Genomic DNA, 144179 nt, shown 5'->3' with positions numbered 1-144179 from the left:
TCCTTTATTATATTTCAAAAGACTGTGTTATAAAAACCCTATAATCCTATAAACTTGAATAGTATGGCACTGATATATTCTTGGTCACTGTAATAAATGTCACATGATAAGACATACCAAGTCTAAGAAGATGATCCAGGTTGTTGCCATACTAGTTTGCTTGTTAAGGTAGCGAGACTATTATTTGTGTTGAAAATTACGATTTTCACATTTATTTATTAATTGATGAAATGCACCATAAACTTTCATATGATAAAGTCAATATAACATAGAATGTCATGTAAGTTGGTTAAAATGTAGATTTTCTGAAGGGAAGCAAGGCAGCCTCAGTAGTGTTTTCTAAAATCAACAACACAGGTTTAATTTGTGTGCCTATAAGTTTCAAAGATAAACTCAAGACAGAGCAATGTTAGGATGTGTTATCAGTAGCTATCTGACACACAATGAGTGTTTCCAAACATTTGAGTGGTTTGTCTCCGCCCCTGTTTGTTTCACAGATTAGTCATTTGCATATGAATGTGTCAGACACAAGGTCACACAGCCACTGAAAAAAATCATTGATTTTGGTGTTTTCATATGCCGACTTTATCCATTTATAGCTATCCCATTCTTTTATTTTTTTGGTTTCCAATAGCCTTACACATTTAGATGTCCCTACACATGGTAAAACAGACCTTGATGGGAAAACAAATTGATTGTGCCGATAAACAAGCTTGAAAATCTTTGCTGTTACTTCATGGACGTTTTCTAGGAGTTTATGTTTTTCAAAATACAAGATCTTTAACAAAAAATAACGTATACTTATTGTCGTCGGATTAACACCAAATTTTCACAGCTTTAAGGTGACAATGAGAGGAACTTGAATGTGTCCAGACAAACTATTTCATACATTATTTACCAACGAGTTGTGGTTTGAGTTGGGGGCAATGCGACTAAAACAGTAATTGAAATTCAGGACACTATTTTTTAAAACGCGTTGCTTGAATAAAACTAACCAGACACATTCAATTTACCAGACTATTGAACAACTAGGAAAAGTGAAAAAAATACTTCTTATCGCCAGCATAAATGCGTAATTTTTTTTTACTGAAAAAGTAATTTTTCACCTTTGATTGAGTAACGCGTCGTAGAATGCAGATACGGGCATGCAAAATACACTGTGAAAAGCTTGAAGTCTGGCGATTCTAAAATTATATACTTTCCCGGGTCTATTTGTAGTCATTTAGTTACAATTAGAAGATGAAAATAAGTATGCAAATAATAGTTCCGCTACCTTAAGTGCTTAATTTCTTTTCATTAATAAATGGTGCCCTCACTCAAAAATGAATAGTATGGAATAAATAGAATTTAATGACATCCAAAGGGTACTCGCATGGAATTCATGTAATTATTTATGTACTCTGTGTTGTATATAATTATTATATGTTATAGTCACCTATGCCTTTGGCCTGGAAAGACGTTTAAAGTTAAATAAAAGTTTAATATTAAATTAAAAATGTACATACATACTGCTCAGATTAAAATTCTACTGCACCCGCGTTTCGAACTTGATATTTTTACCAAATACGCGTTTTACGTTTTTTCCATTCATCGTATCCGTGTCGGCATGCTCTTGTTTTTAGTATAAACGCACCACTTGTACGTTATTTACGTTGTCAGTTCACCTGTCAGTAACATCGATTGTGTGTGACCCATACCACCTCATAAGTGCAAATTCTTGTACTGATTATATACAGATGGAAATATAACTGCAAGCAGCAATGAACGGTTTGGGCAATTAAGCTACTGAACCAACGTTTCTATGAATATGTCAGTGGTTGCTAGGGACACACTCTATTAATTAACGTTTAACCTAATGAATGTATAATCGTAGTGTGAACTGCATTGACCAGTACCTTATGGTTATATATTGTTTTAAACCGGTTTCTGTTTTACTAGATGTAAACAATTTCCTCTTTACTCTGTACACAAGCAATTTAGGTGTAGGTTCACTTCACTCTTTAATGAATGTTAATCCTTGTAGCTAACTAATGATGTCACATAGTCATCCTATCATTCCAACCCTATGTACAAGAGAATATAATACTCAGCCACCATATTGCACTTTGGCTATACTTTCCTTGACATCATTGTGAAAAAGGCACTTTTATAAGCATGACTGACAGAAATCCAACATAGCAGGCAACATCATGTCTAATCACAATTATTTTTACACAAAGCTTTGGGCATACATGCTACATGCTAAATAAGCGGATAAAATAAATAAAAAAATAAAAATTAGAAAAATTATAATAGGGCCTAATTCGAACAAAATCAATAGGCTTGTTGGCGTTACATGTAATGTGGTTACGATTTTATTACCGAAGCCTAACTATTGATAGACTTGTAATTGCAAATCAGCTGATGACGTGCCTCAATAATTAAATAGTAAAACAAATCAGAACAGGGGCAAATTAACTGGATTATTCTGGATATGGGACAAGCCAATAAATTTGTTCTGTCAACGTCAAACTATTATTTCAGTGTTGATAGCTTCAAAACACAAGTTCAGAAAAAATTAACCAGTGTTTAACCATATATAGGAAACAACCTAATCACTTTTGCTTTACTCCACTCACTTCAGACGACAGTTCCCATGAACAATGCTCCGATTTGTTCACCCCAGCGAACAAGTTCAACCGCGACCAGTGCCTCCGGCGAATCTTCACCTTTCATTTATAGAGCAAAGCACTATCAATGCGGTCAGTAATAAAGGTAAATATACCGATCTCTCTGACTTTCACCCCGACGTTGCCTTACCCAACATATCCGATGCAATGAAAACATCAAGTTTTGACCCTAGCAATTCATCAACTGCTAGCTTGATCACACATATTAAGAAGAAAGAAATTGATAGCTTTGCAACGTGGGTTCAATGTTTTGCTGGTTTTGTCGCATACCGCTCGTATTACCATCCAGAAGAAGCAATACCGCTATTCAATTACCTGCGCAACATTGGCAAGCATGCTTCAAATTACCAACCCGAGGCATGGCTTGCATATGACAAGGCTTTCAGATTAGATGCAGCCAGATACCATAATGACCGCAACTCATTTCTAGAAACCAACAGCTTTCACCACCAACAACACCTACAGATTCCAACATGTTTTGGTTGCAAACGTAAGGGTCACACAAAAGTAGAGTGTAATCGTGCTACATCATACAACTCCTATTACTACAGCAACAATCAACAACAGCAAATGCACACCCACAGTGGCAACAATACTCCCGCTAACAAACAAGTGTGCAGAGACTACAACCGTGGCAATTGTAACACACTATGTCATTTTGGACGCCAACACATATGCCAGATATGTAACGCAGCAGATCACAGCGCTCACAATCACTTTCAGCAACAGCAACCCTCAGGTCAGCGTCCTTTTTATGGGCAACAACACAGCACACCTAAACCCTTTCGCCAATATGATAACACTGGCAACAGAAATAATCCCATTGTTACAACCAACCACACCACTTAAACTTGATCAGTTCGCATCCGCCCTCCACAATCACCCCGATAAAGTATTTGTCGCCTCCTTTCTACTTGACATTTCACGTGGGCCGATCTTGGCTTTACTGGTCAATGCTACTCCCACGAAACTTGCAATGCCAGGTCTAGCCGGCTACAACCCAATGTTGTTTCAAAAGCCATCCACAAAGAAATTATTCTTGAACATACCATTGGCCCCTTTGACTCTCCACCATTTCCCAATCTTGTTATTAACTCATTGGGTGAACGTTCAAAGAAGACTGGAGGACATAGATTGATAATGGATCGTTCCCAACCTACTAACAATAGCGTGAACGATTCTATACCCAAGGAAGACTATTCACTGACTTATGCAAGAGTCGATGATGCAATTTCTATTATCAACAAGCATGGTCTGGTACTCTACTTGCTGAAGTAGATATTAAACATGCATTTTGATTGTGCCCCGTGAGGAAAGAAGATTGGCATCTTCTTGGATACAAGTGGTGCAATTCGTATTTCTTTGATCGTGTCCTACCATTTGGGTTCCGATCTGCACCATTCTTATTCAACCGTATTGCCTCTGCATTAGAGTGGATAGTTCGAAATCAAGCATCCTACACTACCTGGACGACTTTCTAACTGGGGGACCACCTAACAATCCATCATGCCAACACACCAAGAAACAATTCTTAACACCTGTACTGACTTGGGTATACCGATTTCTGATTAGAAAGTCAAAGGGTTCGTGGTTGTCATCACTTTCCTTGGTATCCAGTTAGACACTAACGCGATGGTCATTCGTTTGCCACCAGACAAATTCAACCATATCTTAGAAACAATTCCTACCTGGTCCAGGAAAGAGAAATGTTCAAAAAGAGAGCTGCTATCTATTATTGAAACTTTAAATTTTGCCTGTAAATGCGTTTCTGCAGGACGTATATTCCTTCGCCATATGATTGATCTTTCCACCACTGCATCCAAACTCGGTCATCACATATACCTAAGTCCTGAGTTTCATCTGGATCTGAAGTGGTGGCGTGAGTTCCTGCCCTCATGGAATGGCTCAGCAAACTTTCTGGCTTCAATGTGGTCAACCTCTCCGGACATGGAACTTTACACTGACGCCTCTAGCACACTGGGCTGTGGGGCCTTCCATAGTGGACAGTGGTTCACTTTACCATGGCCTGCTAACCTCGAGACTGATTCAATCGTGTCAATTGAATGGAAGGAACTCTTCCCTATTTTATTATCAGCTTTAATTTGGGGCCACCATTGGCATGGGAAGAAAATCCTCTTTCATTGTGACGATGAAGCCATGTGGAAAAAAGGCTCAAGCAAATCCCAGCAAATCATGGCACTTGTTCGCCAATTGTTCTTCGTTGCTGATTCTTTATCTCGTCAACAGATTTAACGTTTCAGACAATTAGTGCCAGATGCAGACCTACAACCAGTAACACTGCCAGATCTCGCAAAGTTCCTGCCAACCTAACTGAGCTTGAAGCACATGCCTATGAATATCTGCTACAACGAAATGCACAGTCAACACGATGCACCTATGCATCAGGTCAGTCGAAGTACTTCAAGTTCTGTCAACATCATGGCATAGATCCGCTACCTGTTTTGCCCCATAATCCAATCCTATTCGTCACCCACCTCGCTCTTGAGGGCCTGGTCTACAAATCCATCAAAGTTTACCTCGCGGCAATCACCAGCCTCCATATAGAATCAGGATACAGAGATGCTCGAAGCATGAATAAAACATTGTATCATACCCTACAAGGCATCAAGCATCACCATGGTGACCCAGTGCGTACAAGACTACCTATTACCATGGCTCTCATGCGCAAGCTGAAAAATGCACTTTGCGAACATCCTGCAGTCCATCCACACAACAAATTAATGTTATGATCCGCATTCACTCTTGTTTTTTATGGGTTTCTACGGGTCAGTGAATTTCACGGCTGCAACTACATCATCATTTGACCCCTCGACTACACTTCTTGACTTGGATATTCAGCTTACTGATGTCATCTCACTGAATTTAAAAGCATCTAAAACTGACCCATTTCGAAAAGGACATATGATCATTATTCCTCCATCCATGTCATCAGTCTGCGCGATTAATGCTCTAAGAAAATACAACTCTAGGTCGGAGTTACCTGCATTCAGGTTCATCAACTGTCGTTTTCTAACCCGACAAGTACTCACACACTGGATGAGGGACCTGCTTGTACGCACATGGATTGCCAATGCAGCAATTTATCCCAGTTACAGTTTTCGTAGTCGAGGAGCAACAACAGCCGCAACCAACAATGTTCCAGATTGGCTAATCAAAGTTTTAGAACGATGACGTAGCGACGCTTATCAGTTGTATATCACCACACCTACCGATATCATGCAACTCATTCCTGAACAATTCGCGTGTCATCATTAATTCATTAACTATACCACATATGCATGAAACCAACCACAGACTCGTGTTTGTGGTTGCTATGTTCATCCCTTTATCGTGGCTATCGTAATGCACCCTACTCATCTAATAATTGCTAATTTGAACACTTTGCTTGGACATTGTTTCTCAGTACTTTCATGATTTCATGAGTACATGTACGCATATGCTTATATTGCCTTCCAGTTTCGCCTATTATTTGTCCCTTTTGTTGTCACATAGAAAATGTTATCTCATTATCAGTTGATCAATATATTGCATGCTACATTATTTTCAAGACCTCATTTCATTTTGCTTACCATAATTACCGATAGTTATTTTGTATTGTTTGTTTTGTCTGCAGGCTTTAATTTGTCGTATGCTTATTTGCTTATTTTCTCGAACATAGTTAGCTAGTCTTTTTGATTATTTGGTGTAGTCGCTTTGAATCTATTGCATACTGTTTTTGTACTCTATATCTCGTTTCGTTTCAACTTTTATCAACATGCTTCATTATTCCTGAGACCTCAATTTTCAACTTTGCTTATCGTAGTTAGTTATTTTGTATTGTTTTGTTCTGTTTTTGCAGTCTTTCGATCTTTCGTATGCTCATTTGTATATCTTTCTCAAACCTAGTTAGCTAGTCTTTTTGATTCCTTTATGTAGTCGCTTCAAATTTGTATTTGTATTTTTACTCTATATCTTGTTTCGTTGCATTGATTATTGAATTACAGCTTCTCACACAACCATTCGTCATTTACTTCAAATTCACCTACCGGCCATCATTCACTTCTTTCGGTGCAATTCAATTTGGGGGGTTTGTCACCAGGGATTCATAGCTCGGTTCGGGTAACACGGCGCCCTTCTCCCGAGGCGAGTCGAATATGACTGAAACGCCAATAGAGATGAGACCTTAATGACGCCTACGCACACGAGTCCCCACAGGTGGCTGCCTCACTCGAGCACCACGCTGTCATTGTCATGATCTTGGTCACTGGCGACCTGGATCATGACATAGGCGGCTAAGACACTTTCGCACGTGAGGTCATACACCCCCCCGTCTTTGTTCCTCCAATACCTGTCTCTGTGTCATTTCTTGGGCGTTAATGTCACAATTAAATTCGCAGTCTTTAATTGGTTAACGCCTGGAAATGAGCATCCATCATTCTTTTCACTAGCCATTTCTCTTGTCATTGTTACCAATCTGACCCGATTCCTTATTTGTGGTATTTCTCTAACTTTTGTCTTATGTTTACCTCATTGCGCACCCACAGGTGGTTGCCTCACTCGAGTACCACGCTGTCATTGTGATGATCTTGGTCACTGGCGACCTAGATCACGACATAGACGCTTTCGCACGTGAGGTCATACCCCCCTGACTTTTTTCTCCAATACCTGTCTCTGTGTCATTTCTTGGGCGTTAACAATATATTATTCTATGTGAGATGTATTGGATATTCATTTTGTATTAAAAATAATCAAAATCGATGTGCAACAAGTGCGGGGACATTTGTGTGTAAGTTACACTATATCTGTGCGCTCTCCCCAACGAACTGCTCACTCGGTAATATTAATTAGCAGTGCCCAAACCACTACATTTTGTTAAAACAATGCCGGTCCTTCCTTTAGCGCACGGGACAAAAACATCCCTGTCGAAATGAGTACTGTGTTGGTGTGTTAAAACCCGTCTGTAAACCTCAAAATAACGCCGACCAGGTTGATCCGTAAGCCGGTTTATCTGATGTTATTAATGACGCACGTGTTACCGCCAGTGAGTGATATCTGAATTGACAGTTCGGTGACTGAGTGACAGTTGTTCTCGGTTATTAGCCGACACTTTACATGAATCACCAAGCCGCATTAAATATAATCACTTCAGACTACCATATGCTTAATCGAAGTCGGTAAAACAACACAATTCAGTCACCTAGTACTTGATACCATTGTCACAACACTGGGTAAAATCCATGCTTAAACTATTGTAATAACCATGCCTACCTAATTAATCATTAACGTTTTATGTATATTTCATGTATTATAATTGTTTCATGATACATTCTGTTGAATCTAATAACTAATAATTGTTAACAATTGCTTATCTGTCAAATATGCGTGGCCCCAAATATAGTCCGAGGTGTAAATCATAGAAAAATATGTAACACAACAGAACAACAGAATATTTGCATTTGCGTTGTGAGTTGTCATATGCGATTGATAGATGCATAAATATTTGTAAATTCATCACAACATTGTACTCGCACATATGGTCGCATTAACATTTAGTCTACGTATTTCCTCGCCATTATTGCATATTTTTATTATTTTGTTTAATAATCTTATGGTCAATAGTGTTTGTAGTGCCGCAACTCTCTTTGAAGTATCCGATGATATAAACATATAAATAATTCTTCTGCAGTACGTTAAGTTACTCACCTAAGACCCGGCAAACTGACTACACGTGCTCATTATTGTACAAATTTATCAAGATGCATTTCAGTTTAGTTTTCATGCTGATAGCACTGATGTTTGTAAGTAACCTCAATATATTGATTTACAAAATTATCACCATGACAGTTATTTGAGTGACTTCATTTAATGAAATGTTTGCTACATGTAGACAACGTGGATGAGTTATTTAATTTATAGAGTAAACACTTTCTATTTACGTTTCAGGTGATTGCTGATGGTGCTTGTAAGTAATATATTTCATACATCAATTTCACATTCACACCACACTATTATTTATTTTCCAATGTCTTCTGATTGAGCGATTTTCAATTGTGTTTTCATGAAAATTTAAAATAAGCTAAATAGTGATTATTCAGTCTGAATATAGCACTACTGACAGGATTTGATTGCTTTACAACAAATATGAGAAATCTCCTGAAAAATAATATTGTTTACTATTTTGATGGTAGTGGCTAGTTAATGGTGATGCCAGTATTACTAACAATATAAAGCCAGCACGTTGCTAAATAGTTCTTTCAAATTAATCATATGTATCAATAAGAGCAGCTAAGAAAAAGTTAAACATGTAAACTACACTTACTGTAAACTGGAGAACCTATCTCAGCGAGCAAACGTGGACCTTAGAAAGTGAATTTTGACAGGTCAGTAGGTAATGCGAGTAAAGTGTAGGCAGGTTTACGCATGTAGTCCAAGTATTGATTCTGATCTGACGATACAGTGAATATTGTATTTCTGCTTGAATTTTCAAATAAATGTTGGTATTATTTAGTGATAAATTATCATTGCTCATATATTTGTTTTCATGCCACCCCCCCCCTGCATCAGCACGTGACTGTGCGACTGTGTGTAATGGTGAATGCCGTGCTTCATGCCAGTCGAATCAGACTCAAAAACAATGGTGTAAAAGAAGCTGTTCAGGAGATGACGTGTGTTGTACACCGCCAGGTATGTTTTCACAGCAACGACGAGTTGCTTTCCAATAACAAATGCATTCAAATATCATTTTACTTAGATTGTGATTGATGTGAAAATCAACTTAGAAACAACATACAACGAAAATACATATTTCAACGGTTTTTTTTTCATTTCCTATATTGCCAGACACAGCTACAGCTGGTGACGACTGTGTAGCTGATGTGGGTGGTACATGCCGTGCCAAAAAATGCAATAGAGATGAAAATGAGGTTGCTGGTACAGGTTGCAGAAACGGCCGTGTTTGCTGTGTTCCGGAACGTAAGTGTTCACATTAAGAAAGAAAGGGGATTATTATTAGTGAATTCATGAAATACAATGTGACTAATATGTACAATGTTCCTCGATTATTCCTTAGCCCTTTTTGTGACTTGTTCTACTTCTCTATGCAAGCGTCCGACTGTACGTTTGTCTGAAGCTGTATCTTAGACCTGCCTTGACAAATTCTTTTCAAACCTCACACATACTAAATATCTCATACAATTAATTGCACATGAGGCGATTCCGCGAATCGGTAAATTCAAATTTCAATTCAATACTGTTTTTTCCTTATTTTGTCTGGCACAGCTGACTGTGTAGATGATTTGGGTGGTACATGCCGTGCCAAAAAATGCAATAGAGATGAAAATGAGGTTCCCGGTAGCGGTTGTAGAAACGGCCGTGTGTGTTGTATTCCTGAAGTATATATTGAATGTAAGTATTCACATTAAGAAAGAAAGGGGATTTTTATTAATGAATTTGTTAAATACAATGTGACTGATATGTACAATGTTCCTCGATTATTCCTTAGCCCTTTTGTATGAATTTTTCTTGTTCTCTCTTCATGTATCCCTTGATAAATCGTATATGCACGTTCGGTTGTTTTACGATTCGGGAACAGGTGACCGTCTCGCTGCCATCTTTGTGTAAAAATACAACAAAATCAGATATATCCGGGGCCAAATCTCGAGCATATGTTGCCGATATACTTCAAACTTGATTAAACATCATAGGTATTTAATGTATGCCAATTTTATTTGTAAATTCGACTGTCGTGAGTAAGGTTAGTTTTACCCTACACATTCTATTTTAGACATAGACGATGTATATCGTACATGCTTTGCACAATTCACTTCAATGTGTATACATAGACATTGCATAATGCAATACATACACGCATACAATTGTCATATGCATACCACGTGCATATCCATAGTGAAAAATACTGGTTTCCAAAACCAAAACAATTCATGCTTGTTATCATTGAAACTGAAGAGGTTTTGAAAGCAAATGTTGGGCCCCACTAACAATACAACTGTTTTGCAAATGCATTTTATAATGTTTGTCAATCAAACGAAACATACACTCAAATAAAGTGTAAAGATACAATATAATTCAGAAGTTGAGAATGCATCTTAATTAATATATTTTGTTCGATTGCGTCAAGTACTGTAAAACGCTTTCTTTTAGCTGGAATTAATTTTCACTGAAAAAGCATTTTGCGTGCTTTGTATTAAGTTTGTTTATTTTCACTGATTTTGAGCAGAAAGTAAACTGTAAGAAAACTTATATTTTTATATAAATGGTATAAATGATTTTATTGTCATTGATTCATCTGACCAGGAAAAATAGCGAAAATAAATTCCCAGTGAAAATTAATTACTTTACAGAAACATACTGTCTTAAAATAATTTCTAAATAGCTGCAACCAATCTTTCTAAAATATCTAGTTAAGTATACTAACACGTGCAAAACACTGTTTGATTGATTAATTTTGTGTTATAGTTGACATGTTATGACTGTGGTTATATAATATTTAGACAATATTTCAATGAAACTTATTGTTTTTATTTTACATCAACAGAAATCACGACATCGCCATTGGACAAGCTTCGACAGGAATCTTCTACAGATGAATATTAGTTGTGAATAGTTCAGTTAGAGAAATAAAGCTGATAAAATGACTCATTTGTGTAGATATGCGCCTGTGTTTTCGTATGTGTTTGTGTGTTCCCTAAACAGAATGCATTGTAGGGTAGTATTGTTCTTAATTTCCTCATTTCTGATATCAATACAAGAAATTATCAGAAAAAATCTAAAACGAACAAATGAAATATTTTTGTGAATTTAACCATTACAGTAGCACATTTTAAGCGAATCCAATTATCCCGAAATAGTTCCAATTGTGTTAATATAAAACTGATGGGGACATCAACCCTTCACAATAGTGTCTATACTGGTTACTGTTTTCGTTTAGTTCGTTTTTTATTTAAGCTGGTTAGATTGTTTACCATCAGTGTGAACATCCTTACATGAGTGACAATTCGAATCGCACAATGGCACTGGTAAAGCATGTCTATGTTAAGGTCAATACTAGTGTATTCAAGGTACACTTGTAAACATGGTCAACTATGATAATTTCCTAGTTTGGCAATAGATTTGTATCAATTGCATGTCATAAACCGTTTCTACCAGTACATCTTTGTTCCCACAATTTGAAAGTTGAAATATGTTGATAAATCAATGTGTTTTCTCACCATTGGATGTTTTGCATTTGATGACCGCTAAGGGCACAAAGGAATCGGGTGTGACCTAGGTGTGTTTACAGATTACCCAAATGATATTGAGGGCGGTGTTCAACATTAAAAAAGAAAACATATTACTTTGATAATTAGATCCAGGATTCAAATCCCCTAATAAGTCCCTAAATGAAAAATAATATAAGTCTTCAACTGGTGCATAACTTTCCAATACGTATTTCCATTGTTCTTATTTGCCAGTACTATCAGTACTTGCTGACGGTACTTGATTGATACAAAACAAGATTGCACAATATTAATACAATAAAATACTGGTCGAGTGAAAACGTTGCTCCAATCGCCAGTAAACAGAAAAAATAAAACAACGACCTCTAGAAAACAAAAATAAATCCTTAACCAAGGTTACTAAAAAGTGTCTGAACTAAGTTTTAAAAAGCATAAGGATGGGAATTAAATCAAAATTTTATAAGAAAATTATCCGATTGACGGGGAGAGTTTACGAACCCTCCCTCCCCTTCCAAGGCAATGCCATCGCCTGCCCCACATCCTTCACCCCAAAACCCCTTCCACACGTATTTGCGAATATAGCTGTGTGTCAATCCAAAGCCACAACCTGATTTCATTCCAGGCGCCAGGAAATCACTATTAAACTAACAACTGTGGTTCCTGCTACCCTGTAAAAGATCTTTCGTCACTCGCCTTCCCAAAAATTTTACTTTACCAACGTAAAATACTTGCGGCCTGTGTGTTTGTTATGTAGCAATTACAAACATATTTAAGCACTCAATGGTCATACCTTTCAGCAATAAACATCACTCTACACTTACTGCTTAAACTGACTGAAATGTTTCATAACTCGCAAGCAATAACTGAACTTGCATCAATCACCTAAAATCGGGTTGTGGATATTCAGTTGGCGCAACAGCAAATACTCAAAAAGCGTGGGATTGAAACTTTTGAGTGTTTATCTCGGCAATAATGTAACTTTTCATCCCCTTTCACACCATCGTATTGAACTGCACTTTTCTGAATTTAAAACTAAATAAGTTTGAAAAGAGCACAATCTACAAATCTAATCTGTGTTCTGTGACAGGACCCACAAATGGACATTATCTGACATGATATACTTAGTGTGCCTGAAATAGCTAAACACAATTTCCAAGATTGCAATGAAGTAACAATTATAAAAAATGGGGATCTGCAGGGGCGTATTTCTGTTCAAAACTCATCTGAACACTTATGATAACTGCACACAACACACCTACTTCACTATTATAATAACATTACGTCCCAAATGGTTCAACCGCATTTTCGCATTCCTATGAGGCTTTACTACTCCGTCGTTCAAAACACTTTCCAGCCAGGCACAAGGCAAATACTGGGAAACACCCTTCTGGGCTACGAAATTCATTAAAACAGAAATTTGCTTTGTTTTGGCCAGGATTGAACTATTTTGTTTTTTTGGTGGGTTATCGTTTTACACACTAGAATCAGTGAGTATTTACTTCATGTTACTTGTTTATGCTTTAAGTGTTTTAATTTTTTATTGAAAGGTGGCAGGGGGGTTGGTATCCTTTCAAGTGTGAAGCGGTGCCGAAGCCTGCCGACGGGGTTTCAAGTTTGTTTTACTGTTATGTGAGCGGCTTTTATTTTTTATTTTAGCAGTAAACCCAAAAGCACAATACAATACAATGCTGGTCGCTTGAGCACTTTGTTTTCAGCGCTCAATGTGTTTTTCCCCGGACTTGCTTTAAATGTAAGATTGAGGAGCACAAACTCACAAAAGAAGATGGATAATAGAAAATGGTTACAATGGTGACGACAATAGACCTACAAAAGTGATGCAGCAAGTAATAAAACTTACTAAGATATTGAATAACAAAAACGATGACATATTCAAAGTCGCATGGAACCACCAGAAGCTGTTATAAAAGACGATGAAACCAGCTATCTTAGAGATAACATTGAAACTGATAAGGTTGTTGGATCATCTAAAAACAGGAGTAAACTTTACAGTTAACAGAGACAAAACAAAATGAAACAAACTGAAAGTTGAAAATAGGACTGTAAAAGAGCCCAACGGTGGAAAAATAATTCTAAAATAGAAAAATTGTGCAATTGATAATCACCATCGCCTCCTGTTCTGCAGTGTTACAAGCTTGTTGATGTATGACATCATCACCATGGTAACACGCTGAGCTTGGGTCGTATTGGCACGCTTGTGCAATTAAATTTATATCAGCAAGTCCTTTCACAGGACAATTGGGAATACCAAAATATGTAATGGTGCTCTAGTTGTTTTTCTCCTGTTCACATCATCCATCATCATTGCTAATGACGGCGATAAAATTAAGAGTCCTGGCTGGTGTATGAACACATTTTATTAAGATAGTTTTTTATTACTTTCCAATTTCCGAAACACTTAACAAAAACATTAGCACATGAATATCAAGAAGTCCAGACATATAAAACCGCCAAAACGTACTTTCACCCTCTTGTGTAGGTTCTGGTTACCACGTGACCAAGCACATAACATAACTTAAGGTAGAGATGCAGGTTCGTGTGCACTTATATTATCCAAACAGTCTTGGCTATAGACTGTTAAAATTTTGTAGAATTGTGAATAGTGGAACATACTCAAAAAACGATTTTAAAATATGGATAACAGGAGCAAACATTCTCTCTTTTGAATGCTTAGCAAGATTTAGCAAAGCTGTACATAAATAATAAAAAGAAACATGGTGAAAAACAGGAATATTTAACTTTTTACAAAACGATAATGTATTTAAATTTCGAACTGTTACAGCCATTTTAATTACGAGCATTAGCAAACTTCTTACTGAGTGAATTGTTATGTAAATTAGCAATTATCTCAGCTTCTTGTTAGTGCACATCCCAGAATTTGCATTGGTTTTAGTTGAACAGTGTTACAACAATCGTACAGACAACTAGCCAAGGTGTTAATTTATGCATAAACTTGAAGTGATGAAATCTTAGCTGCTGCCCTGCAAAATTGACAACTGGTAGACAGTTTTCAAGACGGCACTCTCTTCATAGTAAACAGCTGTATTCATAAACCAATTTTGACAGGAAACAGAAGCATGGTTTAGGAGCTATTTTTTTAAAATCACTTTTTACTAAAAAAGCACATTTTTGTGCATATTTCAAACTACAGTTTCCATAATCAAAAAAAAATAGTAACGACATTTTAAATTTTATACAATAAGCTTTCCGAAAATATATAGTTTTGTGGACAAGGGAGGTCATCTTGGTTTCCTAATTAACTAATTAAAATTAAAATATAAGTACCTGGCAGGTAAACTGCATCTCTACCTTAAATATATTCGTGGTTACTCACAAATGTACAAATGAGTGTCACAAAAGATTATTATTGCGTATTTTTCTTGAAAACGGACTTTCCTAGCAGTGAGCATGCTGACTTTTGGAGAATTATGCAAACATATCTCTGTTAAAGTGCACACTATCTACAACTGGCTATTGTATTATCGTATAAAATATTGGTGATCGGTGACCAAACACACCACAACATATTTCACTTGCGCGAAAGATATCAGATTTGTTGAAGCGAAGATGATTTGATTATTTTCAAGGCTGTAATTAATTAGATAAAAATTAAAATTAAAAAAAAATTAAAATCCACTAATATATTATTGAATACAAGTGTTGAATACGGATGACCTAGTGATAGATTGTGATTAGACTAAAGCATGTTCGAATTACAGCGAGCGCAAGATATATACCTAACTCCCACACCAGGTAGGAAATTACTGAGGAACTTCGCAACACTCCCATACACTTTCCTAGACACTACAATGATCGTTGTAGACGCAATAATGTAACATACACGCCTAAGTGACAGTTAATCAAAACAACGGCCCAAGGTTTCAGATGGACTCAACTATTACAACGTGTAAGCGTCCAGTCAAACAATCATTAAACAATCATGTTTTTCTTATTTTTGATATCGGACACTTTATTATTTTATGCATACATATGCTCGTTCATTTAATAAATTCTATATTGAACGTTTCACGAAAATAATAAACCTAGTTGATACAAAAATGTATAAATGCTCCTAACATATAATGAAAATACCCTCGTGAGAACAGTTTTAAATGCAGTTTCAGATTTTGAACAATTATTGCTATTATGTCAAAGCGTTTAGACGAAGACACTAAGATGGAAATTATTTGCTTCTTGCAAATGATCGACGACGGAGGAAGCTGGACTAGCGAGGTCAACAGTTCAAGAGATTGTGTGGCATTTCTGTCGCATCGGTTGGATACGTTTCGAGAGGAGTAGCGGCAGTGGCGGATCCAGCAAAATGTATTGGGGGGGCAAGCTTCGCTTAAGATATACGGAGCGAAAATCGCAGAGAAGCTATGCGTAATCCAGATAATATGAATCGTCATGCGTTGGGGGGGGGGGGGGGCATGGCCCCCCCTGTCCCCCCTCTGGATCCGCCACTGAGTAGCGGCCGTCGTCGACTGAATGTTACACAAGAAATTGTAGAGTTTATCGAATTTTGTCTGAGATCGGAGAACTGGTATATGGTGACGGTGTAGAGGTAAAACTAAGTAGAAGATCCCAGGGAAAGATTGACTGGGCGATGAGTATTCTGGCAATCTGGCAACTGAACCAGCCATTTTGCGAAAAATTGAACGGGTCACTCACAACGCTAACATTATTAATATAAATCCATTGAAAACATCTCAACAAACTACCAATCAAAGGAATTTACATTTATCATTTCTTGCTTATATTCATTCCCAGATTTATGTTCGTATTATATTTCTACCAAGTGTTACTGTAACAGCAATGATTTTTGTACCTACAAAGCAATGGAATATTCCAACTAAACCCCGTTCCTCGTGGCCACACATCAGAGGCATACCGCGCCCGGTGTTTTGATTAACTAGTACGTGAGCGTGTATATAACTTTACTGCGTCTACAACGGTTATTGGAGTGTCTAGGAAAGTACCTGGGGATGTTGCAAAGTTTCTCGGTAATTGTCTACCGCGTGCGGGAGTTAGGTGTATGTTAATACCTTGCGCTCGCTGTAAAGGTTTATAGTATTTAAGAATACCATTAAAAATTAGTTAGAATATCGTGTCAAAAAATGCAGTAAAAAAGTACTGCAATCTGTGTAAGTTGATATCCTACAAACAGACATAGCATGGTCAGTGATTCGTCGATTAAGAATATGTTGAGCATTGTTTCTGTCGCTTTTATTTGATGTTTTCATATTTTTTTATTATTATTTTTAATTTAAAAACAAATAACACGAATGAAACTTTATGTCCAATATCTAAGCTAACACAACTTTGTATTTGAGTGCAGTGAACATAAACAATTAGGCTTTCATATGTTCCTGAATGGTCATTGTGTCAACACAGGTGGCGCTATTTAGCACATACCGGTGTCTTATGACGCATAACTAGCCTCTGAAGGCTAAATATATTTGTGTCTGGAACCCATTTACACAATGAAATACACCTGTATTTGGCTGAAAAAAGGACCACAACTGGGTTACCGTACTTTGGATACCCCAGTTGTGGCCGGTTTATTCAAAAACCCTAACTATTTGGGTAAAGTGAACAAAATGCTTGAAAAAGTTATTGAAAAATCTTGAATACAATGTAACATATCAAGTTAATTGAATAAACAAAGTTTTTCTAAAATCCCTAACTCTTGACTAAAAGTAGCAAGTCAAGTTTGTTGAACAAATTACAAAGTTAACGTCACTGAGTGTGGGGCCAAATCATGGGTGGGAGGGAGGGGAAAATGAATATTATTTCCACAATTTACCACACTAAGAAAGACCACTTACATTTCTGTTGTGACGCCTTGAAGATGGAGTGACGTCACACCTCGCGCAACAAGAAGTGACATCACATTACGCACATCAGCTCCGTTGATGGCGCACTATCGCTTGCGTTCCAGACACAAAGCCTATTGCTTCCGCAATACGTTATTTGTGTCTGGAACCCATTTACACAATGAAATACACCTGTATTTGGCTGAAAAAAGGACCACAACTGGGTTACCGTACTTTGGATACCCCAGTTGTGGCCGGTTTATTCAAAAACCCTAACTATTTGGGTAAAGTGAACAAAATGCTTGAATAAGTGAAAAAGTTATTGAAAAATCTTGAATACAATGTAACATATCAAGTTAATTGAATAAACAAAGTTTTTCTAAAATCCCTAACTCTTGACTAAAAGTAGCAAGTCAAGTTTGTTGAACAAATTACAAAGTTAACGTCACTGAGTGTGGGGCCAAATCATGCCACCAGACACACCTTGTGTCAGCCCCACACCAAAAAATAAAAATTAAATTATATGCAAAAATGAGAAGATACCTAACACTCAGGGATGACATAAGGGCTGCCCTTGCTAGCCCAATCAGAATATAGGAAAACAACTATTGCCCATGCTAGTTGCTTGACTAAAATTGTGCATGTTGACGGGTGTACAGTTTAAATGCATCCGATTTCCACCTTTCCAGACTTCTGATTTGTGCATCAGACAAGCCAGAACTTGCTGCCTCTGATGCAGCTCCTCTACGGAAACTATGACCCTTATAATATTGGGGGCTTAAGCCCCCAAAATGTAGACCTGCATTGAATTTAAGCATAAAGTAATCACGTTTTATAGGCTGTTGATCAGGCATACAGAACAGCGGCCCAGGTTTTTGCTCCCTAACCGCAACAAAAGTAGAGATTGCTGCAATTGGACAGTAGGGGACACGTTGACAACCAATAATAACGACCTGAGGGGCATAGCCATGCTTGTATTTGGTGAAAGTTACTTTCTAAGAGCTATCTGCAGAGCACCCCTGGCGCAAAATGGCAATGTCGTGTAATTGCAAGATATGTGAAACATTATTATTGGTGGTAAAAGTTACCTCCCCAATGCGTGTACATGCATAGAACATGAACAGGAAGAGAGCTTTAAATAATCGATGGTTATAGCCTGAATTGACAATGTATGGCAAATAGTCAACAAGGGCGTGCAAAATGGAGCGTGATTTAGGTAAACGCCTATCTATAGTCGGTGTTTGTTTTCGCATGGCTGATAAAAAAAATTTGACAACAAAAGAATCTGTCGGATTCTTATACCCCTGTAGCTTATGTAAGTAACTGATGCAGTTGTGGTGATTGTATTTGCCGCAAACCCGTTCATGTGCATGTCTGTTAAAAACATGGCTATCAAAGCCTCGCTGACTGGCAAAGTTAAAATTCCTGATTGACACGGCGATGATGATGAGGTTGAGTTAGACCCAAAGTCAAATCAATTAGGCGCCTTAAAAAGGCTCTCCTCGGGGTGACAACAGTACAAGCAAAATTAAGCGTTCCGACCAAGGACTGGATTTCTTTAAGAGTTGCCTTTTTGCGTCCCAGAAACTGCTGAACTAGAAATATGCAACGTTGTATTTTTTCAAGTGGGAGACGAGCTTGCATCAAAACAGTGTGTAATTCAATACCCGCAAAACACAAAACAGTAGCAGGGCCCTCCGTTTTCTCCTTAACTAATGGTACTCCCAAATCATTACATAGACCAAAAGTAGCAGCCCTCACCAAATTATATAATTGCCTGAACCGCGTCATCCACTCGTGCATAATTAACTGTAGTTAGCTCAGGTGGAATGCCATCAATAATGGAGTTACCTTGTGGCCAAGACAAATGATGAATTAGTCTAAATTCACCTGGTACCTTCTTAGGAACAACACCCAATGGTGAACAATGAAAATTATTAAAGGTTTTTTTCAGAAATGGTCCAGCAATCCTGCCTGCAGATAATTCTTTCTGCAATTTTTTGTCAACAACCCCTGGTTGCTCAACAGCTGATCTAAGATTAGGCGAATCAACGTTATGTTATTCCCAGAAAATCCAATAGAAAAACCACAACTAAAACCATCAATAAGGTATTGAGCCAGAATAGGGTCATAGCCAGATAACCTTAGTTGTAACTTCTCAATATTTATTGCGGTGGGTAATAGACATATAGGGAAAACTGGGGTTGATTGAGCTATATCCAACGCCAGGTCCATTTTGCAAATCCTGTTTGCGGGTTTTGCATTCCAAACCTGGGTGTGATCCAGAGCACCAGCAACATGTGTGAGGGTAGTTGCATCTGGAACATGGCTTTCCCCTCTGGTACTTGTAACATGCTCCTCTTGGAAAGAAGCGCTGGGAACGAAAGAACTGAAAACTGTTTGGGAAAGACTGGCGAGGAGATTGTTTTGCTCTCAAATACAACTCAATGTGCAACTGACACCAAGGTAAGGCTGCCTGTTGAATTAATTTGCGAAAATTCGTGTCATAGTACTTCCAATCTCCTCCTCCAGTTGCTATTTCCCTGACAGTATCCATGTATTTCATAAAACCAGGTGTATCAGAATTAAACTTAGCTGAATAAATTGCTATGAAAATTTGAAAAGCAGATGACCATTTTGCAATTAAGTCAATTTCAGTAGGAATCAGGCGGAAAGATGGACTGTCACTCTGAGAAGGGTTCATAACTGATAATGTATACTGATCCTTGTCAAATTTTGACAACAAACTACCCAAATCAACAAACTCATTACACCAAATTTTGTTTTTAACTTGGCACCCAAGCGCCTAATGGAACAGTTACACTTGTAAAATGACTAACTTTCCCTCCTTCCACCTGCTCCTGTACCAAATATTGTGGACAGGTACCTGTTATTACGTTAACTGTATTCAGAACAGCATTTTCAACCACTGTTGTAGTAGCTGGGATGCTCGTACGAGTTGTTGGTGTTGCAATAACCGATTACGCATGTGTGTTAGCTTGACTTGTTTGCATCGAGTTTGGTAGGTTGGTAAATGTCTCAATACCCTTGAGTAATGCTGAAGTAGACTGTTGAATAAGTGCTGCTGTTTCTGCTAATGCTTGTGATGTGCTTGGTTGACTCACTGGTACACTAGGAGAAGGCTGTTCTGGCACATCCTGTGTTGATACTGGTGTTGCACCAACATCATATATGGCTGTTGTTTCCATGGGAACAGGTTGCTTGGTTTTCCCTCTTCTGGTTGCCATGGTACGCTTCCGTGGTGGTGACACAACTTTTTTCAGTGTGTTACGCTTTCGCGCAGGTGCCATGATCTATGATAAAGATACTAAGCAGCATTACTGTTACAAAACATACTCTATGAATCTGTGCAGAGATGCACATAAACAGATGATACTATTTAGTGAACAATTATTTTGAAGAAGGCAGAAACTAGAGCAAGATGTTGAATCAACTGCCTACTTGTACTGAGCTAGGATCAAGCAAAACATTTTAATATTAAAGCACTCATGAAATAAAAAGTCTGCAACATTTACAATATCAGTCTGTAAAATATAAAATAAAAGCAGAAACTCCCACGTGTGATCAAGATAGGATCAAAATTCAGCAAAAATTTAAAATAAAAGCAGAAAACTCCACACTCGTGTAATAGAGATAGGATCAAAAGTCTGCAACCTTTACAATAAAAGCAGAAACTCCACACTCATGTAATAGAGATAGGATCAACAGTCTGCAAAATATAAAATAAAACAGAAACTCCACACTCATGTAATAAAGATAGGATCAAAAGTCTGCAACATTTACAATATCAGTCTGTAAAATATAAAATAAAAGCAGAAACTCCCACGTGTGATCAAGATAGGATCAAAATTCAGCAAAAATTTAAAATAAAAGCAGAAAACTCCACACTCATGTAATAGAGATAGGATCAAAAGTCTGCAACCTTTACAATAAAAGCAGAAACTCCACACTCATGTAATAGAGATAGGATCAAAAGTCTGCAAAATATAAATAAAGCAGAAACTCCACACTCATGTAATAGAAATAGGATCAAAAGTCTGCAAAATATAAATAAAGCAGAAACTCCACACTCATGTAATAGAGATAGGATCAACAGTCTGCAAAATATTAAATAAACAGAAACTCCACACTCATGTAATAGAGATAGGATCAACAGTCTGCGAAATTTTAAATAAAAACAAAAACAAAAATCACACTCAAGTAATAGAGATAGTATCCACAGTCCAATAAATAAAAATAAAAACAGAAATTCAACCCTTAATTGCAATAGAGATAAGATCAACAGTCTGCAAAATTACAAAATAAAAGCAGAAACTCATTCATGTAACAGTCTGCATTTAGCAACTACCTAACCACCACCAGTTAAACCTGTGCTGCCTTTAAAAATCTCTATGCCTGCAAGAGTGCCTCACGAACACTTCGATAATACCCATAATTACCCAATTTGTTCAAGTGAATGCCATCTGGTAACATTATAGTTAGAGAAGAATTCCATAAGCCAATATGCTTCCAAAACATGGCAAATGAAAGTTCCTCTAAGGCAGACTTTAACGCGTGATTTAAAATATCTACCCTAGCATTGTAAATATGAAACTTATGAAATGGTCTCATGCTGTGCATGACTTGACTGACAATTATTTGTTTTACCCTGAATTCCCTATGCATTTGATGAACGAGGTCTACCATTTTGCATGTGATTTGCAATGGCTCCACGCAAAAGTCACACAGATCATTGGACCCTAACTCTAAGACCATAATATCCGGCGAAACCCGGCTCACCACACCAAGGTCAAAGTTTACCAGCGACGATACCGTTCGTCCACCAACACCATGGAAATAAATAACCATTTGACTCAAATCGAAAGTTGGTGACACATTATATTGCTGTTGGTCCTCATGCACAAAAGTTTTGAGTCGCCTTACAAACGAGTGTCCTAAAATAAGAACCGTTGGTTTTTTTTTTTGGTTTTTTTGTTTGTTTTTTTTGGTTTTTTTTTTTGCCGCACACATCCTTCACCTTACACGTAATAAAATGGCGGTCGAATTAAGCAAAAGAAACCGCCGCAGACTACAAATTCAAAACGCTTCTAGGAATGAAATTCAAATGATATACCACACCAAACCACCTTCATTCAAATCTTGGATGTATTAAGGATGATAAATATACCAAGTGAAGCGGAGATCAATATAAAATGAATATTATTTCCACAATTTACCACACTAAGAAAGACCACTTACATTTCTGTTGTGACGCCTTGAAGATGGAGTGACGTCACACCTCGCGCAACAAGAAGTGACATCACATTACGCACATCAGCTCCGTTGATGGCGCACTATCGCTTGCGTTCCAGACACAAAGCCTATTGCTTCCGCAATACGTTATATCTGCCACCATTTTACTCAGCGTTTCTTCCGCGGAACTATATACAAGTATTTTTTTGTTTTGAACACATTCTCCCACGATTTTTAGCTAAATTTAATCGTTGATGAGTTGATCAATTTAAATAACGCTCCACACTCAACAGAAGGTCTTATTTTATTAAAATGCATGTAAATTGGGAGGTCAATAGTCTAATTTTCTTGTGTCAACATAGGTGGCGCTATTCAGCACCGGCTGTGGTTGGTTTGCGGCGATAGTTCCGACCACTTTTCCAATAGTTCCACGCACGGTATGTGTCAGATCGGTTGGTTTGCGGCGATCTGCGTCAATGCCTTAATGTTATTAATTACATTGTCTATTTAAGTATATAACTTGATAACGTATACACCATGACAAAATGACGATAGAATGGTCATATTTATGCGTCGTCATTTTCTTATAGGGATAAATTCGAATACTTAATTTAGAGCGTTTACCTCTAATAGTAGAAGTCATATCTTGTAACACTTAAAGCGGGAGGGTCGTCACTTGCGCATGCGTAAGCTGGCCGTAGCGTGTCATTGTTTACAAACAAGCGTCCACCATTGAGCCTTTGCGTTTTTAGTGTGTGTTGTTATCGTCGCTTAGGACTAAATTAGGGCGCGTGTGCAGGTGACGACCCTCTCACTTCAAGACACATTCGTGTATGTAAATTAAACGCACAATACATCGCTGAATTGTACTGTGTTTATGTAACATGGCAGTATAGAGTTGATCATAGGTCAAGCCATGATGAGTGAATGAAGTGGTGTTCTGTTTAACTTACGGAAGCACGCAAATAGCTTTTGGTAATGTTAGATAATGTTCGTTCAATTCCTTAAACCGAACGTATCTCTTGTTTTGTTATGCGCAGTACAACTGCTACAGTTGGTGGCTTATGTTGATAGTAAATTTTAAATTTACACTGTTTAATATATGTGATTTACGACTATAATGAACCTTTCAGTGTTTTTAGTTATTGTCAAACGTATTAATATGTTGCCTCAAATGTAAACCATGTCTATATAATCATGTTTTTACATTGATTTAAATGGCGATTCATTGGATCATCTTAGTTTGCCTAATTTCAGTAACTCTGATATAATCACCGAAACGAAACTGTGATATATGTTTATTTCAAAGACAATATTGACTGGTAGTACAGAAACATTAATATTGTCACAATGTTGCACTATCCGTGCGATGCACAAATTACTTTATCAAAAACATTAATTAAGTATGCACAAATATACAAAATAATTATAGTTTGAACATTGCTGTGTTGTCATTTTGCCTTGTGTCTCGATACACAATCCAGACAACATATGCTCATATCGACGTTATCTATTTGCATAATGAACCTTTAGAAAATATACATATGGTGTTGATGAATATGATTATATTAAATATATAAATACGTTGTTGCTGCGATTTAGTTACTCAACCGAGGACATCTGCGCATTTAAAGTATTCGTGAAGCTCATCAAAGTTTGTATTTAAGATGCAATTCAGTTATTTAGTGTGTCTGTTGGTCCCAGTTATTTGGCTGGCAACAACGGGTGTAAGTATCAACTATACATATTGTTTTTGAATAATAATGTAATTTTGCATTGAGTGGAATAGTTTGTTAATGGTATAACAATAACATTTAAACTTACACCAATTTAAAATCAACACGGCAAATACATGAATGTGCAGATAGTGTTATGTAACCAATTAATAAAAACTTATATTGTTTGTTTGTTTTGCAGCTGGTTACCTGCACTGACGAACTGGGTAAGTAAAATAAGAATATGTATCTCACATAATATAAATGACATTTGTACACCTAATGCCGTGCATGTTACTTACGAACGCGTGCATGTCAAACGCTTTGATTGTAGTGGTTATGCAAATTATGTCTGTGGGAATTTGAAGTATCCAAATATGAGTTTTGGTACAATAAATGCATACATTGCTTATAAAGTCAATCAATGAATCATTAACATACATGCACGAACGTCGTTCTTCTAACTCCGCTATAAATGCAGTGCATTTAGTAGATCAGTTTAAATCATTTTGTGAGTGAGTGAGTGATTTTGAACCAATATTACAAATAAAAAGTACACATTTCAGCAAAATTTAAAATCTGAATAAATGAAAAAAAGATCAAGGGCTGAGATAAATGCAAAAATCTTTCGTGAAAGTTGCGTCGTAGGAAAATCTATTCAAATTAAATCAGGTTTCAAGGCCTATTCAAGTCTCCAAAAAAAGAAACATGTCTTCCCACAAAAAGCAAATAGTCTAACCTGGTTTACAATTTAAAATCCTGAATGTTATCATTCAACATGTCAAAGTATAACATAAATATTCGTTTACACAAATCCTGAAATCCGCCTAGATAATTATTGCTGCTCTGCACCCCACATTGCTTTTTCCTGCCAGTGAATACAATTATTATTCTCTCTCAACTTCGTAAATATATAATATATAATGTTGGAATAGGATAAAGTCCTAATGTTTACGTTTGTTAATACATCATATAGCATATTTATCACCATTCTTCATTGCATATTGATGCAGTAAAACTTGAAATCGATTTAGCGACAGCAAATTTCATTTTAATCATTTGTAATTATGTCTCTGTCAAAATCCTTTCTAGTTACGACACTTTTAACTTTTGAGATTGGTTCATATTACTCACATAGCTCAAAATATTTTAAACTTTGTTGGTTGTTTTTCTGCAAAAAAAGGGTCTGATATTTGTAATCGTGTATTATGTTCACGTCATCAAGTGTTATATGCAATATGCAGAGACGCTCATAATGTTAGTCATTTTAACTATGAGCAAACATTCTTTCTGAGTAGATGGTTATGTAAATTAGACTTGCGGTTTTTTTTTACAGTTTGCCAGAGACGTTAAAATCTGAATAGCTCGCACAGTTGTTGCTTATTTCGAATGAAACTTTTACACTATGTTTGTCAGTTGTTTGTTAACACATTGGCGTCCAGGCGTTTAGAAAACATTTTTTGTTTTCAATTTGCCGTATGTTCAATCTCTGTCAGTATTTCACACTTCGGACAACATTGTGCGAAAATGCAAAGCTTTAAAAATACGCGCAGACGTCATTTCTTTCGTAAAGACGTCGTCGTGATAATGTTAAGTCAGAGTGACAAAAACTGATATCTAATTAAGTTTCACTCTCTCTGATAAACTAAAAAACACAAATGGAGATAATGACCGTTTTATGAAAGTGACGTTTATCGACCACGAAAATGGCTATTGCAACACGACTAAATGCCAAATCCACCACACACCGACGCTTGCTGATGTTCAATCGTCAAGTAAAAATAAAATTAAAATATTTACAATTTGAGGAAGATGACCTTGTGGTGAAAACTGTCATGATGTCGCATGTTGGATTACATAAAGCCGATGAGATATCCATACGTTTATATAAACATAGCTATCATCATTGGATTGTTTGAGTCTAAATTTATTTTTCTTCTGAAAAATACTATTTGTATGAAGCAGTTTTTCGCGATCCCCGGGGAAATGGAAAATAAACCGTTCGAAGTTCAAAAATATTAAGGACCGTAATATTTTGCTATTTGCTGTTTTTGCTACTCAAACGTTCAAACGCCGGTGGGGAAAACCTTGTGATTCGAGGCAGGTTTCATTAAATTACAGACGACACGGCAGATAAAAATGAGACGAGCCCTGACCTTTCGAAGTACCTCATTCATAGAGTGCCTTAAACTGATAGGGAACTTGGACATAATTGTACGAAGTACGACAATATTTAAATATGTCACGCTCTGACCTAGAATTACTTAGATCACTGAGTCCACGCTTGGAAAATATGTGGTGTTGTGAGGTGCTCGAATCTCGTGTTGTTGTAGATTATTCCAAAAAAATATCAGATAGAGAATGAACTGATGTACGAGTAGCTCCGTATTCGTATACTAATAAATGCCCCAAGCAAAAGTCCCTTTCAATTATTAAAAAGTGTACCTTTTGAATATACGCCGAAGGTATGTAATTATTTTATGAATTGATTGAGTTGGAAATGCTGAATTGTATTTTATGTATTGGACTAAAAGGAATATTGTAATCAAAATAAAACGACCGGATGGAAAGTTAAAACTTCTAGGACGTGATAAAAGTCATTTCCTGGACAATTTATCCATGATGAATATTTATTATCTCAATTGTCCGTATTCAACAAAGCCTTACATACAGCGTCTACGAAAGAGGAAACATTGTGAGAATCAGCAAATGGCTTCGTTGTCCCTTGGGGCATACATTTACGAATATCTCAACTATTTTTAGTTATTTTAATTTAAATCTTTTAATCAATTCAAATGTTACATTTTTCTAGTTATGAATAAAAATAGAAATGTAGAAATGTACAATTTGGTACATTTACCCAATGACACTGTTCAACTACATTAGCTTCCTCCATCTGTTTCCCTGGCTTCGCTACAGAAAATAGGCTCCAGACAATTTTCTATTCGATTTGTCTGCGCTCCAAAATTGAACATTGCCCGTTGATTAGTCACATTTTCAAATTGTTTATTCGCGCCATTCATACGTCGTCATTCGCATAAATTACTGGGAGTTAACAAAATCTCAATCACCGCCACCGCCACCGCTTGATTATACCACACAATAAGTCGAATGTTCATTTTTGTTTTGAATATCTGCATACAACATATATATACAAACTGCACACTACATGTATATGTACGCTCTGCATACCATATGTGTATATACAAACTGCACAACAAATGTATATATACACATTGCACGCCACATGTATATACACATACTGCACACTACATGTATATACACACACAGTACACTACATGTATATACACACACTGCACACTACATGTATATACACACACAGTACACTACATGTATATACACACACACTGCACACTACATGTATATACACACACAGTACACTACATGTATATACACACACTTCACACTACATGTATATATATACACAGTACACTACATGTATATACACACACAGTACACTACATGCATATACACACACAGTACACTACATGTATATATACACACAGTACACTACATAAAGTAATTTTTTCTAAATGCTATTTTCACTATATCTCCGTTTTTTCCCGTTTGGTTCAGTGAATGGATGTAGCGATTGTGGAGGTGTATGTCGTGCTCATAAATGCAATAAATGTGAGACAGAATCAGCAATTTGCAGTGCCGATTGTAGAAATGAACGAGTTTGCTGTTTGCCATGTAAGTTTGACGCATGAGTAACTATTTCAATATTCGGATGATATTTGATTGTCCAGATAAATATGAACATCAATGACGATTCTCAAGTTACATAACCCTTGGTGTTTTATTGTACTGAATGCTATAGCTGGTTTCATACGACACGCTTGTTTGTTTTATTGGGTCAGGTGTCGATTGTGCTGATGATTGTGGTGGCAGATGCCGTGCTCATAAATGCGATAGATATGAAAAAGAATACAACTGCTCTAGCTGTGGACGTAATCGGGTGTGCTGTGTGTAAAGTAGGTATTTACGAAATGAAATATATAACTTTGATTATTTGTTCGTAAAAAAATGTGATCAGTTATTATACCATTTGTATAATAAATCAGTTCAATCGCAAATTTTAACAATGCATTCAGCTTTGTAATACACCAAGTCAATCAATCAATCAATCAATCAATGAAAGAAAAACTAAAAACATAGAATTATCATCCTATTTGTAAAAGTGTGTGTAATATCGCTGTGTCCACTTATCTATCTTGCTAGATAGCAATATCTGTCCATTCGATTTCATTCTATGTATTTATTTAGTGGCAAGATGCTTTGCCGTGGTCATATATGTGAACGTTGGCATATGTTCGTAATTTGTGTAGACTTATATTCTTCAAAAGTAGATATTCAAATCGAACACAGTATTCTCCAATAAAGTCTCTTAATTCCATATGGGCGAAGGTAATTTATTTAGTGGCACAAACAAAAGCATTTCCGGTGGTCGAATATATTTAATGTAAAAAAAAGTAATTTTGAGTATATGAAAATGGGCAGAATGAATGTTTGTTGTATTTACAAATGGCCTTTTATTAGTTTATAATTGTCTTGTGTGCCTAGCTTAACACTGATATATGCAGGCGGAGTCACCAAATCAATGAATAATATAATGTTAGATTGATATTGGTGCAAAGGTGTCCACGTATGATACACATCGGAAAATATCGAAACAATTTATAACAGAATTATAATTTAGTCAAACACCCACTGAGAGAAAATAAAATGGGAAACGATGCAATGCTCTACATGCCCAAACAGAACATACTATTGGAAAGCTGAATCAAACTTGCTATCATTTGCTATGCTGTGATTTTGGCAAAATAATAAACCAATATAATAGTAGTCGATTTTTATATGTCCATGACTGACACATAATACAATCATTTAAATAACCATACTTTTTATCGTAAAGTTTGTTACTTCACGTTATGTAGGTAATGATTGCAATACAATTTTGTGTAAATATGAATTCATGACAGCTAAATAAAACTCATAACTAAACTAAGAAATGTAAAATTATTTATTATATTTTGCAGAATGTATTATAGTTATCATACTAAGTTTTAAACCGTATAAATGAAACTTATGAAATATGCCATGTCATTTAAAATGTATTCTTTTCAGATTAAATTTAAATTTGATAAAGGCATCGATGCACTATGCCTATTTAGTGCGTTTTTGATACAACGAGTGTTTGTATTTCAAATGTGAGTTCTTTTTGAGTGCACGCCCCGGAATTAAACATTAATCCATACAAACAGCATTTGTACATAGAAGGTATATTGTCAAATTGTTTTCGAGTGTTTCGAACATGCACTTACATAATTAAATAATATAACACGTTTCAATAGCACTGATTTGTTCGTTCTTATTTTCTATCTACAGATATAAATCGGGATACTGAACCAATGCAACTTCTAAATCTACTGCTTATTGTGTGTCTTATGTAGTTATTATAATTGCTCGCAAAATAAAGAAAAGAAACAATCATAGAACATGAGTCACATGTTTGTTTGTGTTAACTGAGATGTTTATCTTGAGTACAATAAAATTATATAATTTAAGTAACCATGGCGATGTGAGCGTAGCACTGGTAAGGACTAAACGTATATGTAATTATAAAACATCTAATTTGGTGAAACATGGTTCAATTCCTGTATACTGTCAATATTAAATTGAGTATATGTATGTCGAATTTTAGAAATATATAAATATTTCTTCTATGATTACTTGTGTACATATCCCACCAGTTACACAAAATACATTTGTTATAACAATTCTACTAAAGTATATGCAACTGATGATAGTGTGACGATTTCCTCTTCAGCTAATGTAGTAGTAAATCATTGAAATGGATAAACTCATAGTTGCTGTCGACATAGGAAGTAAAGTAAGCAAATAACACCGAATAAACGGCAAGGTAAAGACTATGTCTAATTATAGTAAATACGTACTGCGTGCGTGACTCGAACCGGCGCTCGCGTACGGCACCTAATCGCCTAGCTTCACGCCACTACACGTCTTCCCCTCGGCCACCGGGCATCCCCAAAAAAGGATGCTTAATAACCGAGCTTATTACGTGCAGAGAACGTGAAACCCGTCCACGCGATACGCGCCACACAGCATGGCCAGAATGCGGCAAAGGCCTTCAGATCTGGCTGTAGTAGGATGGTGAAAGTAATGGTACAGCATTTTAACAGTGAATAAGTACTGAGAAATAATTTTTAAACTCATAGTTGCTGTCGACATAGGAAGTAAAGTAAGCAAATAACACCGAATAAACGGCAAGGTAAAGACTATGTCTAATTATAGTAAATACGTACTGCGTGCGTGACTCGAACCGGCGCTCGCGTACGGCACCTAATCGCCTAGCTTCACGCCACTACACGTCTTCCCCTCGGCCACCGGGCATCCCCAAAAAAGGATGCTTAATAACCGAGCTTATTACGTGCAGAGAACGTGAAACCCGTCCACGCGATACGCGCCACACAGCATGGCCAGAATGCGGCAAAGGCCTTCAGATCTGGCTGTAGTAGGATGGTGAAAGTAATGGTACAGCATTTTAACAGTGAATAAGTACTGAGAAATAATTTTTAAACTCATAGTTGCTGTCGACATAGGAAGTAAAGTAAGCAAATAACACCGAATAAACGGCAAGGTAAAGACTATGTCTAATTATAGTAAATACGTACTGCGTGCGTGACTCGAACCGGCGCTCGCGTACGGCACCTAATCGCCTAGCTTCACGCCACTACACGTCTTCCCCTCGGCCACCGGGCATCCCCAAAAAAGGATGCTTAATAACCGAGCTTATTACGTGCAGAGAACGTGAAACCCGTCCACGCGATACGCGCCACACAGCATGGCCAGAATGCGGCAAAGGCCTTCAGATCTGGCTGTAGTAGGATGGTGAAAGTAATGGTACAGCATTTTAACAGTGAATAAGTACTGAGAAATAATTTTTAAACTCATAGTTGCTGTCGACATAGGAAGTAAAGTAAGCAAATAACACCGAATAAACGGCAAGGTAAAGACTATGTCTAATTATAGTAAATACGTACTGCGTGCGTGACTCGAACCGGCGCTCGCGTACGGCACCTAATCGCCTAGCTTCACGCCACTACACGTCTTCCCCTCGGCCACCGGGCATCCCCAAAAAAGGATGCTTAATAACCGAGCTTATTACGTGCAGAGAACGTGAAACCCGTCCACGCGATACGCGCCACACAGCATGGCCAGAATGCGGCAAAGGCCTTCAGATCTGCCCGGTGGCCGAGGGGAAGACGTGTAGTGGCGTGAAGCTAGGCGATTAGGTGCCGTACGCGAGCGCCGGTTCGAGTCACGCACGCAGTACGTATTTACTATAATTAGACATAGTCTTTACCTTGCCGTTTATTCGGTGTTATTTGCTTACTTTACTTCCTATGTCGACAGCAACTATGAGTTTAAAAATTATTTCTCAGTACTTATTCACTGTTAAAATGCTGTACCATTACTTTCACCATCCTACTACAGCCAGATCTGAAGGCCTTTGCCGCATTCTGGCCATGCTGTGTGGCGCGTATCGCGTGGACGGGTTTCACGTTCTCTGCACGTAATAAGCTCGGTTATTAAGCATCCTTTTTTGGGGATGCCCGGTGGCCGAGGGGAAGACGTGTAGTGGCGTGAAGCTAGGCGATTAGGTGCCGTACGCGAGCGCCGGTTCGAGTCACGCACGCAGTACGTATTTACTATAATTAGACATAGTCTTTACCTTGCCGTTTATTCGGTGTTATTTGCTTACTTTACTTCCTATGTCGACAGCAACTATGAGTTTAAAAATTATTTCTCAGTACTTATTCACTGTTAAAATGCTGTACCATTAATTTCACCATCCTACTACAGCCAGATCTGAAGGCCTTTGCCGCATTCTGGCCATGCTGTGTGGCGCGTATCGCGTGGACGGGTTTCACGTTCTCTGCACGTAATAAGCTCGGTTATTAAGCATCCTTTTTTGGGGATGCCCGGTGGCCGAGGGGAAGACGTGTAGTGGCGTGAAGCTAGGCGATTAGGTGCCGTACGCGAGCGCCGGTTCGAGTCACGCACGCAGTACGTATTTACTATAATTAGACATAGTCTTTACCTTGCCGTTTATTCGGTGTTATTTGCTTACTTTACTTCCTATGTCGACAGCAACTATGAGTTTAAAAATTATTTCTCAGTACTTATTCACTGTTAAAATGCTGTACCATTAATTTCACCATCCTACTACAGCCAGATCTGAAGGCCTTTGCCGCATTCTGGCCATGCTGTGTGGCGCGTATCGCGTGGACGGGTTTCACGTTCTCTGCACGTAATAAGCTCGGTTATTAAGCATCCTTTTTTGGGGATGCCCGGTGGCCGAGGGGAAGACGTGTAGTGGCGTGAAGCTAGGCGATTAGGTGCCGTACGCGAGCGCCGGTTCGAGTCACGCACGCAGTACGTATTTACTATAATTAGACATAGTCTTTACCTTGCCGTTTATTCGGTGTTATTTGCTTACTTTACTTCCTATGTCGACAGCAACTATGAGTTTAAAAATTATTTCTCAGTACTTATTCACTGTTAAAATGCTGTACCATTACTTTCACCATCCTACTACAGCCAGATCTGAAGGCCTTTGCCGCATTCTGGCCATGCTGTGTGGCGCGTATCGCGTGGACGGGTTTCACGTTCTCTGCACGTAATAAGCTCGGTTATTAAGCATCCTTTTTTGGGGATGCCCGGTGGCCGAGGGGAAGACGTGTAGTGGCGTGAAGCTAGGCGATTAGGTGCCGTACGCGAGCGCCGGTTCGAGTCACGCACGCAGTACGTATTTACTATAATTAGACATAGTCTTTACCTTGCCGTTTATTCGGTGTTATTTGCTTAATTGAAATGGATAGATCAACGCGTTAGTTTAATTCAAACTGGCTTCTTAAAATGGTCATAGATGTTGACCACTTTCATTTGGTTTAAATGTTTGAATACGATACACACTGACGTTGATTAACAAACCTATTTATTAAAGATAAGATGTTCTGTAGCAAATTATATTATAAAATACCGAAAAATAAGATAAACAGGTTGAATCAAACATACATAAATTCAGCTTAACGAATAGCTGACTATTTAACTTGATATATGGCAGACCATAGAGGGCAGTGTGAACTAAAATGATATTACTATTATTTTATAACTTTTCACTGTACATGTATAAAACTCATTGATAATATACACTATCCCTGGGCCTATTAACTAATTTTCGTTTTTCAAATTAAAAGATCGTTTGAATATTTTGAATATAGTAGGTAGCCTGCAGCAAACGGCACCAATGCATTACCATTCACGGCGGCCTTATTGTTAAGTCATTGGTATTTTAAGTAGTTATAATACACCTAGATTTAGGTTTTGGCAAAAAGGGTATTGTGGTTGAGCGGCACAAATGTCCATTCTCAAAGGGTCTCGTTATTCAAACACCAATGTATATGTGTTACTTATATTAAACTCAATTCGATATACGGAGATTTGGTAAGAAACATGTAATTCACACAAAATCAACGTATTCAAAAAAACGTGAAATTATGCCCAATAAATTATTATAAAATGCAGTATTATTTATAAAGCTTACATCTATACATACAACTGGATATTGCTCAAAGTATTTCACGGTATTTCTCGGCACCTTTCAGCATACTTTCTAACTAGTTTGGAAACGAAATGCAGTGATTGTGGCGTTAGAGACTACTTCTCTACTTCAACAAACCTGCAAAACATTCTTTATTGTCTTGCATATTACGTTTTTCGTATTTTTACCCCCTCTCCTTCTTGGAGATTTTTCCGGATGGTCAGTGAAGACCCGATTGTTTGACAGATCCCTCATCACCTGGGCATGCTATGTTATCTATCAAAGGTACATCAAATGCTTATATTGGATTTGTAAGTGAGTATAACTGAATACCTCAATACACACATTCATCTCAAGGATAATTTTGAATTGTACATATGGCATTCATACTTACCCTTACTTTACTTTGACATTTTCAATACATTTTGATCTAACAAACTGTTTACAATATGACAGTGCATAGTAATGTGATTAAGTTGAGTTGGTTTCATTACCTGGGCTAAAATATCAACGACCGCACTGAATCATATAAAGTTAATCTTGGTAGTGATACTCTATGATTACGTGACGGAGTCCCTAAGGCGTGAAGAATTATGATATTGAGTCACCAATAGAGATTGCGCCCTAACTGTTTGATTTACTCTAACTCAAATTTATCTCGAATTCTAAAAAAAAATATTTGTTTCATCTTCGTTTCCCCTATTACTAAACACTGTGTTAGTGAGGGATGTTTGTTTCATCTTCGTTTCCCCTATTACTAAACACTGTGTTAGTGAGGGATGTTTGTTTCATCTTCGTTTCCCCTATTACTAAACACTGTGTTAGTGAGGGATGTTTGTTTCATCTTCGTTTCCCCTATTACTAAACACTGTGTTAGTGAGGGATGTTTGTTTCATCCATGTTTCCCCTATTACAAAACACTGTGTTAGTGAGGGATGTTTGTTTCATCTTAGTTCCCCCTCTCACTAAACACTGTATTAGTGAGGGATGTTTATTTCATCCTTGTTTCCCCTATTACTAAACACTGTATTAGTGAGGGATGTTTGTTTCATCTTCTTTTCCCCTGTTACTAAACACTGTGTTAGTGATGGATGTTTGTTTCATCCTTGTTTCCCCTATTACAAATCACTGTTTTAGTGAGGGATGTTTGTTTAATCTTCGTTTCCCCTATTATTGAACATTTTGTTAGTGAAAGATACTTGTTTCATCTTCGTTTCCCCTATTACAAAACACAGTGTTAGTGAGGAATGTCTGTTTCATCTTCGTTTCCCTTATTACTTAACACTGTGTTAGTGAGGGGTATTTGTGTTATCTTTGTTTTCCCTATTACTAAGCACTATTTTAGTGAGGGATGTTTGTTTCATCTTCGTTTCCCCTATTACTAAACACTGTTTTAGTGAGGGATGTCTGTTTCATCCTCGTTTTCCCTATTACTAAACACTAATTTAGTGAGGGATGTTTGTTTCATCTTCGTTTACTCTATTACTAAACACTGTGTTAGTGAGGAATGTCTGTTTCATCCTCGTTTTCCCTATCACTAAACACTGTTTTAGTGAGGGATGTTTGTTTCATCTTCGTTTCCCCTATTACTAAACACTATTTTAGTGAGGGATGTTTGTTTCATCTTCGTTTCCCCTATTACTAAACACTGTTTTAGTGAGGGATATCTGTTTCATCCTCGTTTTCCCTATTACTAAACACTGTTTTAGTGAGGGGTGTTTGTTTCATCTTCGTTTCCCCTATTACTAAACACTGTCTTAGTGAGGAATGTCTGTTTCATCCTCGTTTTCCCTATCACTAAACACTGTTTTAGTGAGGGATATCTGTTTCATCCTCGTTTTCCCTATTACTAAACACTGTTTTAGTGAGGGATGTTTGTTTCATCTTCGTTTCCCCTATTACTAAACACTGTCTTAGTGAGGGATATTTGTTTCATCTTCTTTTCCCCTATTACTAAACACTGTCTTAGTGAGGAATATTTGTTTCATTTTCGTTTCCGCTGTTACTAAACACTGATGCTTTAGTAGGGCTTAATCTCTAACTATCTTGTGCTCGGTTTTGAGTTTTCGTTACCGTTATGGATAGGATAGCTTCTCGTACCTTTATCTGGTCTGCATGTCTAGTTGTGCTCCCACTGGCCTGTGCAATAGTGTTTGATATGGTGTTGTGTTTGTTGCTTGGTACAGTGTCTCTGCTTTGAAGATGTGCTATTTTTCAGTTTTCTTTTGTATTCCTGTCCGTTGCCTGTTCTCGTGTTAGAGAATGGTGGTAAAATCTTTCTTATTTTGTGAATTCTACATATATTCTAGAATTTTAAGGTAGTCCATCATCAACCATTAATGTGATTGGTTACGTGGATAAAAGTATGTCATCTTCACGTGCGATTCTTCTAGTCTCTCAATTTACTTTTCTCTGAGTAAGGTCACACAAATCTTCGACCCTCTGTAGGACTTTTTTAGGAATAATCTTTTTGGTTTCTGGGTCACGTGACAAATGATGGTATTTTTTCTTCAATCGTCCCGAGGACATTGTATTGCTCTACATGTATTTTGTTTGGTTCACTCAAACCAACATTGGTTCTGATTATATGAGTTCATAGTTTTTGAACATTCGGTCATTTGGTGTCTTGCGGAATCACCGTGTTAAGATCATTTGGTCATTTTTCATGCTAAGCTTGCATAACAGTATTTGCTATGCTTTATGTGAGGTCGCCTTTCATCATTGTGTTGTGTGCTTGTTTGAGAAAACCATCTTGGATAGGATTGCTCAAGCTTTTCTTGATTATAAGGCTATTGTGAGCTGATGCACTAGATTTTAGAAATAGTGATTGCACCACTGGTGTGAATGTCTAGGTGGACGGAATTTGTTTATACTACAACTCATGTGCAACAGATATAGATGTGACCTTACCATCATATTTCTTCCACAAAGCGGCAAAAATCGTTATCTTTAGAACAACTGAACAAAATGATCAGAAATGTGGGCTTTAGTACCTACATGTAAAGTATATCATCATTAAAAATCTTTGCATGGAAAAATGACTTTGATTAACTAAACATTAATGTTTACATATTCTGAAGTTAAAAATGAGTTTTTGTTACCAACTCGTCCATTTTTTGCAATATAAATATGTTCCTAGGTACTCTTTTATGCCTTCTTCTTTTCAACAGTTCTCTGACGGAAAGCTGGGCATGAAGCATACTCTGTATTGTCCTTAAATTTAATTTCAACTGAATATATCCCTGGAATATAATCACTTAAATTCAGTATTGTTGATGGAGAACAAATCGGAATATAATATGTTTGATTGCTATTTTAATTAATTTCTGTAGAAATTCAATTTCATACAAGGACAAAAATGAATCTGGCTGGCAACAAGTGAGCACAATTTGCATCCCTTGGAATTCCGAAACTTGTTGTGAAAAATATCATCCATTATGACTATGTATTGAGTTTTGAGCTGATTTTCATCTACAATCTAGATATTTGACATGCGCACTGTTGTCAGGTTCTCTGCTGCTATCACAATTGCTAATTCAAACAGCTACACTTTTATATCATTGTCAATTAGCTTGAGGTGAATGACTATTTGCTCGGAATATTTATCACCTAGTGTCATGTCTATGTTTTTGTCCTGAGCTGCTTTATTTAATATGCTTTCACTCGTTGTTGGTTTTACACGCTGAAGTATAGCTCTTCTTTTTTGCCATTTTGTGCACTATAACATAATTGATTGTTGTTTGTGCGGAGGAAAGAAATTGTTATTCCTCCACTGTATTTGTTGGTTCTTCGCCATAAAAGATCCTTTAACTAATCCTGTTTCCATGCCAATCATGCCAGATTTCTTTCAAAATACAATTCATTGGTAATTGTGTAGATGTCAATCTTTCCTAAAACATTCTTGAATGCCATGAAATATCATGTGTCAACAACTTACTATGAGTTATGTGATGATTCGGAGTCACTCTCTATAGAAACCAGATGCGGATTCTCTCTAAAATCGAATTGTTCTTTGTCTCCAGGGCAACACTTTATGAATATTAACATGAAAATAGCTTTACTGGCGGAGATATCAGAGCAACGCCAAAGAAAAAAATAATCTCTCCGATGGAGGTAAAAAACAAAGCGGGCAAAAATGTATTCCTCTTGGTGGGAATAACAAACAAACGCCGGCCACAACACAGACTCCCTTTCACCAACACCGACAAGACCATGTTTCTGATTTGAAATTTGTATATTGACTGAATGTGCATTTACATATTCTCCGACAATTTCAATCAAACTGAAAATCCCCCCTCCCAATTAGACAAATGACTCGCACCTCCAATGCTGAAGTGAAGCGGCGTTAGTGAGGTTACAAGCATGCCATCTATAAATTCCGTAAAATAAACTAATTTAATTCGTCTGTAGGATTACTGCCGTACATATGGTAGGCCATAAGCAACTACGTACGTGCTTTGTGAACCAATACAGACATATATCGGGATGTCGAAAACATCATACAACTGGGGCGAAATATGTCGTATTTAATCTAGAACACTAACTTTCAGTAAACTATTATCATGTTACCGACATAAATCTGTCCACCCAATCGTGCAGTGTTCGCTTTCAAAGTGCACCAGAAACATTAACTATGTGTGTCTTGAGCCGATTTTAAATGTCAGTCACACGTTTAAATAGGCTTTGGTATTTTCAGTTACACACAGAAATCCTTCTCCAAAACATCACAGACAAGTTCAAATGTAATAGTACAACATCACAGTTTACAGCTGTCAACCCGGTATCCAATTAGTTACTCTTTACAATGTGTATACGCGGAGCATGGTATTACATTTGATTTGGTCATTCCTAGTCAAATTTCGTCCTAAATTCTCAATTTAATTTATTTATTTCATTGTTTATATCAGTGATATTCGCAAAAGTGTTTCAACTGGCTTTGAATTTCGACTGCCAATAAGTATACCAGCATTTACAAATTAATGTTGTCTTCACATTTGAAGTGCGATAATTTTCAAAAAAACACAAATAGAATATTTTTATTATTTATGTAACTTCATATTATTTTTCAGTCCAACATAAACCCAGCACTGTGCCTATTTATACAAGGTGTGTAATTTTCAGGTAAAGAAACATCTGTGACAATAAAATAATAGTTTATAAATAAATAAATATACGCTGCTCGGACTGATAAGTATGATATATTGAAGATAATATTTGGTAATCGTAGTCCTAAATAACTATTAAAAATAGCTAGACGTTTCGAGCAATGGCTCTTTATCGATAGCATAGAAGCAAGTGTGATAACGTGCAGGTAGAACATAGGAACGTAAGAACGCGCATGAACTATAAGTTAGAATCACAAAAAAATCCACAATAGAACAAATAACGCGCCTTAGGTAGTGAGCTCAACAAATGAGTTGAACTGTTTGTTAATACCATGGGGTTCTTTAGTTCCAAGGCGGAATATAGTTTCCTCCTCGACACGCCTGAGCTGATTTTCGTTGCCATTGACAACACATACACCAGAAATAGACATATCTGTAATATTATGTTCACTAGAATTAAAATGAAGTGAAACCGGATAATAACGATTTTTCAAACTAGAAAAATCGTTATTATCCGGTTTCACTTCATTACCGATTACCAAATATTATCTGTGACAATAGCCCGGGTGGGGATAGTGGGAGTGTATTTCAAAAACACATTTTATTGAAAGTGTATTTTTGCTATTATATTTCTCAACTCTTTAAAAGTACATGTTTATTTCATTAGGTTATTTTCTCAAACAGCATATGCAACATGTCGTGTTTTTAAAATAATTTGTATACGTTTTATATCAGATTCGCGAGTGTAGCAACAAACAAGCAAAATCACGTGATATTATTTCCTCCAATTACGTGCGCTGCCATGGCTCACTAATACCATCGGTCTTCTTCTCATAGATAATTCCACTTTATTGATAAATTATTAAACTCTACACTTGTATCTTTCAAGCCAATTCATAAAGGAAAACACATATAGTAATTAATGTGTTGTTTATCGCAACGTTTCTTGCTGTTTATTCGAAATATATCAACATAATTACGCCTGATGACTCGCAATATATGAACTAACCGTTTCACAAAATTGAGTTTTGAATCGGATTCGTCTGCCGTCGTATTGCCGCATTACACCTCCAATGGTCTTAAATTTGATTATTTTTGATGAATAAGTTAACGCTGTACAAAGCAAATACAACACTTGGCTTGGTTAGGCTTGACCAAGGGTCGGGCCAATTTTATTGATAAGTTTAGCTCGCATTTACATAGCGGAAAAATAGCCTGATTTTCCTACAACAACTATGTATTAGAGTTTTGAGCTGATTTTCATCTACAATCTAGATATTTGACATGCGCACTGTTGTCAGGCTCTCTACTGCTATCACAATTGCTAATTCAAACAGCTACACTTTTATATCATTGTCAATTAACTTGAGGTGAATGACTATTTGCTCGGAATATTTATCACCTAGTGGCATGTCTATGTTTTTGTCCTGAGCTGCTTTTTTTAATATGCTTTCACTCGTTGTTGGTTTTACACGCTGAAGTATAGCTCTTCTTTTTTGCCATTTTGTGCACTATAACATAATTGATTGTTGTTTGTGCGGAGGAAAGAAATTGTTATTCCTCAACTGTATTTGTTGGTTCTTGGCCATAAAAGATCCTTTATCTAATCCTGTTTCCATGCCAATCATGCCAGATTTCTTTCAAAATACAATTCATTGGTAATTGTGTAGATGTCAATCTTTCCTAAAACATTCCTGAATGCCATGAAATATCATGTGTCAACAACTTACTATGAGTTATGTGATGATTCGGAGTCATTCTCCATAGAAACCAGATGCGGATTCTCTCTACAATCGAATTGTTCTTTGTCTCCAGGGCAACACTTTATGAATATTAACATGAAAATAGCTTTACTGGCGGAGATATCAGAGCAACGCCAAAGAAAAAAATAATCTCTCCGATGGAGGTAAAAAACAAAGCGGGCAAAAATGTATTCCTCTTGGTGGGAATAACAAACAAACGCCGGCCACAACACAGACTCCCTTTCACCAACACCGACAAGACCATGTTTCTGATTTGAAATTTGTATATTGACTGAATGTGCATTTACATATTCTCCGACAATTTCAATCAAACTGAAAATCACCCCTCCCAATTAGACAAATGACTCGCACCTCCAACGCTGAAGTGAGTGAGGTTACAAGCATGCCATCTATAAATTTCGTAAAATAAACTAATTTCATTCGTCTGTAGGATTATTGCCGTGCATATGGTAGGACATAAGCAACTACGTACGTGCTTTGTGAACCAATACAGACATATATCGCGATGTCGAAAACAATATACAACTGGGGCGAAATATGTCGTATTTAATCTAGAACACTAACTTTCAGTAAACTATTATCATGTTACAGACGTAAATCTGTCCACCCAATCGTACAGTGTTCGCTTTCAAAGTGTACCAGAAACATTAACTGTGTGTGGGTTGAGCCGATTTTAAATGTCAGTCACACGTTTAAATATGCTTTGGTATTTTCAGTTACACACAGAAATCCTTCTCCAAAACATCACAGACAAGTTCAAATGTAATAGTACAACATCACAGTTTACAGCTGTCAACCCGGTATCCAATTAGTTACTCTTTACAATGTGTATACGCGGAGCATGGTATTACATTTGATTTGGTCATTCCCAGTCAAATTTCGTCCTAAACTCTCTCAATTTAATTTATTTATTTCATTGTTTATATCAGTGATATTCGCAAAAGTGTTTCAACTGGCTTTGAATTTCGACTGCCAATAAGTATAACAGCATTTACAAATTAATGTTGTCTTCACATTTGAAGTGCGATAATTTTCAAAAAAACACAAATAGAATATTTTTATTATTTATGAAACTTCATATTATTTTTCAGTCCAACATAAATCCAGCACTGTGCCTATTTATACAAGGTGTGTAATTTTCAGGTAAAGAAACATCTGTGACAATAGCCCGGGTGGGGATAGTGGGAGTGTATTTCAAAAACACATTTTATTGAAAGTGTATTTTTGCTATTATATCTCTCAACTCTTTAAAAGTACATGTTTATTTCATAAGTTTATTTTCTCAAACAGCATATGCAACATGTCGTGTTTTTAAAATAATTTGTATACGTTTTATATCAGATTCGCGAGTGTAGCAACAAACAAACAAAATCACGTGATATTATTTCCTCCAATTACGTGCGCTGCCATGGCTCACTAATACCATCGGTCTTCTTCTCATAGATAATTCCACTTTATTGATAAATTATTAAACTACACTTGTATCTTTCAAGCCAATTCATAAAGGAAAACACATATAGTAATTAATGTGTTGTTTATCGCAACGTTTCTTGCTGTTTATTCGAAATATATCAACGTAATTACGCCTGATGACTCGCAATATATGAACTAACCGTTTCACAAAATTGAGTTTTGAATCGGATTCGTCTCCCCTCGTATTGCCGCATTACACCTCCAATGGTCTTAAATTTGATTATTTTTGATGAATAAGTTAACTTATGATACCTACATATGGTAAATGCGTTTGTGTTACCGCATCCAATAATTCACATAAATACGTTTCTGCAATTCAGTTACCTGTCTGTCACTGTTGTGTATATTGCCCACAGTTCTCTAACGTGCATATCTATTCAAGATGCATTCACCGAATTTTGTGTTTCTGCTAGTACCGATGTTCTGGTTGGTAACAAGTGTAAGTATCAAATATGTCATTGAATTTATGTATATAAAAATAACTGTACCTAATATAACACGAACTGATTGTAGTAGTTGTTGTAAATTAAAACACTATATGAATGTACATCTATGGAGCCAATTTTAGGTAGTGTCAGATTGATTGTGCAACTATATGCGGAGTTTCGTTTATATTTATAACGTTTATCGTAAGGGATTCATTTTTATGCTTAATAAATGAGCGAAGGCGGTAACGGAGCCTTAAGTTCTGGTATTTTGTCGGGATACATCAACAATGTTCACTGTTTAGTTATATTTAAGCCAATTCAAAACATTGACACTCCCTTCCAATAAAGCGTTTACGTATATAGTAAATTAATTCAATAGTTAGTTTAAATGACCTTTATATTGACTGCTTTAACGACATAAATTTGTTTATATTAGTATTTAGTATTAAATAAATATGTAGATCGTGTAAATCCGAAACTTTGATAAGACTGCAGGACTCTAATATAATTGTTTATTTTTATTAACAGGTCGCTGCTGGTAAGTATAATATATACATCTGTTTCTGTGTAGTAAGTCTATATTTAGGACATACACACATTCATTGTAATACATAATGGCAGTACAGATGCCCAGAATCAACAATATCTTTTTTACAATTACATTTTTTACAATTATAAATTCGAACATCATCGTCTTACAAGAATATGTTAAATGGTATATTTTTGGGCTTAAATGTCACCCAGAAAACCAGAGTGTTAGCCTGAGTGTTCTCGGTGGTTTCGTTCAATCGGTCTCCGGTTTAATCTAGTGTCACATAAATTAATGTCGGTTTCTGTCGTGTTTAATCAGCGATGAAAGCGATGTCATTATACTTTACAAGAAGTTGAATTTTTCAAAATCTAATAAAATCATAAAATAAAAATCATGGATGTCTGATAGAATTACGGAACGGATTCGGACTCCCGTGATGGTTCATGTCTTCAAACTGTAATTTGACGAGATATTCCACTAGGCCATATGTCAATAAAGGTAAACAGGCCCGTTGTACCAGCTGGAGGATGGCTTATTGATTAACATTTTCTTAATGTAGATATTAATAGTATTGGGTATAGTTTATGATATACTGCTATATTACTTTACCTCTTGTGATAGTCAATAATTCTAGGGGCAAAGATGCTACCAATTGGAACGTGTGCATATTCAAAAGCTACATTGTTAGCAATTCAAATTTTTGGTTTTGACACAAAACATATTCTTTCATCCAAACTGTTAAACTAACTGATTTGAATAGTATGTAATTTCTTGTTTATTTGTTTCGTTTATTTAGATTTGTATATTTCTGTTTGACTAAGGCTTTGATAACTATAATATATAATGATTATTTGATCAGCATAGTAAAAAATACATTAAATAAAATAAAATAAATGTAACAAGATATTTGAGGAGGAAACGGACCGACTTTTTGAAAAAAAAATGCATATGCCTCATATGGTAGGATGAAAATATCCCGTAAAATACCGCAAAATTACGACACGGGTGTAATCTATGGTATTACGGTGACAGATGTAAAATAATAAACTGTAATATTGAAAAATATATATTGATATAAAATTCACTAACATTTTTGTGTATTAGATTGTTCTGATTGCTACGGTACATGTCGCGCTAAAAAATGTGATAAGGGTGAGATAGTGGCTGAAGATACATGGTTTTATTCGTATTATGATTGGTTTTATCAATGCACTGAGAGTTGTGGAATAGGACGTGTGTGTTGTGTGGATGGTAAGTAAATAAGTAATTAGTAAGTTTTTTTACAAAATGTGTATTTCTACAAATTGTGCATCACGTGTATGGGTTTTATATTTCCGTATACATATTCGTTGAACATTTAATCATGGTGTTTGATTCATGTTGAGAATAACAACAATTGCCATGGTACATCAGTTGTAAACTCTTCATCTTATGTGACAGTGAATCGTGACGATGTATTTACTGCAGCGTTTGTTTACTAATATCAACAGATTGGGATTATAAAGAATGTGAAAATTATTGTGGTGGTATTTGTCGTGCTAAAAAATGCGACCGTGATGAGGTTACTGTAGAAGAAACATATTCATATTCGTATTCATACTCGTATTGGTATTCATATTCGTACTGGTATCATTCATATTATTCTACCTGTTCTGACTATTGCGGGGAAGGTCGGGTGTGCTGTGTTCCAGGTAAGTAGTTGACTTATTGTTAACTTAAACAGTATATGCGAATTGTGTTGGCATTCAAAAATAATTCTCAATCACTTAGTGTGCAGATAAAACAATGCGTTTTCTGCGTGACAGGTAAGTTGTAAGTTGTTGTAACTACCTAAAATATTTTGACTGCACTAGGTATATATCATTTCTTCGTTTTTGACTTAAACATAGCAATGTAGAGGGTATTTTGCATTACTTGTAAGATTTTATTGTGATGTACACTGTGTTTATATGATGTCAAGTGTAAATACGACGTGCAGGCAATGTTTTTTTTTATTTCTGTGACTAGACATTAGTTTATTTCCCCATTTCCTTAACTCATATATATTGAATGGCTAATTTATAATTATATGAGTATAGTTTTATTTCTAAAATAAATTTCGCACTAATCAGGAAATAAAGTCTACTTGTTCCATGACCTCGAATTGAAATGTGTCCCCACTAATGTAAAGAATATATTTTTCGTGATTCAGTTTATTCTTTTCTCTCCACAGCCTAGCAAAGAGACAATCTGTAGAAAAAAGATGGACATACAACAATCATATATTACTAATATTATGTAGCTCTGGAAATAAAGCATATTCAAAAATATACTTTCCCCGTGTGTGAGACTGATTGACTAGTACAAAAATATTTGATGTTGGCATTTGTGAAACATTGTATAATATAAGTGTCAAAGAAAAACATGTTTGAATTGTTAAAAATATAATTATAGTATAGTATTTGTGTTAGCAATTGTCAGTAACAAACAAATATGGTAGACTCCAGGTGGCACGTTATACTGACTGACTTCAGTCAGTATAATAACTATCATTTCTATAACGGAGTTGAAAATTGGTTATACGCCTTTTAAAGATATTTGAAAAAGTTTGATGGTCATTCGCCTCATCATCGTGAGCCATTATAACTTGCGCCAGGGCAAAGCAACGCAAAGGTGTGATATTCAGTGCAAGGTAAAATACAGAAAGTCATAGCTACACCTTGATACATTTAAGGTCCAAGTTAATTGTCATAACATTGTATGTATATTTATAACCACAGCGGAAAATATATCTTAAAACACGACATGCGGAACACAACACCTAGGCGCATTTTCGGGACAAATCAATAGTATGTTGCCATGGTATGTGTTATGTACGTTCAATAATGGCTACTAAGAAGTTCAAACATGGCGCACAGATTCCCTTATGAAGCCAACTAACATAACAATATTTAAGAACAAAAGGTCACGGTATATATATACCTCGTAAATTAACATATTAATTAAAGCAAAAAACCGTTTAGGTTTACGTGTTACATTATAAGGCTTTTGATCTGTGTCGGCATGATGATACGAGTTTATTTCTGTTGTTCAATATGGAGTGGTGAGGTCTATTATGATAAATTTTCCTTCAAACATAAAATGCAGCGTTTGCTGAGATATTGTATGCCTTATACTATTTTCCTTGAGTGACCAAACATCTTACTTAGTTCTCATTTCTAGAGCCTGATTACGAAATGAGGCCGTGTAGTTTCTGTACCACATTTTAAATTCATTTCCAGTTAAATCCGACGCATGTTTCGCTAGGTTTTTGTCTAATCGCGTAACTTCCGCTTGGTATATGACGCCAGACTGCAAACACTTCCCGTCCAGTGGGCATGCTGCTTTCTTCTGGAAATTGCATAGCTTTAATTGGTCGTGATGTTCTTATTGGTCGCAGGTATTTACATATATTGAAACAAATCTAGCGCTGGTTGGCATCTCTGATTTGTGAATGCTATCTAGTTTGAACAGTATCGAGTTTGTAGGGAATGCACATCTGAATTAAATATGTGCATATATAATGAGGTCCCATGCAACGTTTCATCCAAATCTTGATATATATAATAATAATAATTTATTGACACAACACCGATATAGTACAATACGGCAGTATGGCCACTAAATACAACTATTAACTACATTTAAAATTGAATTAACATATTTGGCGAAAGGTATCATAAGATGAGTATCCAAAGCACTTAACAAATAAATGAATTTACATTCTTGATTTAGTTTTTCAAATTCTGGAAAGCTAATATTGTGAAAAAAAATGTTCTATTTGATTTAATATCTGAGTTTGAACAGTTCATAACATAGTGCTTTTCATCAACCACTTCAAATGAGTCGCACAGTTTGCATATTCTTTGTTGTTGATGGATATTATTGTACAGCCCTTTCTCAATTGGCAAGTTATGGCTTGAAATTCTTAATTTTGTAATTGCTGATCTTATTTTATAATTCAAAATTACTTTTAGATAATTTTCAAATTTGTAATTTTCTTTACCAGTGAGTATGTCTTTAATTTGTTGCCAACATTTTGATTGTTGTCTTTATTGAGTTGCTCCATCCATTCATTATTATATGTATCTTTAAGTTTATTTTGAATAATTCTGTTTATGTTTTTAGAATTTAGATTATTAGCTTCCCAGAGTTTGTTACATTTAAGTGTTTCTAACATGTGTTTTATAGAAGTTACAAATTATTTCTGTCCTTGTTCGTGTAGATCCAGTTCATTTTGTAAAGCTATCTTTGTCAGAATCAGGGACTTTCCATGTGCTATCCTTGCCCAGTAGGAGAACACATTGTTAATTACCTCCAAATGTATGGGGTATCGACCTAATTCGCCCCGTGATGCAATGTATTCTTGCAGAATTTTAAATGTTGTTTTCCATATTCCAAACTGTCATTTGTGATTGATTTGAGTGTCCCTTTGTGTTCGAAATTGTTGATGGTATAGGCACCCCAAATTTCACTCCCGTATATACAAACTGGTTTTACCATGCTGTCAAATAAATAACATAGTGTGTTAATGTTGGTATTGGCATAAATATTGAATTGTTGTCTAATTGAAAAGTAGCTTTTTTGTGCTTTCAGAGTCAATGATTTAATGCAGGTTTTGAAGTTACTATTTGAGTTAAAATTGATTCCTAAATATGGTAATTGATTGTCAATCTGTATCTTTTTATTATCAATATAGAAACTCTCTGAATTATCAATTTTTTTTGTTCATAATCAGAATTTTTGTTTTCTTTACACTAACATTTAATTTCCAGCTTTTACAATAGTTTTGTAATTTAAAAAGGGAATTTTGTAGTCCAGATTTAGTCTTTGATAGGATGACTATATCATCAGCATACATAAGGCATGGAATTGGTTCCTTACCCAAAATTGGGCAATCAGCTGTATCTTTCATTAGAACACTTGGTAAATCATTCACAAATATGTTGAATAAGGTTGGCGATAGTGGACACCCTTGGCGAGAGCCTAACTTACTTTCAAAATAATTAGTGTACCCATCTTCCAATCTAACACATGATTTTAACTCCTTATACATACTGTTGATGACTTTGATGAACTTGTCACTCGCCCCATTTCTGTACATTTTGTAAAACAGTCCATTCCTCCAAATTGTATCAAAAGCTTTTGCCAAATCCACAAAACACATATAAAGAGGCTGTGACTTTTTAATAATTTTGCCATTTTTTCTAATTTTGTTATGGTTATTCATAATAGACTTGAGAACAACTACATGATCAGAGGTCCTGCAGTCTTTCTTAAAGCCAATTTTATATTTAGATATAATATTATAATCATTAAGGAACTTGTTTAGCCTGTTATTCAGAATAATCGAAAACAATTTTCCTAAGCAGCTCCTTATTGTTATACCTCTATAGTTTGAAGGATCATCTTTGTTACCTGATTTATATATTGGTACAATATATCCTTTACTCCAAAGGGATGGGTATTTTTCGCCTTGTAGTACTGTATTAAATATTTTGAGGAAATGATGTTTAATGTACATGAAACTGGATTTTATCATCTCGTTTGAAATTTTGTCAAATCCACATGCTTTTCTATTTTTCAATGTTTTAATTGCCTCTTTGACATCCTTTTCCACTATTGGTTTATCCAGTGTCATGTTGTGTACTTTATCTTTCCTCTTCTCTAATTCCTCTAATTTCTTTATAATTAAACCTTCTAATTTGTTATCATAGTTAAGATCATTTGTAGAATTTAGTTTTTTATAAAAATTAAACCAGCATTCCGGAGTCATCAAATTGTCCATACTTTGTTTTCCTGATTGTTTCTTATTGATGACTTGATCAGATCCCACAAATCTTTATTGTTACAATTTCTGTCGTTCAGATGAGCAATTATTTTCATAATTTGAGACTTTTGTTCATTTTTCTTTTTTTTAATCATTTTTCGCAGTGTTTTCTTTGTCTTATAGTACACCTGTCTCGTGTTTAATTCTTTTGGATTTGCTTTCATCACTTTTCCTAAACGATTAACTTCATTTCGTAGTTCACTACATGTCTTATCGAACCATGGTTTATGTTTGCGTTTACATTTGGATGCTGATATGACCTTCAGTGAAGATTCACCAGCACTCACTAAAATATGTGTTAACTTATTTATGTTACAATTCAAATCTATGCTATTATCATTTATTTGATTAATTAATGAGTTTAATTCTAATTTAATATTTCCACTACTTAATATATTTTGAAATAAGTCACTTGATCTATCACTCCAAACAAATTTATCTATTAAATTTTGTAACTTATGTTTCATATTACAAACCTTACTGGTGGTTGTCTTCAGATTTATAATTAGAGAAATACTACAATGATCCGATAAATAAGATATATTACTTACTTTAAATAAAATTAGTTTATTTATGAGTAATTCCTTGACGATAAAATAATCTACTACACTCTGACCATTATACTTATAACAAGTATAACCACCTTCTAGATTGCCCAAAATTCGACTGTTTGCAATGCGCATTTGTGCTGTTTGACATATGTCTATTAAAATTTGCCCCAGTTTGTTAATTTCAGAATCATAGCTATTGCGGGGATTAATTTGCTTATCACTGTTGTAGTTTGGACTGATGGGTACATATTTATTTGAGCTTTCTACAATATAATCAGCAAGTTTTCCTGTACGGGCATTCAAATCACCTGTTAATATCACATCTCCTAGGATACTATATTTTGATATATCATTTTCAATCTTTCTCATTATTTCTGAACTTGCATTAGAAGATGACTCTGGAGGGATATATGCAGCACATATGAAAATGTCTTTTGAGTTAATAAACATAGTTTTGTCCAGCTTAAGCCATACATAATTTTCATCACCTCCGTCATAGATCTTGACTTTTTTTTTAAACAAGAATTGATCATAATTGTGATCCTACCTGAACCTCTTCAAGCTCTTTTATGTACTCTTCTTGTTTTGTTATAAATATAATAGTTTGGATAATTGAAAGAGTCATTGTGTCTCAGCCAAGTCTCTACTAAAAAAGCAATGTCATTGTTATTCACAAAGTTTATAAAGTCACTATCTTCATACTTTTTTCCAAGACCAGCAATATTCCATGGATCAAGTCCTATGTTGCTTGAACTCCAGTGGATCATGTTGCCCTATATGTGGATGTTTTATACATGACATGAGTGTCTCTGATTAGCATTTTCTGCAGACTGTCCCATATTGTTGACATAATTTGGGACATTACCCACCGGTGGCATATATGGGTTAAAGTTACTGTAATATTGACTATGTGGTGGAAGAAACATAAACAATGGGAATTGTAGGTTTCTGTTCATATGAGATGGTATGTTGTTTTCCTCATTAGTTGAATGACGCTTCTGATATTGTGCTGGATTTGGAGTTGGTGTCTTCAGAGTTGTTGTCACATTATTGGAAGGTTGAATGTTATTACTAAATATAGTGCAGTCTTGTTCAGCATGTTGTTGCACCTGTGGTGATATTTCTTTAGCGTTGTTGTTGGTAATGTGTTTTTCTCTATTTTGCCTGTATCGAGTATGTCTGTTTTGAGGATGGCCTCTAAGAATAGCTTCTCGCATGCTTTTTGCTAATAGCACTGTGCCATGATGATTTAGATGCAAGTTGTCTTTGGTATGTGTATCCAGTGTTGCTGATATGAGGATATTATAATTATCCACAAACACAAAGTTGTCTTCACTGTTACATAAGTTGCACAAATAATCATTAAGCTCTCTGATATCAGCATCGCAATCATAGTCAAATCTTGGAGATATTCCGCATATCAAGATCAATGCTGGATAGTAATACTCCTTGGCAGCTAATAGTAAGGATTTGTATTCATCCTTCCATCGATGAAGATCTTTTGTTATCAAGTCATTAGTTCCGACGTTAATAATTAGAACATCTTTACTATCTCTTGGATTCTTTATTATTTCCATTGCGTATTTGATGGTACTGGGTTTTTTCTTGGTAACTCTGTAGTTATTAATCAATTTATGGTTAATAATTTGTCTTCCTGTAAAATCCGTAATCAGCAAGCATGACTTAGACATTGTCTTCCTGTACTGATGATCGCCATGAACCCTTCTCTCAGTTGAATTCATAACACCATATTTTCTACCACCTCACTGTGTGATCATATTTTCTCTTTGGTTGGATTCATCATCTGACAGTATGCTGAATTTGTTTTGCGTTGGTACATTTGGCACAGTTATCTGCTCATCTTTTTTATCAACAAATTAAAAAGTAACAATGAAGAGAATTTCACCATGTTATAAGAGTCGTGTTATTATTTGATGATGCCATGTGTCAAAGGTTTTAGATTCATATTGATTTCGCCGATGTATTAGCGCGCCTTCGCTATATATCTCGCAAGATCAGTGTCATTCTGTTCATGACGCCATTATGAATCGGTGGAATTTAGTCAATAAGACATTCTTAATTATCAAGTAATATATATTCTGTACATCGAGTATTGAAATTTTCGTCATAAACTTATATTGCAGATAACTTTGATAATTATGCAGGCATGTGTCTGTCTCCCAAGTTACTGGGGTGGCAAATAACAAATCACGCCACCTAGTGTTGATTTACGAGTTATTTATGTGTGTCACACTTGATATAGCAATGTCAAATCCTTTTTATTGATGCATTGTGCCGCATCTTGTGCAGGCTACATAGCATGCATGTGTATTCATCAAATTGAATTAAAACGCATCAAATTCAGTAACAGAAAGGAGGTGATTATCCATCTCGGTTTATTTCGTGGACATCAACAGTTTAATTTTAAATAGCGTCATCACTATTTTTGGAAACTTATTCCGATAGTCTTCACCTGGTGTTTTTCATCAGTCCGAAATTTTGTTAAGACTGAACACTTATTTAAGATCTGTCGCGAATATTCATATTATGTTTATACGCTTTGGAAAAGTATTATGACTGTCACAAGGTGGAGAGTCAAGTGTGGCTACCAAACAAGACTGCCCTGGTGTTGTGGGTTCTTTTCCCCACTGCTACTTTTTAACATTAATTGTGACTTATATATTTATATACAACCAACAAGCAATAACAGGTGACCTTGGTGTAGTCAGTGTGAACATACAACAGACGCAATCACATACTTGCAATTAACAGTTTTATTAAGTATAACTGTAACAGATTAAAGGTCAATATTCATTAAGTCACACCGCACAATGCTCAAATCCCAGCAGGAATACTAGAACGCTATGCATGTTAACCAATTCACAACGAGTTAGAGCCCGCACAGTGACATGGAGCTTACATCCAATTGTAAACAATGTACGAGTTAATCGTTTAAACTGACGCCGTTCCAATCATTAAATATTGCCAAATTTCCAGCGTCTGACCAGCCTAATTGGGCAAAATACGTCAAAAGAATGACGGCAAAGCAGTACAAAATTACAGCAGTTATATAATAATTTGATGAATTAAATAAATAAAGTGTACCCCAAAATATACATAATAATAAGCTCAAAATATGCATGAAATATGTAACCCTAACATAGTGTTACTGACCAGTATCATACGACGAATGTCAATGTCTTGTGAGCAGAACTTGCAGTTGAACGTGAATAATTAATTAAACGTGGTCGACGAAGTGGCTGTTTCAACCACGTGTTGACGTTATCTACGCGGAGAAGACCCGCTGACTTCCTTGGGGATATAGACAGTAAGTTCCGTCGATGTGTTGTCTCAATTTTCGCCGCTTTGCAGCCAGCAATGGTTAAAGTCAGTTCGCCGTAATGTCAGTTCTAGGAGAGGTCCGTTGGGACTTGCAACTTCTCTGCATTAGTTGTGTACGAGCTTCAGACAATGATGTCCAACGTGGTTAGCCCCGAGCATGTGATGAAGGCGTAGTTTTATAGGTATCAATGTCGGTATTCAAAATTCCCGAAAAGACGATCTGTTCTCTGGACCATACCATTCCAACAAGGGGTGTATGACCCATCATTTAAATAGACACTTAAATTACACCAGTATAAAATGTATCTAGGCATCTGTACAGCATTTCTAGTCACCTCGTGACAATGACTTATAAAATTATAAAGTAATTTCAGGTAATTTGAATATATATGTGCGTTGCACAACACTTATAAAGATCTTTAATAACTTTTTAGCAGTTTTTTTAATGGAAGTGCCCATATTGAGACAATAACAATTCTACTCTTATGTATTTGTCTCCGAAAATGAATAAATGTTGTGAAATCAAACAAGCACCTGGTTATTGTCAGTTAAAAATGTCTAATTAGCTGACCTATGTTGAAATCTATCAATTTCCCAGAAACATAATAGTAAATGGTCATATATATTAGCCCCATTAAATATTCTGTTGTCTGGATACAATGCCGTGTAAAATTGTATTATCTTATTACCTATTTTCAAAGTTTAAAATTGGACTATACATGTGAGAAAACGAACAAATCAATATCAAATCTGGATTCTGTTCTCATAGACCAAGGATTTTTGTATTTCTTTGTTCACAATTGATATTGTTATAGTTTAACGTGTGTTAAATGTGAACAATTTGTTAGTAGAATAAAGTGCACCATTGAATGTTAAAACTTTGGGTAAAACCATATTAATGAACACAGATTTGTTTGATCGGAAGATTCTGATCAATTCTCCTTTACAGTTCAATAATTCTAAATCGTGTGTACATTGAATACTTTTAGTGAATTTGTTATATATCATTAGAAATATATTTATTTTGTACCAAGAATAACGCCGGCTAAAAATGTAAGTGAACTCTGCTAATTACATGTAAAATATGTAATTACATGATTACGGTAATGTTAGAAATGTTAGTGTCTATTCAGAGCGTAGTTCAACATTTGTTGATATTTTTTTAATAAAGTCACATAAGGAAAAATTTGTTTCAACAAACCGCCTTTTTGCTATTTGAATACTAGTAGTTTATTTAAGCCAACTGTTTCTCATAATGGATACCAGATTAGATCCAATGTTTTTTTTTACTATATTGGGTTGAAGAGTTCATAGCGATGACGTAAAACAGTCACAATTACCAATGAATATATTGTTCTCTAGAAACTAAAAACAATGGTGGTGCTAAAATACTAATAGAACACGTGCCAGTTGATTTAACAATATACTGTAATGATGTTAGTATTCAAGACACTACTCTCAATATGCACATCTGGTTGTGGAATATTTCACGAATAAAGTCTTAATGTCTGCACACGGATGCCACACTGTATATTCACATTATTATTATGGACAATATGAGTTCATATCAATATTATGTATTTATTATGAATATTTTAAAAATAAACATATGGTAAATATTTCTTTATCGACCGCAACTTTCTTTTGATGTATCCGATGATATTAAACTTATAAATATGTTTTCACAGTCCAATTTCTCAACTGACGACCTGCTGGCAACTTCATCGTTTATTTATCGTTCTTATATTCAAGATGATTTTCACTTATTTACTGTTTCTGTTGGTTCCAATGCTGTGGCTAGAAACAACAGTAAGTATCAACTATACAATGTCATATTACATATAAAAAATTGACTGAAGTAATGATATGTATGAACCGTTGTTGGACGTTCGCCAAAATAAACACATTGAATTGTGAATACATGTATGCGTTAACCAATATTGTTATATAGTCAGAACACAATATCATTTTTAATTGCAGGTTGCTGATTGTAAGTAAAATACATTTTTATTTGCTAATCTAAATACTCATATATTGTAATAAAATTTACTTGCATATGCAAATTGCTAGATAAAACATGCTATGAATCTGTAATATTCAATATTCTTTCTAAATTTTGACCACCCAAATGCAACTAACTGCATCAACGTCTTCTTGTACGTGTTGTCAAGCTGCTTAACGTCATGTTGTTCTCTTAATGGAATACTTTACCTGGAATAGTGTGTACCTGGATATTAAAATTATGGATTATTAAAAAGAAAATTCAATTACCCTATATATCGCATACATATTTCCCCCTCTATGTCACAGAAACCGCATTCTAAAATTATCATTGGCATAGCATTTAGCTCGATACTAATTTTGTTCACTTTATGTTAAATCCCCTGGCACGAATAAACGGTTTTGCCTGTTAACCTCATTTTACTTTCCTTTTTCTCTTTTTTCCTTTATAGTTATACATTTCAAACCCAAATTGAATAACAACTAATGTACATGCTCTAGTAGACTGGCACAGTCTGGGCGATTTATTTCTTTTTTTAATTTAAAATTAAATAAAAACAAATGGTGAAATGGAGGTGTTAACGCGAAATCCCCTGCAACCGCGAAATCACACAGACTGGACGTTTTTGCCGCGACCTCTGTGGTGAAAGCAGGAACTAGTGTGTTTTCATACTAGTTTTTATGTTGATGCAGAATGACAGGCAAGAACGTTATCCAATCAGAGTAATTTACCTTTAAACTATATCTACTTACCTTTGTACCTGAAGACTTAACTTTTCTTCATGTTTCTCGATCGTCAATAATAACAAACGAATTACTATTTATAACGTTCAGTACAGATTATTCTAATCTAGAGAAGTAGCCTGCGTGTAGTTTTATATCGCCTGGGTTACAGTGAAGTGCGATCTGCACAGAAGACCAACAATGTTACTTCATTATGCAGCGAGCACGCCCCCACTCCTTTTCTGTATCCGTCCAGTGATGTCACTACATATCACGAATAAATAATAGCAACAGATTCGCTGCAAATAAGACCAGTCTGTCTGTGGCGGATTCGCGTTCACCCTACCTTTCGCAAAACTATTTTTTTCCAATTTTTTTTAACTGAAAAAAAATCACCACAGCTAAGCCAGTCTAATGCTCTTGTAAATAATAAACTTACGTATACATTATTTAACTGCTTATTTTACTAGAAAGTTGTATTTGCGTTATATTCTATTACAATTGCATTTGTTTTGGAGTAAGCCATGCATTGTTTGGCAATTCCAAACACATATATACAGTATGTCTACTTATAAATACCAAATTATAATTTGATCGACTGATGTCACATGAAAGTATATATATATCATCTTAAAATCAATGTATAAATGTTAATCTAATCAAACAAAAGTAGTCGACATTTAATGAAAGACACCCAACGACCGACACAACTTGGATCCCGCCATTAACATAAAGCGATATTATTCCAGATGTTTTTTATTCGGTATTTTTTCCAATATTTTTCCAAAATCCAATCCCTATATTTACCTAAAAATAAAATACTACCGGTTTAATGTATATGTAAATTAAACCTGTAGTCAATGTTCCAGGGCCACTTGTTTACTGTATAGTGTGAATCATCAGCAAATATATCCTCGATGATTACATATGCAAATTTTGTGCTTGGGGCAATCAAATCGATGGATTAAATTCACCAGTACAGTGGTATAATATAATACATTATAGTATATAGCTATGTAACCAATGGAGCTGAGCGCAACAATAATTCTCGCTATGTTACAAATTAACGAAAACAAATAATCCCTGGTACATATGTACAGAATCGAACAATGTACGAAAGCTAAATTTCGGCATTTTGTTAATATTCTATTATTAAACATTGTTTGAAGACGCTGAAAAGTAAATGTCTATTTAAAATGGCATAATCGAGCGCTCACATGGGGCACTAATGAGCAAATTCTGAGCGTTCGATACTAAGTCATCAAAGTCATCAAAACACATATTGAACGACTTCCCGATTTGACTGGAGTTAATGCGTACAGAAAAGGGTTACAAAAGGCAGCCTGGATGTTTTGAGAAAATGGTGCAACCTATCTCAAATTGTGTAATATTTTGAGAACAAAATTGATACGATTTTATGCAGACAGTATTTGCGAGACTCGATTGGCGAAGGTGTTGATTGAGATTTAGTTTACATCCGATAACTTATAAAAATAAGGGTGTTTGAGTGACATATTTGCTCATAAATCAACGGGCCACGTCCAATTACGGAGCAAATAAATCGAATAGCAAATGTACGGAAGTCTATTTACTGTAGGCAAAACGTAGAAGTCAACGTTCGCTCAGCGCGTTGCAATATCGGGCTGTTATGTGTATATATAACAATAAGGATATCCGCCACGCGTCGGTCGATACGATCAGATCACTGTACCATCTTTGTGCATACTTCGCGGTATTCTCGTAATAACCTCAAAATATTTATCCGGTAACATCCGTCTAATACAATTGTCGCAAACGAGACAAAGACAGAGCGAACGAAAATAGTAGTGCCAATACGTTTTTTGAAAGTTATTAAGAGATTAAATAGGCAATTGTATGTGATACCTGCTGGTCACGAACCGTATATGACTGACTGACTGAATGAATGAATGAATATGTGTGTGTGGAGGGTGACACTCTAAATTGAACCACGATAGAAGCGCATGTAAATGATGTTCAGAGATGTAGATTTCACCTTCTGATCTGATTAGCTGATTTTCCGAAAGATTAGCAAGGTATTAACAGGTTAGAAATGAGGGCGTACGCCTTCAATCACAGTTGTGGAACCGACAAGTATGCGTGCGTGTAGATGAAAAAATCGTCATGTATGGATAGACGTACGTGTTTGGTCAAACACGCTGATGTTGTTGTTTTTTATAAGTCTAGTTACTCTGTATGGTTATCAACTATGGTCTACGTATTATAACAGCCGTGTCGTAGTTGTATATTTAGCACTGTTGTAACGAACATTTGCTACAGAGTGCATCATGGTCACTAAAAATATCAGTGTACGCATAATAGCATCTGAACTTTAAGCTTAAATAAATTTTAAAATGACTAACAACAAGTAAAATATAAGGGAAAAAATTCGCCCAGTCTTGACGAGTCGTATTAGTGTTGTTCTGCGACAACGGAAGCGCAGTCTCCAGTCGAGGTGGAGTCAAATTTGTTCACATTCCATGTGTATAAACGTTTTGAGTCGGGATGTAACAAGATGTGGCAAGTCTTTTAATTCCTCGGCTCCTGAAAACGAGGTTATTTGTAGTTATGTTGGCGATCGCCACTATGTCTGCGGAAGTACTATGGGAGATTGCATGATGGGAATGAAAAGTCTTTTGATCAGTAAAATAATTTTAGAAAAGTGAAAACTAAAGTGACTGTGAAATAAAGGTTGGTTTTAAATATTAAATATCATGAAATCTGGATGTAACAATGAAAGGAAATTGAACTTGGTATGAAAGGGCAGTAAATGTTGCCAGAATGCAAGGTCAGAATCCAGGGGTCAAAATACGTCACAACACATCCATCAAAGTCTCAACAACTATGGATGCGGTAAAAGATTTGATTTGCAGTTTGCGTGAATGGCCGGGGAGAAAAATTCATGCAAATTCTGTGCTTCAGTAACATTTGCTACTTTTTTGTGCAATGGAAATTAATACTGTAACAAGAAATGCTGCCAAAAGACATGTCCTTCTAGTAAACAAAACAACCTTCAGGCGTTTATCTTGAGAAATTGAGAAGACGAAGATCCCTTGGGACAGTCATTGTGAAACAATAGACATGCTTCGCCAGGGTATCAAGATTATTTTGATTATTTGAAGATGGAAACTGCTGCTTTATGGAAGAGCGAAGTTCAATGCCATTGGTACAGTAATGAAGTTTTAGAGGGGTCACTCGCTAGAAGTATTCGCCGTGACTCCGGACTTTTCATTCAGATTTATACAACACTTACTTGTTACTGTCAAGAAGGTGTAATATCTTGTTTGTATTTGCACAATGTGAATGAGAGGTTTATTGTAAAAATATATAAGGTGCCTGTATGCCTATTGAAACTATGCAAAATTCGACCAATGTACATCCGTTTCATGTGTTAAAAGAACATTCTGAATTATTAAATCTTGGTCTCATTCCCAACTATCACCAAACTGTAGGTTTTGACGACTCGTGTGGACTTCTGGAAACTGCACAGCAAATCAAATATTTTCATTATTCATAGTTTTTCTAAATTTCAGTTTTTATTGTTCATAATTATTTACAGTAATAACATATTTTTCCGATTGTGTGCATGACAGCTTTGTCCACACACAATAAGACATGATGATATGTACAGATATGTGTGAGTATGTTTCATGGGTTAATACTTTGCTTCAATTCCAACTATATCTCTGGAAATATCACTTGCTGTTTATCATTCATATTTCGATATCGCACAATGTGTCGATTGCGTACCTGGAAATTCTAACTACTATTTCGTAAAATTTGAGCAGCCTTGCTTCTACCAGTCATTTAAGTCAACTCTCATACTGTCCTTCACAGTGAAGGTTAATTCAGATATATTGTAAATTACACAGAGGTAACACTACAATACATTTCCCTTTACATCCCTTGTATTACATAACAATCTTTGAGCTGAGGCAGTTATGGTTCTACAACCATCACCAGTTCTCTTGTATTGTTTGTGTTTGTTTTACCACACGTATGTGAGCGAAGTAATTCGAATCATCCTGTTTTACAACATGATTTTGCAATTAAATGGTCACGGTGATTACATGTGCATCGTTATTTAAATTTGTTACGTTTTGATATTACGATATTATTCTGTTCATGTGATAAGACAAGACGTTTATAATTCTAACATGAAACTAACTCCAAGATACTAGTAAGCGCATTTCTCTTAGATGTACTAGCTCCGTAGTGAGAACTGAAAATCGTAAGCGTTGATTTTTATAGCTCGTTAGTTGTTTTGTTCTTGTATATTGTTTGTGAGTTTTGTGTTTTCGAACTTCCATTTTATTACTACTAATTTAGATATCGCTTGGGTGTTTTTATTTCCATTTTCAACCTATTTTATTCTTATGTACCATAATAGTAATTTTTAATATTAATTTAATGTTACTTTTATTGTTGGGTAGTATACTTGTCACTTATTTTGTTTATGTGGTTTGTTTTATACGTATGTTCTTGGATTTTATCATTTTCCCGTACGACACTTGTTAATTTATCTATGGTTGGTTTGTTATTTCCATTTTTCTGACTAATATAGATCATGATGTCTGCTATGATTATTGTGGTGGCACCTGTCGTGCTCACAGATGCAATGTTGGTGAGGTAGCTGCAGAAGATCATTATTATAATAATTACGATGCGAGCTGTTCTCACTACTGTGGTGAGGGTCGTGTGTGCTGCGTGGAAGGTGCGGTTTCGTTCTATAAATTAACATATATGAATAAGTTTTTATGTGTTTTCAATTTTATCAATTACAGTGAATGAATACATTATACAGTGGTTGGTATAAATATTGTTCTCACATATTGCACAATACCAGACAAACAAAAATACTATGTTCACAAAATCTCCTTTTTTTGTAAATGTATTAGATTATGATATATGTAAATATTACTGCGATGGTACATGTCGAGCTGGGCATTGCAATGACGGTGAGATGTCGACCGGAGATAACGACTATTCCTTTTATTATTATCATTATTATTTTTATTATGATATTCACTGCCATAACTACTGTAGAAAAACGGGTCGAGTGTGTTGCATAGAAGGTACGTAAAAGCAAATAAAATATTTGAATTGCACACAATGCATGCATGTCAGATTAAGGCGTACAACACGACATGTTATATGTACAATTTCCTTATGTCGGTCATATATTTATATTCAATTCTACTTTTTTTCTGGCTGTATTAGATTATGATATGTGTGCTCATTATTGTGGGGGTACTTGCCGTGCTCATAAATGCAATAGAGATGAGAGAGAAGACGATTACTGTGCGGACTATTGCGGACTAAAAGATCGCGTGTGCTGTGTGCCAGGTCAGTTTTTAGTTCATAGTTATGATATTTGTATTGTAAGCAAATTTGAATATGCCTCCCTTTTCGCAAAATTTTCAAAACAACATAATTCAATATTAGATGGCTATATTTACGTATATTATGTACATACACTGTTAATAGTGAGTAAGTATTTTAGATACATATATCTCTGACTGAGTTGAAACTGAACTTTTCCGTACCTTCAATTATCTATAATTTGAAGTGAACAAATTACACATATATGTGTTCTGTGTAAAAAAAAAAAAAAAAAAAAAAAAAAAAAAAACAGAAGAAGATACAACTTGCATTTATGTCGTATTTTCTCTTTTATTATACTGTTCGTAAGTGATTCTCGCGCATGTGAAATTATCAGGCGTCGGTTTACCTTCATGTGTTTTTTTAATCGTGCTCGAAAATATCATACTACTTTACATTCATAATAACAATTATACAGACTCGTTAAAGATGTACATAATTACTAAGTTCAATTAATAATATCACTTTGAAAATATATCACTGTCAATATTAGGTACATTAAATTCTATTCATATTGTGAACATTGTAATTTCAGATTAAACATGATAAGTTTCCCAGACTGAACAAATGAACCGATCGTAAGTAAATGCATAATATAAAAGGCCTGATCAATACTAATGTTTACAAGTTTAAGAATTTGCATCTTGAATTTGGTAGAAAATAGATTGCATGTTACACTTTTATAGTTTATATTTTTTCATGGAATTACAACGGTATCAGCTTGAGTGTCAATCTGTGCTGTTTAAAAATCTGTATCAGTTGAACTAGTCACATTAATGATGTTCTAATTATGATATGAATATATATTCTTGTAACTGCGTGTTTTTGCTTATAAACACCTACATTCAGATATTGATGTGCATGCGTCACTTGTACTAGTAATTTGACTCTTACTAATAATATCTACTTATGTCGTATGCAAGTGAGGGGAATAGTATATACAATATGGAAACAATGCAATGTACAATAATTCAGTTATTTCTTCATCTACAGAAATCGACTCAACGCTATAGACAGTAGCAGTATATAAAAGTATCGTATACAGCCCAATTTAATGTACGTCTTATCTAGTGTATAAATTAAAGCAATCAAAGCAGATACAATGTAATATTTGTTTTGTGTGTGGCATATGTATACGGGGAATGACTCGGTGTTGGTATGTGTATAAGAATGTGTTATGGTAGTGATGTGTTATGATATTGGACGAAATATTTTCAGGAAAAATGTGTTTATTATGGAGAATATCGCATATTGGTCTGGTATACAAATAATGTCATTGACAACTGACCTTTTACGTTCTTAATATGTTTATAACCGACTGTATGCCGTGGTGTGTGTAGTATAGATGTATAGAAACACCACGGCACAGAGGGGTGTTGTTAGAGCCGTTGAAAAACGTACCCTCACTTCGTTTTTACAAGTCAACTATCACTGTTCTCGAATTTTCCGAGAATGAAACTATTACTAAGTTTTACTGTACCAAGTATAAACCGCAATGTCTAGATTCGAACTCACAGTAAAGATCTGTGATAGACACATTTTCAACAGGTACATTTTAAGTAAACAAATACTACACATTCCAAGGTCAGCGCTTTCGTACACTGTATTTTAGGCGTTGGGTTTTAAGTCATATAAAGCCCTCGTTATCGGCCGTAATCTACGTTAGCAGTAAACAAAGTAAACACGAGACCAGCAAATTCAGCAATCTAGTTTTCATACGCAGCGCAATGATTGAGGTTAATTTACATAAATACAAAATACAGGTTGCACAAGTGTGTGTGCATGTAATATTTAAATAATAACACATGCTTGTGAGGGTAATATCACGATTTGTTGCCTGCCCAAGGGATGGTGGTCATGACCATAATATTGATGATGCCAGAGCCGAAGGCGAGGGCATCATCAATATTATGGTCATGGCCAACAGCCCGAGGGCAGACAACAAATCGTGATATTGCCCGAATAACCATGTGTTATTTATTTTATCACATCGAACAGACATCCACCACGACAATCACAGCTACCATACATCACTCACACCCGCTCTCCCACAAAATAACAACACTTATATTTGAAGTATGCAATATTTTATTTTATCTATTATAACAAGTTTCACATTTTTACTCAATAACATACATACATTATTTGCTAAAAAATACACTCAGTAAATGTTATTTTCAGCCACGGATACTCTTTTTAGTTGAACCGTGTTTCAGCAGTGTGAATCACTCAAATTATCGAGAATAACATGTTTGAAATGAATTGAGAAATTCTCAAACGCAAGTTATTTGATCACTCTACAGATAAAAATGTCAGAGTGCCGTGGAAGTGACTGAAATTACTTTCTCACGAACGTACCACACCTATTCACAAGCCAACACAGCTTTAGAGTGTTTTCGGTTAGCATCGGCGTGGAACGCGTAGAAATGCTCACAGCGTAGAACGCGCTGCAGCGACCCCGGCTGCGACGTTTCAGTGGCGGCTTTGCCGTACATTTTTGCTTCATATAAAAAATACCATAACCATCAAAACAGAGTATCTTACTTAATATTCATTCTGGCACGTTCACTGTCTATTTCGGATGGCTAAAGTTTCTTCAAAACCTTGAAAGCAGCCCCGAAAACAACAGCGGCCGGGGCAGCACCAGTGCAGCGAACGACAATTTGTTATGCGCAGTATCGTTGCGCAGTAGTTTCAGTGACGTCATCCATGTGATATACCATGTATTATATTATACCAGTATATTGATGGTGTTAATCCATTGATTTGATTGGTCCAAACACAAAATTTGCATATGCCATCCATGGTATATTGGCTGATAATGCACGGCTAAACCAAGTGGCCCTGGAACATGAATTGACTACAGGTTTAATACGGAAATACATAAAACCGGTATTATTTGATTTTTAGGGAAATATAGTGGTTGAATTTTGGAAGAATATTGAAAAAAATACTGAATTAAAAACATCTGAAAAGTTATATAACTATAATATTGCTTTTTGTTAATGGTGGGATCCAAGTTGTGAGCGTCGGTCGTTGGGTGATTGTCGTTCGCCACACAAACCTAAACCACCGTCCCTCAACACCGTGAGGTGCCTACACGAACGCCAAAACGCTGTGTTCTCAGTGTTGTTACTTTGAGATGGATTGCGAACTTCCAACAAAGAAAATATGATCTTTAAATACAAGATATAATTGAGGGATTTAATGACATAAAAATGCAAAAAACTATGAGTCACAGGCAAAAATATATGCCACCAATAACAACCAGTGTCCGGTAGCGGCAGCTGACAAAATTGCAGTGCACCCGGGTAATTGCCATCTGTTTAAAAAAAACACGGTATATGGTATTGTAATTCTCCACTATGGGTAAATAAATACAGGAGAGGATGAAGGTAATTTCGAAAGCTACAGATTTGTGTCGAGTGTACACCAACCACTGTATTAGAGCGACGGCGTGCAAAGTCTTTCGGCCGGAGTTGAGACAAGGCATATCATGTACGTGTCACAAAAACGATGCGAAAATCCGATCTTACACCATCAAACTTACCCCAGAACGACGACAAAACTTGTCAGTCATACTGGTTATACCAAAGGTATCCAGGTCAGATGTTGGAACTGAGGTCGCTGTGCCAGTCGCCGTACATGATTCACCGCGTCCCGCAGCGTCTCAAATTTCGATCGAACCAAGTACCGCTGAACGTCAAATATCTCCAGTTACAAGTAGTATGATGAGACACAAAACCGGTTTATTTCACAACTGTACTTTCAATGGACAAATTACAGTCCAAATTGTACAAAAACCGGAATGAAAACGTGTAAAATCCAAACTGTACACGACCCTGCATTTCAAATCGCGTTGTGCGTCAGTAAAAGGTCAGAAAGGTCATCCTTTGTTATGCTAATTTGTGTGTTTACGCTGCTCTATTCAACGTCGATATGTTTCTTTTTCATGTGGAATAAAAATTAGTTTGTATTCAATTTGAACTGTATTGCGCATGTAATTTTTGTATGCATTCAGCGTACAAGGCTAGTACATACTATTCTTATAAATATTCATGTTCAAGGGCCATAATCATGATCTTTTAGTAGATGAAAGTAAACTCTTTTTTTTACTAGTTTTATCGAATTGTCAATATACTGGTATAATATAATAGCAATAACCCCCGCCGAAGTTGGGTATACCACTTGATATTGCACAATTCACTCCATATATGCACTCGCCTGTGGCTCGTGCATATATGTCGTGAATTGTGCAATATCTCGGGGTATACCCGCCTTCGGTGGGGGCCATTGCTTAAATATCCACTTGGCGGGCAATATACCATGTAATATCCATTTTTATTCAATGTCATGTGACCGAGTCTCAACCAATCACAGCATGCGTAACAAAAGTGAGATGTGATAAAACACGTTATAGTCGCGTGTAATACACGTACAACCAAGTGCATGTGTGTTTTTTAAACGTAAATATATTTCAAATATTTCTTTACATGCTCACTGACGACATCTGACTAGCAGTTTAAATTGTTGTTACATTGTTTCAATACTGTCTAACAAGTTGTTGTTGGAACGTTTTACGTAGTGCACTGTAGAGTTGCTATTAACGTAGAACAATAAGTTCCGCAAACGTCGGAGCACGGCAATGGCGTCCTGTCATATTAATCGCTCAAAATGACATAGTTTATTCTTCGGGATTTGTTATTTTTAATATTTATTGTGTCTATGCCTATATTTAATCAGGGCCCCTTGATTTGGCGAGAAAAAGCTAATACATACAACATAAACATTTGGATCTGGTGCTGAAGCAGTTTAATCATCTAACTTTAGTAATCATAATAAAATTACGATCGGTGCCCAGCCTTTGTTTTTGTAACCCCGCCCTCAGCGTCGGGAAATTGGATAGGGAACCACACTGAATCGCCATTTTTTTCGTTCACACCGTTGTATAAAGGTAAGTTATTCGGACAGTCTATAAAATGCTTTCGAGTTCCATGATATTTTAGCTATCATAGGTCATGTGATGTCGATGTTGGATCGTAAAACCATCATGGCAAGTCATTAACTCAGAATTGTTGATGAAACACATGTAATGTAAAATGCCCTCTATATTGCTATATTTAAATAAAAAAACGAAGAAATGTTATGTAGTTATTCCACACAACAAAATTACAACCATCAATATCAGCGTTTGAAAGATTATATACCTCAAGCTACACATCTTACCTGTCACGCAGAAAACTCATTTTTTTCTGCACACTTAGTGATTGAAAATTATTTTTGAATGCCAACGCAATTCACATATACAATTTAAGTTAACAATAATTCAACTACTTACCTGGAACACAACACACCCGACCTTCCCAACAATAGTCAGGACAGGTAGGATAATATGAATAATACCAAGACTAATAATAATACTAAAACGAATACGAATACGAATACGGAATATTGCGGAAATAAAATGTTAAAACTTTGTCATCGATGTATAGGTCAATGATCAACTTGCGTGAATATAATGTTGGTAACAGCAAAATTGACTTCTGACTGACTGACTGACTGACTGCTCATTGCCAGTTTTAATTATAAACCGACGCATGTTTTATGAGCGGAGGGGATTGCCAACCAGCCTACCGGCTTGTCTCATATATAACCCAGTTACGGTATATAAACACGGAATTCTAAAAAACCCATTGCCCAATTTACAACTGAATCTAGGAGAGCCATGGCACGGTTTCATTGCACGAGCTGTTAATGCTTTCTTAACAGGTTAAATACCGTCATAGCAAACTGGAAGTATTGTAAGTAGGATTTTGACGTAATAAGATTTGATAATTCTTTATATTATAAGGACACAGTTACTGTACACTGCAGAGAAACATTGAGGAACATACTGCAGTCAAACCCCAATAAATCTATACATATTTATATACATCGATACATATTCATAAATTATGGCGGTTGGGGTTTCTCCCTACTACGTTTTGACCCGTGACTATTTTGTAACATTCGATAGCGGCGAGTTTTCATTCAAAATTTACTCAGAAGTTACTTTGTTCCAAGCAGTTCACCTAGATTCTTTGTTATTTGCAACGTTTGCTTCCAGGGAAAAGACCGTTTTTGTCGAGTACGATGTTAATTCATTGCTGGTACACGCATGCGTATTTCGTTTATTCTGTATTACACGTCCTGGATCCATGGCAATTAAGTAAAGATAATAAATATACTCTCCATATTAGACAGAATTTCGTAAACAAGAATATGTATTTGCTGTTAAAATTGTCTACCACAAGTGTAGATGCAAAACAATATTCATATTGATGTATAGTGGTTATATTATGAATATTATTCATAATATTTGTATGATCAATTTGTTTATGTGACAGTTATAGTCACACTAACTATCGGCAAAATGTAGATTGATCATGCAAATTAACCGTTCTCCTCTGCGTTTAGGTTGTCAGGAAAGTTTAAGTTTAAATTGTTCCTAGGATGACAAGGAAATCACATGTTTTGTCTCATGTAACAAAGTAGCAACCAGGTGGTTATGAATATAATTAAGCATGTTTAATTATTAAATACTTCTTATATTAGAACAAAGTATATACAAAATTATCTAATTATAAATACATTACAGAATACATCTCTTGAAGCTATTTGAAATGTCAAACAGATAACGCCCATTTCAAAACATATGTATCTCAATTTGTCTTTTATGTTTGTTAATCTGATTATTCATATTTCCTGAATAAATCGAAGACCAATCAGGGAAGATTAAAACAAAGACTTGCTTTGTCAACAGATAAATAAAGATCGGTAAACACTATGTAATATCCTAGATATTTATTGTGGATTGTGTGAACAGGGGCTTCTTAGTTCACGTCCAATTTCTTAAAACTCCCTGTGATTCCTGTCGTTGGGTCATTTGCAGTAGATTCACCTCCTAAAATCTCATCTGCCTTAAGAAATCCGTACTGACTATTCTCTATAAAATAATCTTCTGCTGCCAGTATCTTATCTACAAATTCAGAATTACCAAATTTTTCCAACTGTCCACCAAATTCACTGGGTAGTATGGCAGATGGAACGTACTCGTGTAACGTACCGAATTCCTCTCCGTGAAAATGTATCTGTAATTATGAAAACAACGTAGATTAATTCATACTATAATAATCAGATATACACCTACTGATATATGTGATGCAGAAATGCGAAATAGCGTTTGTAATTATTCAACTGTTGAGTTTGTTAGACCATAACAATACGCATGCGCATGAATAATATGGCTGTAATATGGTTTTAACGAACCCTTGATTTCATCTTCTCCGTCAACAAAGGTTTCACCACAGAAAAGAAAATATCAAATATGTCCGGTTGTCGCAAAAGATGTTCCGAATTTACTCGTATTGGTGTTGAATTCTGAAAAAAAAATGTGTATGTATGTTAAGAAGAACGCAGAAATATATTCGATGACAGCCATTGCTTATTATTATATTGTGATTATGGACATATTATGTCCAGTATGTCCACGTGATCATTTGCATTAATCAAACGTGATGTGTCATGTACAATTACTTGCCTCAAACACATCAATTAACATCCTCATATTTGATGGAGTACCATAACGGAGATGCTTTCTTGTCATACCACTGTGATCTACAACACTCACTAATCCATTCACTTGTACGTTTTCATCTAATAGAAGTATTTCCGAAATCATCAACCATGATTTAATCATGTCGTGGAATGGCATGGCACCTGGTTCTATTTCATCTATCAAAAGATATATGAACAAGTATCATAATAATGTACTTCATTTACCTGAGATATGTGATGCCACGTAGACAATTGAAATACAAGTGTGATTTATACATGAAGAGTCTATGTTATATGACTAGAAATGTCTAATTGTCAAAATGTATTAGTTCATACATTTTCTTGATTATTTATTCACTTTCACTTTGTCTTGACTACTAAGTTCCTGAATAACATTTTTCTTTTTGTGATGTGGTAGTAAATTTAACATTGTCAAGACATCAAGCAAGTTGATTTTTCTTACAAAATGTGTATAATTGAATAAGGTTATCGATTATTCAAACAACATATTGTAACATAACATTTTATAATATATGTTTCTTTAATGTAATTTTTAAATAAAGAGGCCATAATTAGGAGTTGGTGTCCATTTATGGTCCTTGTTTTCCACGCTTAAATGTTTCGTCTTGGATAATAGATGGGCGCTGAACATGAATACATTCAACATTAATATCTATGAAGTTTGGATACTATATAGCTTGGTTAAATGTTATATGCCTGTAATTTATATAAGGTCAATACAGCTGCTGGTGGACATATGATTTTTTTTCCTTCAACGGATGACGCAAACGACAAATAAATATGCAAATATTATGCGACTACACATTCTGAAAGATAAACGCTCAAGCACTTGTTTACTGCATTCACCCATTGCGTGCAGAACGTTTTCGTTTTATAGCATATTGCAATTGAAATATGGGTATAGTTTCAATCTCTTTTCAATATAAATCCCGTGCATAAATATGAGAATGTTCTCAAAATATATATCTATATATAATTTTGGGCAGTGGGTACTACAATGATTTTTTCCGTTTTCGACATGACATTACATCACAACACATTGATATGACAAATTGTGTAGTGTGTTCAACAACTCATCCACCACCAATACCTTTAATACCTTTAATTTTTGTATAAAAACGAAACAAAATCACCATATCTTAAACAAAAATCTTTATTGTAGTGTTATTTGATAAAGCCCCGTAATTTAAACTCTGCCTGTGGCATCGACATTTTATTGTGATCGCTACCAAATGTCATGCATGAATCATAGAATATATAAAAACATAACTTGCCCATCTTAGCAAGAAGAACTGTCCGCCCTTCCCTGTCCTTTCCGGGGCAAATCATTTGCTGATTCGCATCAAAAACATACTTTACTGAAGAAGGCTTGAAGTTGTTGAATATTTTGGGATAATCAGGTCGGGCCTTGTAATGGTGTACCATCATCTTAAATGCTTTATCAACGTTAAATTTCTTATTCCTCAGGAACCTCAGTAGAAATTCATCGTCTGAACGAAATTTGATGTCAGCTCTTGTTTTGAATAACTCCCGCAATTCCTGCACTTTTTGTAATCGGGTTTCTGGATCTTCGTTAAGTTCGCGTTTGGCTACCTCCAGTGATTCCGGCGTTAAAGTACATTCATAGGTGCTGGTCGCCATATTTAATCTGTAATTCAAAAATGAGCGGTAAGAATTAATAACAGAATAATAACAAATATTGCTCTGTATTTTAGGCAAAATATAGCAAAAGTAAGTTCTGTATTTTCACTTTCGGAATATAAATATCACAAAAATGTCTATAAATAACCATTATTGCTATTTTCGGATGCTGCAGTATATTGGTATTGAAACATTATGGTCATGCAATTGTTGTACAAGCACAACGTAGTTAAGGAAAGCACAAATATTATGCTGAATAGTAAAATAACAATTGGAGATGCCATGAGAGCAACGCATACATTTAACCTGGAATTGAAAATATTGAGTTTTTTGTTGCATATTTAACTCTGCTATATTTTCCGATTGTTACCCAACACCAAATGAAGTTAGTAAACAAGCATATTTAAAAGTAGTTCCACCATTGCTGACACTATTCATTGAGTAGCTTTTTTGAATCTGTATGTGCAAGAAAGGCCTTGAATCTGAGATAGACTTCTGAGACCATCACTCGACACATTATGAGAAAATATACAACATTCATGAATAGAAGAAGTGGCAAACAGCATGACACACCCATTTGATACAGACAGCCACCCTGACGTTATGATGGATATGTCAACAGGATTGCGGGCTACAAATAGGTTTCAATAATCTCTACTGAAACCCAAAGGTGCTTGTAAGCAGCGAAGGAAATATTTTGTAAAAAAAAAAACCATAAAATTAATATTAATTAATATTTACGGATATATCTAAAAGTTAAGAACAAGAGTATGAAAGTATGAAAGTAACAATAGGACCCGAGATAGTATTTCGTATAGCACTCACTCTGGCGGCTTGCAATGACGATGTTACAGATGAATCTGCCTTGGGTTGTTCAGTTGGAACAGTACCTACTGCCTTATTTCATGAAATAGTTCAATGAGGAAATACACGTGTTAATACTGTCCTCATGAAACAAATACAGTCATTGGAAACAAAGTAGTGTGTGTATTTTAGAGAATGTTAGATGGCAACAAATATAATACTGTTCATTGTCCAGCAAATGATGTTACAGTAGTACGTTGTCTAGTAATTTCTGCCAAATATGTTCAGTAGTATATTCACTAACATACAGCACGTCAGCACATCATTTCTTTTTAGAATAGGAAAAAAATAAATATTCGCAAAATACAACTGAAAGTATGAAAGTAGTGTAAGCCTTGGGAAATCAGGAAAATCTGAACAACTAGAGACTACAATCGCAGCATGTCAACACCTCATATTTGATCTGTATGTCAGCACAAGAACTATCACACTGATCTCAACATGATGAGAATACAAAGAGCTAAAAAGAAAGATATGTGACTACCATCCTTCAAAGACAACGTCAAACAACTAGCTATAAGGCCTGTGTGTAAAATCCAAATCTAGATGATTTTCCCATGTTTCAGTGCAAGTACTTGCTCACCATAAGATCGTAGCTGGAAAAGATCTAACATAGGGATAACACCTAGCATCAGAAATGTTGAGTAAAAGAAATATTTCAAGCCGTAGACTTTGTTAACAGTAAGGCTTTCTTTGCATTGAGTTAGGTTTCTGCCAATCACAAGAACAATATAACGTTCTACATTTGTGGCTTGTAACAATTTTTGATTTTCCTAAAACTAATAATACCTTTCACCATAACTGTGAGAGTTATCTGCATACCTGACTACGAGTTGTCATAATAGCAAGATAATTTTGTAATAAAACTTATTGTGAGCATTTGAATGCAGTTCCTGCAATTATTTATAGCTCAGTGTCAAAAACTACGTACAAACGAAAATAAAAAAGTTCACTCATTCTAGTTAGGTGGTAAAATATAAATTATGGCCCACAGTTGTCATAGCAACAGGCAAATTTGTGATTTGTGAATACCTTAATGCTAAATGTATCTCCTCCTACAAATCTTGGAATGAAGATACTATTAATATTTTGTTTTATTTTTAAGTCTTTTTTACATATGCAAATTACAACAAACGGGTGTAAATAAAGATTTGACTCACCTATTATTATTGTAATAGTGATGTTGTCTGAAACATTTTCTATTTTTACAACTTTTTATTCCAATAAATTGAATATTTAATGTAAAAATATAAAGATATACCTTGTTATCTAATGTGTTTATGCCATTTATTACTCTATTTTAATAAATGTATGTATGTGGCCACCTTTGAACTCCACATCATAAATGGTTAAAAATTGACATAATAATCTTTCGTTGGTGTATAATCTGGGTGTGTGTAGGTCGGGTGCATGTAAACTTAAAATTTGAGTTCATTGTGTACACTTATTTTGCATGTGGACTATTCAGTGTTATCCTGGTCATGTCCTATGTCATAGAAATACATAGCGTTGTGCAACCTTTGTTACTTTAATTTATCTCCTCGCAAGTCAACAAACTTTGATTGTATTGATGGAATATTGATTTTTGATTTACGGATAAGTAAAACGAAATTACATTAACGGATGATGACTGATAACCAGTCACACTGGTTCTCACTACAAGAGGTTACGACCCCCTCCAAATGCTAAGGAAAACTGAAACGTATATATACATATTTACATGAAAAATTTTCCACCTATGCGAATCTGTTTGTGCAGGAATTTTACGACCGTGTACCTTTACTGACGTCAACCAAACTTGTTATGTGGGAAGTTGGCACCTTGCCCATGGGTGACCATAGACTCCATAGACTCCACAACCGGATGTAGTTTGATATCTTACCCAGGACAAATATATACATATTTAAATACACGCAAACGTTGCCTTCATCAGGTAATACCTCACATGTGAGGTTGAGTGCAAGGTTTCTATAACCGTATACCCGGACTGACGTCAACCAAAATTATGTGGGAAGTTGGCACCCAAGGTTGACAGGTACTACACCTTGCCCAAGGGTGAATAGTAGTGTTCTGCCAGTGTCATTGTTTCTGAGTTAATGGCTTGCCATGGTCGTTTTACAATCTAACATCCACATGACCTGTTTACTAGTACTTACAGATAGCTAAAATGTCATGGAACTAGAAAGCATTTTATAGAATGTCCGAATAACGTAACCTACCTTTATACAACGGTGTAAACGAAATAAATGGCGATTCAGTGTGGTTCCCTATCCTACTTTTCGACGCTGAGGGCGGGGTTACGAAAACAAAGGCTGGCACCGATCACCGATCGTCATTTTATTATGATTAAAGTTTAATGTTTAAACTGCTTTGATCAGCACCAGATCCAATCAACTAATGATTATGTTGTTCAGACGCTGAGGACGGGGTTACGAAAAAAAAGGCTGGGCACCGATCGTCATTTTATTATGATTAAAGTTAGATGTTTAAACTGCTTTGTTCAGCACCAGATTCAATCAACCAATGTTTATGGTGTTCCGACGCTGAGGGCGGGGTTACGAAAAAAAGGGTGCGCACCGATCACCGATCGTCATTTTATTATGATTATTAAAGTTTGATGTTTAAACTGCTTTGATCAGCACAAGATCCAATTAACCAATTGAGCGTAAATATTTTCAGGAAAAATTACATATTATGGAGAATTTCGCATATTGGTCTGGTACACAAATAATTGACAACTGACTTCCTAATATGTTTGTAACCGACTGTATGCCGTGGTGTAGGAGTGTTGTGAGGGCCATTGTAAAAACGTACCCTCCTCTCGTTTTCACAAGTCAAATACCACTGTTCTATTTACTGTACCAAGTATAAATCGCAATGTATATTTTCGAACTCACAGTAAAGACATGTGATTAGTCTGTTTTTGGTTGTCTTTAAACTATTAGCCATTGTAATTTGATTATTTTTTTTCTGTAATTTTGTTGTTGTAACCTTTAACCTCCTTCAGTAGGTTGTTATGAGTTAATAAATTGTTGTTGTTGTTGATAGACACATGTTCAAGAAGTACATATTAAACAAATACTACACATTCCAAGGTCAGCGCTTTCGTACACTGTATTTTAGGCGTTGGGTTTTAAGTCATATAAATCCCTCGTTATCGGCCGTAATCTACGTAAGCAGTAAACACAGTAAACATGAGACCAAAATATTCAGCAATCTAGTGTGATACACAGTACAATGATTGAAGTAAATTGCATAAATACAAAATACAGGTTACACGAGTGTGTGTGCATGTAACAGAAATACACGTACAACCAGAACAATAAGTCGCACATGGTTATTATGTGCATTATTGTTTTTTAAACGTAAATATATTTCAAATATTTCTTTACAAGCTCACTGACGACATCTGACATGGCAGTTTAAATTGTTGTTACATTGTTTCAATGCTGCCTAACAAGTTGTTGTTGTTATTCTTTGGGAGTTGTTATTTTTAATATTTATTCAGTATATATGTCTATATTTAATCATGACCCTTGATTTGGTGAGAAAAAGCTAATACATACAACATAAACATTGGTTAATTGAATTTGATGCAGATCTAACTTTAATCATAATAAAACAAGTAACCTGTAGAATGATGTGTGGGTATGAAGTTGGCATGAAGACGAGGTAGTTTATTTAATCAGTGCTGAACTAGAGGATGAAATTATAATGAAGTGCGTTGTCATATAATTTGTTTATTTCAATTTCTCTTGAAGTCAAATAGAATGCACTGGTGAAATCGTGAGTGAAAGGATGTTTCGGGGGTATAGTTTACATTGTGTATGGAGTGGTAGGGTCGGGTGTCACATAATTTGTTCATTTCCAACTCTTATGAAATCACATTGAATTTAACTTAATTTATTTTCGCTGTAACGTTTTCAAGCATTACATGTGAATCCGATTTTCCCTGTGCTGTGTCTCAATAGAGTATGAGGTAAATGGCAATATTTTTTGCATAGCTTCGAGCTGAATGTATCTCCTACAAATTTAGGATACAACATCTCAGACATAGCTCATTGTACTCGGCTTGAGTGTGGGCACAATGATACTATTTGAATTTTTGATATCTTTTACATACATATTTGTGACATGATGTACCTTGTGTGTGTGAAGTTTGAACTCGAGCAATCCAGGCATGTCTCAGATACGGATCCAGAACTGAATTCTTTAAAACAAAATGGCCGCCAGTCGGCCATTTCGAACCCGATCCGAAAGAAAAAATGACGTGCATCAAGGTCCTATTATGTTTAATGTATGTACCAAATTTGAACAAAATCCGTCCATGCATAACTGAGATCCGGGTCCGGAATGGTGAAAAAATGCGATTTTGATGCATTTTCGGCCTTAAAATGGCCGCTATTCGGCTATCGTTAATCGGATCATGAAAAAAATGCATGTGCATATGTCTCATATAATGTGTGATGTATGAGTGAAGTTTGAACTTAATCGGTCCATGCATGTTCGAGATACAGGTGATCACGGACGCACGGATGCACGGACGCACACAGGGCAAAACATAAGTCCCCGTTTTCGGACTACGTCCGAACGGGGACTAAAAATAAAATGACGTTCATCAGGAACCCGTAATGTCTAATTTACTGTATGTATCAAGTTTGAACAAAATCCATCCATAAATGCTTGATATTTGATGATTTTTTAGCACAAAAATGGCCACCATTCGGCCGTTTTTAATAGGATCATCAAACCAATATATCTGTATATCTATGACATGATGTAATAATAAATATTTAAAATTTGAACATAATCAGTCAAAGCAAGTCAGAGTTATGACACTAGAACCACATTCATTAAAACAAAATTTTGAATCTTATCTGGAAAACAAAATTATGTGCATCAAGGTCCTACATGTGTTTTGTATAATGTCCAATTTATATACTAAGTTTGAACAAAGTCCATCTCTAAACAGCCGAGAAACGCTTGATTTTGATGATTTTTTAGCACAAAAATAGCCGCCATTCGGCCATCTTGAATCAGATTGTGAAACAAATTGATGTGCATATGTATAATATCATGTATGATGAATGTGTGAAGTTTGATTGTGATTGGTCCAGGCATGTCTAAGATACAGGTATAGAGGAGTCTGGGGTTAGAAATAATCATACATGGATCACTGATATAAAGAATTTGTTGTTTATTTGTAATGTGCAAAATTTTTGGTATTGGGGATCTCACCACGCTGGTCGGCGGTGGTTGACCCTGACCAGCACTCAAAATTAGCGACCACCACGGAAATGCATCCGACCAGGACTATTGTTCCTTTTTTATTATAATTATGTACCGACCGACACTCATCCTGCCAGTCGTGGATTACAATTTGTAAACAATAGACCTAGTCGCACGATACGTAGCGGCTAGTTAATTTTGTGAAATTAGCACCTCTTTGTTTGAAAATACTTTCTGTGATAGACAGTCTTTAGATTGAAAGCTAAAATTCTTTCAAAATCAATTCCACCTCGATATAACATGGTCAAAGCGGAGTTCACGATCAGTTTACGCTACTCAAGAAATAAATCAACATGTTTATTGCGTGATTTGGTAAAATACATTTGAACTGTTATCATCGCGAATCATGTAAAAACTCTTCTTTCATAACCTATTTTCGAAAACCATCATGCAGTTTTCAACTGAAATCGATGTCAACACATCGTGCTTAGACGTGCTATCGCTTTACTTCCGTAATGTATTTTTTATGATCACAACCATTCGGAAAACTTCAGATTCTACTGGCATTACCATGCAGCATTCTGGTTGGTTAATGGAATTATTGACCATCGGGTCAAAGAACACATGCCGGTAAACTAATACGTCACAAACATCATGGCGGGCTGTGTTTTTTACTGAAGCGATCGAGTGATCAAAAATATTCACTCCCGATAAACCTGAGTCAAACTTTACTTTTATTTCAAATAAAAAAAAGAAAAGAAAATGTTTTGCTTGGCATCATGACTAAGTAAGAAGAATTATTGGTATAATTGGTGTATAACATCGTGAAGTAAGTTATGTCGCGTCGTAACTTTGAAAGTTCGGAAGTTTTATTTGTTCGTTCATTACTGTAAATATATGTTTTAGAAGTTGATGGTACGAATAATAAATAACAACAATACTCCAAATAATTATGTGGTCGATTTTTTTGAAAGAGAATGTATTTGGAGTAAATAAGATCGTGAACATATTCCTGGCTGATACGTTTCAAATGCGTTTTACAATAGACATTAATATTGCAACAATAATTTATTTGTTTCTGTTTTTTAGTCTGCAGCATTCGCATTTCGAATATATTTAATTTTTAAATTAAAACTTTTTTAAATTGTGAAACATGTCTTAATTTCAAAAATATTTGCACTGCGACCGAACTCAATATTCATTGCTAATTAATATAGCTCATTATTATTCATGCCCGACTGGCGTTGGGCTGGCGAGATCCCTGGAGTATATTTATCATCTTTACTTAATTGATTTGTATCATAATCTGAAACACTTGTTTTCTCTAGAATAATGCTTGCCATGGATTCAGTGTTGTCAGAGTGGGTGTTATTTACATTCGGTCTTTGGTTGCCCACTCAACACTGCCAAGGATCCTGGACACGCAACAAGACAAAATAAACAAAATGCGTGTACTGTACCAGCAATGAATTGACACTGTACTCGACAATTTAAGCAAACTGCTTCACTTCATTCGAAGTTTAATTGAGATTTTAATGGATAAATTCAGTTAGGTTCAGATATTGACCCGTTTATGTATGGCCCATCAAAACAGTGCTCATTAATGTGCCGTGCATCAACTCCATGTTGCTATAGCAGGGTCTATGGTGGTGTTTGAGAGAACAGTCAACGAACAAGTGGCCATGCATTCACACATCAGTTGCTCACTTTGAAAGCGATGGTTTGAAAAATATATTTATCTTGGGGTGGGGACCGAAGGAATACAGTTGACTTATGATTTCATGCGAGTGTGCAGACAGTAACGACACACAGTTGAATACCAGACAAGACACAGGTCAAATAAGTTTAAACTCAAATATATATTCACCATAAGGCCAGACTTTTATTATCCCTAATCACAACTTAAATAGTTACAAACCCCTAAACCCCTGTTGGTCAGTCCTGACTATACCAAACACACTACCATAACAGTTGCACACACAGTATGGTCTGCACATGGAAGGAGCCACGACGCTATTGTTTTAGCTTCACCTCATGATCGTTTGTCAGTGTTTGTTCACAAACATTGTTCTTGTTAGCTTTTAGCACCTTCGTACAATGGGTTATGCTAATCCCGAGCATTCGGTAATATTCAGAGCATGTTCGGAAGCGATATCATAGTCAGACCTCGCATGTACAATATTGAAAATGGCGTCTAGTTTGAATGCTGTTGATTCCGGAGATCTTGGCGAACTTTAATGGAAAATTGTCAGATATAACATTGATTGAAGAAGAACTGATGAAATATCGTGAATTTTGTATTTGTAATGGTAACGAGACTTAATCAATGATTGCTTGTTACGATTGCATTATTCAATGGTACCATTGTCAGTGCGTGGCGCCCGAAACTGTCGAAATGTTTGGCCACCGGACATCGGCAAACACCAACAGAAAAGATAGTATCGAAAGAAGAGCATGCCTAGACACTTTCTCTGTGATAATATTTTTTAGGAGTCCTTAGGAATTGTTGTTATAGGCACTCAAAATCTTGTTCTCGTTACAATTGCTAATAATTAAAACATGTGAAATTTGTTAAGTCAAACGTTGAATTTCCGGTTGTGAAATACATATTTTGACATTTCACACCTAAACAAACCCGGTGCGCATGTGTGATGACCGTAGTTTCATAATGCGCATATATTTTATACTTGCATTAAAAAATGGCGGGGTTGTGTCATACTGTGCGTACTTGTTACTTGTGTAAACAATCGCAAACTATCATCAACATCAAAGATGAGCTAGACAATGTCCTTATCAGGATTAATTTGGATTGAAACAAAAGGAAATAAGCCAGTTAAGAGGCTTAAGTGGCTACTTGATAGGCGTCGAGGCTCCTTCCGTTTGCACCTTCCATGGTCTGCATTGAACAATATTGTCAGCTCTCAACAATCAAAGGTATAAATATAGCACATATAAATCTCTCTTAACTATGTGTTTTACACAATAACAATATAATAATTACACAAAAGTCACTGTAACCATCTGCCCCAGACTATCTAGTCCACATACAGCAACACAGTCCTCTGCTGGATACTAAACTGAATGTCTTGTAACTACGGTAGTATACACAAGTACTGTACAATCAATGATGCCCAGCAGCTCGGCGTTTATCCATACACCTGCACTCAAAGTAGCTGAATGTTCACCGCGACGAAAGTGTTGGCAACAAATGAAAATGTGGGCATAACTTCCGCTGTATTCTTTAGTTTCTTGCTTTTGGCTACAGCTCATACACAATACAGACAGATAACGGCATGTCCGTTCAACAAATCAGGTTCACCACAATAATTCAATGTCACAATCAGCACAGATGGCATAAATACAATGCAGCTACACTATTCGCACACGAATCGATGAAGGGAGTCGCCAGTTGACTCAGACACAAATAGTACTCATAGTTGATCGGTGGTCTAAAGTTCAACTTCCGCTTATGCCACGGGCGCCGCCATCATGTTTCACTATTTACATCTCTTGATTCGCGTGAGCGAGATCTGCATTCACTTCAGTGTACATTTTCATGTCAGACAGTTCTGATTTCAGAAATCCACACCAGAAATGATAATTCTGGTCAGATTCACAAAAGACTAGCATGGGCGGGGCTACGGACTTCTCTACTGTTGAAAAATGTCACTCCCACTGAAATTCAAGCTAGATTTAGTCTGTTCCCACTCACTTTATCTTGGAGTGTCCTGAACTAGCTGCATTCAAATCATGCGGCGGCTTTCGATCTTCGGCTCGCTCTTGACTCCCTAAGCTAGTGAAGGACTTTTCACGTGATCACAAACTCCGCTAAATAACATCAAGTTTAACTCAAATGTAGCCTGACAAGTACGCCAACTTGTCAGGCTAACTTAAATGATACACAACAATTAACAACACATGCAAAATAGAAAATGAATAAATATTGCTATCCACAAATCAGCAAAACTACAGCATTTCACTGTGAATCACAGCTGACCACCTAGCTAACTAAGGTAGACCCCTCTAAGAACACGTGATTTCCAAATTGCATCATACTAGTGTAATTACAAATAAATCTCGCGTGTCTCAATGTGTTTCGTTTCTGTCAAGGGTCGAGTCAGCCACATAAAAGGGGGTTTCTTCTAACTATCTAAATCATAAAGGATTGTTTCGAAAACTGTACATGGTTACAGAAGCAAACGTTGCTAAAAACAAAGAAGTTAGAAAGGATGAACTGTTTGTAACAAAGTATCTTCCGAGTAAATTTTGAAAGAAATCTCTGTCTATCGAAGAATGTTAAAAAATAGTCACAAGCCAAAACGTGGTATTACTAAAATTACAGTACACAAAGTCTGAGAGGAACCCCAACCGCCATAATTTATAAATATGTATCGATGTGTTAACGCAAATGCATTTGGTAGATTTATTGGGGTTTGACTGCAGTATGTTCCCCCAATGTTTCGAGTCTATGATTATCTTAAATTGTAAATCAGAAATTTTCTCTGCAGTGTATAGTAACTGTCTGTCATTATATGAAGAAATATCAAATCTCATTACTTCAAAATCCTACTTACAATACTTCCAGTTTGTCGTGACGGTATTTTACCTATTCAGAAAGCTCCGTCATACAATGCAACCATGTCATGGCTCTCTTTGATTCAGCTGTAAATTGGGCAATGAGTGTTTTAGAATTCCGTGGTTATACACCTTAACTGGGTTATATCACAGTCACTCTATTTGGTCCTAGTAGAGTGACTGTGGTTATATATGAGACAACTTGAAGCCAGTAGACTGGTTAGCAATCCCCTCCGCTCAAAAAAACATGCTTGGTCGCCATGGTAGGGCATAAGTGTAATATAATAATTAAAACATTTGCAAGTTGATCATTGACTTACATTTTGATGACAAAGTTTTAACACTTTATGTCTGCAATATTGCGATAGCACTGTGAAATATGAAACTATTTTTTTTTTACCTTGGCATGGTTACTAAATTTTATCCATGTCGATGTGGTCTGTGAGGTCAAATTCGAGTTTTGTTTCTGTGGTCTAATTTTCACGTTCGTCCACTCGAGTCTTCAAATATCGTTCTAGAAATTATCCCGAGACATGATTATAATATAACCTGAATATAATGTCAAACAACCGACATAATTGCTTTAGTTTTCTGAGATAGAATGAGAACTTGAAAGAAACATTGCAAGCCATAATTGACAATAGTCGATCATTTAGATAGAAGTCGACACCATGAAAACACACAATAAGTGTATTCTACACAACGTAGTATATGTAAATATATATATTTTTGTGAACATTGCAGCATATTCCCCGTTGTGTCGTCACAAGGAAGCACAGTCCCTATGTAGAAGACGCAGACCAGCAGCGTCAATGGTATATTCCCTACTTGAATTCCCGGCCTTTAACTGTATTTTATCGCCACATAGACGTCTGGATTGCGCATAGGCCATGATTAGAATGCCACGCGAACACCGATTTTCGCGCATATAGGCGAAAATGCGCCTCATTTCAAACGCGAAGCTACGGCCAAAAGTCAAGTTTTAGCTGTTGTCATAGCAAGAGTAGGAAGAAACATTTTTTTTTTCTTCTCATTTGTACATCTTTCTCGAGTACAGGTCATTGTGTCAACACAGATGGCGCTATTAAACAGCACAGACCTGTCAGATCGGTTGGTTTGCGGCGATCTGCTGTCAATGCACGGGCTGTGGTTGGTTTGCGGCGATAGTTCAGACCACTTTTTCCATAGTTTCACGCGCGGTATGTGTCAGATCGTTTGGTTTGCGGTGATCTGCTGTCAATGGAGTACAGGTATGACCTGCCTGCCAAGTTCAAACCAAATTGGCACAGCCAAAAAATCACAAAGAGTTAAAAAGCCGGTCCTAGCGAAAAGTTCCCCCAATATTGAGGTCATATTTGTCGGTAATAAAAAATAACTTTGAATGCACACTTCAGCTGTGTAGAATATGATATGTCAGAGGTTTTTAATTCAAGATTTGTGGTAGCGCGAGATTAATCAAAAATAATTTTTCATGGTAACGGTGGGCAACAATTTTTTTTTCAAATTTTACCACAGTGACCTAACTAGAGTGACCTGTCTGCCAAGTCTGATCGAAATCGCCCAGTCAAAAAAATCACAGAAGTGTCATTACATGAAGATACAGAAAATCACACACAAGTGATTTTGAGGCGGGCGGATCGCCAATAAAAGTACTGACGACAAACGAATATGCAACAGATTTCCTGGTGATTAAGATACGCGATTCAAAACAAATTAGTTAAATCATCGTCACTTGATGGTTCCGGCGTTTATATGCCATATCTATCACGTGATCATAATTTAACTGGTACTTATATCAGCGTGACCGCGTTTGTATTTGATATGATGTACTCGATAAGCAAATTTCGCCTCAATTCAGCATGTATGTCCAGACGAACTTTTAGTAAATACAGACACGTCAATCCTAATGGATGATTGTTAGTGATAAACATTAGCATATATCTTGTGCTTTATTATAACCAAACTTGCAACATTGTCATCAAGAATAATAGCAGAAACTTGGAACTTAGAAAGGTATGGATTTCAGGGCTGCTAAGTTAGACTGGCCACAGTCGGGCGATTTTTTCAAACATAGGTGTAATTTTTAATATATTATATATATAAAAATATGTTCCCCATACGCCGCGAAATCCCCCACGGTCATGCAAGCTTTTGCGATACCCGCTAAAAGGCCAAATTGAAAATTAAATATATTTTTTTTTGTAAAACAAAAAAGAAGTCCCGACTTTCCCAGTCTATAAAAGTATAAAAAGTTGTTTATAATATTAATTTGGCACTTAAATTATGAACCAATCTTGCACTGTTCATCTATTATGGATCATATGCCCTTATGAATATATTTGATTAATTAATTTTATTATTACTCCCCCACATGAGCCGTGGTTGAATCACATGTCATCGTGAATGAAGGAATATACAAAATCGTCCAATCGTGTTTAGTTTCTCGACCTCTTTTGTTCACATCCATGATTAGTTGAACTTTGACTTCTGTGGCATAAGTAGATATAAACCGTCACGGTACTTGGATTGATGAAGGAGACGGCTGAATAATAGCGCTACGTACTTCAATGGTGTAACATATGGTAATCAGACAACATTCTCCTATTTATATTATCACTACTTGAACGTATAATATTAACATTATATTATATTAAATAGTTCGGACTGTATCGTAAACTGTACGTTAGATTGTACGGTTTTGTACAACGCTGAACTGTAAAGCGGCGAATGTCAGTCGTGTTTGAATGCCTTAACCAGTGTGTGTATGCTAAATGCGTGCATGTCTTTTGTTGATATTTTTTTGGGAAAAGCAGTTGTAGCGCAGAACATTGGTTGTATTAATTAGGAAAAAAGGGCGATGAACTTCTCAATATCGCGTGATAACCAAAGTCTGGGTCTCGAATGTGACAACTAATGGACGAGCCAAAGTCCGAGGTTTGTTTTGACGCAGTATTTGGTAGTGCTTTATCATAATATAGCAAAATGTCGAAACATACTCGCTGATACAGGGAGTATGCCGAGGAATAATGAAGCGAATTTCTTGTTTACTAGCAATTGACAATACTATCCAGATAAACTATACAATTTCATTAAAATGAAATAATCACAAAGGACAATGTTACGCGTCAGTTTTAATAATATGATATACGATTACTCTCATAAGACCAATAAGTCTGCACTCACCGTGTTAAGGTTTTAGGAAAGCTTAATGTATGCATGTATTCACTATGGTTGATCTCCTACACGCAAATGCAACTTTAAATCATTAAGATCGGAATAAATACTTCGCTTGGTGACTCGCAGATGATGGATTGTTTTATTGATTGCAATTTTTTTCTAAAGCTACATTTCAAAATCCACCTCTCTGACGTTGAATATTGTACTTACTACACGATAATTGAGCCATAGTCTGTGTTTGTTTGTTTTTTTTGTTTGCTTTTAGCTGAAGAAAAAAAAATATGCCAGGCCCGCCTAACTCTACGTACAACTGTACGCTGACTTCGGAATCACTAGAAATAGCAAAAGCGGAACTTAATGAAGATCCTGAAACCCGATTACAAAAAGTGCAGGAATTGCGAGAGTTATTTAAAACAAGAGCTGACATCAAATTTCGTTCTGACGATGAGTTTCTACTGAGGTTTCTGAGAAATAAGAAATTTAACGTTGATAAAGCATTTAAGATGATGGTACACCATTACAAGGTCCGACGCGATTATCCTAAACTATTCAACAGCTTCAAGCCATCGGCTATAGAATATCATCTATATAAACACACACATATGGTCTGTCCTGGCAAAGACAAGCTTGGGCGAACAGTTATACTTGGAAGAGTTAGTAAGTAACGGATCTTTGGGTCCTACCTGGATTTTTTGTTTCAACCTTTGATACATTTATTTTCGTTTATTCATAAACGTTACATATGCCCACTAGTAAAGTTAATCCTTGTAACGTTACTCCTTCTAATGTTACTTTTTGTAATATTACTGCTTGTAATGTTTCTCCTTGTAATGTAATTCCTTGTAATATTACTCCTTGTAATGTTACATCTGGTAATGTTACATCTTGTAAGGTTACTCCTTGTAATATTACTGCTTGTAATGTTTCTCCATTGAATGTTATTCCTTTTAATATTACTTTTAGTAATGTTACTCTTTGTAATCTTACACTTTGTAGTGTTACTCCTTGTAATGTTAATCCTTGTAGTGTGATACTGTTACAGTACTAACTACATATACATGATTATTACATTGTATTGATTACGTAAAATTACTTTGGTAGGTACATTGGAAGAGTCGTTTGATGTGCATAACGTCTTGAAATCTATGCTGATGTTGTCGGAAATGCTTCAAGAAGATGAAAATATCCAAGTGAATGGAGTTGTACACGTAATGGACTACAGCGGCATGACCAGAAAACATATTCGATTTGCAACTCCGATGGTAATGAAAATGGCTGTTGATGTGTTGGAGGTAATTAATTTTAACACAACATGTGTGATAACTAAAGTATAAACAGTATATATCAAACTACCCAGCTTTGTGTTTTTTTGTATAGTGATATCACACATTTTGGGAATCGATTGCTCGATTGTAATTAAAAACGACTATCAACATGATTCAATGTTTCAATCGCGAAACAGTTTTCTGTCTTTTTCCATTTTCTTGACCATTTGCCTTTACTAAACTTCAAGTGTTGGTGTTATTTAACAGTGTCCTAATTCCCGCAAATACATCAACAATTTCCTATTTGTGTTAACCTTGTCCCTGTCAGCATATGTTTGCTAATATTGGCTACCACAATCTCTGCATTAAATAAAACGTGGATATATGGGTAGCTACGAGCAAAATCAACAGAATAAATATCTCTCCACAGAATTCAACTCCAATACGCTCCAAGGCAATTCACTACATTCGTCAACCAGATATATTTGATATCATGTTCTCAGTGTTGAGACCTTTTATGTCGGACAAGATGAAGAAAAGGGTATGAATCACCAATTGCTCAATTATATCTTGAGATATTGTCTTTGTACCTAAAGTTTACGACCAGATATAATATGTACACCCTGCAATTATGTCATTTTATTTCGTGGTAATGATATAATGGTGGTCAGTAATGTACTAACGCACTTTTTATTCGACAGTTACATTTTCACGGAGATGAATTCGGATCACTACACGAGCATGTTCCATCTGCCATACTACCCAGTGAATTTGGTGGACAGTTGGAAAAATTGGATAATTCTGAATGGGTAAAGAAGATACTCGCAGCAGAAGACTATTTTATAGAGAATAGTCAGTACGGATTTCTCAAGTCACGTGAGATTCTAGGAGGTGAATCTACTGCAAATGATGGAAACACGGGGATTACGGGAACCTTCAAGAAACTCGAAATAAACTAAATAGTGTTCACATTTATATACAACAATTTTTGCCGACGTGTACTTTATACTAATATGAACAGATTAAATGAGACATTCACAAATGTACTGTAATTTCTTTGTAATAACAAGACTTCACGTATTCGATATAGGCGGGGTATGTGAACTCAATAGTGACAAAGTAGTTATAATATTGTCATTGTAAAATTGGTGAAATAAATTACTTCGTTCGATATTTCGTAGTTTCATTTTGTACGCAAAAATGATGTTCAGAGAAACGAAACTCCGTCACCTAATCATACAAATATAAGCAAACATCAATCAACAATCTGAAACTTCACTACCAACTTTTATAGCAAGCAATTCTCCGGGTGATTATATTCATTTGTCTCACCCATTATACGCACATTCCCGTCCTTGCCCAGTTATCAAGCAATAATGGACAGTGCAACGTCCTTTATTCCATCAATGTTTAACTCCTATAATCATTTAATATCACTAAGTTGAGCTGGGGTCAGTACAAAGTTGCAGCTTATACGTTAAGTTCGTTGACCGAAACTTATGTTAATAAGACACATCGCCCATATATATATGTGTGCAACTAGCAGCATAATTCAGTATGATCAAGTCTTGTTTGATGGTATTTTGGACATTGCACATATATTTATAACACACTTGTATTGTTAAACATTAACACAGTCTCATGTTATTAATAGTAAGTTCTACATAGGCTGCTCGTCGATAGAGTACTAGCTCGCAACGTGGCACATCCCAGGTAAGTAATATAATTCTAACACCATAAGCCTTGACTCGAGACACAACCCCATGTTGAGCATGTCACCGAATATCTGAGTACTCACGTCAGTTTTGAATTATGTAAGTCCCTGCTTATTCCATATACTAAACCAACGCTATATATTTTGAAAACTTATACATACCACAGGTTATGATAATAAAATTAAGCCATTCGACAAGTTTTTATAAACGGATACGGAGTCAATACAGAGTTATGATTGATGTTCGTTGACGTTGACGTTCGTTTGTTGAACAGCCTGTAGTTCAAATAAAAACATATGGATTACGCATTGCCACCATAGCAGACCTCGAAGTAAATGTGCGTATTTCACTGTCTAAATGTCTAAAAGATGATGGACACCTATTAACACAGCATACAGAGCTATCAGCGTCATACAGGGTCGGACGAAATAGACTATATTGTAACTTGTCACGTGGCAGCCCATACCGACGCGTTATCTTTTGTGATCATAACTATTAAAACCAATTCACTAAAATCGGGATTGTGATTTGTCGTAGCTTTTAATTTTGAATACTAGTAAAACATTCCAAGCTAGTTTGTTAACAATTGTAGACTCTTAATTTGAGTACACGTCTTGTGGACGCACGAATAGTTGATTAATGTCATGCTAACGGGTTTTAAAAGCATGTACTCAGTAATCAGCTAACCCATCATAACATGTACATACTAATCAGCTAACCCACAATAACATGTACACACTAATCAGCTAACCCATCATAACATGTACGCACTAAATAGCTAGCCCATCATAACATGTACTCAATAATCAGCTGACCCATCATAAAATGTACACTAAGCAAATAACACCGAATAAACGGCAAGGTAAAGACTATGTCTAATTATAGTAAACGCGTACTGCGTGCGTGACTCGAACCGGCGCTCGCGTACGGCACCTAATCGCCTAGCTTCACGCCACTACACGTCTTCCCCTCGGCCACCGGGCATCCCCAAAAAAGGATGCTTAATAACCGAGTTTATTACGTGCAGAGAACATGAAACCCGTCTGTAGTCCTCTAGGACTAATACAGTAGTCACTGGTACATTGAACGTGTGCATTGATATAGTCATGATAAGTCCAATCTTATTAAACTGTAATCTTAGTTTGAGTTTTATTTTTTGTAAATATGTATTGTTATTATACATTTAATTATTAATTTGCTGGCAGTTTTGGTAATCGAGAAAGCGCACAAGTATTACAAAATGTACGTAATAATAATAACAACAACTAGCTTTTGGTCTACATATTTGATAATACGAGACTAGATAACGTAATCCAACAGACTGTCATATGCCACTTCTATTCAAACTCGCAACCCCTACTTCGACACGTTCATCAGGCAGTGGTGATCATGAATCCGAATTTCAAGATTTTTCTTATATTACAGAACAAATAATGCCAGCTAATACTACCTACGAATGTACCTTAACCCCGGAATCACTGGAGGTAGCCAAACGCGAACTTAACGAAGATCCCAAAACCCGATTACAAAAAGTGCAAGAATTGCGGGAGTTATTCAAAACAAGAGCTGACATCAAATTTCGTTCAGACGATGAGTTTCTACTGAGGTTCCTGAGGAATAAGAAATTTAACGTTGATAAAGCATTTAAGATGATGGTACACCATTACAAAGTCCGACGTGATTATCCCAAACTATTCAATAATTTCAAACCATCGGCAGTAAAGTATTATCTAGATGAACATACACAGATGGTCTGTCCCGGAAAAGACAAACTAGGACGGACAGTTGTACTTGGAAGAGTTGGTAAGTAGTAACTTCTTTTCAAAATGAAATTGGATTAAATAAAACTAAGTAACTCTTCAACGAATGATTATGGGTGAAATAAATAAAACAGCATTCAACAAGATCCGATCGTTGTTTATTTGAATGGGTAAAATTTGAAAATGCCTGGCACTAACCTGTATGCTGACAACCACTGTGTCAGCACTGTACATGGTAAAATTAGAAATTGCAGTTAGTTTAACAAAGTTCGTATAGTTAACATTATGATTTCATTTGTTTGGTAGTGTGTATTCATAAATACATGGGTAGTTATGTTACCTGTTGTGTTCTTACATTATCAGGCAAGATGAACCCAGACACATTCGATTTCCACGATGCGTTAAAGTCAATGTTGATGATGATGGAAATACTTCTGTTAGATGAAAATATCCAAGTGAATGGGGTTGTTCATGTCGTGGACCACAGTGGAATGACCAGAAAACATCTCCGATTTGGCACACCAATGACAATGAAGATGATGGTTGACGTGTTTGAGGTAAGACGAGAAATTATACTTGTCACCATTGATGGCTTCTTGTCAGCGTTTTTGTTGCAGTGAAAATTACTTAGTGATTATTATTTTTTAATATACCATGCTAGATGACTGTCATCTGGTAATATCAAACACTGTGGTGATAGAGTAGTGTTAACCGGGCACTGAATTGTAGCTTTCATTTTAGCATTCATGCAGACAAAGTTTTCACGAACATTAATTTACAAAAATATACTTACTAACTGGTTTTCGGAAATCCCCATCTTCACAGAGTGCAACACCAATCCGTTCAAAAGCAGCACATTATATACGTCAACCAGATATATTTGAGATTATGTTTTCTGTAATGAGACCTCTGCTGTCTGAAAAGATGAAGAAAAGGGTATGTGTCTTCACAAATTTCATATTCATATAAGCATGAACAATTACTGACAAATAACTGTTTTATAAGCTGAGATTCGTATGGTAGTGTTATGTACAATTAACCATGCAGGGAGTAATTCATTTGTTTGTTTGACATTCAATAATAGAAAAAAAACGTACCTATCTTTCCCCTGTAATCGAGATTTCTTTTTCTTCAGTTACATTTTCACGGAGATGAATTCGGTACTCTACACGAGCACGTTCCATCTGCCATACTACCAAGTGAATTTGGAGGACAGTTGGAGAAATTCGATAATTCTGAATACATAAAGAAGATACTGGCAGCAGAAGACTATTTTATAGAGAATAGTCAGTACGGATTTCTCAAGTCAGACGAGATTGTAGGAGGTGAATCTACTGCAAATGATCCAACCACAGGAATAACTGGCAGTTTTAAAAAATTGGACGTGAACTAAACGAACAATTTAGTTATCAGTAATTACAACAGAGCATAGAATGAACATAACAAATCAAAAAATACAGTGTTTTGTATGGTTTTCTGACACTTTCAAAGAAATAACAATGGTTTTACACCACCATTCATTTTATCGATAAGTTTGTCAACAAAGTTCACTGTCAAAAACACACCTTTAAGTTGACATTTTGCAAAATCTAGTTTTCAGAATACAGGAATATATTTTTCAAGGCACAGGTTGGCAGAGTAGCAATAAAGAGTGGTTGACTTACACAGTTGATACAGTAATATCAATTCATTTATACATTAACTTGTTTCGCTATACTTTCCAAGAACACGCAGAAAGCCAAAAAACATCCTGCAAATAGGCAAACTAGTTTTCATAAGTTTCCTTACAAGAGGGATTATTGGTTTATTATGTAGCACAAATTTACGCAAGGAATACATAATGTGTATAATCAGAAAATCAATTATTCAAATTAGACAATGAACGAACGATGCTTACAGACAATAAAACAAACAAAATTATCTCCCAAGTTCATGGCAAATTTCATTGGAATTGGACAAAAATCATTGAAAGGAAGGCAATAATCTATAATTTATAGAGAGAAACATTAGCAGGAACAAGAGCAATGAACAGCTTTTATCTTTGTGTCAGAATAAAAACATTGACAACATAAGTGATATCAGATATTTTTATTTGTATGCTCAGCTCCATATGTGCAATAAATTATGCTACTCTAGTCAGATTCACTTAATATAAAAATAAAAAAGCAATGAATAATAAATTACAAAACAAAATGTACATTATAAACATACTTGGGTAAATATATCGAAATGGTATTGTATTATCACACAAGTATGTACAATAGTGACAAAAAAAATAATTATCATTTTAAAATATCAGTTTTCAATAAGGTAGAAGCCTATGAAAATACTTAATGTATTTATTTGCAATAAATTGTACTCCCAGGCAATATAAAGACAGAATAAAAAAAGGTTGTGTCTCCAGTCTATATTTTGAAATAATGATGGTTGTATTGTGTGCCGTTTCAAGTATAACAGCCACACTTATGGTCAGCATAATTTTAATCACTCAGACTTTGGCCTTGTTACAATTACATGATGCTGACACAAGATTCAGCACAGCTTGGTTCGATTAACGACTTATTTAACAACAACCTGGTGAAAACATAAAAATAAATGCAGACATTGCTTAGTCCCATTGCTGTTAAATTTGCAAAAACACAGAAGACATTGCATAGCCATTCATACCATGTGACAAAGAATGTATTTTTTTTAAATGTTTACATCTGTAATCCCTCATTTGAATTTGGATCCAGCATTTTTTCAATAGTCGAGAAAGAAATCTCCTTCACCTACAAAATTCCAAACCTCGACACCTGGCCAAACTCCAAGTTCAGAAATGCCTAACACGAGCAAGTATGCAAATTACCATCTACTATGGTTATTACTAATATGCATATGACAAAAGCTGTCGTCGATTACAAACGTACATAGATAATAAAAAACAAGTGTGAAGGTATGTAAATAAACACATAGTTAGAATAATGAGTCACATGACCAATAATTGTATCAACATCTCAATTTTTCTGATTACAGCGTGTCACAGCTCAGTCCAAACACAAACACAAATTTAAATACAACCTGGTTAAAATAAGATCTATCATTTTGGCAATTGTGTACAATTTTCACTTGTCTTCACTTAATTTATGATTTTTTTTATTGTGAAAGCACAGTTTCCAATGTGCATTTCAAACATTTTCAGCCATTTCATTATCAAATAAATGAAACTCACTTGTATATGTTGATGTTTTAATTCAGTAAACAGTTCACAATTCAACAAATGACATCATAAAAGTTAAAAGGCAATTCATCATCAAGAATAACTGGCTTATTACATATTTAGTTGATATTCAAAAATGCCACGAGTAACAAATATCAGATAAAGAGAATATTATCTATTTATGAAAGTGAATTAGTTTTATAACACTCAATTAAACCAGGACAATCCATGCATATCATGGACATCCACTTAATAATATAATAGTATTTTATATACTACAATAATATTTAAGCCCTGCAATTTGTAAGTTTATGCTTAAAATTAATTTTATGAAAAGATGGACAAACATAGTATACTCTATGCAGTTTGTATATACTACTTTAGGGGAAAACAAACACCATGTTTTGCTAAAAGCCTGTTAATTCAAACAGTGTTTACAAGTGTTACCTCAAAACATGTTTTTATGAATTACGTAAAATGCAACAGCAACATTCCAGTTCTTTGAGCTTTCATATACATGTCAAATTATAGATGCTTATTTGTCCTACAAAACTATGTTTACTTGAGAAATCTGAACATTTGTATCTTTTTGGATACATGACATCATTTTTCACTGTAACAATGGAGTAAAAGTTGTTAACAATTTGGTGAAGTTCTTTGTTATGAACATTTCAAAATATATTGTTCAGAAGTGTTTTGATATGCAAAAGTAAGCAAATTGAAAGTCAGCCATTTTGAAACAGAACTTGAATTAAGTGCATTTCAATATGTGTGATATGGTGTATATATGAAGTTTTATTGCAATTAGTCAAGGCAAGTCAAAGATATGGCACTAGAACAGCGTTTGTTAAAACAAAATGCCAGTCATCCATTTTTTAATCTGATCTGAAATGCAAAATGATGTGTATTAAAATTCTGTTTAAATGTATGTACTGATTTTGAACGAGATATTATCTGTCTATGCACAACTAAAATCCAGTTCCTGGTTGGCAGTAATGTTTTCAGATATAAATGTCAAAGAACTTCTTGCAATGTCCACAGTAGTTGGTTACTAACACTGCCATATTAATTACAAGTCTATGGGCTCTATTTTCTTTACTGTGGCATTGCAGCAACTACCATATACTACTTTTCCAACCTCACTAAACTTATGCAATAGAGCCATCATATCCTTTGCTGGGTCTAGTCAGCAATGTGTAATTCTTGGTTCTGGTGAGCCGCCTGCTGCTCCATGTTCGGCCACTCCTCCTTCAGCCCCGGCAGCAGGAATATCTTCAGTGCTGATGTGAACAGAGCTGGTCATAGAATTACGAAATCGCGCCAACAATTGTGGCGCAAGTAATGATGATGCCGGACTCATGGATGGTGTAGTGCACCGAGATGTACTGAGATCACACTGACCAAGTAGCGTAATCAATTCATTCTCTGTGGGACCACCCACTATTGGGTCTGTTAAATAAAAATAAATCTGATTATTGCACACAAGCTTAAATGTGAATAATGTCTCCGAGTATTGTGCAATAATATTTATTATTATACATCTGTCACCATAACCATAATTTGCAGTATTTTACGGGGTATTTTCATCCTACCATGTAAAGAAATGTGAATTTCCAAATATGGAATGTTTACGCAAGTAAGCGTCCTCTAATAAAAACAAATAATAAAAAAACAAATACAGCTGCCACCAGGGTTTGACCGGACTCCACACAAAGAAGTTCTAAACTTTTTGGATTTCGGCATTCCCATGATGTATCCTTGGAATGAAAATATGTATAATAATAAGGTTATTACGAGGATATCTCAAAGTATGCACTCAGACAGTATGCCATCGCATTGACTCCTTCTGCGCATTGGTTGATACTCCCACTGTACTGTCTTCATGCATATTTTGTTTGAGTAATCTTTGTTATAACCTTATATTACTATACAACTGATATGGAAAACAACAAAAATCATCTGTCAGTAAAACGCTGTATGAACGTGTTTGAAATTGTTACAGACACATTCAAATGTCTTCCTTATTTAAACAAGTGACTTGACGGTCAAAATAGCTCCGCTGTCTTCATTATCAGTTATGATCAGTAAAGTGGCATTGTGGTTGACAGTTTCGGACTAGTTGTCGAAAATAAAAAAATTTACCAAAAATATTCACTAAAAATCCAAATTTACATATTTAGAGACAAATGTAACAAATCTGACAGAGGACCACCCCAAGTACCATTGCTGCAAATATGAAAGCAATTGGACTTACTGTTTAGGACTAGTTATCGAAAATAACATTTTTTTACCAAAAATGACAAAAATATTCACTAAAAATTCAAATTTGCATATTTTGACACGAATTTAATAAATCTGACAGAGGACCACCCCAAGTACCGGTACCTTTGGTACAAATATGAATGTAATTGGTAAAGTACTTTTGAAGAAGAAGTCGTTTAAAGGAAAACTTCACTTAGAACGGACAACGCTGGAGAAACCCCCATACCCAACAGCTCCGCTGAGTAATCTGCAATGACAGCGAAGCTAAAAATTTGCACCTTGTTTACATCACATTTGAATACTTTTTTTTTGTTTACATCAAAAACAGACACATAGAATCCTTCATTGAACACAAATGTTCACACAGCAGAATGTGTTTTTCGTTGTTGATTCAGACTGCTATATCACATTAAATCATTATTACAAGCTGGTAATAGGTGTATAATAATAAGGTTATCACAAAGAATGCACTCCCACAATATGGTAATGTATTCTATCCGTACCTTCTTTATCTTTTGAGTACTGCTCCAATGCTGTCGTCAAATCCCACATCTAGAATAAGACAATTTTACAATAATAAGTGATGAGAAGTATACAAGTAGTGAAATTTACAACAAATTTGGACCATACAAATTTAATTTAATTTTTATATTTTTACTCCTACAAACAAACAGTGAAGTGAAGTGAATCAAACGGTGAAGTGAATCACGTTGATATAACAATAGATGAGTTCCATGACCCCCAGTTGCTAAGTTACTGTGTGTGTCTGCGAAAGAAGGGGGGGGGGGTTGATCTATGTCATTTGTGACCCATTTGCCTAAGTGAGCCTATGGGATATGTCAGAAATGTATGTACAGATAAATAAATAAAAATATATTTCCTATAGGTCACAATCTTGTTGTAATGTGGATGCCGAGAATCAATCAAACCAAACTAGAGAACCTAAAAACCCTGCTACAATTAGACATTATTAAAATAAATCTATAAATACCTGTATTGCTCCATTGGAATGACCTGTAAATAAATAACGCCTTGGTCTGGATCCCATTCTATTAGAACCTTCGCACTCATGCACACAAAAACATGTAATATTCGTTGCATCTACAGATTGTATTGTACAGACCCTAAAAAACAAAACAAATTTTGTGCATAAGACTACTTACTGACTATGAACCTATCGTGTCATGATATGACAATGTCTCTGTTAGTTAAATAAATAATCAAAACTGAAATGAGTCAGTTACATGTATTTTGAATCAGAATATGAAACAAATTATTTCCTCTTCCAAGGAAAGAAAAATACAAATTTCTATTTCAGCATTCTTTTCACGTTATGTAGTTGTAAAGTTTGATTGCGATTACAGCAATTTCAGGCACTCATTTGACGATGAAGTAGTGCTAGATGTTGATAACTTACTACAATAGGTTACACACTAATAAACTTATGTCAGAGATATGGCCCTAGAATCCACTTTAAAATGGCCACAATTCAGTCATCTTGAATCTGATCATCAAACAAATATGTGCGCATTTGTATGTGTGACATGATGTATGATGTACCAATAAAGTTTAAACATTAATTGCCAAGGCATTGTCAAAGATATTGCTCTGAAAAAGCAAATGGTCACCAGTCGGCCATTTTAATTCCCATATGAAAAACAAAATTATATGCATCATTATACCAATGTACCAAGTTGGAACAAAATACATCCATACATGAACACGATCAAGCTCTGGAATGGCAGAAATGCTTGATTTTGATGTAAACACTCAGCAAGCCTTGTATTAAAAACAAGCTGGTTCCTGAGCCCTTTAATCTGTATGCTACAGATGATGATTGGCTCACAACAAATTTGGTATTTATGTTCTATATTAGAAAATGTTCAAAACAAATCATTGGCACCTGTGTTGGGTTGTATCTTTTTGTTTACGCCTGTCTACTTGTTTCATACGATTATTCTTGAATATATCGCACTCTAATGTGTAATCATACCTGTTTCCAGTTGAAGAAAGTCGAACAAAAACTTGATCTGTCTCTGGTACCACTTTCTGTATGAATACTTGCATATCGTCTCTTTCTCCATGTGGTCCTAAATCAAAAACAAAGTTAAGCCTGTGAAACCTCACACCATGTCAATCACTCCATGCAATTTTTAAATTGATATGAGTATGATATTATTTTATTCAGAAATTTATATACATCACACTCACCAATATCATTTCCAGCTTGATAACTCCGATGTGGTTCACCGTCTTCCAAGGATAACACTTTGAATGATGCAACAGGAGCTGAGCCAGGCTGTGTTGAGAGCATGCCACGAAATCGTGTCACGTTCCATGTACGAGTGTGATTGAATTCTGAACACACTGTTTAAAACAAATATGTAGACATTTTATAAATTATTTTCACATCACTTCCCTATCAAATACAAGTCTGTTATTTTATTTAATCAGTGATTCTATTCTATTCTATGTGATTCTATCACATTGTTGATGGCCACAACTAACATAAATGTCTGTTATTGTTGTGGTAAATGAATTCTAAAAATATTGTACTTTAGTTAGAGATAAATCTATAAATAAATGTGTAGGGGAATAAAAAAACACATGATAAAGCACCAGTCATTGTGTTCTACATGCATTCTATATGTTGCATGGAACCCATTGAGATTTAATTACCGGTAATCATGCTTTTTATAAGCAGTCGCTCTGTGTCATCATATGTTTACATTTTTGGCAACAAGTATGCAGATGTGCAATTATAACAAATCAAAACAGGCTTGTGCTCATACATGTACATAATAACAACAGCAACATCAAGTAATGCCGTTATTTTATCTTCAAGTGCAAATGACCAGTTCTTACCAAGCAGTCACTGGGCACACACACCTGCACATAATGTAAACAAGTTCTGTGGATTATAGGGAAACTGTCAATTCTGAGACTGCACAATAGAATCATGGGATACAAATCGCAAGGGATTTTCTCTTAGGATGATTTCAGCAGACATTACTCCAAGGTTTTGTATCTATTCAAGCCGCATACGTCAACATAAGAAAAAATTTCATGGGACAGTGGAACTACTGCCGAAATACAAAATACAAATATATCATTATAGCCAACCAAAAGGGAAATTAAATGCACATATAAAGAAATGGGGGAATTTCGGAGTATATTGAGTCTAAAGTATTTCATACACTGAAATGTATGTTTTAAGAGACTTGATTCAAAAAACTAAATTTCTTTAAATAAAAATATATCATTATGATAATGCATGATGTATTTCACGTAAACAATTTGTGTTTGCTGTATGGCAATTCTGCTCGTTTTGATATTTGCTGAAATTCATAGAGATTTTTTTAATTTTTCTACCAATATTCCAGATCTTCAGTGTTACGTAATAATTACAAAAATACACACCTGAGCTTGCTAAAATGAACCATTGATAACACAATCCGTAGTTATTGGACTGTACATAAGATTGGAAGCAGCGTATTGTGGTGATATGGGTTTTTGATCTGCCCCGTGTTACGTAACACTGCATAGTAAATACAGGTTTTTGATCTGCCTCGTCTTACATCACACTGTGGTGATATGGGTTTTTGATCTGCCCTATGTTATGTAACACTGTGGTGATATGGATTTATGATCTGCCCTGCGTTACCTCGCAGTCGTGATATGGGTTTATGATCTGCCCTGTGTTACCTCACACTGTGGTGATATGGGTTTTTTGATCTGCCCTATGTTACGTAACACTGTGGTGATATGGGTTTTTGATCTGCCTTGTGTTACGTCACACTGTGGTGATATGGGTTTTTGATCTGCCTTGTCTTACATCACATTGTGGTGATATGGGTTTTTGACCTGCCCTATGTTACGTAACACTGTGGTGATATGGGTTTTTGATCTGCCTTGTGTTACGTCACACTGTGGTGATATGGGTTTTTGATCTGCCTCGTCTTACATCACACTGTGGTGATATGGGTTTTTGACCTGCCCTATGTTACGTAACACTGTGGTGATATGGGTTTTTGACCTGCCCTATGTTACGTAATACTGTGGTGATATGGGTTTTTGATCTTCCCTATGTTACGTAACACTGTGGTGATATGGGTTTTTGATCTGCCTTGTGTTACGTCACACTGTGGTGATATGGGTTTTTGATCTGCCTCGTCTTACATCACACTGTGGTGATATGGGTTTTTGACCTGCCCTATGTTACGTAACACTGTGGTGATATGGGTTTTTGATCTTCCCTATGTTACGTAACACTGTGGTAACATGGGTTTTTGATCTTCCCTATGTTACGTAACACTGTGGTGATATGGGTTTTTGATCTGCCCTATGTTACGTAACACTGTGGTGATATGGGTTTTTGATCTTCCCTATGTTACGTAACACTGTGGTAACATGGGTTTTTGATCTTCCCTATGTTACGTAACACTGTGGTGATATGGGTTTTTGACCTGCCCTATGTTACGTAACACTGTGGTGATATGGGTTTTTGATCTTCCCTATGTTACGTAACACTGTGGTAACATGGGTTTTTGATCTTCCCTATGTTACGTAACACTGTGGTGACATGGGTTTTTGATCTTCCCTATGTTACATAACACTGTGGTGATATGGGTTTTTGATCTTCCCTATGTTACGTCACACTGTGGTGATATGGGTTTTTGATCTTCCCTATGTTACGTAACACTGTGGTGATATGGGTTTTTGATCTGCCCTATGTTACGTAACACTGTGGTGATATGGGTTTTTGATCTTCCCTATGTTACATAACACTGTGGTGATATGGGTTTTTGATCTTCCCTATGTTACGTAACACTGTGGTGATATGGGTTTTTGATCTTCCCTATGTTACGTAACACCGGTGATATGGGTTTTTGATCTGCCCTATGTTACGTAACACTGTGGTGATATGGGTTTTTGATCTTCCCTATGTTACATAACACTGTGGTGATATGGGTTTTTGATCTTCCCTATGTTACATAACACTGTGGTGATATGGGTTTTTGATCTTCCCTATGTTACGTAACACTGTGGTGATATGGGTTTTTGATCTGCCCTATGTTACGTAACACTGTGGTGATATGGGTTTTTGAACTTCCCTATGTTACGTAACACTGTGGTGATATGGGTTTTTGATCTTCCCTATGTTACGTAACACTGGTGATATGGGTTTTTGATCTTCCCTATGTTACATAACACTGTGGTGATATGGGTTTTTGATCTGCCCTATGTTACGTAACACTGTGGTGATATGGGTTTTTGATCTTCCCTATGTTACGTAACACTGTGGTGATATGGGTTTTTGATCTTCCCTATGTTAAGTAACACTGTGGTGATATGGGTTTTTGATCTGCCTCGTCTTACATCACACTGTGGTGATATGGGTTTTTGATCTGCCCTATGTTACGTAACACTGTGGTGATATGGGTTTTTGATCTTCCCTATGTTATGTAACACTGTGGTGATATGGGTTTTTGATCTTCCCTATGTTACGTGACACTGTAGTAAATACAGGTTTTTGATCAGCTCTGTCTTATGTCACACTGTGGTGATATGGATTTATGATCTCCCTTGTGTTACGTAACACTGTGGTGACATGCATACTATTCTCTACATTAATATTAAAACCTGTTATTAGTTTCCCAATTTAGTGCTAATGCGCAGTAAGATTATTTCAAATATTTGAAGAAAAAATAAATATAATTACCCAGAATTCTACTCACCGGATACAAGATGTTTTTCAGACAACATAACTTTGGTGACAGGGCTCCTATGTACTGTAAATGTTTGCAGCAACTGAGGTCCATGACCTGCTGTTTCAGGGTGTTGTACTATGAGACGTACTGTACCAGCACTTGTACCATACGCAATCTCTATCCAATTACCGCTAAGACCTGAGAAAATAATAATAATAAGGTTGTCAATGAAAAAAACAAACAATATAATAGTTAACAGTTAATGACGAATAATTGTAATAATAACTACAAATGTGATCAATAACATTTATTGTTTTACCAAATAAAAATTAATCTTACATGTATATCAAGACTTATGAACATTTCACAATAAAAGAGCACTGGATTACTGTATGAAAATTGGCTTAATAAGTTGATGAAAATAAATATATAGAAATCAAAATATTACATCGTCCATCATTTTGAACAACAATTTGTCTGAAAGATCGCTTGGGCGATGATTGGGTAATGGGTCATATTTTAGAAGATCACTAAATCGAAAACATTAAAACTAAAAATGGAGTTAAGCAAGGTCGCCCTCTGAGTTCAACCCTGTTCAACATCTTCATAAATGACTTTATCACAGGACTCACAGAAATTGAAACAAATGCACCAGAACTGGATAATAAAACTATCAATAGCCTATTGTACGCCGATGACATTGCACTACTATCAAAATCATATGAAGGATTACAAACTGCAATAGACTTTCTCCATAAATACACTTCAGACTGGGGGCTACAAGTAAACACAAACAAAACGCAAGTGATCATATTCAGGAATTCAGGATGCAAACCTGTGGCAATGAAGAAATAAAAACTACAGGATTATACACATATCTTGGAGTAACATTTAAGGCCAATTGATCAATAACCTCTACTGCAGACAGACTGGCAGACTGGCAGACAAGACCTACAAAGCTGCAAGGATCCAGTCACACATATATCCAACAAACATGAACAGTATAAGGATAAATGAAAAACTTCTAAATGTAACACAACTACCCATATTAACATATGCAGGTGAGATATGGGGCATTTTCCAAAATCAGACTAATTGGGACAAAACAGCAACAGAAAAATATCATCTACGCTTTTGTCATCAAATTCTTAACATTGGCAACAGAGCGAGCAAAATTGGATGCAGAATGGAACTGGGAAGAGAGCCACTGATAAGCAGAATATACTGCTCAGCAATTAACTATTACAAACCTCAAATCGATAGACAATGACAATTTAGCTTTTTATGCTATAAAAGACATGGAAAATAATACTTACACAGGAGCATGGTTGACTACCTTAGAACGAAACTTGAAACTTTACAACAAAAACAATGTCACAGATTTCACAAAACAAAAACTAAATAATTCAATTAGACAATATTTCATTAACAAATGGAATATAGACAACAAAAGGGAAAGTGCCAAATTACGCACATATAGGACATTCAAAGACTCCTTGGAACGAAGAATACATAAAAGTGATGAACAACCCACAACATGTCAAAACAATAGCTCAATTTAGATTAAGTTGCCATAAACTTGCCATCGAAAAAAGTCGTTATACAAAACCAAAAACACCAGTGGAAGACAGGTTATGCTCCCATTGTAACAAAGTTGAAAATGAGGAACATCATTTAATACATTGTAAATTGTACACAAAACAAAGAGACGCAATGTTTCACACTATCAACAGTGTAAATGCAAATTTCCAGAATTTGGATAAAGAAAAACAATTTAAACATATCTTACAATCAAAAGATAAAGATACTATTATAGCCCTGTATGTGTACTTGAGTAACAGTAAATGAACAAACAAAAGAATACACTCAGTCACACTTATCTAACTTTTTATTTACTCAACTTTCACCTACTTACTTTTTTTAGTTATTCATTATTAACTTTATTACATTTTAAACACCAAATTAGAAATGTAAAATTTTCTACACGGTTGTAATAAAGCTGTTATCTATCTATATATCTATCTTATTCAGGGTGGCACTTTTTTTTCAACATTGTTTGTGCAATTCTATTGTTTTCACAGCCGGTGTCAACACACTTTATCGTAAAGTAGTTTGATCTACAATTTGTACAGTAAAAAACTATTAATTCACAGATCTAATAATTTGTGCACCCAGTTTAAAATCAAAGAAAGCTTAGAAAGAACTCCCATGTGCTGGGTGTATTGTAACACATTAAATATAATTCGGAATTACTTAGCTGAAAACTAATTATGCAAATCAGAAAATTAATATGAACAGATTTTAGTGTAAAACTAATGAGGTCTGCGCAATGTAACAGAAAATCTATGTACCAAGTCTAATTGAAATGTGATTAGAACCAAAAAATTATGAATTATTACGCTAATTAGGAAATTAATATGAACAGATTTTTACCCCAAACTAATTAGGTTTGTACATTGTCCTAGAGCATCTTTTTACTAAGTTTCATTGAAATGGAATAATAAGTACTTTAGATATCAGTGTGAAAGCTTAAAATTGGTTAATTATGCGAATTAGGTAATTAATATGTACAGATTTTAACCCACAATTATCGAGGTCTGTCTATTGTCCTACAGCAGCCATGTACAAACATTCATTGATATGTGATGATTAGTACCTGAGATACCTGATATGTAATGATTAGTACCTGAGTACCTGGAAATTGGTTAATTATGCAAATTAGGTGATTAATATGCACAAATATTTACCGAAAACTAATTGGGTCTCTGCATAATTCTAGATTCATTGAAATGTGATGATTAGTACTTTAGATATCAGTAGAAAAGCTGAAAATTAATTATGCAAATTAGGTAATTAATATGCACAATTATTTAGCCTAAAACTAATCAGGTCTCTGCATAGTCCTAAAGGATCTATGTACCAAGTTTCATTGAAATGCGATGATTAGTACTTTAGATACCCGTGGAAAAGCTGAAAATTAACTAATTATGCAAATTAGGTGATTAATATGCACAAATATTTATCCGAAACTATCAATCTCTGCATAGTCCTTGAGTATGTAAGTACCAAGTTTCATTGAAATGTAATGCTCTCTACTAGTATCAAAAGCTGAAAATTAATTAATTATGCAAATTATGTAATTATATGTACTGATATTACCATAAAAACTATCAGGTCTGTGCAGTGTCATATGACATCTATGTACCAAGTTTCATTGAGATATCATTGATAAAATCGAAAATTTACTAATCATTATGCAAATTAGGTAATTAGTATCCACGGATTATTACCAAAAACTAATCAAAACCTAGCAATAGTTCAGAGCATCTATGTACCAAGTTTCATCAAAAATCCAATGAGTGGTTGTTTAGATATCAGTGGAACAGTCATGGAACCACTAAAAAATAGCTAATTATCATGCAAATTAAGTAATTAATATGCCCGGATTTTCACTAAAAACTAATCAAATCTGTGCATATGTTCAGAGCATCTATGTATCAAGTTTCATCAAAATCCAATGAGTGGTTCTTTAGATATCAGTGGAACAGTCATAGAACAGCTAAAAATTAATTAATTATCATGCAAATTAGGTAATTAACGAGCATGGATTTTTACCAAAACCTAATCAAATCTGCGCATTGGCCCAGAGCATCTATGCACCAAGTTTCAAGTGATGTATGGTTCTTGAGATACATTTGTAGCAGTAGAACAGTCGGACACACATACACACACATACACACACACACACACACACACACTACCCGGTAACTGCAAAGACTCCCATTATGTGCTTCGCACATGGGAGTCGAAAATGACATAGTCCCCATTTGTATTATAGATGCAAGATATAAATATTGATATTAATATTGATTAGTGCAGGCATGTATGAGTGATGGCTCTGTTGAACTGCATTCCTTTAAACAAGATGACCATTGGTCAGCCATTTTTGATTTGATGGTGACAAAAATGCATGTGTGTTTGTTGATATGATGTATGTGGGAAGTTTGAACTTGAACGGTTTAGTCACGTTGAATATATGGTGAAGAACTGCATTCTCTGAAACAAAATGGCCACTAGTCAGCCATTTTGAACCCAATCAAGGCCTAATAAAGTATGTACAAAACTTGAACAGAGTTCATTGATGCACAATCACACATGTGTGAAGTTTGATCTTAATCGATCCAAACAAATGTGAGATATAGGTGGATACGAGTGGACGGAAGCATGCATTTGGTCTGAACAGGGACTAAAAATACTACACATATTCTATTTGTTGTGTTCAAAAAAGATTCATATCTGTTTAATTCACACTCTAAATTTCTAAACAGAACATAGCACAGAAATCATTATTGTCAAATGATTTGAAACAATGTATGTGTCCCCTTTCATCGCAGGTCATCTGACAGCTTGAATGACTTTGGCCCCATGTTGTTGAAAGATAAAAGGTTCAATGATAACATATATACTTGGCATGAGTGACCTGATAAATGTATTCAGGTCTTTGATTGAATAGCTGTCTGGCTCTGTGTCCGTACAAGCTCACCAAATCGACAAAGCTCTCAGTTGTGTTATTTTGAATTTCTGATTGCATTGAAGTTATCCTAACAATGAACTTGAATGTATTATATTTTTTAGGGAAAAAAATGAATGTCCATCTTGGGCATAATTTGGATGTCACAGCGTTATTTTTTTGACAGAATTTCTTTGAACTGACACTGTTATTATGTGAATTAAATTCTCACTATTAAACCTTCGGATGCCGATATGTATTAATTCATGATCTTAAAAAAACTATTATCTTTAGTAGCATGTTAGCATGCTTAAGGTGACAACAAGTTTTATTTAATTTTGATCTTTGGTGAAAAATAACATTCATTGTCAAAGACACAGTTTCTATTGCAATTGGGAGAAATATTTGTCAGCTTGTATCTCTTTTATCTGATCACAAATTGAATTGTTATGGACATGTATTGCTACATGCATAATATATGCAATCAAATTGAATATGCAAATCACTATTCATGTGACCAAATAACATGCAAAGAATGAATAGATTTGATTCATAGGATGCTGAAATACGACTCTGGATAGATGGATGACAGAAGGAAACCAAAATATAAGTCCCCATTTTGAATTTTGTTTAAACTAGGACTAACAAGTGAGAGTGGCCAACAACTTACTGGACTTTGGTGTCATGTAGACACTCAGAGCAGTGATGGCATCGTTGGACGGATCATGATATAACTCGGTAACCAGTAAATCATTGTCTTTCATACGTAGTGGAAATTTCTGCATATCTAGTGAAAGAAAAGTAGCAAATAATGGAAACTGTCAGTTATGTTATTATAATAGAAACGACATTAGCAATCTAACAATAGCAACCTAGATTTTGTTGCAAAAAAGACTTGTTTTTACCACTCAAAAAGTGTTCCATATGCATCAACACGTACATATCTAGAGAATGGGTAGACATGGAGGACCCACGTTTTTGTTTGATTTCACGTCACAGCATTTTCTAATTACTGTATAGCATAATAAGTAAATGACGAGGTGTATGGTAAATGTCAAAACAATCAAACAACCAACGAGGACACTAAAAATGTTAATAAATGAGAAATTCTCACCAATGTAGTAAATAGAACCATTGCTGCAACCTAACAAAAGAACTGAACCGGCAGCATCACAGCTTGTCACCGGCTGAACTTCTTGAATCTTAAAAAAAATTAAATAAAAAAAAGTAAAAAATAAATAAATAGTGAATCTATAGATTTGTCAATGAACTAACTATGCTTAATTGCTAACAAGCTGAACTGCATTCATTACAATTTTCTTTGTCCATGTAATATTGAAACCAAATCACCGAAGTATCAAATTACTACATAAATACATGGAGATATGCCATGTATTAAACATGCAATTAGATGACAAACTAATTTTAATTATAACAAGTCATTGAAAATGACACAGTCCCCGTTAAGTTCTCTTTGTGCTCGTCATATTAAAGCGGAGGGGTTGTCGCGAGCGTGTCCTTGAAACTTGAGTTCCAAGTGGCGTATACAACAGATTGTTTATTTACATCAAAACACGTGTTTTGTGTCATAGTAATATGGCCAAAATAAAAACAGCTGTTATTCAGCCATCTTTGATCTGATTATGAAACACACTGATATGTATGATGTATGTGCCAAATACGAATGAAAATGGTACATAAATTGTGGAAATATAGTAGTAAGGCCAAAAAATCAGATGGCTGTCAATCGGCCATCCTTGACCAGATTTTGAAACAAATTGTCATGGACATGCATCCTAACATGTATAAAGTACATGTATGCGCCAAATTTGAATGAAAACTGACAACACAAACAAAAACAAGATGCCTGCCAGTCGACCATCTTTGATCCAATTGCGAAATAAATCGTCATGGACATGTATCCTAACATGTATAATCTATGTACCAAGTTTGAATGACAACTGACAAAGCATGTCCAAAATACAACATTTTCAAAAAACAAGATGGCTGCCAGTCGGCCAGTTTGAATCAAATCGCTAAACCACTGCATGTGCACATGTCCCACATAAGGTACTAGGCACATGCAAAGAATGAACGGAATCGGCCCACAGGATTCTGAAATATGACGTTGGATAGACTGACGCACAGACAGACGGACAGACGGACGGTCGGACAGACAGACTCAGGAACTCACGGACGGTCGGGACATGTATCCTAACATGTATGATCTATGTACTAAATTTAAATGAAAACTGACAAAGCATGTCCAAAATACGACATTTTCAAAAAACAAGATGGCTGCCAGTCGGCCATCTTTCATCCAATTGTGAAATAAATCATCATGGACATGTATCCTAACATGTATAATCTATGTACCAAGTTTGAATGAAAACTGACAAAGCATGTCCAAAATACAACATTTTAAAAAAACAAGATGACTGCCAGTCGGCCATTTTGAATCGAATCGCTAAACCACTGCATGTGCATATGTCCCACATAAAGTACTAGGCACATGCAACGGATGAACGGAATCGGTCCAAAGGATTCTGAGATATGACTCCGGACGGACACACGGACGCACGGAGACCGAATTATAAGTCTCCGTTTTCGGACTTCGTCCGAACGGGGACTAATAATTATTTGACTAGTTGATTGCATATGTCTAGGATGTATTTCCTCATATAAGAACCACTGTGTGTTCATTTGGTAAAACAAAGGTCATTTTATGTGTTAACATGCTTCCCTAATTCCTGGCATATATTTTCCTTTAGGCAATGACAGGATGGTCCTACCTGCCAATTCTGTGTCATAGCATGCCATACTCCAACTTTACCAGTTTTACTGGTGGCTACTAACTGACTACCAATAAAAAACAATGCATCTACTGGAACTCCTAAATTGAATGTACCTATAGAAAATATATAAGTAAAAGTTGTTAGTTCATAGTATTCAGAAAGCAGTGCTTAAAGCGCGGTGGTCGTCGCGCAGCGCATGATCGAATTTCATGTAAATAAACAATGTATTTTACACACGTTGTATACGTCGCTATGTGTCCCATATCGAACAGGACGAGGCACGACGACAGCCGCCCTTTAAAAACAAATTGGCGCAAGACATTTCTCCTTGTTTTTCGGTCTAAACTATCTCTATCAATAGAAGACAAATATTTTGCTCACCGACTTCACTGCGTGCATCATCTTGGCAACACCAAAGTCTCACAGTTGACCCATAAGATACTGCCACCATCTTTTCTCTATTGTCACCTTGGTTGATGCTGGTAACTTTAGAATTCAGAGCTAGCCTCTCAACAGTGTGTTCCAAGTATGGACTGGTAAAGATAAGATTCCAGCCAGTGGACTCTTTAATTCGGTAACAGCAAATGAAATGGGGATATCCCACTGCAATCCAGTTGTGATGGCCAGTGATGAGAATGGCTTTTCTGGGATCGAGCATAGTATCTGCATGAGTAGAAATACAAAAATGTACAGGATACACCAATAGCTAAAGTGCCACATTCTTAGCAATGCCGGATTCTGTCGTAAATTCGCCCAGAATTGTTAAACGGCAGTTCGGTTTAAAAAAAAATAAAAGGGACCAAGAAATCGCCCAGGGCAATTTTTCGGCAGTTTTTAAAGTTGTTGTTTTTAAATATTTTGGCATAATTTTTTGGACATTTCAATCTTTCCTGACGCCTAAAATAGTCTATTAAGTTTTTATTCAAGAGTATGTTTCGTGACTAGCGTGAATAGGTAAGCTTCTTTTCGACTGTAAACAATGTTAAATTATTTTTCTAATGCTCAGTTTATCTTTTGAAAACAACTATTTTTTGATTTGAAAAAAAAAAATCATGCCATTTTCCCCATCAAAATCCAAGCCAAACGATCTACTACAACATCGGCAAATCTCTTTTGCGTTGCGTTCAATAACTATAACATATTTAAATGAGCTATGGTAATTTAACATGTTGGCATCATCCAGTATTTTGATTGACCTATCAGGTCAACTCATGCAAGAAAGGACATAGCGGATACCCTACAGCATCGCATTCATATGCGACCGGAATCATTTGCTTTAATACTAAGTTGAATTTTATTTGCATTTCATAACAATTCAACAAATTTATTTTTTGTGTGTTATTATAATCACTATTGAGTAATAATCAACAATTGTGAAACGTAGCATTCTGACTGTGATCGTTTGCTAGTACTTCGCAATGCAGTTATGGTCTTATTTGAAACTTTGTTTAGAAGATACTTTCGTTACCAATAAAATAAAAACAAATGTATTTGAAAAATGACACTGGGTGACATTGTAATGAAATTTCAGGCGATCTACTTGTTAATTCAGCAATGATTTTTTTCGTCTTGGGTGGCCCAACTGCCGGCGTTGAAAGTCTGCGTGGGTGGATTTTTCAATAAAAATAGTCCCCCAAAAATATTTGATCATTATTTTTTGAAAATTTGACCAGCTGTGAAAACGCTGTGAAAGGGGATCTTTTTCGGATGGGAGAATTGAGACAAATCAGAGACGCAAACAAATCAAAACTCATAAGATCTTTAGAAACTGTTCTTCTCCCACCAGTTATACACAGTGAACACAGTACAAGACAGCAGATAACATATAGTCTTACCTGCTAGCGATATATCAAGATCAGATCTAGAAAACACAGCATCAGCTGTACAATTTGTATGAGAGTCTCTGGCTGATGCAATCCTGCCTCTCTGCAGTGGTGGTTGTTGTGGACGGGTTCTTAGTTCAGCTTCACCCACTGTACAGTGTCGACTCCTTAGTGGAAATGCTGTTGAAGAATGAGAATATCTGACTAAAAATATAGACTTTAATAGAAATATTTGAGAAATGATAGTCACAAAGTCAACAATACTGAGAAGGGTCCACCCATGGTGCCGACATATACAATATTGAAGCGAATGAGCAAACAGTTTACAAAAACATATCAAAAACAAGCCATGCATGGCACAGTCCCTGTTAGTTATCGAATTTAAGGTATATAGTTTTGTTTATAGTAATATAGATGGAATAAAAACATGTCAGGAATATGATTATGATGATTCTTTAACATTTAATTGATTGACATTTGTATCTGATCGTCAAACGAGTATTGAGAGATATTTCTCTGGAACAGCATTAATTAAAACAAAATCAGCCATTTTGAATACATGTATAATGATTATATAAAATTTGAACATAGTCAGTCAAAGTCAGAGTTATGGCTCTAGAAGCCTATTCATTAAAACAAAATGGCCACTATTCAGCCATTCTGAATCTGATCTAAAAAATAAAATAACGTGCATCAGGAACCCGTAATGTCTAATGTATGTACCAAGTTTGAACAAAATCCATCCATAAATGCCAGAAATGCTTGATATTTGATGATTTTTTAGCACAAAAATGGCCACCATTCGGCCATTTTTAATAGGATCATCAAACCAATATATCTGTATATCTATGACATGATGCATAATGAATATTTAAAATTTGAACATAATCAGTCACAGCAAGTCAGAGATACATGTATGGCACTAGAACCACATTCATTAAAACATTTTGCCATTTTGAATCTTATCTGAAAAACAAAATGATGTGTATCAAGGTCCTATAATGTCCAACGTATACATCAAGTTTGAACAAAATCCGTCTGTAAACAGCCAAGAAATACTTGATTTTGATGATTTTTAGAACAAAAATGGTCGCCATTCAGCCATCTTGAATCAGATCGTGAAACAAATTGATGTGCATATGTATAATATCATTTATGATGTACCGTATTTGTCTTCAATTAGGCGCCACTTTGTTACACTTTCACGTCATGGTGGCGCTTATTTGTGGTTAAATTTGAGCAACTTTGTTTCAAATGGCGCTTATTTCAAGCACTTCAAGTTCTAGTACCGGTAACTGTGTTACAAGCCATTGTTTTTGCTCCATTCTGGTGATAGATTATTGACAATATTTTACATTACAGTCTGACGCTTAGTCACTGTAGCCTTTATTTTAAATACTGAGTAAATGACCCATTTTCAGACAGTTTAGAAAGTTATACAAAAATTATCATTCTTTAGAAAACATTCACAGTTTGCCGTACAATCAACAGAAAAATAAAACAAACACAAATTCAACGCTTAGTAGTCAATGATCACGGTAGCAAAATCCGGTCATGCTGCATTCCACGGTTACGATTATTACTCAGTAGTAGTTATAATAACGTACAAAAAATAAAATGCAAGTAAAATTCAACTTAATTTCATCGTAAGCGAATGATTCTGGTCGCATGTAAACGCTCAGCGATTCGATGTCTGCCATGCTTCCCGTCTAGGACTTGACCTGGAACGCGTTTTTTTACCTGATAGGTCAAGTCGTTAATTAACCAATCAAAATGCTGGATGATGCCAACGTGATCAAATTACCATAGCTCATTTAAATAATGTATGAACGCAATGCGGAAGTGATTTGCCGATGTTTGCGATATTTTGGCTTTGATTTTGGTGGGAAAAACGGCATGATTTTTTTTTCAAATCAAGAAATTAGTTATTTTTGGAAAGTAAACTGAGCATTTAAAGAGTAATTTAACACTGTTTACTGTGACAACAGCGCATTTGAAACAGAACATTTTCGCATTGTTTTAATTTCGTTTTTATGGACTTACTGCGAAATTAAAAACCACGCTGATATTTTCTACAGTAGACTAAAAAGACATGTTTCAAGAGATTATAAACCAATTTCTTAAAAATTGTTAGAAACAAAACCAATTTTTTTTACATAAAAGCCATTCGTACAGTAACAGCGAGGGACTTCCGCGATCGTGTCCATCGCTACGAACCGGTAACCGGTAGTCGATCCGCCGGCGCCCAATTCACGATCATTACGTGCCAAAATTTCAACTTTGTCTGGCGCTTAATTGAGGTGTAAAATACAAAGTTTTTGTGGCACTGGCGCCTAATTGAAGGTGGCGCTTAACTGAAGACAAATACGGTATGTGTGAAGTTTGATTGTGATTGATCAAGGCATTTTTAAGATACAGATCCGGACGGACGGACGGACGGACGGACGGACAGAAGCATGAACGCACAGAGGTCAAAACAAAAAATAAAACCCATACAGCTCAAAAATGTAAATTTAACATCGCTGGACAGTGATGAACAACCAGTAATATGAATAGCTACACTTGACTTTGTTAACAGCACTATGATTTTACAACTAGACTAGAATCACACATTTTTGGAAAAAAGAGGCTTAATGAGCTTTGTATATATTAGTTTGATGTACATATGTAAACTCACCAGCAGCAGGCAGGTAAGCATGGAATAACACATTACCACAAGATGATCTCTCTAAGTCTTCACAGAACATTAGCTTCCTCACTGGAAATAAAAACAGTCAGATGATTTGTTAATGATTGAGATTATAACATAGTTTAATTTTTCAAGAAGTCAAAAAAATGTTGAATAGGACCATTATGTGACTATGTTGAATAGGACTGGAATCAAACAACTTATCACGCCATATATAAAACAACATATCAAATAGAGCAGACGAGTGATTGCATATTAATCGTACCTAATGGAGTCATCCCATAGAACTCAGCTTCATGTCTTAGAGCTGGTATGTTTAAACCATCTAAATCAAGATCTTTAGTTCTTAGATAGTTGAGTATTGGAACAAACAAAGTTGGGTCTCTGTCAATAAATATCTGAAAATATAAACAATTTCACAATTATCAGCGTGTAATGTCTTATGTTATGCACATAATGTATAATGTGGTTTTTCACACATGTACAGTGAATTGTAGAGTTACATTTTCACCCACTGTTGAAACCATGTGTGAACAGATTAATTAAGCCGGTCTTGAGCCAGCCAGGTTAATTTAGCTTAGATCAAGTCAGCGGCTATGGCTTGTCTCAGCCCTAGTTCCATATTTGACATCTGAACATGAACAAGGACTTGTGGTTAAAACAATGCCCTCTAATGGCGATCCATATAAAATGCATTTAAAGATACACAGCATGACAACCACCATTCTTTACATTAAATATGTACTATATACTGTAACTTTGAGCGAAATTTAATTAAGAGAGGTATGCAGAAGTTGTTAGATAATTGGTAATTATAATTGATGTTGAAATAGCATACCATATTGCCATGATTATATCAGATACAATCTGAGCTAGATAAGTCATCTACAGACTATATACATTTGCCAGACGTTCTTGTATTTGTTCTTTGCTCATATGTTGGTATATCATGTTACATGATGTAATAAATAAAGTGTGTACACTTACTGCTCCAGTCTCATCCTTGACAGAGGATATTCTACCACTCATTAAACTAAGTAAGAGAAAAAACATCAAAAACTCTAATCAGAATACACTGAATATATATCTTTACTTATTAGCATACAAGATAGGCTTTCAAATATTGATAGCACACATGATCGGAATTTATTTACCAAGGTTGTATTTAACTAAAGGTGCCAAGCTCTTTTTGAGTTAGCCCTTCAATGGCTATTGGGTTCTTGTGCATTGTACTGTTTTCCAAATTACTTCTTCACACAACCGATTTATTAAATAATATACCTCTAATTGCTCTAGTAGTAGCACATTTGCTTAGTGTGTCAATGGTAATAATAAGTCATCATCCAGCATGCTATTAATGTAGTGGGTTTAAGTGTACTGCTAATAGAGCTTGAGTTTGTGTAAAATACAATTATTATTCCCAGTAATAAACACAGTAGATGCATATTATCTATGTCTTGCATATGCACACAGCGAATGCAATTCAAGTATATATTGTATCAGAGGTACATTACTTGAGGTTTGCAACGCTATAATACTGTATGGTGACATCATGTCAAGATCCCATTCAAGTCTCATCTCGTAGATAGCGAGACTGATGCTAAAAACCTTCTGACATAAAGTAGGCGGTTTGTAATAATCAATAAAACATGTATTACCACATTCATAGTGAAAAAATGTAATACATTGCAAATGTACAGAAAATATAGTTATCGTAAACCGTCATAACGTGGGCAGCTACATGTATTTTGATCCACCTGGACATCCTAGTATCCTAGTTACCTCGGGCATGCACAAACGCTTATGCGAGAGCGAGATTGAAACGGGATCTTGGTATCATGTCACCGTAGTTGCAAACCCCAAGTAATATACCTCTGATTGTATTTATTATCTGTCAATACAATTTGAATAAACTTTTCTGACAATTATAATCCAAATCCTAGAATTTAATGATCAACTATATATTGCCAGTCATTGAGACATACAATGTTTGTAAAAATATATTTTGTTCAAAATTTTGTGGATATTAGTGGACAGAATCATAACTTCTGTAGTTTGCTTTGAACATCATCATTACAAATATTTACATATAGTCAATAATCTTACCTTGAAAAAAATGAGTCAGGTATCCAAGTGAGGGTCTGTCTTGAAGTTGAAAATCTGTAAAAAAAAATACAAATCATGACACAAATACATTTAGACTGTAGTTTTATGGTTCCAAGAAAACTAAGTAGCTACGTCATCAGTGTAATCCCCTCTATTTGAAAATGCTTGCAACATCCGTCAACAAGCTGACTCAAGTTTATTTTGTAGGTTTCCATTTTGACACGGGAAAAAAACTGTACAAAATGTGTTGTGTCCTGTTAGACGACGGCGTTACATGTTTATTTTTATGAGAAAATAAATATTGTTGACAGTCACTTTCCCCACTCATCGTTTTACAATCCAAATGAATCAGACTGCCACGCCCTTTATATCAGAGAGAATAAATTATAGTTGAAATGAAAGATCGATATTTCATGTTATTGTTTATTTACACGCTTACCTTCTCCCACCAACGTTTAGATGGACTATCTCCCCTGGCATTATAAATGCCGTTGAATTCATGATCGTACAGTATTACGGCGACACGGACAGAACAGCAACAGGCGTAATTACCCCCGGTATGTAATACTTTGAACGCGAGTCACTCACGAGACAGCTGATGACACCTTCACAAGGTACTGACCTAAAACATATCTGTTAGTCGTACGACCAGTAATATGTACATCTGTTTGAATGATACGTATCTTAGTATTCTTTACGAGCTAACTAACGACATTAAAACTATCAGCCAGATTGCTATTGATGTCGACGTAAAAATAGCACATTTACAGCCACTGTTGCCATTTTCTCCACAGTAAGGTCAAAGGTCATGCACATGCGCATGCGCGTGGACGAACGCGGAAGCGGAAGTGATTTAGGTTTGAGGAGATCCAAACACGAGTGTATTAAATAATTGCCGCCGAGTGCATGCGGCAAATCTTGTTGTATTTTGATTTAAATTTTAAACCGTAATGACCGCTCCACCGAGAAAAGAACAAAAGCAACGGAAACCATTTCCTCGCCAGGATTATAACTACTTCCTGGTTCTGGATTTTGAAGCAACATGTGAAAAATCTACAAAAATATATCCCCAGGTACTAGTATTGCAAACATACTCCTGAAATAAAATATCGAATTTAATGCTGGTGTATCCTAAATATTAATGCAACAAATAATGACATTCTTATTAATTGCTCAAAAAACTGAATCCTGAAGAATAGCAAACAGAATTATCAGATGTCATGCTGAAACATCTTCCCTTAATATACATAATTTAAATTATTTTATCTAGTAGAAATGAAAATTCTCACGACATGCTTTGAGTATTTAGTAATTTTCCAAAGTACAGTGAATAATAATTATTCTACAGTTCTGTAGTTTTCCAATAGAAGCGGACATGATACCAAAATTGAAATCATTCTACATGTATAATATCAAAATATGACTTATTTTCACTATTGAGGTACAACAACAAAAATGTTGTATTTGTAGAAGTTTGCATAAATGTGTAGTATAATAGAATATTGACTTTGTTTTCACTCTGGGATAATCCAATAGATCATATTTTCTCATTGTTATAATAAAAATAAAAATATTATAATAATAGTATTATTATTAATTAGGTTCTACTATCCCATAGTGTTAGATGCATAATTATGCACATGTACTCATGACACAATAAACTGTGGTTAGATCTTGTTAATCTTGTGTATTACCCTGTGAAAACATCTTGTGGATTATTTTGTTCATTTCAGGAGATTATTGAAATTCCAGTTCTTAAAATACATGCAAAAACATTTGAAACTGAAGCCATATTTCATACGTATGTACAACCAACAGCCAATCCAATTCTCACACCATTCTGCACTGAGGTAAGACATACAAACACAACTTCATGAAGTACCATTCCCAAAGTTGTCATATATATTTGTTCAATTCAAATTATTAATACTATACCTGCAGACAATCTTAGTACAGACAATCGAATACATATTTTAGAACTTTCAATGAATGTTTGACTGACAGATGCACTTTTTATTTTCCTGTAAGAAAATTGTATACACAGTTTGTTTAAAACAATTAATGTTTTGAAGTACCATGTTATCACAAGTGTATATTGTGTAGTATTTAATAGATAACAACTTGGAAAATTAATTTTCTCTGAAAGTAAATTCTCTCTCTCTATGTATATACCTAATTTTAGCTAACAGGAATAACACAGGATGTGGTTTGTGGAAAACCAAAGATTGAAGAAGCTTTAAAGGTAAAAAAATTAAATAAAATTTCTAATGAGAATTATAGAATTGTTACTGTTCAGTACATTTGTAACAGACATGTATAAGTTCCTGTAAAAAAAATAAATATAGGAACAAAAAACAGTTAGTATTCAGATACTTTTGGTCTACTTTGTGGTTATTATTTATTGTTTTTTTTGTAAATCATGAGATATTTTCAATCAATTTGATGTGCATGAATTACTAACAATTACAAAGTATTTTTAGATTTGTTTTAAATAATTTTGTTTGATGTATAGCTATTGAAATGATGGATATTGTTTGTATGACTTAATTTTCTTCCCATTTTGAGCAACTCTGCCGTTCCAATAGTTGACAGTTATTGTGAAGTGAAGAATAGAATAAAATTTTAGCATTAATACCTGGGACTTTTCTATTTACCTATCGACTGTGCAAATTATATCTTTTTCCAGATGCTAGATAAATGGATGCTAGATCAAGGTCTATTAGATGGTGAAACAGCATTTGTATTTGTTACTTGTGGTGATTGGGATCTCAAAACTATGTAAGCATTTTTCACATTTGACACACAATGTTTCGAATAATTATGAAATATGGTTTGTGTGACATATTAATACCTATATTATTATTATTATTATTAGTACATGTAGTAGTAGTAGTAGTAGTAGTATTCAACTAAAATCACTACAAAATTAAAAATAATGGCTTTAAATATGAAAAATGTATTCATGAAACTACAATGCACGTAGACATAAGAAATATATACAATGTACTAGGTTAAGACTAGCTTAGATAAGTAATGTACCATTTGTTAGTAACTGCACGCATAAAATGCTTTTATTCAGGTTACCAGGCCAATGCAAGTATTTCAGGTTACCCATAGCAAATTACTTCAAGTCGTGGATAAATATTAAAAGGGTAAATATAAAACCATTTTGTTTGGTACCAATCAGTAGAAATAGCTATTGCCCTCATACAGCTGAAGCTTAATACTTGTCACTTTTGTTTTAACAGAACAATGTTTTGGTGTGGAGCGGGGAGTTTTATTTTATTAACTTTAGGATGATGAATCTATAAAAATAGGGCTCACCAACCAAATTACTGCTCTACAGCTCTACAATTACACAGCAAAAAAATAAAGTGTATTTGGAGATGAGTCGTCATCAAAAAGTGTGCCCTCTGGTGATCACAAATAGAAATGTTTTAAATCAGATTTGACTGACATGATGGTTAGAGTGTTCCGAATAAGTTCTCAGGCACAGAATGTTTTCAAAATGACGCAATATTTATATAAGCTGCTATGTTGGACAATACATGGTTTTGAAAAGCTGATGAATTATTAATTTACAAATAATTCAGAAATCAAATGACACATTTTTGTTGAGTCTAATGACATCAAATTTAGTGAAATAATAATTTTTTCTCTTTTGTAATAGCCATTTAGTGAAGTAGTAAGGCCAAACATTCGAGTTGACTTGATGGAAATGTTGCAGATGTTAGATCTAGAGCATCATGGGAGGCACCACAGTGGTATAGGTGAGAACAGTGACCAGCTCCCCTCTATACTCTAAACATATTTTATTTTGAACCATGCACTGATTATTAATCATAGTAGATTTAAAGCGAGGGAGTTGTCACCTGTGCATGCGTCAGATAGTCATAGCGTGCCATTGTTTACAAAAAAGTGACTACCATGATCCTTTGCATTTTTAGTGTGTGTTGTTATCGTCACTTGAGACTCAATTTCTGTGGGTGCTTTTTGTAACAGACTTTTAATCTCTAGAAATAGACAAAACAATAAAATGTTTATAAATTCTTACATTATTCATTTGAACATAATTGATATTTAAATGTTTTGATCCAGAATGAAATAATAAAATTGACATATTCTGGTACATGTATAAGTATCCATGTTGATGTTTTATATCATATGAAGTTCCTATCTACATTTACACATGTACATACGTCTCCAATTTTTCTCTAAAAAAAGCGATGTCCATGAATGCTTGATCATGCAGGTATTAGTTCAGTCAATCCTTTATATTTGGGATTTATAACAAAATAAAACAAAATTGCATTGTAAATGTCACAGAAATTTGGTGATAGCCCATCATGTAATAGAAAACTATTAGAACAAGAGATTCATCTTTAACTTATGTCTGTGTTTACCATCATTTATTTTACAGATGATACCAAGAATATAGCCAATATTTTACAAGAATTAGCAAAGAGAGGATGCAAATTTAAGGCAACTAGTGGCTTGACATACTGAGTTAACCATCATCCAGCTCCATTGAGATTTACATAGAATGACATATCACTCAGTATTGGCCCCACACACAGAGAGTTTTATCATAGATATTTATTTTAAATAACAGAATGTTAGTAGTATAGCTTGGTTGCATAGTTCAACCCAGAATTTAGACAAACACCTGTAAAATACAGATATCTGGATTTTAAGACTCCAGCCTTGAACTGCTTCTCATCCGGAACAAATAATGTCAGGTTTTGATCATGAACAAATATATCATTTCATTCCTCAACTTTCTAATATATACAGTAATGTAGACCAAGCCATTGATTTTATTTTTCTCTTGTCAGAGTTCCAAATTTATCAAAAGACTTTTGGAGCATACAAAACTGTTTTGGCAGAAAGCAAAGTCATTTTAATAGTGTTACCTATTCATTTGATCAGTTGATTATTGCATTAATTTAATGAATATAGTATAATCATTTATGGTAATAAATAACACATAAATACTGGCTGGTATTTTGAATATCATGTGACTAGGTTATGTACATGTACATGTAGGTGAGTGGAGAACACTGATGTGACTAGGTTATGTACATGTAGGTGAGTGGAGAACACTGATGTGACTAGGTTATGTACATGTAGGTGAGTGGAGAACACTGATGTGACTAGGCTATGTACATGTAGATGATTGGTAAAGAACACTGATGTGACTAGGTTATGTAAATGTAGGTGACTGGGGAACACTGATGTGACTAGGTTATGTACATGTAGGTGAGTGGAGAACACTGATGTGACTAGGCTATGTACATGTAGATGATTGGTAAAGAACACTGATGTGACTAGGTTATGTACATGTAGGTGACTGGAGAACACTGATGTGACTAGGCTATGTACATGTAGGTGACTGGGGAACACTGATGTGACTAGGTTATGTACGTGTAGGTGAGTGGAGAACACTGATGTGACTAGGCTATGTACATGTAGGTGACTGGGGAACACTGATGTGACTAGGTTATGTACATGTAGGTGACTGGAGAACACTGATGTGACTAGGCAATGTACATGTAGGTGACTGGAGAACACTGATGTGACTAGGCTATGTACATGTAGGTGACCGGAGAACACTGATGTGACTAGGCTATGTACATGTAGGTGACTGGAGAACACTGATGTGACTAGGTTATGTACATGTAGGTGATTTGAGAACACTGATGTGACTAGGTTATGTACATGTAGGTGACTGGAGAACACTGATGTGACTAGGTTATGTACAAGTAGGTGAGTGGAGAACACTGATGTGACTAGGTTATGTACAAGTAGGTGAGTGGAGAACACTGATGTGACTAGGTTATGTACAAGTAGGCGAGTGAAGAACACTGATGTGACTATGTTATGTACAAGTAGGTGACTGGGGAACACTGATGTGACTAGGTTATGTACATGTAGGTGACTGGAGAACACTGATGTGACTAGGCTATGTACAAGTAGGTGAGTGGAGAACACTGATGTGACTAGGTTATGTACAAGTAGGCAAGTGAAGAACACTGATGTGACTAGGTTATGTACATGTAGGAGAGTGGAGAACAGTGCTGTGACTAGGTTATGTACAAGTAGGTGACTGGGGAACACTGATGTGACAAGGTTATGTACATGTAGGTGAGTGGAAAACACTGATGTGACTAGGTTATGTAGATGATTGGTGAAGAACACTGATGTGACTAGGCTATGTACATGTAGCTGAGTGGTGGAGAACACTGATGTGACTGGGTTATGTACATGTAGCTGAGTGGTGGAGAATACTGATGTGACTAGGTTATGTACATGTAGATGGGTGGAGAACACTGATGTGACTAGGTTATGTACATGTAGATGATTGGTGAAGAACACTGATGTGACTAGGTTATGTACATGTAGATAATTGGTGGAGAACACTGATGTGACTAGGCTATGTACATGTAGATAATTGGTGGAGAACACTGATGTGACTAGGTTATCTACATGTAGATAATAATAATAATAATAACTTTATTTAATTAAGCGCAACAATTCCAACATATGAAGATCAAAGGCGCTGATACAATAAACAATCAGTCAAATATTAAAAGCACATTTAAATAAGTGCGTTTTCAGTCTGGATTTAAAAATGTCTACTGAAGGACTAGAACGAACAGACAGAGGTAATTCATTAAAAAGTTTAGGACCTAAATTTTCAAAAGCACGGTCTTTGTATAACACCTTGGACTTTTTACTACACACCTGACGAGTTTTAATAAGAAACTTTGATTCAGATCTTAAACTACGACTAGGTACATAAAATTCGATTAATTCACATAGATAATTTGGGGCAAAACCATACAAAGATTTGTACACTAGTAAAAGTAATTTGAAATTGATTCTTTGTACAACTGGTAACCAATGAAGTTTAATAAAAATGTCTGTAATGTGGTCATATTTTCGAGCACGAGTGACAAGGCGGGCTGCTGCATTTTGTACACGAATAAGAGGTTTTATCTTAGTTACAGGGAGACCAGACAATAATGAATTACAGCTGTCTAAGCGAGAAGATATGAATGCATGTACCAACTTTTCAGTATCAGATTGGGATAATGATTTACAAATACGATTAATATTTCTTAGATGGGAATATCCAGATCTACAAATAGTAGAAATGTGTGTTTCCATAGATAGCTGCGAATCAAACAAGACACCTAAGTTTCTAGCACTTGACGAAGCACTAACCAATTCTTCACCAATTGCGATACTAGACAAAGGACACGAGTCTTGTGAGAATCTCCGAGACGACATGCACACAATTTCAGTTTTCGACACATTCAAAAGTAGGAAATTACAAGACATCCAATCGCTAACGTCTTGAATACATGTCTGAAGTATCACCCGGGCGCGAATTTGATCATCTTCAGAAACCGATAAATAAATCTGTGTGTCATCGGCGTAAAAATGATATTTTACGCCGTGACGTCGCAATAACTCGCCCAATGGACGCATGTACATTGAGAACAATAATGGCCCTAAGACGGAGCCCTGTGGAACACCGGTTTCTAATATAGACGTCATATCAGAAAATACATTTCCAATTTTCACTTTTTGAATGCGGTTACTCAAATACGACTCAAACCATTTGATGATGAGACCATTTAAACCAAAATTTGATCTCAACCTATCGATGAGAATCCTGTGATTCACAGTATCAAAAGCGGCTGAAAGATCCAAAAGTACGAGAGCAACTGAATTCTTAGAATTATCAATACTGCATAGTACATCGTTAGCGACCCGCAAAAGAGCCGTTTCAGTGCTATGTGCGGTCCGATACGCTGATTGAAACTCTTCATACAACGAATAATTCTCTAAATGTTGTTTCACTCTGGATGCAACGACACGTTCAAGGACTTTAGATATAAAAGACAAATTAGAAATCGGTCGATAATTTTTCAGCATGTTTGAATCCAACGATGCTTTCTTGAGCAGAGGTTTAATCAGCGCACATTTCATTTTCTCAGGAACACTTCCAGTGCGAAGTGATTCATTTATGATATCTGTTATAGGTGAAAGCAGGATAGAAAGGATCTTTTCATCTTTTAATATATTAGTGGGTAAACAGTCCAAATCGCACGAAACCGACGACGATTTTTTTATAATTTTAATTATTTCATCCTCCGTGGCTGGTTCAAAACATTTCAATTCATCACCAGAGAACTTGTGCAGTTCGTTAAAACGGTTTCCATTCAATAAATTTAGATTTAGTCCTTGGTTGATTTTCTTAATCTTATCCACGAAAAACATGCTAAAACGATTCGCTAAATTTATTTTGTTATCGTGAATCGGCAACGCATTCAAATTATTTGTCGAGCCTAGAAGACCATTTACGATGGAAAACAGTTTTCTTTGGTCACCATTACAATCCGCGATCTTATCAGCGAAATAACTCCTACGTGATACATCAATAAGATCATTAACTTTATTTCGTTTAGATTTGTAGATTTGGCGATGGACAGTTAAACCAGTTCGCCGCCACGTCCGTTCAGCTTTACGGCGTTCAGTGCGGGCGTGGTAAATATCAACATTTATCCACGGCTCGGCCACACGAACGTGAACAGTCTTCTCAGTCATGGGGGCATGTTTGTCAAGCGTTTCCGATACAGCAGTGTTGAAAATACGTAACTTAGCTGTAGAATCTACCTGGTCAACTGTTCTAGTACACCCAGATTCGAGTAGATCAGATGCGAAATTATCCCTATCAAAGTTCTTGAAGCAGCGATAAGTAATTTTGGTACGATTTGATGTATTATCATGATGATTTGACAAACTAAAGAAAATGGGATAGTGATCAGAGATTGCTGCGGCCTGGTTCACTTCCAATGATAACACAATATTCTCACGGGTAATAATTAAATCCAAAATGTTACCAGAACGATGGGTAGGTTTGTCTACTAGCTGCACTAAATCATGCATTTTTAAAAGTTCCAGAAATCTGCAGGTGTCACGATTGTCTGGCTTATTAAAATGAATGTTAAAATCTCCAAGGTAGACGATTGGTGTAGTATCCAAAACGTAAATGTCTAGAAGATCCGAGAAATCCGATAAAAATCCATTAAATGTCAGTTTATTAGAAAAATTGGGAGGCGGGCGGTACATGAGAATGTACCTAATACGTCCATGTTTTGAATCAACAGTGATCTCTAACCACTCAAACGATGAAAATGTTTGCGAGCACGATGTATTTACTTTTGCGGTAGTTTTATGAACGATGGCGATACCACCTCCAGCACCTTAAGACGAGGAAACTGTCTACACTTAAAGCCACTTGGAGTCAACTCAACGACGACAGGTCCGTCACTGACATCACCTTTCAGCCATGTTTCCGTGAGAAATAAATAATCCAAATCATGATATAAGATCATCTCATTTAATGCACACGATTTATTCCTAACTGAACGAGAATTTAATAATCCACATTTTAACTCTGACATAAACTTCGATCGGGATGTGTGCTGTAGGTCAATAGAGGTCAAATTGGTAGAGTCCACTCCGAAATTTCCAGATTTGCGACGATAACGATAATGTTCAGCAGAAAAAACGTTGTAAATAACAGGAATAATATTAGCATCATATGGCTCATGTACAGTGGTATTAAACCCAGATAGTTGAACTAATGCAGATAATCTAGGAACAACAATAACTTGGTTGTCCGAAATCGGACGTATAGTCAAGTGAACAGTAATTGGGTGCCTAATATGCGATCCCGCTCGTCGACAACGTTGTCTCCAGATGGAATTATCTTTAGTGGTTTGTATAACATGGTGTGTTAGATTTGCGAAATGTTGCTTGCGTAGTTTTAGTAACTGTAGTGTGTTATAAACGATTCGTGACGACATGTCCAGAGTTGCAATTCATCAAGCAGTGTCAGAAACAATTATCTGCAACAGGTGGTACGCGGAAAAACTTGCTTCTATTCATATGGTAATGAGTAATGGACAATGTGGCGATTTCAGCATGGGCGTCATGTGAAAAACGTTTTGGACAGAATTCACGGCAACACAAATATATAGACGAACATCAACAAACCAAGAAGTTGCACTAATACTTAACATAAACGAGGAATCCAATGAAGATAATCACACAAAACCATAAAATCCGTAAAACGTAGTAAAACTGGACTGTACTTATCCAAGTTGGCAGCAGCAAAACAGCGCCCTCACGTTTAATTGGTGGAGAACACTGATGTGACTAGGTTATGTACATGTGGGTGAGTGGAGAACACTGCTGTGACTAGGCTATGTACATGCAGCTGAGTGATGGAGAACATTGATGTGACTAAGCTATGTACATGTAGGTGATATGTGAAGAACACTGATGTGACTAGGCTATGTACATGTAGGTGACTGGAGAACACTGATGTGACTAGGTTATGTACAAGTAGGTGAGTGGAGAACACTGGTGTGACTAGGTTATGTACAAGTAGGTGAGTGGAGAACACTGCTGTGACTAGGTTTTGTACATGTAGACGATTGGAAAACACTGATATGACTAGGTTATGTACATGTAGGTGACTGGGGAACACTGATTTGACTAGGTTATGTACATGTAGATGACTGGAGAACACTGATGTGACTAGGCTATGTACATGTAGGTGACTGGAGAACACTGATGTGACTAGGCTATGTACATGTAGGTGACTGGAGAACACTGATGTGACTAGGCTATGTACATGTAGGTGACTGGAGAACACTGATGTGACTAGGTTATGTACACGTAGGTGATTTGAGAACACTGATGTGACTAGGTTATGTACATGTAGGTGACTGGAGAACACTGATGTGACTAGGTTATGTACAAGTAGGTGAGTGGAGAACACTGATGTGACTAGGTTATGTACAAGTAGGCGAGTGAAGAACACTGATGTGACTAGGTTATGTACAAGTAGGCGAGTGAAGAACACTGATGTGACTAGGTTATGTACAAGTAGGTGACTGGGGAACACTGATGTGACTAGGTTATATACATGTAGGTGACTGGAGAACACTGATGTGACTAGGTTATGTACATGTAGATGATTTGTGAAGAACACTGATGTGACTAGGTTATGTACATGTAGATAATTGGTGGAGAACACTGATGTGACTAGGCTATGTACATGTAGATAATTGGTGGAGAACACTGATGTGACTAGGTTATGTACATGTAGATAATTGGTGGAGAACACTGATGTGACTAGGTTATGTACATGTGGGTGAGTGGAGAACACTGCTGTGACTAGGCAATGTACATGCAGCTGAGTGATGGAGAACATTGATGTGACTAAGCTATGTACATGTAGGTGATTGGTGAAGAACACTGATGTGACTAGGTTATGTACAAGTAGGTGAGTGGAGAACACTGATGTGACGAGGTTATATACAAGTAGGTGAGTGGAGAACACTGCTGTGACTAGGTTATGTACATGTAGATGATTGGAAAACACTGATATGACTAGGTTATGTACATGTAGGTGACTGGAGAACACTGATATGACTAGGTTATGTACATGTAGGTGACTGGAGAACACTGATGTGACTAGGTTATATACAAGTAGGTGAGTGGAGAACACTGATGTGACTAGGTTATGTACAAGTAGGCGAGTGAAGAACATTGATGTGACTAGGCTATGTACATGTAGGTGACTGGAGAATACTGATGTGACTAGGTTATGTACAAGTAGGTGAGTGGAGAACACTGATGTGACTAGGTTATGTACAATTAGGCGAATGAAGAACACTGATGTGACTAGGTTATGTACAAGTAGGTGAGTGGAGAACACTGCTGTGACTAGGTTATGTACAAGTAGCTGAGTGGTGGAGAACTGATGTGACTAGGTTATGTACATGTAGCTGAGTGGTCGAGAACACTGACGTGACTAGGTTATGTACATGTAGCTGAGTGGTGGAGAACACTGATGTGACTAGGTTATGTACATGTAGGTGGGTGAATAACACTGCTGTGACTAGGTTATGTACATGTAGATAATTGGTGGAGAACACTGATGTGACTAGGCTATGTACATGTAGATTATTGGTGAAGAACACTGATGTGACTAGGTTATGTACATGTAGATAATTGGTGGAGAACACTGATATGACTTGGCTATGTACAAGCGGCTGAGTGGAGAACACTGCTGTGACTAGGTTATGTACATGTAGCTGAGTGATGGAGAACACTGATGTGACTAAGCTATGTACATGTAGGTGACTGGAGAACACTGATGTGACTAGGTTATGTACAAGTAGGTGAGTGGAGAACACTGATGTGACTAGGTTATGTACAAGTAGGCGAGTGAAGAACATTGATGTGACTAGGTTATGCACATGTAGATGATTGGTGAAGAACGTTGATGTGACTAGGCTATGTACATGTAGGTGACTGGGGAACACTGATGTGACTAGGTTATGTACAAGTAGGTGAGTGGAGAACACTGATGTGACTAGGTCATGTACAATTAGGCGAATGAAGAACACTGATGTGACTAGGTTATGTACAAGTAGGTGAGTGGAGAACACTGCTGTGAGTAGGTTATGTACAAGTAGCTGTGTGGTGGAGAACATTGATGTGACTAGGTTATGTACATGTAGCTGAGTGGTGGAGAACACTGATGTGACTAGGTTATGTACATGTAGGTGACTGGAGAACACTGATGTGACTAGGCTATGTACATGTAGGTGACTGGAGAACACTGATGTGACTAGGCTATGTACATGTAGGTGACTGGAGAACACTGATGTGACTAGGCTATGTACATGTAGGTGACTGGAGAACACTGATGTGACTAGGTTATGTACACGTAGGTGATTTGAGAACACTGATGTGACTAGGTTATGTACATGTAGGTGACTGGAGAACACTGATGTGACTAGGTTATGTACAAGTAGGTGAGTGGAGAACACTGATGTGACTAGGTTATGTACAAGTAGGCGAGTGAAGAACACTGATGTGACTAGGTTATGTACAAGTAGGCGAGTGAAGAACACTGATGTGACTAGGTTATGTACAAGTAGGTGACTGGGGAACACTGATGTGACTAGGTTATGTACATGTAGGTGACTGGAGAACACTGATGTGACTAGGTTATGTACATGTAGATGATTTGTGAAGAACACTGATGTGACTAGGTTATGTACATGTAGATAATTGGTGGAGAACACTGATGTGACTAGGCTATGTACATGTAGATAATTGGTGGAGAACACTGATGTGACTAGGTTATGTACATGTAGATAATTGGTGGAGAAAACTGATGTGACTAGGTTATGTACATGTGGGTGAGTGGAGAACACTGCTGTGACTAGGCAATGTACATGCAGCTGAGTGATGGAGAACATTGATGTGACTAAGCTATGTACATGTAGGTGATTGGTGAAGAACACTGATGTGACTAGGTTATGTACAAGTAGGTGAGTGGAGAACACTGATGTGACTAGGTTATGTACAAGTAGGTGAGTGGAGAACACTGCTGTGACTAGGTTATGTACATGTAGATGATTGGAAAACACTGATATGACTAGGTTATGTACATGTAGGTGACTGGAGAACACTGATATGACTAGGTTATGTACATGTAGGTGACTGGAGAACACTGATGTGACTAGGTTATATACAAGTAGGTGAGTGGAGAACACTGATGTGACTAGGTTATGTACAAGTAGGCGAGTGAAGAACATTGATGTGACTAGGCTATGTACATGTAGGTGACTGGAGAATACTGATGTGACTAGGTTATGTACAAGTAGGTGACTGGAGAACACTGATGTGACTAGGTTATGTACAAGTAGCTGTGTGGTGGAGAACATTGATGTGACTAGGTTATGTACATGTAGCTGAGTGGTGGAGAACACTGATGTGACTAGGTTATGTACATGTAGGTGACTGGAGAACACTGATGTGACTAGGCTATGTACATGTAGGTGACTGGAGAACACTGATGTGACTAGGCTATGTACATGTAGGTGACTGGAGAACACTGATGTGACTAGGCTATGTACATGTAGGTGACTGGAGAACACTGATGTGACTAGGTTATGTACACGTAGGTGATTTGAGAACACTGATGTGACTAGGTTATGTACATGTAGGTGACTGGAGAACACTGATGTGACTAGGTTTTGTACAAGTAGGTGAGTGGAGAACACTGATGTGACTAGGTTATGTACAAGTAGGCGAGTGAAGAACACTGATGTGACTAGGTTATGTACAAGTAGGCGAGTGAAGAACACTGATGTGACTAGGTTATGTACAAGTAGGTGACTGGGGAACACTGATGTGACTAGGTTATGTACATGTAGGTGACTGGAGAACACTGATGTGACTAGGTTATGTACATGTAGATGATTTGTGAAGAACACTGATGTGACTAGGTTATGTACATGTAGATAATTGGTGGAGAACACTGATGTGACTAGGCTATGTACATGTAGATAATTGGTGGAGAACACTGATGTGACTAGGTTATGTACATGTAGATAATTGGTGGAGAAAACTGATGTGACTAGGTTATGTACATGTGGGTGAGTGGAGAACACTGCTGTGACTAGGCAATGTACATGCAGCTGAGTGATGGAGAACATTGATGTGACTAAGCTATGTACATGTAGGTGATTGGTGAAGAACACTGATGTGACTAGGTTATGTACAAGTAGGTGAGTGGAGAACACTGATGTGACTAGGTTATGTACAAGTAGGTGAGTGGAGAACACTGCTGTGACTAGGTTATGTACATGTAGATGATTGGAAAACACTGATATGACTAGGTTATGTACATGTAGGTGACTGGAGAACACTGATATGACTAGGTTATGTACATGTAGGTGACTGGAGAACACTGATGTGACTAGGTTATATACAAGTAGGTGAGTGGAGAACACTGATGTGACTAGGTTATGTACAAGTAGGCGAGTGAAGAACATTGATGTGACTAGGCTATGTACATGTAGGTGACTGGAGAATACTGATGTGACTAGGTTATGTACAAGTAGGTGAGTGGAGAACACTGATGTGACTAGGTTATGTACAATTAGGCGAATGAAGAACACTGATGTGACTAGGTTATGTACAAGTAGGTGAGTGGAGAACACTGCTGTGACTAGGTTATGTACAAGTAGCTGAGTGGTGGAGAACACTGATGTGACTAGGTTATGTACATGTAGCTGAGTGGTCGAGAACACTGACGTGACTAGGTTATGTACATGTAGCTGAGTGGTGGAGAACACTGATGTGACTAGGTTATGTACATGTAGGTGGGTGAATAACACTGCTGTGACTAGGTTATGTACATGTAGATAATTGGTGGAGAACACTGATGTGACTAGGCTATGTACATGTAGATTATTGGTGAAGAACACTGATGTGACTAGGTTATGTACATGTAGGTGAGTGGAGAACACTGATGTGACTAGGTTATGTACAATTAGGCGAATGAAGAACACTGATGTGACTAGGTTATGTACAAGTAGGTGAGTGGAGAACACTGCTGTGACTAGGTTATGTACAAGTAGCTGAGTGGTGGAGAACTGATGTGACTAGGTTATGTACATGTAGCTGAGTGGTCGAGAACACTGACGTGACTAGGTTATGTACATGTAGCTGAGTGGTGGAGAACACTGATGTGACTAGGTTATGTACATGTAGGTGGGTGAATAACACTGCTGTGACTAGGTTATGTACATGTAGATAATTGGTGGAGAACACTGATGTGACTAGGCTATGTACATGTAGATTATTGGTGAAGAACACTGATGTGACTAGGTTATGTACATGTAGATAATTGGTGGAGAACACTGATATGACTTGGCTATGTACAAGCGGCTGAGTGGAGAACACTGCTGTGACTAGGTTATGTACATGTAGCTGAGTGATGGAGAACACTGATGTGACTAAGCTATGTACATGTAGGTGACTGGAGAACACTGATGTGACTAGGTTATGTACAAGTAGGTGAGTGGAGAACACTGATGTGACTAGGTTATGTACAAGTAGGCGAGTGAAGAACATTGATGTGACTAGGTTATGCACATGTAGATGATTGGTGAAGAACGTTGATGTGACTAGGCTATGTACATGTAGGTGACTGGGGAACACTGATGTGACTAGGTTATGTACAAGTAGGTGAGTGGAGAACACTGATGTGACTAGGCTATGTACATGTAGATGATTGGTAAAGAACACTGATGTGACTAGGTTATGTACATGTAGGTGACTGGAGAACACTGATGTGACTAGGCTATGTACATGTAGGTGACTGGGGAACACTGATGTGACTAGGTTATGTACGTGTAGGTGAGTGGAGAACACTGATGTGACTAGGCTATGTACATGTAGGTGACTGGGGAACACTGATGTGACTAGGTTATGTACATGTAGGTGACTGGAGAACACTGATGTGACTAGGCAATGTACATGTAGGTGACTGGAGAACACTGATGTGACTAGGCTATGTACATGTAGGTGACCGGAGAACACTGATGTGACTAGGCTATGTACATGTAGGTGACTGGAGAACACTGATGTGACTAGGTTATGTACATGTAGGTGATTTGAGAACACTGATGTGACTAGGTTATGTACATGTAGGTGACTGGAGAACACTGATGTGACTAGGTTATGTACAAGTAGGTGAGTGGAGAACACTGATGTGACTAGGTTATGTACAAGTAGGTGAGTGGAGAACACTGATGTGACTAGGTTATGTACAAGTAGGCGAGTGAAGAACACTGAAGTGACTATGTTATGTACAAGTAGGTGACTGGGGAACACTGATGTGACTATGTTATGTACAAGTAGGTGACTGGGGAACACTGATGTGACTAGGTTATGTACAATTAGGCGAATGAAGAACACTGATGTGACTAGGTTATGTACAAGTAGGTGAGTGGAGAACACTGCTGTGAGTAGGTTATGTACAAGTAGCTGTGTGGTGGAGAACATTGATGTGACTAGGTTATGTACATGTAGCTGAGTGGTGGAGAACACTGATGTGACTAGGTTATGTACATGTAGGTGACTGGAGAACACTGATGTGACTAGGCTATGTACATGTAGGTGACTGGAGAACACTGATGTGACTAGGCTATGTACATGTAGGTGACTGGAGAACACTGATGTGACTAGGCTATGTACATGTAGGTGACTGGAGAACACTGATGTGACTAGGTTATGTACACGTAGGTGATTTGAGAACACTGATGTGACTAGGTTATGTACATGTAGGTGACTGGAGAACACTGATGTGACTAGGTTATGTACAAGTAGGTGAGTGGAGAACACTGATGTGACTAGGTTATGTACAAGTAGGCGAGTGAAGAACACTGATGTGACTAGGTTATGTACAAGTAGGCGAGTGAAGAACACTGATGTGACTAGGTTATGTACAAGTAGGTGACTGGGGAACACTGATGTGACTAGGTTATGTACATGTAGGTGACTGGAGAACACTGATGTGACTAGGTTATGTACATGTAGATGATTTGTGAAGAACACTGATGTGACTAGGTTATGTACATGTAGATAATTGGTGGAGAACACTGATGTGACTAGGCTATGTACATGTAGATAATTGGTGGAGAACACTGATGTGACTAGGTTATGTACATGTAGATAATTGGTGGAGAAAACTGATGTGACTAGGTTATGTACATGTGGGTGAGTGGAGAACACTGCTGTGACTAGGCAATGTACATGCAGCTGAGTGATGGAGAACATTGATGTGACTAAGCTATGTACATGTAGGTGATTGGTGAAGAACACTGATGTGACTAGGTTATGTACAAGTAGGTGAGTGGAGAACACTGATGTGACTAGGTTATGTACAAGTAGGTGAGTGGAGAACACTGCTGTGACTAGGTTATGTACATGTAGATGATTGGAAAACACTGATATGACTAGGTTATGTACATGTAGGTGACTGGAGAACACTGATATGACTAGGTTATGTACATGTAGGTGACTGGAGAACACTGATGTGACTAGGTTATATACAAGTAGGTGAGTGGAGAACACTGATGTGACTAGGTTATGTACAAGTAGGCGAGTGAAGAACATTGATGTGACTAGGCTATGTACATGTAGGTGACTGGAGAATACTGATGTGACTAGGTTATGTACAAGTAGGTGAGTGGAGAACACTGATGTGACTAGGTTATGTACAATTAGGCGAATGAAGAACACTGATGTGACTAGGTTATGTACAAGTAGGTGAGTGGAGAACACTGCTGTGACTAGGTTATGTACAAGTAGCTGAGTGGTGGAGAACACTGATGTGACTAGGTTATGTACATGTAGCTGAGTGGTCGAGAACACTGACGTGACTAGGTTATGTACATGTAGGTGGGTGAATAACACTGCTGTGACTAGGTTATGTACATGTAGATAATTGGTGGAGAACACTGATGTGACTAGGCTATGTACATGTAGATTATTGGTGAAGAACACTGATGTGACTAGGTTATGTACATGTAGGTGAGTGGAGAACACTGATGTGACTAGGTTATGTACAATTAGGCGAATGAAGAACACTGATGTGACTAGGTTATGTACAAGTAGGTGAGTGGAGAACACTGCTGTGACTAGGTTATGTACAAGTAGCTGAGTGGTGGAGAACTGATGTGACTAGGTTATGTACATGTAGCTGAGTGGTCGAGAACACTGACGTGACTAGGTTATGTACATGTAGCTGAGTGGTGGAGAACACTGATGTGACTAGGTTATGTACATGTAGGTGGGTGAATAACACTGCTGTGACTAGGTTATGTACATGTAGATAATTGGTGGAGAACACTGATGTGACTAGGCTATGTACATGTAGATTATTGGTGAAGAACACTGATGTGACTAGGTTATGTACATGTAGATAATTGGTGGAGAACACTGATATGACTTGGCTATGTACAAGCGGCTGAGTGGAGAACACTGCTGTGACTAGGTTATGTACATGTAGCTGAGTGATGGAGAACACTGATGTGACTAAGCTATGTACATGTAGGTGACTGGAGAACACTGATGTGACTAGGTTATGTACAAGTAGGTGAGTGGAGAACACTGATGTGACTAGGTTATGTACAAGTAGGCGAGTGAAGAACATTGATGTGACTAGGTTATGCACATGTAGATGATTGGTGAAGAACGTTGATGTGACTAGGCTATGTACATGTAGGTGACTGGGGAACACTGATGTGACTAGGTTATGTACAAGTAGGTGAGTGGAGAACACTGATGTGACTAGGTCATGTACAATTAGGCGAATGAAGAACACTGATGTGACTAGGTTATGTACAAGTAGGTGAGTGGAGAACACTGCTGTGAGTAGGTTATGTACAAGTAGCTGTGTGGTGGAGAACATTGATGTGACTAGGTTATGTACATGTAGCTGAGTGGTGGAGAACACTGATGTGACTAGGTTATGTACATGTAGGTGACTGGAGAACACTGATGTGACTAGGCTATGTACATGTAGGTGACTGGAGAACACTGATGTGACTAGGCTATGTACATGTAGGTGACTGGAGAACACTGATGTGACTAGGCTATGTACATGTAGGTGACTGGAGAACACTGATGTGACTAGGTTATGTACACGTAGGTGATTTGAGAACACTGATGTGACTAGGTTATGTACATGTAGGTGACTGGAGAACACTGATGTGACTAGGTTATGTACAAGTAGGTGAGTGGAGAACACTGATGTGACTAGGTTATGTACAAGTAGGCGAGTGAAGAACACTGATGTGACTAGGTTATGTACAAGTAGGCGAGTGAAGAACACTGATGTGACTAGGTTATGTACAAGTAGGTGACTGGGGAACACTGATGTGACTAGGTTATGTACATGTAGGTGACTGGAGAACACTGATGTGACTAGGTTATGTACATGTAGATGATTTGTGAAGAACACTGATGTGACTAGGTTATGTACATGTAGATAATTGGTGGAGAACACTGATGTGACTAGGCTATGTACATGTAGATAATTGGTGGAGAACACTGATGTGACTAGGTTATGTACATGTAGATAATTGGTGGAGAAAACTGATGTGACTAGGTTATGTACATGTGGGTGAGTGGAGAACACTGCTGTGACTAGGCAATGTACATGCAGCTGAGTGATGGAGAACATTGATGTGACTAAGCTATGTACATGTAGGTGATTGGTGAAGAACACTGATGTGACTAGGTTATGTACAAGTAGGTGAGTGGAGAACACTGATGTGACTAGGTTATGTACAAGTAGGTGAGTGGAGAACACTGCTGTGACTAGGTTATGTACATGTAGATGATTGGAAAACACTGATATGACTAGGTTATGTACATGTAGGTGACTGGAGAACACTGATATGACTAGGTTATGTACATGTAGGTGACTGGAGAACACTGATGTGACTAGGTTATATACAAGTAGGTGAGTGGAGAACACTGATGTGACTAGGTTATGTACAAGTAGGCGAGTGAAGAACATTGATGTGACTAGGCTATGTACATGTAGGTGACTGGAGAATACTGATGTGACTAGGTTATGTACAAGTAGGTGACTGGAGAACACTGATGTGACTAGGTTATGTACAAGTAGCTGTGTGGTGGAGAACATTGATGTGACTAGGTTATGTACATGTAGCTGAGTGGTGGAGAACACTGATGTGACTAGGTTATGTACATGTAGGTGACTGGAGAACACTGATGTGACTAGGCTATGTACATGTAGGTGACTGGAGAACACTGATGTGACTAGGCTATGTACATGTAGGTGACTGGAGAACACTGATGTGACTAGGCTATGTACATGTAGGTGACTGGAGAACACTGATGTGACTAGGTTATGTACACGTAGGTGATTTGAGAACACTGATGTGACTAGGTTATGTACATGTAGGTGACTGGAGAACACTGATGTGACTAGGTTTTGTACAAGTAGGTGAGTGGAGAACACTGATGTGACTAGGTTATGTACAAGTAGGCGAGTGAAGAACACTGATGTGACTAGGTTATGTACAAGTAGGCGAGTGAAGAACACTGATGTGACTAGGTTATGTACAAGTAGGTGACTGGGGAACACTGATGTGACTAGGTTATGTACATGTAGGTGACTGGAGAACACTGATGTGACTAGGTTATGTACATGTAGATGATTTGTGAAGAACACTGATGTGACTAGGTTATGTACATGTAGATAATTGGTGGAGAACACTGATGTGACTAGGCTATGTACATGTAGATAATTGGTGGAGAACACTGATGTGACTAGGTTATGTACATGTAGATAATTGGTGGAGAAAACTGATGTGACTAGGTTATGTACATGTGGGTGAGTGGAGAACACTGCTGTGACTAGGCAATGTACATGCAGCTGAGTGATGGAGAACATTGATGTGACTAAGCTATGTACATGTAGGTGATTGGTGAAGAACACTGATGTGACTAGGTTATGTACAAGTAGGTGAGTGGAGAACACTGATGTGACTAGGTTATGTACAAGTAGGTGAGTGGAGAACACTGCTGTGACTAGGTTATGTACATGTAGATGATTGGAAAACACTGATATGACTAGGTTATGTACATGTAGGTGACTGGAGAACACTGATATGACTAGGTTATGTACATGTAGGTGACTGGAGAACACTGATGTGACTAGGTTATATACAAGTAGGTGAGTGGAGAACACTGATGTGACTAGGTTATGTACAAGTAGGCGAGTGAAGAACATTGATGTGACTAGGCTATGTACATGTAGGTGACTGGAGAATACTGATGTGACTAGGTTATGTACAAGTAGGTGAGTGGAGAACACTGATGTGACTAGGTTATGTACAATTAGGCGAATGAAGAACACTGATGTGACTAGGTTATGTACAAGTAGGTGAGTGGAGAACACTGCTGTGACTAGGTTATGTACAAGTAGCTGAGTGGTGGAGAACACTGATGTGACTAGGTTATGTACATGTAGCTGAGTGGTCGAGAACACTGACGTGACTAGGTTATGTACATGTAGCTGAGTGGTGGAGAACACTGATGTGACTAGGTTATGTACATGTAGGTGGGTGAATAACACTGCTGTGACTAGGTTATGTACATGTAGATAATTGGTGGAGAACACTGATGTGACTAGGCTATGTACATGTAGATTATTGGTGAAGAACACTGATGTGACTAGGTTATGTACATGTAGATAATTGGTGGAGAACACTGATATGACTTGGCTATGTACAAGCGGCTGAGTGGAGAACACTGCTGTGACTAGGTTATGTACATGTAGCTGAGTGATGGAGAACACTGATGTGACTAAGCTATGTACATGTAGGTGACTGGAGAACACTGATGTGACTAGGTTATGTACAAGTAGGTGAGTGGAGAACACTGATGTGACTAGGTTATGTACAAGTAGGCGAGTGAAGAACATTGATGTGACTAGGTTATGCACATGTAGATGATTGGTGAAGAACGTTGATGTGACTAGGCTATGTACATGTTGGTGACTGGAGAACACTGATGTGACTAGGTTATGTACAAGTAGGTGAGTGGAGAACACTGATGTGACTAGGTCATGTACAATTAGGCGAATGAAGAACACTGATGTGACTAGGTTATGTACAAGTAGGTGAGTGGAGAACACTGCTGTGAGTAGGTTATGTACAAGTAGCTGTGTGGTGGAGAACATTGATGTGACTAGGTTATGTACATGTAGCTGAGTGGTGGAGAACACTGATGTGACTAGGTTATGTACATGTAGCTGAGTGCTGGAGAACACTGATGTGAGTAGGTTATGTACATGTAGGTGGGTGAATAACACTGCTGTGACTAGGTTATGTACATGTAGATAATTGGTGGAGAACACTGATGTGACTAGGCTATGTACATGTAGATTATTGGTGAAGAAAACTGATGTGACTAGGTTATGTACATGTAGATAATTGGTGGAGAACACTGATGTGACTAGGCTATGTACAAGTGGCTGAGTGGAGAACACTGCTGTGACTAGGTTATGTACATGTAGCTGAGTGATGGAGAACACTGATGTGACTAAGCTATGTACATGTAGGTGATTGGTGAAGAACACTGATGTGATTAGGCTATGTACATGTAGGTGACTGGAGAACACTGATGTCACTAGGTTATGTACAAGTAGGTGAGTGGAGAACACTGATGTGACTAGGTTATGTATAAGTAGGCGAGTGAAAAACACTGATGTGACTAGGTTATGTACAAGTAGGTGAGTGGAGAACACTGCTGTGACTAGGTTATGTACATGTAGATGATTGGAAAACACTGATATGACTAGGTTATGTACATGTAGGTGACTGGAGAACACTGATGTGACTAGGTTGTGTAAAGTAGGTGACTGGAGAACACTGATGTGACTAGGTTATGTACAAGTAGGTGACTGGAGAACACAGATGTGACTAGGTTATGTACATGTAGGTGACTGGAGAACACTGGTGTGACTAGGCTAATGTACATGTAGGTGACTGGAGAACACTGGTGTGACTAGGCTAATGCATATGTAGGTGACTGGAGAACACTGGTGTGACTAAGTTATGTACAAGTAGGTGACAGGAGAACACTGATGTGACTAGGTTATGCACAAGTAGGTGACTGGAGAACACTGATGTGACTAGGTTATGTACATGTAGCTGAGTGGTGGAGAACGCTGATGTGACTAGGTTATGTACATGTAGATAATTGGTGGAGAACACTGATGTGACTAGGCTATGTACATGTAGATAATTGGTGGAGAACACTGATGTGACTAGGTTATGTACATGTAGATAATTGGTGGAGAACGCTGATGTGACTAGGTTATGTACATGTGGGTGAGTGGAGAACACTGCTGTGACTAGGCTATGTACATGCAGCTGAGAGATGGAGAACATTGATGTGACTAAGCTATGTACATGTAGGTGAGTGGAGAAAACTGATGTGACTAGGTTATGTACATGTAGGTGAGTGGAGAACACTGATGTGACTAGGCTATGTACATGTAGATGATTGGTAAAGAACACTGATGTGACTAGGTTATGTAAATGTAGGTTATGTACATGTAGATGATTGGAAAACACTGATATGACTAGGTTATGTACATGTAGGTGACTGGAGAACACTGATGTGACTAGGTTATGTACATGTAGGTGACTGGAGAACACTGATGTGACTAGGCTATGTACATGTAGGTGACTGGAGAACACTGATGTGACTAGGCTATGTACATGTAGGTGACTGGAGAACACTGATGTGACTAGGCTATGTACATGTAGGAGACTTGAGAACACTGATGTGACTAGGTTATGTACATGTAGATGATAGGAAAACACTGATATGACTAGGTTATGTACATGTAGGTGACTGGAGAACACTGATGTGACTATGTTATGTACATGTAGGTGACTGGAGAACACTGATGTGACTAGGCTATGTACATGTAGGTGACTGGAGAACACTGATGTGACTAGGCTATGTACATGTAGGTGACTGGAGAACACTGATGTGACTAGGTTATGCACAAGTAGGTGACTGGAGAACACTGATGTGACTAGGTTATGTACATGTAGATAATTGGTGGAGAACACTGATGTGACTAGGCTATGTACATGTAGATAATTGGTGGAGAACACTGATGTGACTAGGTTATGTACATGTAGATAATTGGTCGAGAACACTGATGTGACTAGGTTATGTACATGTGAGTGAGTGGAGAACACTGCTGTGACTAGGCTATGTACATGCAGCTGAGTGATGGAGAACATTGATGTGACTAAGCTATGTACATGTAGGTGAGTGGAGAACACTGATGTGACTAGGTTATGTACATGTAGGTGAGTGGAGAACACTGATGTGACTAGGCTATGTACATGTAGATGATTGGTAAAGAACACTGATGTGACTAGGTTATGTAAATGTAGGTTATGTACATGTAGATGATTGAAAAAACACTGATATGACTAGGTTATGTACATGTAGGTGACTGGGGAACACTGATGTGACTAGGTTATGTACATGTAGGTGACTGGAGAACACTGATGTGACTAGGCTATGTACATGTAGGTGACTGGAGAACACTGATGTGACTAGGCTATGTACATGTAGGTGACTGGAGAACACTGATGTGACTAGGCTATGTACATGTAGGCGACTGGAGAACACTGATGTGACTAGGTTATGTACATGTAGGTGATTTGAGAACACTGATGTGACTAGGTTATGTACATGTAGGTGACTGGAGAACACTGATGTGACTAGGTTATGTACAAGTAGGTGAGTGGAGAACACTGATGTGACTAGGTTATGTACAAGTAGGCGAGTGAAGAACACTGATGTGACTAGGTTATGTACAAGTAGGTGACTGGAGAACACTGATGTGACTAGGTTATGTACAAGTAGGTGAGTGGAGAACACTGATGTGACTAGGTTATGTACAAGTAGGTGAGTGGAGAACACTGATGTGACTAGGTTATGTACAAGTAGGCGAGTGAAGAACACTGATGTGACTAGGTTATGTACAAGTAGGTGAGTGGAGAACACTGATGTGACTAGGTTATGTACAAGTAGGCGAGTGAAGAACACTGATGTGACTAGGTTATGTACAAGTAGGTGACTGGGGAACACTGATGTGACTAGGTTATGTACATGTAGGTGACTGGAGAACACTGATGTGATTAGGCTATGTACAAGTAGGTGAGTGGAGAACACTGATGGGACTAGGTTATGTACAAGTAGGCAAGTGAAGAACACTGATGTGACTAGGTTATGTACATGTAGGAGAGTGGAGAACACTGCTGTGACTAGGTTATGTACAAGTAGGTGACTGGTGAACACTGATGTGACTAGGTTATGTACATGTAGGTGAGTGGAGAACACTGCTGTGACTAGGTTTTGTACATGTAGATGATTGGAAAACACTGATGTGACTAGGTTATGTAGATGATTGGTAAAGAACACTGATGTGACTAGGCTATGTACATGTAGCTGAGTGGTGGAGAACACTGATGTGACTAGGTTATGTACATGTAGCTGAGTGGTGGAGAACACTGATGTGACTAGGTTATGTACATGTAGGTGGGTGGAGAACACTGATGTGACTAGGTTATGTACATGTAGATGATTTGTGAAGAACACTGATGTGACTAGGTTATGTACATGTAGATAATTGGTGGAGAACACTGATGTGACTAGGTTATGTACATGTAGATAATTGGTGGAGAACACTGATGTGACTAGGTTATGTACATGTGGGTGAGTGGAGAACACTGCTGTGACTAGGTTATGTACATGTAGCTGAGTGATGGAGAACATTGATGTGATTAAGCTATGTACATGTAGGTGATTGGTGAAGAACACTGATGTGACTAGGCTATGTACATGTAGGTGACTGGAGAACACTGATGTGACTAGGCTATGTACAAGTAGGTGAGTGGAGAACACTGATGTGACTAGGTTATGTACAAGTAGGTGAGTGGAGAACACTGCTGTGACTAGGTTATGTACATGTAGATGAATGGAAAACACTGATATGACTAGGTTATGTACATGTAGGTGACTGGAGAACACTGATGTGACTAGGTTATATACAAGTAGGTGACTGGAGAACACTGATGTGACTAGGCTATGTACATGTAGGTGACTGGAGAACACTGATGTGACTAGGCTATGTACATGTAGGTGACTGGAGAACACTGATGTGACTAGGCTATGTACATGTAGGAGACTGGAGAACACTGATGTGACTAGGTTATGTACATGTAGATGATTGGAAAACACTGATATGACTAGGTTATGTACATGTAGGTGACTGGAGAACACTGATGTGACTAGGTTATGTACATGTAGGTGACTGGAGAACACTGATGTGACTAGGCTATGTACATGTAGGTGACTGGAGAACACTGATGTGACTAGGCTATGTACATGTAGGTGACTGGAGAACACTGATGCGACTAGGTTATGCACAAGTAGGTGACTGGAGAACACTGATGTGACTAGGTTATGTACATTTAGCTGAGTGGTGGAGAACACTGATGTGACTAGGTTATGTACATGTAGGTGGGTGGAGAACACTGATGTGACTAGGTTATGTACATGTAGATAATTGGTGGAGAACACTGATGTGACTAGGCTATGTACATGTAGATAATTGGTGGAGAACACTGATGTGACTAGGTTATGTACATGTAGATAATTGGTCGAGAACACTGATGTGACTATGTTATGTACATGTGGGTGAGTGGAGAACACTGCTGTGACTAGGCTATGTACATGCAGCTGAGTGATGGAGAACATTGATGTGACTAAGCTATGTACATGTAGGTGAGTGGAGAACACTGATGTGACTAGGTTATGTACATGTAGGTGAGTGGAGAACACTGATGTGACTAGGCTATGTACATGTAGATGATTGGTAAAGAACACTGATGTGACTAGGTTATGTAAATGCAGGTTATGTACATGTAGATGATTGAAAAAACACTGATATGACTAGGTTATGTACATGTAGGTGACTGGGGAACACTGATGTGACTAGGTTATGTACATGTAGGTGACTGGAGAACACTGATGTGACTAGGCTATGTACATGTAGGTGACTGGAGAACACTGATGTGACTAGGCTATGTACATGTAGGTGACTGGAGAACACTGATGTGACTAGGCTATGTACATGTAGGCGACTGGAGAACACTGATGTGACTAGGTTATGTACATGTAGGTGATTTGAGAACACTGATGTGACTAGGTTATGTACATGTAGGTGACTGGAGAACACTGATGTGACTAGGTTATGTACAAGTAGGTGAGTGGAGAACACTGATGTGACTAGGTTATGTACAAGTAGGCGAGTGAAGAACACTGATGTGACTAGGTTATGTACAAGTAGGTGACTGGAGAACACTGATGTGACTAGGTTATGTACAAGTAGGTGACTGGAGAACACTGATGTGACTAGGTTATGTACAAGTAGGTGAGTGGAGAACACTGATGTGACTAGGTTATGTACAAGTAGGCGAGTGAAGAACACTGATGTGACTAGGTTATGTACAAGTAGGTGAGTGGAGAACACTGATGTGACTAGGTTATGTACAAGTAGGCGAGTGAAGAACACTGATGTGACTAGGTTATGTACAAGTAGGTGACTGGGGAACACTGATGTGACTAGGTTATGTACATGTAGGTGACTGGAGAACACTGATGTGATTAGGCTATGTACAAGTAGGTGAGTGGAGAACACTGATGGGACTAGGTTATGTACAAGTAGGCAAGTGAAAAACACTGATGTGACTAGGTTATGTACATGTAGGAGAGTGGAGAACACTGCTGTGACTAGGTTATGTACAAGTAGGTGACTGGTGAACACTGATGTGACTAGGTTATGTACATGTAGGTGAGTGGAGAACACTGCTGTGACTAGGTTTTGTACATGTAGATGATTGGAAAACACTGATGTGACTAGGTTATGTAGATGATTGGTAAAGAACACTGATGTGACTAGGCTATGTACATGTAGCTGAGTGGTGGAGAACACTGATGTGACTAGGTTATGTACATGTAGCTGAGTGGTGGAGAACACTGATGTGACTAGGTTATGTACATGTAGGTGGGTGGAGAACACTGATGTGACTAGGTTATGTACATGTAGATGATTTGTGAAGAACACTGATGTGACTAGGTTATGTACATGTAGATAATTGGTGGAGAACACTGATGTGACTAGGCTATGTACATGTAGATAATTGGTGGAGAACACTGATGTGACTAGGTTATGTACATGTAGATAATTGGTGGAGAACACTGATGTGACTAGGTTATGTACATGTGGGTGAGTGGAGAACACTGCTGTGACTAGGCTATGTACATGTAGCTGAGTGATGGAGAACATTGATGTGATTAAGCTATGTACATGTAGGTGATTGGTGAAGAACACTGATGTGACTAGGCTATGTACATGTAGGTGACTGGAGAACACTGATGAGACTAGGCTATGTACAAGTAGGTGAGTGGAGAACACTGATGTGACTAGGTTATGTACAAGTAGGTGAGTGGAGAACACTGCTGTGACTAGGTTATGTACATGTAGATGATTGGAAAACACTGATATGACTAGGTTATGTACATGTAGGTGACTGGAGAACACTGATGTGACTAGGTTATATACAAGTAGGTGAGTGGAGATCACTGATGTGACTAGGTTATGTACAAGTAGGCGAGTGAAGAACATTGATGTGACTAGGTTATGTACATGTAGATGATTGGTTAAGAACGTTGATGTGACTAGGCTATGTACATGTAGGTTACTGGAGAATACTGATGTGACTAGGTTATGTACAAATAGGTGAGTGGAGAACACTGATGTGACTAGGTTATGTACAATTAGGCGAATGAAGAACACTGATGTGACTAGGTTATGTACAAGTAGGTGAGTGGAGAACACTGCTGTGACTAGGTTATGTACAAGTAGCTGAGTGGTGGAGAACACTGATGTGACTAGGTTATGTACATGTAGCTGAGTGGTCGAGAACACTGACGTGACTAGGTTATGTACATGTAGCTGAGTGGTGGAGAACACTGATGTGACTAGGTTATGTACATGTAGGTGGGTGAATAACACTGCTGTGACTAGGTTATGTACATGTAGATAATTGGTGGAGAACACTGATGTGACTAGGCTATGTACATGTAGATTATTGGTGAAGAACACTGATGTGACTAGGTTATGTACATG

At 36.4% G+C, this 144179-nt stretch overlaps 8 protein-coding genes and 2 long non-coding RNA genes across 11 annotated transcripts; 7 read left to right on the top strand and 3 right to left on the bottom strand.

Annotated features, from left to right (window-relative positions):
- Window positions 1-8356: 8356 nt before the first annotated feature.
- Window positions 8357-11323, top strand: LOC102803655 (uncharacterized). Of its 2 annotated transcripts, none has more exons than XM_078010702.1 (6): window positions 8357-8467; window positions 8613-8631; window positions 9234-9353; window positions 9522-9641; window positions 9948-10073; window positions 11224-11323. In XM_078010702.1, coding segments are annotated over exons 1-6 (429 nt in total). In that variant the 5' UTR covers window positions 8357-8425; the 3' UTR covers window positions 11226-11323. The 2 variants fall into 2 exon arrangements, with proteins under 2 accessions (XP_077866828.1, XP_006818646.1); XM_006818583.2 differs by having other exon boundaries at window positions 9510-9641.
- Window positions 11324-24588: 13265 nt separating this feature from the next.
- LOC102803540 (uncharacterized) lies at window positions 24589-30226 on the top strand. The gene is made up of 5 exons (XM_006818582.2): window positions 24589-24719; window positions 24910-24934; window positions 28305-28421; window positions 28589-28702; window positions 30117-30226. The coding sequence occupies exons 1-4, from the start codon at window positions 24660-24662 to the stop codon at window positions 28699-28701; spliced, it is 315 nt and encodes a 104-aa protein (XP_006818645.1). The 5' UTR covers window positions 24589-24659; the 3' UTR covers window position 28702; window positions 30117-30226.
- Window positions 30227-44764: 14538 nt separating this feature from the next.
- Window positions 44765-45968, top strand: LOC102804592 (uncharacterized). The gene is made up of 3 exons (XR_013421245.2): window positions 44765-44908; window positions 45148-45348; window positions 45870-45968. It is a non-coding gene; the product is annotated as an uncharacterized LOC102804592 (long non-coding RNA).
- A 9416-nt stretch (window positions 45969-55384) lies between these two features.
- LOC102803415 (uncharacterized) lies at window positions 55385-62630 on the top strand. Its single transcript, XR_014930609.1, has 6 exons — window positions 55385-55388; window positions 60705-60854; window positions 61039-61215; window positions 61361-61486; window positions 62058-62100; window positions 62516-62630. It is a non-coding gene; the product is annotated as an uncharacterized LOC102803415 (long non-coding RNA).
- Window positions 62631-67767: 5137 nt separating this feature from the next.
- LOC100376372 (alpha-tocopherol transfer protein-like) lies at window positions 67768-73909 on the bottom strand. Its single transcript, XM_085503802.1, has 5 exons — window positions 73864-73909; window positions 70414-70787; window positions 69102-69295; window positions 68831-68941; window positions 67768-68652 (listed from the first exon to the last, which is right to left on the bottom strand). Exons 2-5 carry the CDS (start codon window positions 70778-70780, stop codon window positions 68395-68397), a joined length of 930 nt encoding a protein of 309 aa, XP_085359928.1. The 5' UTR covers window positions 70781-70787; window positions 73864-73909; the 3' UTR covers window positions 67768-68394.
- An 11927-nt stretch (window positions 73910-85836) lies between these two features.
- On the top strand, window positions 85837-86849 carry LOC144355636 (alpha-tocopherol transfer protein-like). Its single transcript, XM_078010700.2, has 3 exons — window positions 85837-85917; window positions 86321-86431; window positions 86592-86849. Exons 1-3 carry the CDS (start codon window positions 85837-85839, stop codon window positions 86847-86849), a joined length of 450 nt encoding a protein of 149 aa, XP_077866826.2.
- A 2189-nt stretch (window positions 86850-89038) lies between these two features.
- LOC144355635 (alpha-tocopherol transfer protein-like) lies at window positions 89039-90874 on the top strand. Its single transcript, XM_078010699.2, has 4 exons — window positions 89039-89408; window positions 89729-89922; window positions 90191-90301; window positions 90501-90874. The coding sequence occupies exons 1-4, from the start codon at window positions 89039-89041 to the stop codon at window positions 90756-90758; spliced, it is 933 nt and encodes a 310-aa protein (XP_077866825.2). The 3' UTR covers window positions 90759-90874.
- Window positions 90875-91438: 564 nt separating this feature from the next.
- Window positions 91439-115247, bottom strand: LOC100376220 (BTB/POZ domain-containing protein KCTD3-like). Its single transcript, XM_085503364.1, has 16 exons — window positions 114900-115247; window positions 114461-114514; window positions 113342-113387; window positions 112620-112752; window positions 112343-112423; window positions 109678-109845; window positions 108224-108505; window positions 107840-107955; window positions 106162-106249; window positions 105718-105834; window positions 100565-100735; window positions 97038-97193; window positions 96820-96916; window positions 95818-95950; window positions 95330-95378; window positions 91439-94013 (listed from the first exon to the last, which is right to left on the bottom strand). Exons 1-16 carry the CDS (start codon window positions 114959-114961, stop codon window positions 93751-93753), a joined length of 2016 nt encoding a protein of 671 aa, XP_085359490.1. The 5' UTR covers window positions 114962-115247; the 3' UTR covers window positions 91439-93750.
- Window positions 115248-115318: 71 nt separating this feature from the next.
- LOC100376068 (ERI1 exoribonuclease 3-like) lies at window positions 115319-119076 on the top strand. Its single transcript, XM_002736412.3, has 7 exons — window positions 115319-115533; window positions 116194-116310; window positions 116643-116702; window positions 117147-117238; window positions 117540-117612; window positions 118131-118230; window positions 118881-119076. The coding sequence occupies exons 1-7, from the start codon at window positions 115411-115413 to the stop codon at window positions 118964-118966; spliced, it is 651 nt and encodes a 216-aa protein (XP_002736458.1). The 5' UTR covers window positions 115319-115410; the 3' UTR covers window positions 118967-119076.
- Window positions 119077-119114: 38 nt separating this feature from the next.
- On the bottom strand, window positions 119115-123418 carry LOC102801587 (uncharacterized). Its single transcript, XM_085504051.1, has 2 exons — window positions 122228-123418; window positions 119115-119126 (listed from the first exon to the last, which is right to left on the bottom strand). The coding sequence occupies exons 1-2, from the start codon at window positions 123416-123418 to the stop codon at window positions 119115-119117; spliced, it is 1203 nt and encodes a 400-aa protein (XP_085360177.1).
- Window positions 123419-144179: the final 20761 nt, after the last annotated feature.

Source organism: Saccoglossus kowalevskii, chromosome 9 (assembly GCF_978046115.1).
Source record: "Saccoglossus kowalevskii chromosome 9, keSacKowa6.1, whole genome shotgun sequence".
Taxonomy (NCBI): Eukaryota; Metazoa; Hemichordata; class Enteropneusta; family Harrimaniidae; genus Saccoglossus; species Saccoglossus kowalevskii.
Note: the sequence above shows the minus strand (reverse complement) of the source record. Positions and strands in the feature narration are given on the sequence as shown.

Coding starts and splice junctions, on each gene's coding strand:
- LOC102803655 (XM_006818583.2), top strand. CDS start 8,426: ATGCATTTCAGTTTAGTTTTCATGCTGATAGCACTGATGTTT. Junction 9,354..9,509: donor CGTGTGTTGTACACCGCCAG/GTATGTTTTCAC, acceptor CTATATTGCCAG/ACACAGCTACAGCTGGTGAC. Junction 9,642..9,947: donor TGTTTGCTGTGTTCCGGAAC/GTAAGTGTTCAC, acceptor TGTCTGGCACAG/CTGACTGTGTAGATGATTTG.
- LOC102803540 (XM_006818582.2), top strand. CDS start 24,660: ATGCAATTCAGTTATTTAGTGTGTCTGTTGGTCCCAGTTATTTGGCTG. Junction 24,720..24,909: donor TTTGGCTGGCAACAACGGGT/GTAAGTATCAAC, acceptor TTTGTTTTGCAG/CTGGTTACCTGCACTGACGA. Junction 28,422..28,588: donor ACGAGTTTGCTGTTTGCCAT/GTAAGTTTGACG, acceptor TTATTGGGTCAG/GTGTCGATTGTGCTGATGAT.
- LOC100376372 (XM_085503802.1), bottom strand. CDS start 70,780: ATGGCGACCAGCACCTATGAATGTACTTTAACGCCGGAATCACTGGAG. Junction 69,296..70,413: donor AGTTCTTCTTGCTAAGATGG/GCAAGTTATGTT, acceptor ATCTTTTGATAG/ATGAAATAGAACCAGGTGCC. Junction 68,653..68,830: donor CGGAGAAGATGAAATCAAGG/GTTCGTTAAAAC, acceptor TCATAATTACAG/ATACATTTTCACGGAGAGGA.
- LOC144355636 (XM_078010700.2), top strand. CDS start 85,837: ATGGACTACAGCGGCATGACCAGAAAACATATTCGATTTGCAACTCCG. Junction 85,918..86,320: donor TGGCTGTTGATGTGTTGGAG/GTAATTAATTTT, acceptor ATCTCTCCACAG/AATTCAACTCCAATACGCTC. Junction 86,432..86,591: donor CGGACAAGATGAAGAAAAGG/GTATGAATCACC, acceptor TTTATTCGACAG/TTACATTTTCACGGAGATGA.
- LOC144355635 (XM_078010699.2), top strand. CDS start 89,039: ATGCCAGCTAATACTACCTACGAATGTACCTTAACCCCGGAATCACTG. Junction 89,409..89,728: donor AGTTGTACTTGGAAGAGTTG/GTAAGTAGTAAC, acceptor TTACATTATCAG/GCAAGATGAACCCAGACACA. Junction 90,302..90,500: donor CTGAAAAGATGAAGAAAAGG/GTATGTGTCTTC, acceptor CTTTTTCTTCAG/TTACATTTTCACGGAGATGA.
- LOC100376220 (XM_085503364.1), bottom strand. CDS start 114,961: ATGAATTCAACGGCATTTATAATGCCAGGGGAGATAGTCCATCTAAAC. Junction 108,506..109,677: donor TCTTGATATATCGCTAGCAG/GTAAGACTATAT, acceptor CTACTCATGCAG/ATACTATGCTCGATCCCAGA. Junction 94,014..95,329: donor GTACTCAAAAGATAAAGAAG/GTACGGATAGAA, acceptor TTTATTTAACAG/ACCCAATAGTGGGTGGTCCC.
- LOC100376068 (XM_002736412.3), top strand. CDS start 115,411: ATGACCGCTCCACCGAGAAAAGAACAAAAGCAACGGAAACCATTTCCT. Junction 115,534..116,193: donor CTACAAAAATATATCCCCAG/GTACTAGTATTG, acceptor TGTTCATTTCAG/GAGATTATTGAAATTCCAGT. Junction 116,703..117,146: donor AGATTGAAGAAGCTTTAAAG/GTAAAAAAATTA, acceptor ATCTTTTTCCAG/ATGCTAGATAAATGGATGCT.
- LOC102801587 (XM_085504051.1), bottom strand. CDS start 123,418: ATGCATGATTTAGTGCAGCTAGTAGACAAACCTACCCATCGTTCTGGT.